The sequence below is a fragment of the Camelus dromedarius genome, unplaced genomic scaffold (genome assembly GCF_036321535.1).
Source record: "Camelus dromedarius isolate mCamDro1 unplaced genomic scaffold, mCamDro1.pat HAP1_SCAFFOLD_172, whole genome shotgun sequence".
NCBI classification, from domain to species: Eukaryota; Metazoa; Chordata; class Mammalia; order Artiodactyla; family Camelidae; genus Camelus; species Camelus dromedarius.
Window position 1 is genome coordinate 101192 of NW_026989779.1, and position 144179 is coordinate 245370.

The window sequence follows — 144179 nt, forward strand, 5'->3', positions numbered from 1 at the left end:
TTTAGCAGTTATCTTTAAAAGTAGTTTTATTTTTCAAGTAAAAGGCTATAGCCTGTTCTTTCTTCCAGCGGTACAAGACATGCTCATTAATCTATGTACATGATATGTGTGCTTAGTATCTTTGGTTTTTTTTTTTTTTTTTTTTTGAAATGCTTGTTTTATTGTGGTTTGAATGAATGTTTAAAATTTCTCGATTTTGATGTTTAGAACATGCTGATTTATGAGAACCGTTAAAAACCTGATTGTTCTTTGGTCCTTGTTTGTTGGGGCACCCTATTGAATTCTGTTGTCTGTTAAAGAGGGAAATGCTTCCTCTAGCCTGCAGATCATTAAGTGAATGGTTTGCAGTGTGCCTTTAATATTCTTTGAATGCATTGAGCATGTTTGTCCAGTGAATTTTGAATCGACTCATTGTAAGGACTTTGCTTTTGTTCTGTGGCTTTTGCTCCTCTCCACAAGAATTTGAATTCTCTGTTGCATTTTGTATACGTGTTCTTAACAGGGGAAGAAATTTTGCATTTTTTACAGAGCTGGGTTTTCCTATTCCCTCTGAATGCCATCTATAATTGATACAATAAAAATCTGTTATTGCAGTGCATAATTATTTCATAAACTATTTTTTGGCATAATCAGAAACAATGACAAAGAATGATAAAAAAAAATACAAAAACCTTCCTTCCTTTGAAGAATAGAAATGAGGTGGTCAGGCTCACGCATGCTTTGTGCCTGACACACTTACTCTCATTTCATTGTATATCATGATTCGGAGATGGAGTTGCTTCAGGTTTGTAGATTTTTGTTTTAACATTTGTGTTGAATTCTTTCTCCAGGCTGATGTTTCCTGTTGTGTTTGTGGAAAGAGTAGAAGGGAAACAAATACTTTGTTTTGTTTTCAGGAGTCCTGATTTGATGAGAAAAGAGTTGAGGGTGGGCTGAGGAAAAGAGTGACACTCCCTCTCCTCCCGGCTGAAATTGATAAGCAAATAAATCAATTAAGTGTATCGATATTTGACCAATAGAAGTTAGCGAGCCCAAAATGGATAGATATGCCCAATGGAAATTACTGAGTTCACCTGTAGAATTATGTGCTTTACCAAGTAGAAGCAGCTTAGAGCAATCAGAAAAATCAGTAATATGATGAGATATAAAAGGGATATCATATCTTTTATTTCTGAAACTTTTCTACGGTAAGTTGTGTAGAGCTAAAATTAAGTTTCAAGCACCAGGATTTAAGAGTGTGGGTGGTTCTGTAGGATCGTTATTCACGGATGTGCCTAGACCCTGCTAGAGTGGCTGAAGATGGCAGGAAAAGACCCAGAGGCAGGATTTGTCATCCTAGGGTGTCCTCCATAATGGTTCCATGTGAAAGCCCATGATTGGTTTAACAAACTGTAACACACCCCAGCCGCCTGTGAACTTTGATAACAAAAAAATATGCTTAGAAACTGCTTTGCAAGCAAGCGCCTGTGCATCCTCACACCAGTCTCCTTGCCTTAAAAAGCAGAGACAATGCTTTGCTTGCATAGTTGAGGTTTTAGATAGCACTCTGCTGGTTGCAAAGTAAGGACCGTGGCCCTCAGCTATAAACGCTGGGCTTGTGTGCTGTTAGAAAGTCTATTATCCCCAAAACAAGGACCTGGCTGGTCTGGTGGTCTGCTTTGTAATTCACATATCTAAAAATGTATCTTGTTCCCCTCACCCCATGACTTCCCTAAAGATACACTAATCCTTTGTACTCATTGTGGATTTCACAATCTCTGCCTCATCCCGTCTTTCCCGAAGTTCCTCCTTACTATCTCACAACTGTTGATGAATTTTTCCTTTGATTATACACAATAAATATGGGAGCATTTGAGAGGCTCGTGGAGTTGGCTCCCTACTCCCTCTCGATTTCTTGACTTTTTACACAGAGTCTTGAATAATCATTCCGTGCTGGTAAGACTTCTGCCAGCCAGATGCCACAGTTCCAGGTGAGAAGTATGCAGGCTTTATCTCTCCTACCCGAGGGAGAGAGAGGAGAGAATTGAGATACGCTTCCCCGTGGTCCCTTCCTGCCCCAGGGCCACTGCAGTTCACCTGAAGCCTTCTGGCCTCTGCTCAGAGGGCCTCTGTCCCAGGACTGACTGCAGCCTTTTCTTCCCATGTCAACATTTCCTTTCAGAAGTTGGTCTCTTCTCTGCAGTTCAACCCTGGCAGATGCGATGGTGGTCAGCGTGCTGGTGGGCAGTCATTTGGGGACTCCCAGGAGCCATGCTGATTCTCCTGAGTCTCTCAATCGGGGTTACAGAACAGTCGAGAACCGAAGGAAGCCCATTCACGTGAGGTCAACAGAGCATTACATCACTTTCATTTTATTTTTGAATTTTCAGTGGAGAAATTATTTGTAGCAAACTGTTCCAGATTTTCGGCCTCCTGCTTTCCACATCACCACTTCCTTGCTGGCTCTTGTGCTTGTTTTACAGCCCAGGTTTCTTCTCTGGTCATTTCTAGCAGCTGGGCTTGCCGAATCCTTGATCTGCATTTGAAGCAGAATGCTTCTTCGTGATGTGAATCTAATTTTCCTATTTCTGAATATTTCGTGTACACTCAGCAACTGTTTCAAGTGAAATGCTCTTGTCCAATTTCAGTTAACTCACATTTGCTTATCTCCTGCTTTCATGCTGAGGGCAGTTTCTTCTTCCTGTAATAAAATTTAGCAATTTGCATTTACTATGGGAAGGTACTGGCCCGAGGTGCTTTTGTTCTTAACAGTTTTAATACAATTCACCCATTAAAATGTACAGCGGTTTTTACTCTATGCCCAGAATTTTGCATCCCATTCAATCTTAGAACATTTTCTTCCCCCCAACAGGAAGCCCCGTATGCATAAGCAGATATTCCCATCTTCCCCATCCTCCCCCATCCCCAATGAGCCACTCTTCTCTCTCTGTGGATTTGCCTGTACTGAAAATTTCATTTAAATCGAGTCACTTCATGTAAGTGGAACCGTCTATTGTGACTGACTTCTTTCACACTGAGTAACGTTTTCAATGTTTGTCCACGTTGTGGCCTGGGTCAGTACTCTATGATTTGCTATTGCTGAATAATATTCCACTGTATGGCTGGGCCCCACTGTTTACCCTTTCATCAGGTGATAGGCATTTGGGTTGTTTCTGCTTTTTGGCTGTGATGAGTAGTGTCGCCACGAACATTCCTTAAGGAGTTTTTATGTGGACATTGGTTTTCAGTTCTCTTACGTGTGTGCCCAGACAGCAGAATTGCTGGGTCATTCAGAAACCAAATGTTCAACTCCCTGAGGACCTGCCAGGCTGTTTACCAAAGTGGCCACGCTGTGTTATGTCCTCACCAGCAACTGCAGCGAGCTCCGCTTCCTCTGTGTCCTCATTAGTGGTTGTTATTTTTTTTTATTATAACCTATTGTTGTGGGTGTGAAGCGGTTTCTTCTAGTGGTTTTGACTTGATTTCCCTTAGAGCTAATGATATTGAACATCGTTTCATGGTACTTATTTGCCATTTGTATATTTTCCTTGAAAAGTACCTTTTCAGATCCTTTATTCTCCTTTTAATTCAGTTGCCTTTTTATTGTTGAGTTGTAGGGTATTTTTTTTTTTCATTTGGACATACAAATTCCTAATCAGATAAATGATTTGAAAAAAATTTCTCCTGTGTATTGGTTTTTCACTTTCTGGATGGTGCCCTTTGAAGCAAAGTTTTAAATTTTGATGAACTCCAATTTATCTCTGTTTTCTGTGTTCCTTGTGCTTTTGGGGTATTATTTAAAATCTGAGGTATTTTATTTAAAATTTTATATATAAAATAACTTAATTCGTAAAACCGTTCTAGGAGATGGGTGCGGTTGTTGTCCCCAGTCTATGGATAGGAGACTGAGATGCAGAAAATTTCACTGACATATCAGTGTCACAGCTACGCAGTGCTGTGGGAGTTCAGACCCTAATGTTTGTCCCCAACATCTGTGCTTTTCACCAACATGCTCCACTCCTTCCTGGAATCGTTAATGAAAAAGTGTTTCCGTTTTTGATTTCTTGTTAGTTTGTTTTCTCTTTGGGGACCTCATTTCCTCATTCTCCTTTCGGATATCAGTGTAGATTTATTTTAGGTCTCATGTAGGCAGAAGTATTGCTATCAGTTAACTTCTTTATTACTCACTCTCCGGTGATGATTGTTGCTATTTGACCTAATCAAGTCATGCTTAACTCTTTCCTGCTCATGACACTGAAAAGAGTCATGACTTACAGAATGCTCAAAGAAGAAAGTACTTGATTGATTTCATCTTGCTACCCAATCAAACCAATCAAATGAATACCCGGTGTTGACACAGATTATATGCCCTCCAGAATAGGGTCACTGTCTTCATTGTGTTTCATTTGTTTGGTCACAGTGTCTGGATAGCGCCTTGCTGTCCAGCAGTTTTGTGAGGATACGGTGCTCGTGAATCATTGTAAGGACAGAATTTTGACAACAGACTATGTTGTTCATTTCACGAGGGAAAAGATAATATAGAAATACTGCTGAGATCTATTTTAAAATTAAGCTTGGAATTTTGAGAAGAATTCAAGAAACCATACAAAGATCTTTTTCACTAATTTTAGATCTATCTTAGACACATTATGGTTACATAGCAGAGTAACTTATCAAGTAGATTTGATAAGAGGTGTGTATTATTGATTTTTTGTTTTAGTTGAAATATTGTATCTGAGATAAAGTAATCAGTGCCTATAAATGCACAAATATGTTTGTATTTCTATGTAACATGGGAGCAGACTTCATATGTTTCTATATAATATATATGACTGTGTGTTTTAATCTGTCTGTCAGTGTTTTTATAGTTTTTCAGCAATGTTGTTACTTAAGAATTCTTCTATGAAAATCACCCCAGATTCTAGTGCAGTTTGTACTGTGTATCCTGTCTTATGCATGGGATTCCACTGTCCCCTCAGGGAGGAATTTCCTCTCCTATTGAGTTAGTAGCAGAGTTAAAGGAACTGTGATTTCTAGGCCTTTGCTCTCCATGTGTTTGCAGTTGGCTGTCAATCACGATTTTCCCTTTCTTGAGTTTTCATTGTTCAATTAGAATTTTTGAAAATAACTACTAATATGTTTCACAGGTCTCCCTAGAAACTTGATGTGTTTGTGCTTTTCAGTTTTCAATTTATGAAAAATGTAAATGCACCCTTGTTTTTAAGTAGTCCTTTTTCACTAGATATTTGTTTATTTCTTTATAGTTAAAATAATATTTTTCCCAATGAATGAATCGTTGTGCATGTTTTAAAAGATACCTTACTTTTTATTTTTCTTATTCTAACAGGTATATTCGTTGTAGAGAATTTAGAAAATAAGGATAAACACAGTAATAACTTAAAATGGCCTCTAATCTCACCTGGAGATACAGTTGTAAGGTTTGAAATTGAGAATTACATGTCCTCTCACATTGTTCTTCTTTTTCAAGTACGTTTTGGTTTTGAGACCCTCGAATTCCCATATGAATTGTAGCAGCAGCTAGTCAGTTACTGCAGAGGAGCCCACTGGGTTTGTGATCGAAACCACGTTGAATATATGGATCGCTCTGTGGAACACTGACATTCGAAGAGCGCTGTCATCTGATCCAGGAATGTGCGTGGTGTGTCTGTCCAGGTATTTAGGTCTTCTTTAATTTTTTTCAACAATGTGTAGAGTTTACATAGTATTGTTTTACTTTATTATTTCCCTTTATACTGAGTAAAAGTGTGCAAGGTACCGGAATCAGAACTGTATTATAGCCCCACCACTTGCTGCTACTATGGACGCTGCGGTCTTTCTTTGCCCTCTGTAATATCTTGCACAAAATACGACCTAAGTAACTCTTGAATGAATGATTTTATGATTGCTGAATGATGCTTGAGAATCCTTGTGATGATATCTTTTTCCCAGACTTTCCCCTATTCTTAACTATGCCCTTTCTCTTCCTTTCCTCCAGCCTGGGTTTCAGCCTGACTGTGGCATTGATTTTCCCTATCTGTGGACTCTTCCTTTCACTAGTTCACGATAATGTTACATGTGGGCTGTGGAAACTTGCTAGATGTCAAGAAAGAGCCAATCCATTGCATGCTAGTATTTTTAGTGTGTTGTATTCTTTTATCGATTGAAATTAAATCAGGCTGACCCCCTGAGCTCTTTTCACCTTCCTATACATGATACTGCTCTGGTTGCTGCATGTGCCCTTCCCCCAGACTTGGTTTTGGAGTTGAGTAAGTCTCCATCACTGGAGACCTCTCTTTAAAAGATGAAGAGGACATTTGATCCTTCTCCCTGGTTGGGGACTTGGATGAGATGTGGTAACAGATAAAGAATTGAGCCCCAGCTCATTCTGACCACTGCTCTTTCCGTTCCTTTCTCCAGGGGAAAAGATTACAATTCAAAAATATAAAGATTGTGAGCTAATGAGATAGACGAGACAACCGATCATTTATTAAATGTCCTTTCATGCCAGAAACAAATGTATTATACACAAAATAAGCACACAAAGCATGGTAGAACCGTGATTACAAACGTGGGTCCGAGTTCGAGTCCTGCTCTGGAATGACCAGTCCTGTGAGATGGAGAACTGGTTGGCCGGCTTAGCGTCTCTCGGACTAGTTTTCTGTCCTGCAGAGATGGGGCTCGCTAGTCGTCCCCACCGTAGAGGTGCTGGGGGGTGTAAGTGACACACGTGGGCAGCCCTAGCACCGCTGCTCGTTCCTCGTAAGTGCAGGAGAGCATAGCTTTTGCGGTGACGGCTTTATGACCACCCCGTGAAGACTCTCAGTGCTCCTAAGGGATGCCTTGTGGTTTGGAGATGGGATTCTCATTTCTGTAAATACCCAAGGATTGTGGTATTGGGCCCTGCTGATTTGAATCTATTCTTTAGAAAGTACATATTGTAGATATATTTTTCAAGCATGCATGCTTTTTTCTTTTATTATTTATAGTTCTACCCTCTCATCTCTTGGTGTGACTTTTCATGGAATCCAGGAAACAGCCCTAAGCCACCTGCCTCTTCACACGTCTCCGTGGCGGTTTTCTTCCCTGACTAGAAGAGGGTTCTGCATAGGGAATTTTCTTTGTTCCCCTTTTCTTGAAGTCTCTCTGTCTGTCTGCCCAACTCTCACCTGTCCAACTGTCCATTTCTCTACCCACTCATTCTTCTGACTTGTTCCAAAAAGCATTTCAGGCAGCTTACAGAAGAACAGATACCAAATAAACAGGTTAGAAAATGGGGCCAAGTTCAAACTTTGAGGCTAGGAGGCGGGCCTTTATTAGAGTTGCAGGCGTGAGAGACACGCGTCTGCCCTGTGACTTATATGATCGACAGCAAGATTGTGCCTGAGGCTCCCAGCAAACACAGGGAAACAGGGTTTGTAGGAGATGCTCACTGGCTGTGAAATAAATAAGTGGCTTAGGAGAAGCCCAGCCTTTCCAGCTACTAAGGCTTAGGAGAATATTTTGAGTGTCTTCCATATCAGGGTATTGAATCTTTTATTTTTTCAGAGTTCTATGTATAGTTGGTTACATTCTATACCTGGAAATTTCTCCAAAACTGCTTCCCACGTGAGTCCCATGGCTCGGAAATGTGGTGGTTCTGCTCATTGACGGGTGTTGGTCAGAAACATAAAATGACAGCCTCAAAGGAGCCTGGGATTTGTCAGTTATGTTTTGTCAGTGCTGTACATTTCAGAAAACACTTTCACCGTTTCTCTCCATCTGAGGTGGCAGCGTGCTCTCTTACCAGCATCAGGAGCTCAGGGCTACGGGATGGTGGGGGCTGACTGCACTGCCGTGAAGACAGCTAATGTAGTTACTGCAGGCGTGGTGCTTTCACGTAGTGCATTTCATGTTCTTTAATAGGTTTTAACAGGTAGTTAATTTACTGTGTTAATTAACATTTAATAAATATGATGCTTTGTTGAAAAGACAGTTATAGGCAGAATATAAGTTGTGAACACTTTGAAAACGGTTTCATTACTGAAATTTCAGTAGGGACGATTTAGTTTATCTTATTTATGCCTCTCTTTAAATGTAACAAAGAAAGAAGACAGAAAAAGCAGAGGATGATTTCTGTTCTTCCTCTCGGCTTGCAGGTGCCCTCACCTCCAGTGGCATCCATCCAGACACCAGCACTGACACTGGCCGTGCTCAGAACTGCCTCAGCCCTGAAGACACAACTGACAAATAGAAGGGGGCAGCACCCTGTTACAGCAGGTGCTCTCACTTTGTGGGTCCTTATGTAACTGCATGGTTTTAATCAGGACCGCCCTTTCTACATTGTGTGGCGCTGCTGCCGTGTCTCCTAGTTATTGTTTCTGTAAGTACTCGTGTATTTTTTTCAATGTGTGGTACTAGACATCTAAAAATGCTTTTTTTAGATGAAAAATAATGTGTATTTAATATAAAAGTCTGAAAAAAGGGGCAAAAGGGTCTATCCTGATCCCACTACTCAGAGATAATAATTAACACTTTAACATCTATTTTCTGTTCTTTTCATCATTGTGTATCTCCTCTGTCATAAAAACCAGCAAGCACTCTGTGCCTTTTTACTGTGTGGAGACCTCCATTATCCATTGTGCTTATTACACGTTTTTCTACAATTTTCTATCCCCCCTAGCATGATTTTTAATGACCAGTATAGCATTCTGTCTTGTGGAGGCATCTTCCATTTTAGTTCGGACTTAAATAAACTTTGAAATTCCAAGTATACTTAACTGAAGTACTGAAAAGAGAACTGTGGTGGTGCCAAAAAGCCCCTACATTCCTTCCCCTTTTTTCCTGAGAGTAAAAACTGCTGAAAATATGGTGTATATATGTCATGACCTTTATGCCTATGTCATATATATATACACATTCATACATACACGTATATCAGAAATCTATCTATATGTGTGTGTATATATGCTTTATTGAAAAATAAGGCCATACTATATGTTTTCTGCAGCTCGGTTTATTCACTCAGGGGTATATCATAGACTTCCTCCCACTCCAGACTCACCCGGTCCTTTCAGATAGAGTAGAGGGGTCTCCTGATATGTAGGTTTGGTCTCTTGTGCAAGGACTCCTTCGGTGGGAGAGTACTGTGGACAAGGCCTTGGACCACGCCGAAATGCTGGCCCTTTAGTGCCTACAGCTCGCCTTGATTTACGGCATCATTGTCTTGATGGTGGATACTTAAATTTTCTCCATTTTCCACTGTCAGAAAAGGTGTTTGACTGGCATCCTTTTTGTACAAACATTCCTGTGACCTTGAATGAGTATTCCTTTAGTTAAGGTTTCTGGAAATTCAGTCCCTGGATGTGACAATTACATACATCACAGGCTCCTTTCAAGTGACTCTAGAAATTCCTTCTCCTGTGGGGAATGAAAAGATGTAGAATAACTTATGTAACCAATTGTCTATCGCTGGATATGATTTCACTTCAGCTTTTCTTCCCACCATTGTAAAAAGTGCTGTGTAAATGCTCTGATGAGTACATCTTTTTGAACTGATTTTTTTTTCTAAATGAAACGATTCCTAAAAGTGGAGTTCAGTGTGTGTGTACACATGTTTTTCAGAGTTTACATATCCATTGATATGTCGTCCTCCAAAAAGATCGCTAACATTTTGTTCTCTCAAAGATGGACACTAGCTAGAATATCTTTTAAAAACATTTGCCAATATGATGAGCAAAAGTGCTTTTTCTTTGTTTTAGTTTGCACTTGATGACCAGAGAGGTATTGAGCATTTTTCACTCATTAGCCATCTGACTTTTAAAAAGTGAATGATCCCTTTTGTCCTTTGCACACATTTAAGTGAGGGAGCTTCTTGTTGCTTTGTGACAGCTCTTTGTATGTTATGAACATTAACCCCTTGTCTTCATCAACATGTATCACAGAGCTTTTACTTGTCATATCTTGCCTTTCATTTTGTTCAGTAGGTTTATTTTTGTTGTGGCCCAAAATAATCTTAAGATAGTAAATGTCTTCTCTTTGGGTTTTATCCTTGATTTTATTCTTAGAAATACTTTCTTATAATGGTATATATCTCTTCTGTAGGTTTTTCTAATCTCTAAGATGGAGATGATAATAGTACTTGTTATAGAGAGGAGAAGTTGAATTAATATGAATAAAGAGTTGTATTTGCTGTTATTAGTACTTTTTAATATTTACATCACTATCTGTAATTTTTCTTGTGGTCATTGTGACTGGAATAGAATTTGTTTTTTCCAGGTGATTCTCTGATTGTCCCAAGACAATTATTGAATTCATACTTGGCTCTTTGATTTGAAATCCCAACTGTAAAAAATACTTATGTATACTAGAGTCTCTTTTTGAGCTCATGGTTTATTTCTGTCAATCTTTCTTATTCTAGTGCTATATCTAACATAGTGTAAAAATTTATTTAATATCTGACAATGCGATTTTTTTTGATTCTTTTGTCCATCCCTAATTTTCTTGGCTAGTATTATGACTTTATTATTCCTGAAGAATTCTAAAATACTTTTTTCAAGTTAAAAAAAAAAAACAGATAAGAGTTGTCATGGGATTTTTTAGTAAGTTTTGAATTATATTTAGGAGAACGTACATCTTTACAAAACTACTTTCCTCCATACAATATGTTGATGTCTCTACATTCACACCTCTTACTTTACCACTCAGTACAGTCCTGTACTTTCTCCATGTACAACATGGGCATTGTTTTAGAGTTTATTCCAGATTATTGTTGATGTTTTTGTTAATTTTGTAAGTGAAAATTTTTTGCTATTATATATATTAACTGCTCAAACTGACACCTAGGAAGGCAGATTCGGTTTGTAAATACTCACTTTGTAACTTGTCATTTAAAATTGTAAGTATTAAGTACTTGTTCCAGAATCCTTTCTTTTGTGTTTTTAAAAATTTGTTTCCAAGATTCTCAAAATGGTCATAGCTAAGTAGTAGTATAGGTGGGGAGACAGATGGAGAGAGGTAGTGTGGCTCATGTACAAACTGTGAGCAGTTTCATGGCTGCATTTAGGCTGGAGAAGCCCCAGAAGAACCCAGGTTAGACAGGGGGTGGCTTCGTATGCACTTGAAAGCCAGCTTTCCTGCCTGTATGGTGAAGCCTGGTGGGCGTGGCAGGTAGGTGATCAAGATCCGATGAAGGTCATTGGCTGCACAGAGCGCTGTGTCTGTGAGAACTGGAGACCTCTGCCATGGGAAATGCTTGGTGCCAGGAACAATGCAGGGGAGCTGGGGAGCCTGTGTGTTAAGGATTTTCCAGTCCTGGGAGTGGGAAGATGAGACTCTGCATTCAGATCTGAGTTTGAATTCATCCTCTCTTGTTTACTGCTCCTCTGGCTTTTGTCAAGTTATCTACCCTCTTTGAACTCCTGTTTTCTTGTCTCTCAAAACAGGAGAATTACAACCTGCTGCTAGCATTTGTTCAGGGTAAATTATCTGTGTCTACAAGATGTCACGTATAGTCACAAGCTCAGTGAGAAATAGGCTGTCGTTTCTTCTGCAACTCAGTTCTCGACATCAGGAGAAAGACAGTTCCTAATTTGTATGTTATGCCAGTAGGAACAAAATTAATGTTTTGCCTTTCCCTAGCAGTATTCTTACTCCTTTGCTTCATTTACCTCTCCTCCTTTCCTTTCCCTTCCTCCAACAAAAGATCCTGAGACTCTCTCAGAACACTAGATTCAAATTACTTTAAAAGTTGTCTCATTCCCTAGAAATGACAGTGACATAAAAAAATCTGTTCACATCCCAGACTTGACTGTATTTGATTTACACACACACACACACACACACACACACACACACACACACACACACACACATACACACATCTGGCTACCTCTCAATTCCTGAGGGAGAAGGACCACTTTTTCTGAGTTTTCATTCACTGAGCGTGAGAGCAAAGTCTCTTAAGCAGACTTTCTCCTGGCTTCATGCATGGTTTTTTATTGGATTTCTCTGTGGCCATAGAATTATTCTCCTACTAGAAGAGAGGAAGTGGAGACATAGAGATTCTGCTTAGATATTGGTGTCATCATATTTGAGTTGGAAAGGACTTAATACAGCATAGAGTCATAAATTTTTATGGGTGAGAATCCATGATGGTGTAACTTGGACAAGAATCTGGGTCTCCTGACATTGTGTCCACATGGATGAAGATGCAAATGGGTGTGGGATGGCAGGTATCCTTCTTGCTTGAGTTCCAGGGTCTTGCTAGTTTTCATTGCTCAGCTGCCTTTAGTTTATGTCCATGTGGCCTCTCATGGGAATGTCACTCTATCCTGATAGATTGAGTTTCTTATCAGCAAAAAGCTCTGGACCCACTCACATTGCCCAGAGTTTTTCTGCTGACCTGCTGACACTTTATGTAAATGAGACCTAAGAAAACTGCTGGATATAAAACCCTTATTTTTATCATTTGCCCTCGAATTCCATAGGAAAGGGGTGCTGTCTCAGGCTGTCTAAGGCTTGATCTGAACAAAGATAGGGTGATAGTTTGTGCTGCTGGACCATCACAAGTGGAATGGGATTTCCAACTTAGTTTTTAGAATCAGGCATACGAGTTCAAATCTTGCCTTTACCAGTTATTAGCTTCTTGACGTTGAGGAAGAAAGTTTACTTTTTTGTGTCCAATTTTCTTTATCTGTAAATAAGTTCAGTATTTATTTTAGGGTTTTTGTTTTAGAATTGAATGAGCTAATTGCCTCACTTATACCTAAAATACTGATTGCGTGGTTCTATGCTAGTGCCTTGGTAGTTGATTACTAAGGGAGTTGGCAATGAGAATGGGGGTGGGGGACCCCTGGATCATAGAGCTTATATTCCAGGATATGCTTGTAAAAGACTGGATGTGCAGTGGGTTTTTAGTAAATGTCTATTCTTTTCCTAATCCCCATTGATTGTATATATATATTTATACTAATATGTGAACTTTTTGTTGCAATTTAAATCTCTTTGTAGTATTTAAAATATGTAGCTATAACAAAAATACGTGAAATAAAATGATTTGATTTTTATTTTCCTTTCAATAATGAAAACAAAAGAAAATAGAAAAGAAAAATTTTTGTAGGACTAGAAATAATTTTATTTCCATGGAATCAAGCCTTTATATTAAGTTTTTTGGTTTTGTTGTTAAATGGCATGTAAAATTAACAGGTTGTGACTTCAGTGTTGATAGCTAGGTGAGTTTCTTGTTATTGTTGTCTTTGATGAATTATTTTCACTAGATCATAAATGATGTGCATGCTACATATTGGAAATGAGGAAGAAGTGGAGACATACTAACTCCAATGTATTTTGTTACCGAGTCCAAACTCATTCTACTTGCTGCATGACAGGCCAATAAACTGGGAGATGAGGTGTTGGGGCAAGGAATAGTGACTTTATCTGAAAAGCTGGCAGACCCAGAAGATGTCAGACTGATTTCCTGGAGAACCTTCTTCCCCAAGTCAGAATTCATGCTCCTTTAATACTGCAAAGGGGAGGGGGTGTGGTTGGTTGTTGCAAACTTCTTGCTGTACGAATTGTTTGTCCTTGGTGTCCTTTGTCCTTGCAGCTGTCCATGTGGGTGAAATCATGGTGCCCCTGTAAAACCTTCAACAAAAATAAGGTTATTCTTTATTTTGCAACTTGAAACTCTCTACATAAGTGCAGAAGAGCTAACATCCTTAAAGATCAGAGCCCAGAGAATAGGCTCTCCTGTATATTTCAGGCTAAAGTCAACTTTCTTTCAAAACAGGTGTAGAGCTAACTAGTCTGAGCCTAGAAAACAGGGCAAAGGATTAAAGCCAAAGGAACAGATCCAACACGGAGTCAGATTTCTTCTTTCCTATTACAATTTCTTTTTCCATCTCATAAATAATTTTAGTAAGAAACATAAGCAATTTTGTATTTTTGCTTCTTAATAACTGATAAGTGGGCTGACTACATTTTTGTGAGCAGGGATGCTGTGCGGGCCTTGGGGTCGCAGCAAACTCTTGTTGAGGGTGGTTGACCCCACAACATGTCTAATGCCCCCAGGAGTGTTGGTGAGGTTCCCCCCAGCCTGGGGCTCTATTCACGAAACAGCGTATGGGTATTGACCTCTGGAGACCTCTTTTTCGGCTGCAGGAAATTTTTTCAGATACTGTGATTGAAAAATCACTCCAGCTGGGGATAATTTGGGAAAAAAGGAAGAGGAAAATTGTTTGGAGTAGAGTAGAAGAGAAATGCAGAAGATCAGGGAGGCTGGGGGCTTGGCAGCTGGGCCTAGGGAGAGAGGGGAGCAGAGGTGTGGAGGGGCCCGGCTCCAGAAACAGCTCCTGCACCTGTCCCCGCACCCAAGCCACACAGCTTTTAATTGGCCTGGGCCACTCTCCTGGCTGGATGTCACCCTGGGCAGAACCTTGAGAACTGAAGTTGACAGGTAGGCAGCACTCACCTAGGGGGTCACTGAGGACTTTGTTCAAGTCCACAGTGCCTTTTCTGGTCATGTGTCTTCACTTGCCCTTTATCTCAGGATCTGAGGAGCAGGAGCAAGGAACTCAGGGAGAGACATCCGACTGTGTTAAGAGAGGACAGACAGAGTGACATGGGAAGCGAGGACTATCGCAGCAAAGTAAAATGACTTCACAACTATTGCATCAGACCTGCAGGTGTGAGAGAGCCTAAGCCTGTCTCAGAGTGCAGGGGACAAGCAGAAAGGAATGGTAAAATTTCCACTGACAATTGAAATTTTGCAAAATAGCCTGCTACTTTTGGTTGTATCACTTGAATGATTGCAGGTGTGTTTCTGTGGGCATTTATAGGTTCACTCAACCCCACCAGCCCCTCTTGCCCAAATCAGGGGTGGGTTTTCTCAAGCACAGTGCCCTTCCTGCTTTGGGGGCCACGCTGCGTGTCCTCGCCTGGGGCCGGGCTGCTGCAGGGCACTGAGTGCCCGAGGCGCGGCCTGTGAAACACGACAGGAACACCTCTGCTCTTGACCGAGGGCCTCCTTTTCCCCCTGCAGTGTTAGAATGCCGGTGACTCAGTTAGAAGCGTGCATCCAAGCGGTTCTTCCTTGTCATCACCATCTGGAAGCGGAACCTGAATCTTCTGAATTTCTGCAGAATGTGGTTTACAAACACATTCGACAAGAGGTTGTGTGTCCTCTTACAAGTGGAGGTTTTACTGCCGTTTTCCTGGAACTTACTCACCACTAGTCCATCTGATTTTTCTGTGCTAGGATTCAGTATGGCCTGCTAAAAATTCTGCAGTCAGATCTTGAAACCCTGATGAAGAGGATTATTTTATTTTTTATATGATAGTCTTTTACTTTCAAAATTCAGAATTTTCTGTTCTTTCACATTTTAGGGTGGATTTGGAGAAACAACTTTGCTCTTACTGTCCTTGCGACCTGTTGCTTTATGCCTCTAACCCGTCTTCTGTCACTTTTTAGGCGGTTCTATTCGTGACCCTGTCCAGGTTGTTCATATTATAAAACATAAAGTCTGTGAAAGTACAGTTCCTTTTATTCTGAAAGCATTCCACAGATACCACTGAAATCTGGGTGTGGTTTTAAGAAGACAGAAGTATTAGAACATGTACTTGCAGGTTGCTAGTGCAAAATCCCCAAATCAAAAGTCTAGTAAAATATCTAACATCTTTCTAATCTACCTTGGATTTGTATGGATAAGTGAAGCAGTTTGCTAAGAACTCAAGACCAGGGTTAGAATACAGGCTTGTGTAGCTCAGCAGGTCCTCCCGAGGTGATGCTCTGCCAGAGGGTGGGGCTGAGGGGAGAGGGCGGGTCCTCCCCTCCCTGAGCTGATAGTTTCATGGCAAAGACCTTCACCAGGTGAAGAACTTGGAGTTTCTTCTAAGAACAGTGGGTTTGAAAAGAGTCTTAAAAGCGTGGGAGTGACAGAATCCCATTTGTGTCAAGTAGGGAAAAGTGGCTGGGGGGCCACTGGGAGACTCATAATTCCATGTGGGAAGTATTTGTGGCTTCCACCTGAGAAGTGGGATGGTCAGTGGGAAAAAGCGAACAGATTGAAGTCATGTTAGATGGTAAAATGAAAGGATGAATGATGTCTGTGTGGGTAGGATGGAGTAAGGCCAGGGTTTTTGGGTGGATTAATACGGTAAATGATGGTCCTGCTGTGCTCTGAGGAGGGGAAGCTGCAGAGGGAGTTCTGCGGGAAAACTGATGAGTTCAGCTGTGGGTAAAATGAAATGCTGTTTGATGTGTGGTCTGGGAGTTCAGGTGAGAGCCAGTAGTGGGTAGGGGGCAGGGGAGAGAGACCTTCAAATCATTTTATCTTGTGAATATAGAAAAAAGTGTAATACACTTATGCCTCTATATTCTGGATTTAAAACCCATTAACATTTTGCTATATTGACTGCAAAGGTTCTTAATTCTTTTAATACAAATAAAATAAATAGAAGCAAAATAGTGGAGTTAATGAAAATCTTAGAGTTGACGTGTGTCCTTGTATGTATTTTGATACCTCATCTGTTTATAACCATAATCTATTAAAAGTTAAGTAGTTTAGCATAAGAGTTAAACAGAGGGACGTGACACACTGTTGGGGGTTGAAGCTGATCTTCTCGGGCAAATTATGTCGCCTCTCTGTGCCTTAGATCCATCTTCTGTGACTTCCCCCGGGCCCCTCATCACAGCTGATTTCCTAGATTAGAAGTTGGGAGGGAGGCTGCTGTAGGGAGAGAGAAGTGGCAACTGCCACGGACCCTGACGAGAGAGACAAAAACAGGTTAAAGCCGATAAGCTGAGTACAAACAAATACTCTCCAAAGAGAAAGAATCCCAAAGTCTTTTGAGCCACTTAGCGTAAGGGAAACAAAACCACGTGGACCCAAACTTCTTGAGTATGTGAGTATTGTGGGTGGAAATGTGTCATCAGAATAGATTTGAGAAAAGGCGATTTGGTTTCCCTTGATGTTTCCGGTAAGGATGGACAGCAGAAGGGAAAACCCCCCGCTTCAAAGTGAAAGCTGCTATTTTGTGTGAAACTGACCAAAGTTTGGAAACCAGTCATCATCAGTGCTGGCAAGTGAACAGCCTTCTGGATTGGGTGGGGCACCTACTGTGACTTCCTGGTGACCTGCTGGGTAGGGGCTGGGAGATGGGCAGTAGTTCTGCCTGGTGACCCGGGCATAAACCTGGGCTCTGAAGCTGCTGGTCTGACTAGCAGAACTGGGCACAAGCATTCTTAATGGGGCAGCTCGGGATGTGGCCTGGGACACCTGCCATGCTGAGGGCGAGAGGAAGGCTCCCTTGAGGGGGTGTCCTGCAGAGAGTGGAAAAATCCACCTGCAGGGACGGAAGAGCCTCTGAGCAGGGTGCCGGATACACAGGCATGACTGGCCTGAGCACGGAGGGTTCGGTGAGCCGGAAGTCATACAGTGGCCGGAGCAGCCTTTTTCCTGAGAAACTGGAGGGAAAAGATGTTGAAAAGGCAGCCTGCGGACAGACCCTGTGGTGGGTTATCAGTGACCGGAAAGGACTGGTCAGGCAGGCACGAGAGAACCCTGTGAGCGTCCCAGATGGGGCGTCACGCTGAAGGGAGGAGCAGAGTTATAGACTTTGCCACTTATTAGCTGTGTGACTTTGAGCAAGATCACCCCAGTTCTCTCTATATATATCTTCATCTGTAAAGTGACACAGTGACAAGCTCGTGTCATCAGAAGGCTTAGTTTAGCTCTGATCCTCTGTGTCCAGTCCTGTCAGTGCTGCCCTGTGAGGTTCTGCAGCGGCTGTTCTTACCCTGAGATGGGAGGGCGTAGAGGGACATTTTAGCACACGAAGGCAGGAGGGGGGTGCTTTAAAAACAGACATGTAGCCGCCTGCAGCTGCAGGCCTGCAGGCAGTTTGATTGATGGTTCTGGAGAGGACTTTGGAGGCCTTAGCATCGTCTTAAGACTTGCTTTCCCTTGGGGACCCGGATTGCCTTTGCAGATTAATGTTGAAGATGTGAGCTTCTGGAAAAGCTGCTTTCAGAGATGGGTATATATGTAACATATCGTCTAAAATAAAATGCTTTTATTTACTGTGTGGGTCTTTGCAGCTGTTGGGAACAGCTCTTTTGGCCTGGTCACGGAGGACACTAAGGGTCAGCAGAGCATGCGGGAGGGCAAGAAGCTCGCAGTGCTGCTGCGGGGTGTTCTCCCCAGTAGGGCGCTCTGCTGAGTTGACTCTTCTCTGAGTTTGGTTGGCAGATGAGCAGACAGCAAATTATTGAGTTCTGGTGGGATTGTATAATGACAGGAAGAAAGAGGGACCCGTAGTTTTCTGGACTAGGACAAGCATTTTGTTCTTAATCCAGTGTGTTTCATTGCGGATTTGATGAGTTGTGTCTGTTCTGGATCTGATTTGGGCTAATCTGTATATTTGGAAAGGAACCGAGATGGAATTATTGCAGACACCTTGTTCTTTCATGAGTCCTGTGCAAACATAAACACGGATGAAGCATACGTTTGAATTTAGTGGTGTAGGGAAGGGTTTCTGCACATTACAGGTGAAGGCAAGGCAGAATTCCTCTTCTTTGTGGGCAGGGAATTGGGTCCACCTGTTTTTTCTGTAACGGCTTCTGAGAGCAGTTTATGGTAATTAGCCAGCATTGACAAATGGTGGCACACATTGCATTTAAGAGCTGGCCGGCTGCAAACTTGTGTATTGGACAGGTGGATTTCACAGAGAAGTGATGAGGTAGATGGGAGAGAGAAGGAACACAGGCATGGGCACCCCAGCTTCAGGTTTAAATCGGCATTTCCACACCATAGGAATTTGGAATAGAATGTAACCTCACTTAGCCTGTTGGTGAATCAGTAAAATGGGCATGATAAAATTCACTTCTTCCTGGGTTTGTTGTAAGTTGTGTCGACTGAAATAAATGTTCAGCATAAAAGTTAAGAGTTAAGTTTTATTCGGTGAGAGGACTCCAGCGGGGATGACAGCCTCTCAGATTGCTCTGAGGGACTGTTCCAAAGACGTAGGGGAGGAGCTAAGAAATATAGGAGCTTTACAACAAAGACCAGGTAGTTGGAACAATAAAAGATTGCTTGTTATCTAAAGAAAACCAGATATCTCAAGTTAAAGAATTTAGTGCTTTTATATTTATGGGAGGAAGCAAACATTTGGGCTCACTGAATTCATTCATTTGACAAGCACCTAGCTATCTAGGGCCAGTATCCTGTCCTTTCTTATTCTGAGTCCCCTCAGAGGGCACCATTGTGAGTGGCTGCAGAGGCTGGGCTGCAGGCCTGTCCTCGCTGGGGGGTGGCGGCAGCCGCAGTTGACTTGGTTTCAGCATTCTTTGTTTACTGACATGGTTGCAGTATTTTCATTCACATTGTAGTATTTTCGTTCACGGACTGATTATGGATAATCTGCAACCTTGGAAAGCAACCGAGATGGAATTACTGCAGTTACCTTCTAGTTTAATATGCCGTGTGCAAACATAAACACGGATGAAGCATATAAAAAAGATTTGGTGGTGTAGGGAAGGTGTTCTGCACACTACAGGAGAAGGCAAGACAGAACTCCTCTTCTTTGTGGGCAGGGATGTGGGTCCACCTGTCTTTTCTGTAGCGGTTTCGGAGAGCAGTTTATGGTAATTAACCAACATTGACAAACAGTGGCACACATTGCATTTAAGAGCTGGCCTGTGCAAACTTGTGTTTTGGACAGGTGGCTTTCATAGGCAAGTGGTCAGGTGGATTGGAGAGAGACGTATCCTAGGCCTGGGCTCAGATTCAGGCTTAAATAGCCATTTCCTCACCAAAGGGCCTTGGACTAGAGTGTAACTTCCCTTAACCTGTTGGTGAATCTGTGAAATGGGCATGATAATATTCATTTCTTCCTGAGTTTGTTGCATGTTGTAAACAATATTATAACACACATGAAGCACTTAACACACTGGCACTTAGCAGTGTTCACTGCGTCCGTCCGCCCCACTTAGCGTGTGTCAGAGCCGTAAAGGCAGCATGTGTCTGTTGAGGACGCACTGGTGGCCCCTTGAATATGTTGTGAATTTGGTGATTTCCTTTAATCCTTGTAACTGTATGTGCCATGGGCAGTTATTTTCTTGGACAGATGAGGAATCACAGGGTAAATAAGACTGTGTAATTTGCCCAAACTCAGACCATAATTTTGGGTGCAGGGTCCTCGGTTCAGCATGGGCCCCTGGGCCTTCTGGTCTCTCCGTTCAGCAGGTGTGGGCTCGCCTGTCTCCCAGCCCAGAATATCCAGCAGGCAGCAAGACATACCTGGCCCTGTGCTTTTTGAGCAAAACCCAGGAGGGGAGGCAGATACTAAAGGGATAAACATAAAAACAGACGACAGCAAACTGTGATCAGCTTTGAGAAGGAAAGGAACACACCTCGCTGTGCAGAGATGGGAGCTTTCCCGTCGGGGCTGCTCTGGGGGCGTTCATCTCAGCTAAACAAGCTCTGCTGCTGCACCAAGGCAGGAAGGCAGGGCACGTGTGGCCAGGTAGACTGAGCCTCGCTGATCGTACTCATTCACCATTAAGCGGCAGCTGTCACGGGCACTTACCTTGTAGACAGATGTTGGCCATAATCATCATGCGCATTGCTTGGTAGTTGTATTGGCCCCACCTTTGAGATGAGGTCATTGAAGCTGGGGAGTTTGCTGCATGCCCTTGTATACCTCGGAAATTACCCCCACTGGTCTTTTAACCTAGACTGGTGTGGCTGTTATATCACAGCCCTGTGAATGGCATCGCGTAGCTTCTCCCAAGTGACCCAAATGACTGACATTGATTTTCTTAATTCGTAGGAAATGGTATGTGACAATAAGAGAAAATGGTAGTCAGAAATTGTTTGGAAAACTAGAACAAAATCCAATTCTTCCCCAGCTGGGGAAGTGTACCCAGTGTCACTCACTCCACTCACTGCCTGGCATCTCCTCCCTGCCGACTCCGTGTTCAGAAGCCACTCTGAGCCTTTGAAGAACATTTTGCCTCATGACACTTTTGACTAGGACCTGCGACAACTCTGTCCCTGGTTAACTCTCTCTTCAAAGCCATTTAAATTTTATGCAGACTCCTCAGTTCAAATGTAAGAATAGCCTCTTTAAACTTCTTGATGCAGCTCCTTAGTGAAGATATTGCGAAGGAAAACTAGCTAAAACCTGGGAGGTATGAACATAGTGACTGTAACCTCAGCACTTTGTGAAGTTCAGAATCAGAGGGGTGGGAGACTCAGGAAAGGCTTAAGGTAGCAAGGGTAAAGTGAAAGGACGCAGGCTGTGAGACTGAAACATCTCGGTCCCAGCCAGCAAGGCACCTGCGTTCAGGATGGTCTGTGTGGAGAGCAGCGTTCTCACAAAGAAAGAAGAGGTGGGATGGGAGGGAGAACAGTTAGGTTTCTACTGGGGAAGGAAAAAGTGGGCTGAACATTTCCTGGTTGAACAAGAGGACTGTGACATGATGTTCTTGTATTTTGGAGAGAATGGTTTTGTGGGGACAGGCCTAGGGAGAACGCTCTGTGGCTGGGAGTCAGCACAACAGAAAACCATAGAGAACCGGACCGACGCCAGGGCTGCTTCTGTCCCTTAGCTGGGGCCTAAGAACTCCCTTCACAACCCAGTCCTGTTGATACAAGAAAACAGATGTGGGGCATGAGAAGGGCTGTGTCCCACACATTAGTTGAGCCCCTGGGATTTGTCCCTCCAGATGTTGGTCTTTGGCTTCGTGTAGGAAATGATTCAAGAGCAGACAACTGTTGAGTAAAGGTAGATTTACTCAGAGAGATACATTGAAAGGCAAGAGAATCGCCACGAGGTGTGGGGGTTGGGTGCTCAGATTAAAAGTAGGTACACACTCCACAGAGCGTGGGCGTTCTCCGAAGAGGGAGAGAGAGGGTTGACCGCGAGGCGGCGCTGTGTTGCTTGTTTTCTTGGGCTTGGTGGTTTCATATGCTAATAAGTAGAAGGACCAGCCTAAGGGCAAGGGGCTGGGATTCCCAGGGAGTTTGCCATTTCCCACCCTTTGACCTTTTGTGGCTAGCCTTGGGACTCCCATGGTGCCTGGGGGTGTATTATTCACCATGTTACTATTACAATGGTTGTATAATGAAGCTCAAGCTCTGCTAGAAGTTAAATCTCTTCATCCTGAGCCTCAAGGCCTATTGGAGTTTGAATCCTTCACCATTTTGATGTTAATTGCTGTGGCCTTCCTTGAATGGCTGTGCTCTGCCCCCTTCCATCCTGTCTCACTGTGATGACACAAAGAGAGCAAAGGCCAGGCCCTGCCTGTGCTCCTGCATTTAACAGGGGGAGGAGTGGGGTGGGCTGAGGATGACTCTGAGTGGTGAGAAGGTTGTTTCAGATTTTTGCACGTGGGATATGGGGACCTTCCAGCAGCCACCGCGGATTTATCTCTCGGGCATTATCGCTTGTGTCACTCATCTTTTTCTATTTTTCTTAAAATATTTAATCTAAATTTAATATCAGGTTTTTTTAGGAAAGAAATTTCTCGTTTTCTTTTCTTTGGGTCTCTTTTGGGGGGGGTAGGTAATTAGGTATATTTATCTGTTAGTCGATGCCCTGGGGCTTGAACCCGGGACCCCGTGCACGCTAAGAACACTCTCTACCACTGAGCTCTCCCGCCCGCCCCATCATCTTTTTCTTTTTGCTTTAATGTTACAGAAACCACAGGCCAGCCAAGAAACAAGCACCACTCGGAGGGTTGGAGTACTCAGATTTATTATGCCGGCGGGCTCAGAGGGGCTTCTGCTCCGAAGCTCTGAGCACCTCCAAGATGTGCACATGAGGTTTTATAGGTTTAATTACAAGTATGGGGCTATTAGCTAATAAGGCTCAAACAACAAAAAGCAAGGAATCAGTACACTGGATCTTATCAACTTGGAACAGATCATGTTACTGACACTTGTTGATATTGGATTTACGAGTTAGCTTGTTAGCCCAGTAAACTAACACTAAACTTCAGATTTACGAGTTAGCCCGGCAGAACTTAGATCACTAAAGCGACACTTATGACACTTAGATTTATGACTTAGCTCGTTAGCCCAGCTGAGCTTTTCCTTCACATCAGCTGCCAAGAATCTTACAGCTGAATTTCTAGTAGGCCTTTAACACTTACCCTGGCTTAATGGCATCCATTTTTATGACTTTACCTCCCCCTGGTTTCATTTAATTATTGAATCTCCATTTTCTCTTCACTCTCACTTTGTCTATTTGTTGTTATGGTTTTTAAGCTGTGTTTAAAAAAATTGTTTAATTTCTCTTTTAGCAGGAGGCTGAAAGTAAATAAATATGTAAACAAACATCACACTTTAATGCTTTTATACATTCTAAGCTGTTTAGTATTTACTTAAAAACCAAATTGCCTACTAAAGAGATAACATTTTTAAATTATTTTTTAATTTTTTTATAAAGGTATAGCTGATTTACAATATGGTATGTTTCTGGTGTACAATAGATGCACAATTTTTAATGTTATTCTCCATTTATAGTTATTGTAAAACATTGGCTATATTCCCTGTGTTGTAAGTTACATCCCTGTAGCGTGTTTATGTTACATGGAGCAGTTTGTATAAGAAAGTTGGTTATCGCAGAGTCTGGGGCATGGCTGTGTCTGACACAGGGTCACCGTCACCCTGCCTGTCAGAGCCCAGGCTCTCACAACTCTCTGCAGGGGAGTGAGTGGAGGCAGCCTTCATCAGCGCTGGCACCACCCTCTGAGTGGCAGTGAAAGCAGTGACTGTCTGTGGACATGAAAAGTGTTGTTCCAGGAGCTTTACTTGCACTTCTGCATTTAATAATTAAAGCCCTCCTTTAAAGAATCCTTTTATGTTTTTAATGAATAATACATTTTATTTTGATATTGATAGACTTCAAACCTCCGGAAAATTTACAGGAGTAGTACAGTAAACGCTTAGATACAGTTCATCTAAAAGGGCACTATTTGTCCTTTTCTGTCTGGCTTATTTTAGCATAAAGTTTCAAGGTTCATCCATATTGTAGCCTGAATCATTACTTTATTCTTTTGGTTTGATAATATCCTTTTTCTTTTTTTTCCTTATTGGTCTATTTAAAAATATTTTCATTGAAGTCTAGTCAGTTTATAATGTTGTGTCAGTTTCTTGGGTACAGCACAACAATTCAGTTATATAGGAATATACCTGTATTCATTTTCATATTCTTTTTAAACATAAGTTACTATAAGATATTAAATATAATTTCCTGTGCTATACAGTATAAACTTGCTGTTTATTCTATACATAGTCAGTATCTGCAAATCTTGAAATCCCAAATTATTCCTTCCCACACCCTCTCCCCTCTGGTAACCATAGTTTGGTTTCTATGTCTCTGTGTCTGTTTCTGTTCTGTATATAACTTTATCTTTTTGTTTCTTTCTTTTTTGTTTTTTGGTTTTTGTTTTTTTTTTAGATTCCACATGTGAGCGATCTCATATGGTATTTTTCTTTCTCTTTCTGGCTTACTTCACTTAGAATGACATTCTCTAGGTCCATTCATGTTGCTGCAAATGGCATTAATTTATTATATTTTTATGGCTGAATAGTAGTCTATTTTACAATTATACTAAAACCTCTTTATCCATTCATCTGTCAGTGGACATTTAGGTTGTTTCCATGTCTTGCTATTGTAAATAGTGCTGCTGTGAACATTGGGGTGTAGGTGTCTTTTTGAATTAGGGTTCCTTCTGGATATGTGCCTAGGAGTGGGATTGCTGGGTCATATGGGAAGTCAATTTTTTGTCTTTTGAGGAACCTCTATACTGTTTTCCACAATGGCTCCACCAAACTGCATTCCCACCACAGTGTAGGAGGGTTCCCTGTTCTCCACAGCTTCTCCAGCATTTATTGTTTGTGAACTTCTGAATGGTGGCTATTCTGACTGGTGAGAGGTGATACTTGATTGCAGTTTTGATTTGCATTTCTCTGATAATGATATTGAGCACTTTTTCATGTGCCTATTGGCCAATTGTATGTCTTCCTTGGAGAAATGTTTCTTTAGGTCTTCTGCCCATTTTTGGATTGAATTGTTTGTTTTTCTTTCTTATTACGTGTAAATCTGTTTACATATTCTGCGAATTAAGCCCTTGTCAGTCTCATTTATTGCAAATATATTCTCCCATTCCATAGGTTGTCTTTTTGTTTTGCTTACTGTTTCCTTTGCTGTGAAAAAGCTTGTAAGTTTAATTATTTCCCACTTGTATATTTTTGCTTGTACTTCTATTGCTTGAGTAGACTGCTCTAGGAGAACATTGCTGAGATGTATGTCAGATGTTTTGCCTATGTTTTCTTCTAAGGGTTTTATACTATCTTGTCGACATGTTTAAGTCTTTAAGCCATTTTGAATTTATTTTTGTGTATGCAGTGAGGGAGTAGTCTAACTTCATTGATTTACATGCAGCTGTCCAGTTTTCCCTACACCATTTGCTGAAGAGGCTGTCTTTACTCCATTGTATGTTCTCACCTCCTTTGTCAAAAATTCAATGACCAAAAGTTTGTGGGCCTATGCTTGGTAATTTTGTTTATCCGTTCATTGATGGATGGATATTGTTTGTAACTTTGGCTACTCTGAATGATACTGCCATGAATATTGGTGTGCAAGATTTTGTGAGAATACGTTTTCATTCTGTTGGCTGTACAGTTGGCCCGCCATATCTGTAGTTTCCACTTCATGGATCCAGATGGCTGTAAAGGGACTCAAACATCCTTGGATTATGTTATCCAGGGTGGGGGTTTCTTGAACCAAACCCCCGAGGATACTGAAGGATAAATCTATATGTAGGAGTGGAATTGCTGAACCAGATAACGCCAACCTTTTGAGGAAACACCATAATTCTCCAAAGAAGCTACACCATTGTCCCTTTCCACTAGCTGCATATGAGGTTTCTCTGCCTCCTGAACGACACTTATTATTGTCCATGTTTTGATTATAACCATCCTAGTGGGTGTAAAAAGCGATCTCATTTTCATTTTGATTTGGCTAGTGATGATGAGCATCTTTTCATATGCTTATTGGCCATTTGTATATCTACTTAAATCCTTGGCAAATTTAAAAATTTGGTTTATTTTCTTGTATTGTTCAGTTGTAAGCATTTGTTATATATCCTGGATACAACTCTCTTATTAGATACATGCTATGCAAATTTTTTCTCCTATTCTGCAGATTGTCCTTTCACTTTAGATTTTTAAACATTAAAAACAAAATTCTTTATAGGGGAGGTAATTAGATGTATTGATTTATTTTATTTTTTTTGCTAAGCACGCACTCTATCACTTGAGATACCCCCAACCACTGTCATTTCACTTTCTTGATGATGTCCTTTTTAAGAAAAAGGTTTAATTTAGATGAAGTCCAGTTTATCTGCTTTTTTCTTCTATCACTTGTGCTCTTGGTATTGTATCTAGGAAACCAAAGCCTATCCTAGGACCACAAAGATTTATACTGTGTCTTCTTTTAAAAAGTTTATACATTTAGTTTTTACGTTTCTGTCTGTGATCCATTTTGAATTAAATTTATTTGTTATATAAAATATGGGGGTCCATATTCCAGATTCATTCTTTTCCCTGCAGATACCTTCTTTTCCCTGCAGATACCCAGGTGTCACTGCACCATTTGTTGAATAGACTATACTTTCAATGAAGTGTTGTTGGCACCCTTGTGGAAAACTGAATGTAAATGTAAGTTTTTTCCCCCTGGGTTTTTATAGTGTCTCATAGATTTATTAATCCAAACTTATGCCAGTACCATACTGACTTGAGTACTATAGCGTTTTTGTACACTTTAAAGTGAGTCCTCCATCTTTGCTCTACTTTTTCAAGATTGTTTTGGCTGTCCTGGGCCCCTTGCAATTCCATATGAATTTTGGGATCAGTTTTTCAATTTTTACAAAGAAGTCAGCTGGAATTTTGATAGGGATTCCACAGAATTTGTAGATCACTTTGGGGAGTCTTAACATTTTTAACAATATTGTCTACCATTCCATGAACATGAGATGTCTTCCATATATGTAGATCTTGTAAATTTTACTTCGGTGATACTTGAAAATATTCAATGTACAAATCTTGTAAATTTTTGTTAAATGTATCTCTCATTTAATTTTTAACGCTGTTGTAAATGGAAAGGCTGAGCTTCTTAAGGGTGGGACTATATATCAATTTGTTTATTTCTAGGATTCCCACACAGCAAATACTCTAGGTTTATATTTGCTACATAAATCTATCCACAACTCTTCTGACCCCCATGTGATAAGAAACCAAGACTCACGTTAAGCTACCTGAACACCTATCTGGAAGTGAGAAATGAGACCCTTGGTTGAGGTTTTGTGCAGTTGATACTGAGAGCTTATTCAGGATGGCTTCATCTTAATTTCTTTTAAACAATCCTTTTGGTGTATTTAGTCAGATACATTAAGAACATGGCCTTTTGATGTGCAGAGGAGCTAAGATTATAATTTTCAAATAATTTCGAGTGAGAGTGTTGTTCTTTAAACCTAATTTGCATCTGTCTTTGAAGATTTATGTTTCAGGAGCTTTGACTAAAGAACACCTGTCTTTATTCAATAACGACAACTAAATGCTCAAGCAACATGTAAGAGTTTGAGCAAACTGCCCCCGCCCCGTAGTGCTGGTTGGCTGCAGCTGTAACCTGAGTCAGCACTTACCTCTCCCAGTACACTTGTGCTGATCTGCTCAAAGGGGTTCATCCAACAGTTTGTCAGTCTGTTGGAGAAAGCCATAAAACATTGATTTAAGGTTGCTGGAATGCAATATATTCTTATTAATATTAAGTAAGCACATATAGAGTGCTTACTGTATGTTGGGAATTGTCCCTCAGCCTCACATGAATATTATTTCTCTTAAAACCTCACATATTTCCTTGTTATTCACACTTTACAGATAAGGAGACTGAGAATTAAGTCTTCTCTCTTTTGGGGGGAGCTCATTATCAATGACGGGAAGTTGTAAGGAAAAAGATATTGATTCATCCAGAGAAAATATTTTTCTGAGAGTCAGCAATGAAGAGGGTGACCACTGAAGAGGGTGATCATTGTTCGATTGAGATGAGTCCCGGGTTTACGGAGTCAGCATCCCTGTCCTGGACACGGCACGTGTAGGGCTGCGTGGTGGGTGAGGCGGCGAGGCCGCGCAGGGAACTTGGATGCGGGGCCGTTGGGCTGTGCTCAGGCCCGGTGGGGCTTTCTCCTAAGGGCAGTGGACCGTCATTGACAGATTTTAAGTAGGGGAGTGGGGTGCTCTCGTAGATCACTTTTGTCTTGTAGAATGCTTAGAAACATTTAGAAGTCTCGGCAGGAGGTGATGTGATGAGTCAGAGAAGGGTGGCTGCGAGGTGTAGCAGTGTTCAGTTTTCAAGTGGTTTTCAGTCCCAGGTTTGTGGCTCAGTAGCCGTGTCACTTTGGATGACGCACTCAAGGAAGTGAAACAATTTATCTAATCAATTAAAGCAGTGATGTACCGACTTCCCAAGACTGCTGTGGAGATCCAGTGAGATTACGTCTGTGCCGTGTGCAGCGTGGTCCCCAGCACAGAGTCAGTGCTGTGTGAGTGCCATTGAGTACCTGGTAGGACAGGTTTGGGTGGTGGGACTCCATGACTTAGGAAATCTGGGCCCTGAACGAGGGGTCCAGTCACATCTGTGAGTGATGGGCCTGAGCTGGGATAGGGAGGGAGACCTTGTCCCCCAACCAGGGGCCCTGGGCAGGACTGCTATTGGAGGGGAACCGTGAAGTCAGCTCTTTGCAGGTGGAGTTTGAGGTGCCCTTGAGACGTCTAAGTGCAATGTCATGAGCTCAAAGAGGAGGTCTGGGCCCGGGCTGTGCATTTTCCTATAATCTCAATCCCTGAGGATGCTGAGGTTTGATCACTGAACGTGAAGACATACTTTACAGGACAAGTGAATAGTAGTATCATCTCTGTCATCAAAGCTCACGTCTCTTTATTCATCACCCACTTTGTTAATTGGTTACTTACAGAGCTCACTTTACCGCCCTCACTTGGGTTCAGGCTCCACAGTAAAGAGCTGGTGAGCCTCCCTCTTTTCCAGAAGAAGACACATTTAGCTGGTAGCCTTCTGTACCTCGCCAGACTTAGAATTTTAGTTTGTTGTATTAATTCTATTTTCTGTTGGCCATCTCCTGACAGGAGAGACGTTTTACCTCATGATCATATTTCAATTAGCTGTTACTGAGAATTGCTGATCTGATCCATAGTGTATGTATTATATTAATTTTGTACAGTATTTATCATTTTTCTGTCTTTGTCCTTTAATTTTGTATGCCCCTTCAATGTTCTATCCTATTTGGGGTGTTATTTTTTTTAATTAAATATGTCTGTTAGCAGTTAAGAAAACAAAAACAAAGAAAAATGCACATGATATCTAAATTTAGAAAATATCTAGTTTGTTTTCTGTCTCGGCAATGGAGTGTTCTAGAATCTCGTGAAAACCTTCATTACACAAGTTCCTTGAAATGCTGATTAAGAAATAAAGCCTTCCTTCCTCATCTTTCAAGCTACACAGCTAGTTGTCAAGAAACTGAGGGGAAATCCTCAGAAGCCAAGACAAACCAGAAAGCAGGGATTCTGGGAGATAAGCGAGCCTTAGAAGCCCTGGGGTGCCTGTTGGCTCCTGAACTGAGATTTAGTTGCCCTAACAGGAGGGCAGGAGGTGAGCCCGATTCCTCTCACACTGGGAGTTGGATGGCTGATCATATGTAAGGCCAAGCCCATCCCGAGAAGCCTGGTTTACTAAAGGTTGAACTAGGAAAAAAAATCCTCAAGGCAAGAAAGTAAGGAATGTCAATATTTTTGGAAGAGGGGAAAAATAACAAATCCAAAGTAAGGATATAGTTTAAATCTGTTCTGGCATGTGAGTGACCACAAACTCCTGGCAGAAAAGCACAACTATTCCTGAAATGAGAAGTTGTGTTTTGAATGGATCAGTGAACAGCCATTCCGTAAAAGGCCTCCAGAGTATTGTGGATCAAGATACTGGACCGCAAACACCTCTCTTCCAAGGGTCATTTAAATAACCAGAAATGTTTTAAAGGAAAGAAGCCACTATCATATTTCTATTTTTTGACATTACTATATGCTAGGAATTCAGAGGTAACTATGTGAAGGAAACTTAGCATAGAAGCTGTGGATGTGCCTGCACGCGGGACATTTCACAGAAGTGGCCGGACTTATCTGCAAACAGAAATTCCTGCCAAGGGACTCTGCCCATTCCCAGGGGAAACATTGCTTGCAGACAAGAATGTTTATTAGTTCCTCAAAAGGAACAGGCCTGGGAACAGGAGAGTCTGAGTGTAATAAAGATAAGGAAGCCTTAGATGTAGTGCACATGCGTCAACCTAAAAAATGTTTACTCTCTGTGCTTGGCAAGAGTTACTCCTTTGTGTAGATGGTATAAAAAATAAAGGAACCCGAATCTCGGGAGACATTTTGCACCACAGCAGCTCTGTGATTCATTTCGTCGGCAACAACTATGGAGTTGTCTCCTATTTTATGGACCTTACTTTCTCTTTGGGGAGACAAACTGACATAGTCGGGGAGCTTGGTAGAGGGAGGTGTTAGTCTGTTGCAATTAGCCAGGAGAGGAGATTAAGAAATCAGTGAAGGGTGGGTGAACTTTTTACCTGAGGACAGACAGCCTTGTTCAGTTGACTTTTAATTGCAGGCTCAATGAGCTGTCACTGGAGTGAATAGATCTTACGGAGGATGGACTTAGCTCAGGCCTCTTTAGAAAGGACAAGTGAACCTGGAGAAAGACAGTCAAATCTGTGCAGACATTGAAGTTCACTTGAACATGTTGTATCCCTGAGCCAAAGATCGGACAAGTAGAAAGCACTTCTTGAGGACAGAGGAGTGGTTTTTAAGTTTCTCCAAGAATCAATCCCAGGGAACCGAGATGGCCAGCTGTCAAACTGTGACTTTGCAATTTGGACGGTGTATCCACCAAGGTTATTGGCATTTTATGGGTTTCCATTTCTCGTTAATACATGTCAGGTGATGAGGATGTGGACACACGTGTTTGACACCTTGTCGAGGTGACTTTGGGTTCCTGCCTAGAAGCGCGGTCCCAGCTGCGGCTGCGTCAAACATCTTTCTGCCCATCCCGCTCCCCGGCTCCGTGATCACTGCAGAGTCGTCCCTTGTTAACCTGTCCATCTCCTCTGTGACACCATAACCCATGAAAAGACCGGAGTGTATTAACTTGGCTTTCTTAAAGTCAAAGGAACAGATCTAATATGGAGTCAGATTTGTTCTTTCCTATTTCAGTAGTGCCATGGAGAAGGAAGTTTGGGCAGCTTTTTGTAGGGTCCTGGAGGATTTCTCTCTCAGCGTCTGGGTGCCTCTATTGAAAACCCTTCATAGCTGTCTGGCGTGCTGTAAAACCACTCCACCTGTTTTGCCCTGAAGATGTGTTCAGTTTATAACTCATCTCTACTCCTTGGAAAACAACTCAATAAAAACTCAGTTGGTTTTCCACCAGCCATGGGCAGGGGTGAGGGATAGCATGTTATTATTTTATAAAATGATAATAATAATAATAATAATAATAATAATAATAATAATAATAATAATAATAATAATAATATCAATAATAATATTATTAATAAAATCAATAATAATATTATTAATAATAATAAAATTAATAATAATAAAAGAAGTTTTAAAACAGCACTGGGCACATAGGAGAGAGTCAATAAATGCTTCCTGGCTGAAATCAAATTGATGGCTCAGTGATTCCATGGCTGCTGTATTTGCTGAGTTTGTTACTACTTTGCTCCATTACACTTTTTTTAAACTGAAAAAGAAATACATGCATATGGTTAAAAACAATTCAAACAGCACAAAAATACACAAGTGAAAGTAGTTTTCCCTCATCCCCTGTTCTTCCAGCCGTCCCTGGCGATGCCACTGTTTACTATCCTTTGTGTGCTTTTCCAGATATGCTATGCACATTCCCACCTATGTATGTAAATTCCTTTAAAGTTTTAATTATTTTTAACTTAAAGGGATTTAAATCCTCAAGTGGCTTCTGCCTCGGTAATAGAAAAAAACAAACCTGACTCCATATTAGATCTGTTCCTTTGACTTTAACCCTTTGCTCTGTCTCCTAGGCTTCATCTTGCTTGTAAAACAATGTTGCCTAGAGCCTGAAATATACAGAAGAGCCTATTCTGAAGGCTCTGACTTTTCAGGATATTTAACACTTTTCCATTCATAAAATGATAACAAGTTACAGAATAGAAAATAACTTTTGTTTTGTTGGAGGTTTACAGAGATTTGACCCAGGCAGATAGCTGCAAGAACAAAGGATTCTAACAACAAGGAATTCCTACACCAAGAAGTTTGCAACAACCAAGCACATAGGAAACGAGCCTGAATTCTGACTTGAGGAGATGGTTTTCCAGGACATTAGTTTGCCATCTAGCTCTACAGAAACTTGCTTTTCCATGCCCCAGCAGCGGGTCTCCCAACTTATTGGCCTGTCCTTCACTGAGGAGAATGAATTTGGACTCGGTAACACTCCTATCTACCTAGCAAGCTTGGCACTGGAACTGAGGACAGCTCTCCCACACCCAGGAACCTACTGTGAGCCCTTGATGGTTCCACTTGGGTTAGGTGTGTTTTACCCAGGAGGGATGGGACTATGCACCAACACTCATGCAGTCTGCTCTGTCTGGGGCTCTGATCTTGTGCCTCCCGCTCCCCGCAAGGCCAACACCTGGGACAGTGGAGCTAAGGCAGAGATCGTGCCTGCCTGTTTCCCAGCCTGTAAAAGGGGAATAGGTACTCTTCCCAAGGTAGTTCTGAGAGACAACACCTGCTGGTGCTTGGTTCCCAGAGCAACAGGAAACCCAGCTCCACGTGGGGACAACGGGTGTGATCCCCGTAGGGGTTCTGCAGAGGCATCGCCTGGAGGGCTGGACCAGGGAGGTAAAACTTGAGCTGCGGGCCTTGAAGGGTTACAGAATGGTACAGAGGCAGGTCTGCCGCCTCCTTCGGGGTGCCCCAGAAGTAAAGCTTTTTCTCTACATCTCCGCTACTCCCCTCCCCTCTCCAGATCCCTACCTACTCTCTGCTCCTCCTGTCCATCTGTCTCCCTCCACTTTTCCCCTCCTCTCCTCCTCCCCCATCTTCTCCCTCCCTCGATGCCCCAGCCTCTATCACAGAACCAAGAGAGGATCTCTGGCCCTCCTGCGCATGCGCAGTCTGTGCCAGCTGGGCCGGGGGTTGGAAGCTCCAGCTCCGAGCTGGGAATCGGCCCCAAAGGCTTCTCAGCTCTGTCGACAGGTAGGCCTTTAGCTCCTGCCCGGTGTCGGGGCCTCTGGCTGTGGAAATGCAAGGTGGGGGGCTCCCGGGAAAGGGGTCAGGCGTCTGCGGGAGGGCGGTCTGCGCGTCAAAGCCAGCGAGGGCGCGAGTCAGACTGTGTTCAGCTGAATTTCTTGGGCCAGACCCCTCTGCCCGCGCCACCTACCCCGGCGCCCTGGCCACAGCTGTCCAGGGCCAGGTGTGCACCTGCCGCCTCTTGCCCCATCCGGGCTCCACTCAGTCCGCGGCTGGCGACCCCTTCCCCTCTCCCGCCCACGAGTCCTCTCCTCCCGGGCTTCCTCTCCTTGGCCGCCGGCTCGTCCCTGCCCCTGGGAGGGCTGTGTCCCGGGTGGGCGGGTTCTGCGGACCCGATCGGGGGCGGGCGGCTGGGGCTGGGGCTGGCCTCAGAGCGGGGCTGCAGCCCGCGTCCCCACCCCCGCTTTCCCTGCCCTGGGACCCCGGGGCTGCCCTCCTTTCCCTTTCCAGCTCCCTGAGGACCAGCTCAGCGGCATGCGCCCTGCTTCCCGGGCTTAGAGCCTCAGGCTGTAAAGCCCAGTTTCTCCTGATGGAGTCTGGAAAAGTGAGCGCCAGTGCTGAGGGAGTTTCCGTCTCCCCCCTCAGTGTTTCTGCCCCAGGTAAGTACCTTGAACACTTTCAGGTGTTATGATGGCGGTGCTTGTTGATGTCACGTGTTTTTATAGTGCCAGGGATTACAGTGTTGAAAGCAGGGCTTGGTTCAGTTAAAAATGAGCTGAAGGCATGAGGCTGTGACATGCTCCTTCCTTCCCTCTCCCAGGGTGAAACGTGTGACCGTCGATTTTAAAAACATAGTTACAGTCCCTAACTAGCCCAGCTCATCTAGTGTGTGTTAACAGGAACAGCACCACCAGAGGAGTTGGAGACCCAAGGACGTTGCAGTCCTAAAAAGCTCCTGGCACAGAATAGTTTGTTTTGGTTTTTTGTTTTTCTTAAATTGTGGGGTAGACTAGTTGTATAGAGGGAAAAATAATTGTCAAGGAATATTTTTTCATATAACAGCTTTATTGTGATATTGTTCACACACCATGAATTCCACCCATTTAAATGGTACAATTCAGCAGCTTTTAGGATATTCACAGTGGTGCAACCATTATTATTCCAGAACGTTTTCATCACTTCAGAAAGAACAGTGGAAATGAATGACCTATCCACCCCTCCCCAGTGGTGGTTCTAAAGAAGTTTCTTGGCTGTTCCTGACCATAAATTAACTTGTTACATTCCATGAAAATTCTGGTAGGAATTCTAATCAGAATTGCATTGAATCTGTCTATCAAAACAGGAAGAATAAATGTCTTTATGGCATAAACTTCTTCTACCCTTGAATATATCTGGGACCGTACCTTTTCATCTCTCCAGATCCTGGCCCATGGGAAGTCCTCACTAATTGTTGGGCTTGTGAATGATGAGATTCTATACATCATTAGTTGCCACTGTAGCCTTTCACAGAAGAGAAAAGTAACCTCAGTGAAGCCAAGTGACTGTCTGATGGTCAGAAATAGTGACAGCCAGTGCTGGAGTGATCCAGTGGACTTGGTGCTTCTAACCAGAATTCTTCACCACCTACAGCTAAGGGGATAAGTGTGTTCTTTTATTTTATCTTAATGGCGTTGATTTTATTTATACTTATTTTTTAAAATTATTTTTAATGAAGTGTAGTCAATTTACAATATTAGTTTCAGGTGTACAGCAGAGATTCAGTTATAAACACATGCATATGTATATACATATGTTTTAGATTGTTTTTAGCACAACTCATTACAAGAAATTGAATATAGTTCCCTGTGCTATATAGTAGGTCCTTGTCATTTATTTTATATTTATTAATGTGTATCTGTTAATCCCCCCTTTCCTGCCTGCTAACCACAGTTTGCTTTCTATCTCCATGAGTCAATTTCTAGCAGCATCATTTTTCCTAGTAACATACGCTGGTTGACTTCTTTCAGCTTCAGTAATTCCATCTTCTCTGTGGGCACTTTTCTTCTGGTGGGCCTTTATGTGGTTTGCACACGTGATAATAGAGATTTGTACTTGGGAGAACTCCAGGCCTCGTGTAGTCCCTGGAACAGAGTGCCCACTGAGTTGATGCTTGAACTGGGGAAAAAAGCAGAGTAAATGTTGTAATTTGCACTATGGTTGAGACTTCGAGGTTTCTATAACCTGTTTAGCCCACCTCAATATTGGCTGCACCCATACTGGGTAATTTGGTGGAATTTCATGGTATGGTGGTGTAGAGACAGGGCCTTGTATGCTTCTTCTCTTTCCTTTTTCTAACACTCATTCTCTTGGGCCTCCCAGATCCTCCCCCAGCAGTGCCCAGGGCTGGCTTGATGCTGCGCTGAAGCAATATTTTTTAATAAGGCCCTTTCCTCATCTCTTCTGAACTTCCGTTTCTTTCTCTGCACAATGAGGGCTTAGACTAGATAAGTGCTTTTCAGTTTCTTTTAAAGCCGTGTTTCCTTTGAGAAACAGAAAATGGAAATCTCTCCTCCCATCCCAACCCTTTAGATTTTGATATGTCCTCCAGGGAGTGACATAGCTCTTTGTGGAAAATTGAAGTTATTGTGATTCCAGATGGCACAGAAAAGACTCTTGAGAAATTTATTGAAGGGAGAGGGCAGGAAAGGGGCAGCACGTCACAATTTCTAGTGTGAGCCCTGGAACAGGGGCTTGGGTTTAAATACGGTGTCTGACGTGGCCTCTCTCTAATCTTGTACAATATGATAAACTTCTCTACCTCAGTTTCTTAATGTGTCAAGTTGGGGTGATAATATTTTAAGGCTTTTGTGAAACATTATACACATAAGCCATCTGTGTCTCGGTAGAAACAAGACCTGCTAGGGAGTCAGGGATTTCTTTAAAAAAATCTTATCCATAGCAGTCTGTCGGTGTGTATTTTTAATTACCTGGAGGGCGAGGGTTGAGTCTAAAGTCCATCGTGGGACAGGTGGCCCATATTTCTCTGTGCCCCCAGATTGCCCCCTCCTCCCCAGTCCTCTTCCTCAGTCCAAGATGAAGTTCCCTAGTAGATTTACACAGAGGTCTTGTGGAAATGGCTTTTCATTTTATTGTTTCACCAAGGAGGGCTGCCATCATGATCTCTGTGGTCAGGTTTTGGTGACCTGAAGGCTATGCAATTGGGGGTTTCTATTAAATAAAAAAAATATTACAAATAGAAAATTAGAGCAAGGGTGGTGACAGGGGCTATTGGAAGTGGGGACCATTAGCTTTGTTAGCTTCAGGTGCAGTGGCCTTTGGCCACGAGGACCCATCCTCATGCTCTGAAGTTGGAGGGATTAGTGGGTTCAGTGGGAATGTTAACTGAGTGTATCTCATGGGCTAGGCATTGTCGTACTTGTACTGTTTGTTCCTTATTTGAGACAATGAGCTCATTTAACCTCAATAGCCTCTTTAAAATATTAGACTTTTTATTTTGAGATGTAATGTAGGTTCCCCTGTACTTGTAGGAGATAATATGCGGAGGGCCTATGGACCCTTTGCCCAATTTTCCTTAATGGTTCCATCTTGCAAAGTTGGGTTACAATTCATTACTGACTCACTAACCCTTTGAGGTTTGTGTTATTGCCCTCATTTCTATCTATGATTAAACTGGGGCTTAGAGAAGCACACAGGCCTGCCCAGGTCACCCACATGTTTAGTGTGTAGTCGTGTGTAACGTGGGCTTGGGATTTCCAGGAAGTACCATTATGATGGTCTGTGGTAGGGAGCAGCATTCACTTTGCTTGTTTATTCATTCATTCAACAAACATTTATTGAGTAACCTCTGTGGGTAAGATGCTTTCAAAGGCTTATCTGATTCTTCAGCAGTACTGAGAATCAAGTATTGTTTTGTTTTTTTTAATCTGAGAAAATTAGCTCTGAGAGTTTATAACACCCCCCAAAGGAAATATAACTCATAAAGGAGGGATAGTAAATTTGTACAGTCCCCCCTCTTTATGCAGGTGGTACCCTAGGCATTTTACATTTGCAAACTTCCATAATCCAGATATATTCTTGTAAGGCAAGGATTTTTTTTTTAATTGAAGTATAGTCAAGTTTACAATGTTGTGTCAATTGCAAGGTGTTTTTTGAATTTTGAATTAAAAAATATTTTTTGAGAAGGGTAATCAGGTTTATTCATTTGTTTCATTTTTTAAAATGAGGTACTGGGGATTGAACCCAGGACCTCGTACATGCTATGTATGTGCTCTACCACTGAGCTGTACCCTCTTCCCCAAGGCAAGTTTTCTTATCCATTATTCTGCAGTTTAGGAGTTCAAATAAATTGGTGTTGAAATCCAGATCTTTTGATCCTACTGCGGTTCTTTTCTTTATAATCTGCTGAAGGGGGGTGGGGAAAGCAGTTCCTTTGTTCATTTCTTTATTCCGCAGTGTTGAGCACTGACTTTGCATCAGGGTCTTGCTAGGTGCTTGGAAACAGAAAACAAGAAATGACCCTTCTCTGCAGGGGCAGGAAGCCTAGACCAAAAGCTGGGTAATGTGATCCGAGCTACGGTAACCATGTACAGACTCTGAGGACAAACTGTACCCCCGGCTTTGCTTGTGCTTCCCTTGCCTTCTGGCTGGTACACACCAGGTCACTGCAACCCAGAGGCGCCCGCAGCCCACAGCACAATATTTACCTCGATCTCCTCTCCCCTCTCGGCAGGGCCTGCAACATGAGCATCCCTGACTACGTGCAGTGTGCTGAGGAATACGAGACTCTCCCCGTGGTCGTCCAACCCGTGGGGATCATTTCAGAGGACAATTTCTTTTGCATCTATAAACCAATCTCCTTGGTGAGCCAGATCAGCCCGTGCGGCTCCCAGTGGGCACTCTGTATCCACTAAAGGCACCACTATGCGTTCGAGAATGCATGGAGTGACTTCCAGACCCACCGCACGGTCGTGGGCCTTGTCACCATTACCGACTGCCTCTAGGCCAAGGCCTTCGAGAAGCTCCATGTACAGAGGAGCTGTATGGCACCACGCTTAATGACTCTCAGCTCTTTGTCTTTGTGCTGCATGGGGAGGTAGCCGAGCAGCTGCGCACCAACGTGGCCTTCAAACTACGAGGACTGCAGGGTGGTGGAGAAGAGGATCGAGGACTTCACTGAGTCACTGTTAATCTTGCTCAAGTCCAAGTGGCTGGATGAGACCCTGACAAGTCTGGGGAAAGGATCCCCCTCTTCTGCACCTTGTTTGAGAAGGAGGACTTCATGGGACTGGACACAGACAGCAGGTAAGTCTACCTGGAGGCCCGGCCACCCTGGCTGTGTGCCGGGTTCCTTCCCTACATCCAGGAAGGGATCAGCAAGGAAGAGGGCTGTCTTGTAGCCAAGGGCGGAGGGAGGTGCAGCCCGACGGTTTACAGACATTTAAAAGTGAATCTGCCTTTGTTTCAGAGAGATCCTTTTAGGTTCAGTGTGGAGACTTCCTCCCGCTTTTCACCCAGGACCTCTGGTGGGACCCCTGGAGTTGCTGTCCAATAGAGTAGCCACAGCCACTGATGCTATGAGCGCTGGGGAAGAGGCTGGTCTGAGCTGAGATGTGCTGTAGGTCAATTGCGCATCAGACGCTGAGACTTGTCTAGTAAAAAGTATGTAAACTATCTTGTTACTTTCATATATTGATTACATTTCAAAATGATAGTATTTTACATACAGCAGATTAAGTAAGATCTGTTCTTAAAATTAGATTCTAGTATCTGGTTTTTTGTTTGTTTGTTTCTTTGTTTACCGTTTTAATTGTGGCAACTGGGAAGCTTTCTTTACATGGCTCTCATTTCAATTTTGTTAGGCAGCCTGGGACAGTCTCATCCCTTTGCTTATAAATGAGATGCTGAATCCAGAGAGGCAGAACGAGACGCTGGTTTAGCTGGGTCTGGAGCCGGTGTCTCCTGCCTCCCAGGCCCAGCACCTGCTGGGTTCAGGCCCTCTCTTCCTCCCCGACAGCCAGCATGCCAAGTTAGGACATCAGAAACACCTCCAGGGAATTCCGGATGAACTCCTTATGCAGGGAAAGGCGTATCACGGAGAATGAGACAAAGCAGGGAAAGATTCATCCTCACTTTGTCCCTGTGATTAAGTCAACGGCCCCACTTTTGCCTTGGAAGTGCAGACGAGCTCTCCTGGGCTTACTACCCCCCCACTTCTGCTCTGTTTCCCAGTGTATCTATCATGCTTTCCCTCGGGCAGAAGAGGTGAGATGCCTTTGCCCAGAGGTGGTCCCCCTTTGCTGGGGAGATTGAGGGAAGCTGTGCCCCCACTCCCTACGGCCTCGGGCCTTGAGTCTGGAGGGCGCTCATGGCGGTACCACAGGTGACGGTCGGAGGACCTGGCATGGGCCCGCTGTGGAGGCAGTGCTCTGTGATTCTTGAACTTACCTAAGATCAAATCCTACTTTCTGGTTGTTGGTAAGTTGGAGGAGAAGATGCCAGAGAATTGATAAAAAGAAAGTCCAGACCAGCCCTGTGAGTGAGAGGCACAGGGGGCCCGAGTCCCACCTGCGTGTGGTGCCTGGCAGGCTCTGGATGAATTTTCTGTTCCTCCCGGACATACCTCTATGACTTTAGTAAGGGGTGAGACATGTAGTGGCCATGATCTTTATTTGTCCTCGCAGGGCCCTGTGATCTACACGTCCGCACCCCCTTCTGCTCCTTGGGGATGAGGTGGCAGGTTTAGGTGCTTGGGCACTGCTGTGGGCACAGCTGCCAGCACCGGGCTACACCGAGGCTGGCTCCGTTCACCTCACATGTCACCTCCTGCTGAGCCCCCAGGCGTTAGTCAAGGTAGGTTCATCTGTGCCACGTAAGCAGGGACCATGTTCTCCCCCTGGACAGACTGGTGGGTGAGCATTGGAAGCCTGGAGCCCTGCCCGAGCCCCATTGCCAGGGCCTCCTCTTTTGTCTTAGGAGGCACTGGTGACATTTTTGCTCAGCAACTGCTTAGTTCTGAGTCTGCAGACCCACCAGAGAATTCCAGCTTGTATTTGCCTTTTGAAGTCTGCCCTTGGGATTTGGCGGAGTAGCTGGGTGTGTGCTTAGCCCATAGTGTTGACACTGTCACCATTGTTTACCCAGAACCTCGTGTACAAGGCATGGCTCTAGGCATCAAAATACAGCAGCGTATTAAACTCCCTCCTGGTGGATCTGTCTGTTTTGGTACCATAAGGGCTCAGCCAGCATCTGAACGTCAGTGAGATAACGCTGCCAGTGAGCTCGGGTCAAGCACGTTCTCCTGCAGTCACTTTTACTCCATTGTTGCTTTTACTATTCCACAGTCATTAATTTTTAAAACAATGCTTTGGTGCAGGAGCAGAGACTAATTCTCTCCTTCTACTCTCGTTGGGAGTGAGTAAAACTGTCCAGCCTGTAATGCAACCACATTTTGTGGCTTAAAAGCTGCCTAGACGCATGTATGTGGAGTTTAGGTTAGGGGCGCTGACCACGTTGGGGTCCCCAAGCAGCGTCGCTCCCCTCAGGCCCCTGCCTTCCCTGGAGCAGGAGGTGAGGGTGGGTCTCACCGTCCCCACGTCCCTGGCCTCACACACTCACGTAAATTCTTGTACATGCTGTCAAAGTCATTTTTGTTCTTGTGGGTTTCTAATTTTCGCTTGTTCCTCTTTTCCTTTTTCTTTATTCTTTTTTCTCTTTTACCATGCAGTTGCGTCTGAAAAGGTGGCTGTGCATATCCTGCATTGGAAATAGCTAGATCGCCCTCCGTGCTGTCTCCATCGCTTTAAAAAGCAGAAACTTTTCAGGTGCCTTGATCCATGCATTATCCTAGTCATCTTGTTATTTTCTAATTTTTTGGAATATTTGCTTTGTTAGCACATCACCCACTGGTGTTTGATATCTGTTAAAATCTTTGCTTTGAGGAACCTGTTTGGTCCTCCTTATATTTGGTGACAAATGCACCCTTATTCAATTAGTTTGATTGTTTTGAAGAAGTGAGATGCGAATTGATTTAGGCGGCTGTTGAGGGATTCTTTTCATGGAGTAATCTTTTCAAGTCAAAGTCTGCAGCATCTTGCTCGATTCCTGCTTTTACACAAACGTGCTCAGCACGCGGTTCCTGGCTGTCTCTGTGTGACGTGCGTGACGGCGCTTCCTGACCGGCGGTAACTGGTGAGGAAATGGCAGGCTTGGGGGTGAGCAGCTGCAGTGGACACTGTTGGAGGAATCAGTCACCGTTTGGTTATTTAATATTTTTTTTTTTTTGTATTCAACTTCCCCGTGCCATTTACTTTATTTTGCCTTCATAAAGGGGCAGAAGTGGGTCTAAAATCCATGCCACTCTTTTGTTCCCTTTACGAGGCTGGTTTTTCTGAGTATCAGGACAACATGTACTTCTCCTAAGGAGCTGGCTTACATGGATCTGGTGGACACAGAGACTGTTAAAGGGACCGTAGCTTCCTCTTTGCTCCAGCCAGTGGGCATTCAGAGCCGGGTCTGTGGTTTGCCTCAGCAGCCGTGCAGGCCTCCCTGCACCGGCCTTTACTTTTAACTCATGTTGGCATTAAAGAGCTGACTCCGTGTTTGTTGCAGCTGTCATCCCCCACTGACAGCCGTGTCGTTAGTTTGCGGTAGTGAGCCTCCAACCCCCAGTCAACCATGAAGGAAGATGCTTTAGCCAATCTAAGACCTTGGATTCTCACCCCCACCCTTGTTCATCTCACCCAGGGGAAGAGTTTGGCCACCACCATCATGCTGATCATGAGGTCTTGTTTCTCCTTTCATGCTCTAGTCCAAATGTGAACACTTCATCCTTCACTGACTTGGTCTCGCTTGAGACAGGCCAGACATTCTGAAAAAGTCCATCACATTCTCGGGGGGGAGAACAGAACAGAAGTAAGTCTCGCAAGTAGAAGGAGTCTAGGCTGTCCGGGTTCGCAAATGCAGGCTGGGATCTGTGATTGTTGGGCTGTGCCCTGGACACAGGCCTTTCCCTTGGCTCCCGAGGGCCCAGGGGTCGGAGTGAGGACAGCCTTGCTTGGGCTCCTCCATCCTCACCTGCTCAGTGGCAAGTGAGTCTGCTAATAGGAGCTCCGCCAGACTTGGGGACCTTCAAAGTTCAGATCACGGGAGAACCTTGAGTCCCTTCTCCAGAGCCTCCTTTGTGAGAATCCAGTGCCTTCTGTGGTGACCGGCGGCAGGAGATGCTTCCCCCTCCAGGGAGCACCCTTCGGAGGACTGTGACTCAGTGCACCTTGCTGTGAGCTTGTGGGGATCCGGCCGTGGTCCCTGCAGAACCAGACTTGAGATGGACTTAGCGACGGAAATGAAGGACTAATATTCCAGGCCAGGGCTGGAGGGAGGGAACAGGGGAAATTGAATGTGACCTTAAACACATAGGTGAGTGCTGGGTCTGTTACTAAAATGGGGAGCATGGGAGGTACCTGCCAGAAATTGAATTCCAGAGTAAATGGTGGACATGAGGCATTTTTAAGATGCCATTTTTCATCCAAGTTAGGACTTCATAGAGGCACTCGGGTCTATGAGCCTGGGGCTGATTTGAAGGAGCCGGACTAGAGATACACGTTGGGAGTCGTCATTCTTAGCTGGTGTTCACAGCCGCGCATGTGAATTAGATCATCTTGAGAGCTGCAGACTGAGGCTGAGGGGGGGCAGGTCTGTGCCTGGGTTGGAGGAAAGCCCAGACCATGCAGCTTTGGTGTGTCAGTCAGCGGCGTTTAGGATTTTCAGGGCAATGTCATTTATCCTTAAGGGGACGTTGGGTGGGCAGGGCCAGCCAGGAAGAAATCTGAAGGGAGGGTCGTGGCCACGTGTGTGTCTTGGGAAGTTGCAGAGTCTGCAGGGTCCGGGAGGGTAGACTCCTCAGAAGCTGGAGTTGGAGTGGGGCGTGGGTTGAAGGTAGTCACACTAACATATCAGGGAGGGAAGGAGGCCTAGGGAGTCCCCGCTCTTCCTGACTCACTTTCCAATGAACAGAAGGCAGACAGAGGATCTGAGGTGAGAAGAGAAGGGCGCTGGGAGGGGAGCCAACCTGGAGATTGGTGCTTGAAAAATTCTGGAATATTCTCCCTGCAAAATAAAGGTTAAAAAAATCCAGACTCTTAAGAATATTGATAGTGACTGGGGAGAAGGCAGTTGTTTTTCTGGCCTCCTAAGGGTAAGGCATGTATCCAGGGATACACAGAATTTTCGGGCAGTCTATTCCGGGCGTTTGGTACCGGGGAAACAGCACAAGTTTAAAGGGGGACAAGGGTAGCGGAGGGAAACTAGCCAGGCCCCGTGTCAGGTACCAGTCGGCCGCCCTACTTGCGTGTTGCATTCACATCCATGCCTCCCAGGTGGGTGGTGGCAGACCCCTTTTGCGGATTGGCAAGCCTTCTCAGAGGGGTTAAGTTATTGGTCCGTTTAGAGGGTAGTAAATGCTGTAACAGGATTCAAGCAGGGTCTTGTCAGACTTCAAGGGCGTGTTTTCTCTACTAATTCCGGTACCTCCCTGTTGTACGTGAAATGGTGAAGTGGGTCAGTTTTGGGGCCTTTCAGAAAAAGTACGATTTAAGTGCCTCAGGACTGATTCACAAAGCTCAGTGTTCTTTGATTGTTCTGAAGCACCTCAGTGCTTTACGCCCCACAGAGGTAAGGTCTTACTCCTTTGACGATGAAGTGGTTGCAAATGATGTATAGGTGCAAAACCAGACTTAGCAGCTTCTGAAGGGAAACTCTCCAGTTCTCCCTTGATAGACTTTCTTCTACGGGATGTAGCTGTGCTGCAGCATAGGCCTGAGCTGTCCGTATGGATTGTGGGTTTGATATCCAAATTTAGCATAAAACAGTCAGATGAAGAAAATCAACGTTCACAATTTATTTTTGGGTTTCATTAGACAAGATTTACTATCAGGTAATGGCCCATAAAGCTAATGAAATTGAGTACAGAACATTGAATTTCTTACTTTTTATTTAGAGTTTTCTTACTGCATATGTTTGCCTGCTTTGGAACATCAGCTCCTCCAGAAGGGAACTTGTCAGTTTGTTGGTGCGATTGCATTTACACAGTGAATGTAATCTGGGCTTCCTCAGCCCAAACTCTCCAGTGCAGAATCACGGGCTGTAGCCATCTCTTAGTCACGCAAATACTTCTAAAATTATATGATGCCAGAAAAGAAAGAAGAGAGAGAGAGAGACATTGCCTTTATCAAAATTCCTTTCAATTCTGACTGCAAACTGTTGTTGAGCAGCTCTGGTTTCCTTTGGATATGAATATATACATTTCTTTGCATGTAACCCGGGTTTTGGACTAGAACACCAAGCCCTTGCTTTCCGCAAGCCACAAAAATAGTAGCCAAATTGCACTCGTGTGAAATATTTTATTCTTTTTCTGAGAAAGAATCCTTGAATTTGGGACTTCAGCTGTGATTTTTGCTTTTTGCTTCTCCCACCCCTCTTGTAATCTCTCACTCCTTTCCACGTGGCCCCCAATAGGTCGTGGTCCCAAAGGAGCAAGCAAACACCCAGTTGGTCACCATGCAGTGCTGCTACAGAGGGAGACCTGCCAAGACCTAAAGGATATTATCAGAGAGGACTTCCTGGAAGAAATGGGCTCTACATTCAGTTGTGAAGACAGAGTAAGGATCAGCCAGTAGAAAGCATGAAGACTGTGTCTCATGTGGCAGAGCAGCCTGGGTAGAGGCCTGGAGGCTTGTGCGGTGGGGACTCGGGGAGAGTGCCATGTGTGGTCCAGGCTTGTGGGTGCCCCTGCTGGGGAGGACACTCTAGAGGGCCTGGGGTGGAGGGCTTTCGAAGAGCTTGGGTTTTACTAGAACTGACACAGGAGGCAGTGAAGGGTGTCAGCAGGAAGTGACCCTCAGGAAAGGTACTTCTGGTTTTGCTTCTGATATTCTACAGTAAGAAAGGTCGGGACGGGCGAGAGCAGGTCTGGCTGTCCCATTGAGACCCACCCCATCATTCATTTATTCATAACACACACACTTCTGAGTGTCTAGGGAAGAGAGGTTGGACCCACATTAGTAAGCAAAATGCTCCTTGGGAGCTTAGCAGTGTCAGAAGTTGACTTAGCCTAGAATGTTCTAGGAACAGAGGAACAAATTGTGGAGGTTGGAGGGAGGGAAGGCTTCCTTGAGAAACAGTCAAAATGAGCCTGGAGGCAAGTGGGAAGTAGGAGCAGGTCAGGGGGCCACTGAGGTCACTGGGGACCTGGGTACTGAGGTGAGGATGGGCGAGCAGGGTCGGGGGTGGGGCTAAAACTCTACCAGGGAGCCTCTGAAGGCTTTGAAGTGGGGTGATGTAATCAAATTTATGCTTTGGAAAGGCTGCCTTGGCTCCACGTGTGTGTGTGTGTGTGTGTGTGTGTGTGTTTGTGTGTGTAGTGGGGAAGAGGGGGAGGGTGCCACCAACTGGGGAGTGACATTAGAAGACCATTCACAGGCTGGGAGGCCACAAGTGGGAGAGGGGCATCGGGGCTGCTTGGGGACGGCAGGGGCAGTGTGGATGCCGGATTTCCTTATGGGGAGGGCTTGTTAGCGGGGCCGCCCTTGCGGCGCCTTTTGGCTTGAAGAAAACAGATGGAGGCCGCCAGGTGGACTTTCCTCTTCTCTTCTTCCCTGCCTTGTGTGATGATCTTAGCTCAGCCAACATTTGGAAGAAAAGAGCTAAGTTCCAGGGTAGCCCAGGACTTTGTTGAGCTGGTTCGAGTGAGATCTGATAGGATTTATGTTTGTGTTCAGATCTGCATGTTCACTTAGCTAGAAACGTCCTGTCTTTTGAATTTCCATAGGGGTTTTTACTCTTGATAAAAATTGCTTTCTTGGTGAGAGGAAATTTAATACAGCTGTTGTCTTTCTCAAAAAAATCATATCTTTTAAGAACTTTAATATTCAAAAAATAGGAATATTTAAAAATGATAAAGTAAGGCTTTGGTGTCGTTTCTTTGGTTTCCTAGTTAATGTGGACTTAGAGCCTTTGCATTACTTAATAGCACATCCTTGTCAGTATGTAAAGGGCTGTTAGTGAGCGCCCCAGGCCCCACCTCTCAAAACATCATTAAAGTTTGCTCTGAAATAGTGAGGTCATAAAGGTTTTGTTTGCAGAAGCCAAACACTTGGTTTATAATATGAAGCATTGCTCCATTTATAAAATAATAATAGGTTCAAAATTAAGAAAGTGGAAGATAATTGAGTTTTTTAAAAGCTGAAACATAATCTTTCTTGTGCTAATGTTGAACTGGAAATTTCGAAAATAAAAATCCTACTGTAATATCATCTATGTGGAATACATATATGCTTTTCTGTTTGAAAAATAAGTGAGCAGTGGTTTTTGAAGTCAGGAGCATTCCAGCTCAGATACTGGCATTGATGGTTGCTGGTTTTCAATGGCAGAGCTTAAATTTGCCTTCTTAGCTTTTTTTTTTCTTTTTTTTTTTTGTAGTGAGAGGGTTGAGTAGTGCTTTACCAGCATGATTTTGGGGCAATTTGGGGGCAGATATTGTGCACCAGCAGTGAGATATTTCCATGCATTTTATTTTCTGGACATCACCAAGGCACATGTGGGGTTTGTGCCTGCTGGCTGGGATGCTGCAGGACTCCCTGGTCCATCACAGTTTTGTCCTGGAGCTGCTCCGGTCAGTGAATGATTTTCTGTAGCTTCGAGGTAAGTTGGTCTGATGCACATGATCAGATGTGTAGTTAAAGTGCTATTACATGAAATAAGAGAAACCTAAAAACATGAGGGAGGAGAATTGGCTGAGCTGATTTCGGTGGGGAGTCTTCTTAGGTGACTCCCTCCCCGTGATTCCTGCCAATATCCTCCCCAGCCCTGCATGGTAGTCCTGCCGAAGCAAGCATGCACTTTGCTCAGAAACGCACTGAATTTCCTTGTGCCTCTGTTTGTTGGCTTTTTTTTTAAAAGCACATCTTGCCCTTTGCTTAAATGCCATCCCTGCTAGTCACCTCTTACACTCATTATTCTGGATGTCGTCCATAAATAGCTGCTCAATGGGTGAACTGAATGTAGTATCTCCATGTAGTGGAACATTATTCATACGTAAGGGTGAATAAAAAGGAAAAAAAAAATAAAGGGGAAGATGAAAAATGCCACCTGTTCTGGGAAGTCCACCCTGACTGCTCAACCAACCCTTTTCCCTTTGAATCCCCACCCCTTATGCTCCACTCTACTCTTTTTGATAGTACTTACCAACTTTTAATAAACTAACGTTTTCAAAAAAAAAAAAAAAGAGAGAGATGCTGATACCACTTAACATGGAAAAGCCTTGATAATAGTACGTTAAGTGAAAGGAACCAGACATAAACGGCCACATATTGTTGCCTTCAGTGATCTGAAATGCTCAGAATAGGCACATGCAGAGGCAGAGAGCAGGTGATGGTTGCAAGGGGCTGGGTGGAGGGGGATTAGGGAATGACTGATAGTGACAGGGGGTTTCTTCTTGGATGATGGAGTGTTCTGGAAATAGATGGTGGTGAGGGCTGCACAACAGTGAGTGTGCAGAAGACTGCTGAGCGCTGTCTCTGGGAGTGCCTGTGGTTGGGGCGGCTTTATTTTGTTCTCACCCTGCAATGTGAACAGTCATCTTGTGCTGAGGCAGTTCTACTCCTGTGAGTGGTGAGGCTCAGAGTCTTTGCAGAGTCATGTTTCTTTTCTCCCCCTTGCTGAGTGTAGGCAAAAAAGGTTTAAGCCTGAGAAAGTGCTCCATCTGCAGAAATGTCTTTCAGTTTTGCATGGTGTAAAAAATTTGAGAGCTTTTTAATTGTTGACGACAGTCTGTGAGGGGAAACAGCCCGTGAAGCCTGGGTGCGACCTGGAAGAGCCGCTCTTCCCTCCCTGACACGGGTGGGGATTTCACCGCCGTTCAGGCAGTGAAGGGCCCAGACCCGTGAGCAGAGTTGACAATCGTGAATATTTACGTGTATTCACTGCTTCATCTTGGATATTAATTTCAAGCTGAGTCAGTTTGTGGCGGCAGCCTCATCCTACATCAGGAATCTATATTATGTGCTCTTTGAGGTGGAGACCAGACAGACTTTATTATTTAACAGTCTCCCTTGAATTGATATCTCAGATTCCTTTGTAAAAAGTAAAACAGCAGAAATACAGACGTCCTTTAATGCCAGTGTGACCTGGATCGGGTTTAGTCTCTGTGCCTTAGTGGCCTTAATTGCGGGTGGCAAAGATGATAACAGTGCTTCCCTCAGAGGGCCTGGTGAGGGGGGAGTGAGAAGCACAAATTGAGGACTTACACGAGATGCTCATGAATGTCCGAATTTAGTGCTCTCAGCCTGGTGAGGCCTCAGGGTCAGAGATGTCAGAACATAGCATTCCTAGCCGGAGCTCGATCCGTGTTGGCAGCTGTTATGATCACTATCACAACTGTGGGTTATCAGGTAGTTTTAAGACTTGGTAATATGAATTCTTGAATAATGTTAAAAGACTAGACTTCTCAGATCCAGTTTACATAGTTTTCAAGATTTCCTCTGAGAAATGGATGTTTTATTCCCCATCAGAAGTCTGAGTTGAGTCTCTAAAAAAATTCTGTATTCCTCCATCTTTTTGTTTAATTCTCCATTTCTTAAAAAAAAAGTTTTTAAATGGAGTTACTGGGGACTGAACTGAGGGCCACATACTTGCTAAGCACATACTTTTCCAATTGAGGTATAATCTCCCCCAGAATTCTTTTTAAACTTTACTTTCTTAGTATTCAGAGGTTAGAGGCCTCTAATTCTTTTTCTGGAGACTTGTCCATGAACCTGTAAATCTATTATTAATGGACAAATCTTGGTTTATTAAAAAAATGAATAGAATATTCTGCAATCCATCCAAAAGGAAATGTTCATTGATTTAAATGTTTCTCCTTTATGGTGATTTCTACTTTCTGGTCTAGCTTAATTTATTAACACCCATCCTCATCATCATAATGACAAAACTCGCTCTGAATGGACACCTGCCTAAGGCTAAAATTCTTTCCTCATGTTTTACTTCATAGCAGGTGTTTGAGAGTAGGTATCAGTGTCTCCTTTTTTGCAGCTGAGGGATTGAGAGATGGAGCAGCTTGTCCCAAATTACACACAGCTGGCAGTGGCTAGCTCAGTGCTGGAACCCTGGCTGCACAGAATGCATTTTTAATTGCTCCTCTATTCAGCCTCCCGTTGCGTGGTTTCCCGAACTCCTGTGACTCAATAAATGGCCAATTTTAGTGATCTCAGCCTGATGAGGACTTCAAAGGAGAGACACCAGTGAGAATGTGAGACAGAGTGGCATAAATTAAAATTGTACATTTACACAAAAGTTTTATTCTCAGGTAATGACTTAAAAAGTTAATTTTTTTTTTAATTTTAGTGCTCTGTGAGCACTAAAAACAAAATATTAAAAATGATTATAGTGCAAAAGAGAAGTGGGCTTTGAAATTCCAACCATTGCAAGTGATGTTACTTGCTTTTCTCTAGTGTCCCTTATTGACAGAAATACTTAGAAAGACTGAATTGGTTTTATGTAGTCTTAGTATGGAAGAAAATATTGTCAGTGAATATTGTAAGTAAAATCATTACTCTTTTCTTTCCTGATGATGAATAGGTAAGTTGTTTTTATGGCTTAAGTACATTTCCTCATTTGTGAAATTTGAGTAATATCGTTTTCCTTGTCTGTGAGAGTTAGACGCCTTGTATACAAAGCACCCAAGAGGTCCTTAATAAAAATGTGCTGTCACAATGACAGGTATTTTAGAAGGATCAACTCTGAATACTAAAGGGGGTGGCTTATTTCTGATGCATATTCAATATGTATACATATGATATATATGAATATGGCTTAAAGTAACAAGGATTCATTTATTTTTTTTTTAGTGCACTATGAAGTTTTAATGAAATCTGTATCATTCTATTGAGACAGGGATTAGTTAAATTGCCTTAAGCAGACGAGCTTGAAGATTATTTACACAGAATGTGTATTGTTACAACTCAGAATTCATGTTGCCGTGTAACATCCACTCAGACATTTAAATTCGTGGATTCTGACCAGATCCATTAAGTTTAAAAAAATCCACATTTATCATTTTCAGGGAATAATCTTCTCTCTTTTGTGATTAAAGAAAATTTTGATTTTTTTTCTTGCACTTTTAACAGGTTTAAAATATCAAAACATTGATTTGACATGTAACTTTTTTAATAGAATAAATCTCATGCTGTTTTAATATGTAAATAAATGTTTTTGTATTTCAACAAACTTTTATGATTTCCTGGCTCTTTGAGAAGTATTTTGCAAGATACTTAGATTACCTACTTTTGGAAAAATACAGACTTTACTTTTATGAATATAGGCCTAGTAAAGTTCTGTTGGTTTTTGCTACAGTGCAAGACATGAGGCCTAGGAGAGCTTTGCTGCCGATTGCAAGGAGGACAGTTCCCATGTCTCAGTCTCCCCTCCGGTAAAATGAAGTGACTGGACTGGTTTCTTTCCTCCTCTAAGATGAGTTTCCATAAGCCTATGTCTTTTGTTTATATTCAGGAGTATTAGCAATATCAGATTAAATACAGAATACTCCTCCCTTACCCCGAAACAAAATGCAGTATGTGCTACAGAAGATTTTAGTTATCTGACTCTCGTTTCTGATCCTACAGACAATTTTGTGTTGCATGTTTCCCGGCAACCTGGAAGGTCTTTTTAGCCATAGGTGGCGCTGTTGCACCTTCTTACCTTCTTAATTTTCCTATTTGTTAAAGAAAGCTTAAACAACGTTATTTTATTTTGATTTCTTTGCTTAATGCCTCAGAATAGCACAGTCTCCATTATGTCTGTCTACCTGGAAAAATTATTCTGCTTATATCTTAGTTTTATTCTGTCATCTCGCTGTGAACATCTCAGACTTGCTGTGCAAACAATGGCAAAATCGGACTTTTCTTCCAGTGCTAGAAACCAGTGAGCCGGGAATTTATTAAACAGCTAGAAGCGGCCTCTGGAGCACCTTAAAGCTGAAAAGTGTACTGGGTTCCCTGAGTATTGACCCCGCCGCTGTGTGTTAATTATTGGTAGGAGATTTGGTACATATAGGAAGGGGTGTAGTTTTTTGATGGGTTTGCGTGCACGCGCTGCCACTGAGCCACGTGAGCCTAAGTCAGTTCGTTCTGAGATTTCCCTCTTCTGTGAGATGGGGATGCTCATATCTGCTTTGTAGAATTGTGAGAATTAGAAATTATGTAAAGTGTTTACCACAGTGGGTATGTCAAGAGGGCTCATAAACTTTAGCTACTGTTTTGTGAGAAGCCATCATTTGATAGTCTTTGGCAATTACTAAGAAACAGGAAAATAAGGAAAGCTGGTTTTATGATGAAAGATATTTGAGGAGTTTCCATAGTTCCTATACCCATAATTTAGCATCAGCAAAGTCAGAACTGTTACACAGTCGCCCTGAACCAACGTTAAGCCACAGAATTTTTTGTTACTTCAAATATGTTGGGGCTTAATGGGATCCAATACTTATACACATGTTGTCTCCAGCAGCCAACTGAGAGATGACAGAAAAGAGTAAGCAGGTGATATATGTCTTCATTTTTACTGATGAAGCCAAGTTCTCCATGAACTTCAGGGCTGTGGGAAAATGCGTGTCATTATACTGTGTCCCAGAAGTAGAGACTCACCCTGTCCCAGGTAACTCTGTGCCACAATGAGCCTTCCCTTGAGAGGACCTGCCCCATCATGCACAGGGCTGTCCTGCCATGGAGCTGAGCATCCCGGGTGCTTCCCAAGTGTGGCCAGCACTGGAAGGAAAGGAACGGTTTCACATACCCTGCTTGTCTCTCCGGACTCACACCTCACTCTGTTAGTGTGATAAAGGCTAGATGTGGGCCATGGGTCTGTGGTGTGGAGAAGCACTCTCCGTGGCCAAGAGGAGTGGGGAGGAGGCATCCCCTCCCTCAGTTTAAACAGGTGGTTGTATGGAACAGAAGGGTGCTCCCCAAGAGTTTATAAAAGGAGAAATAAGGATTTCCTTTGGGACTTAGTCTAGCCAGGAAACACAGAAGATGATTAGAAAGGAGACTTGTAAATCACTTTAATATTAATTTGACATTTGTTGAGCACTAATAATGTGCTACATTCTTTTCTGAGAGTTTTACTAAAATGAATCCTTCAATCTTCTCAACAATCGAGTAAGGAATGTTTGATTTTTATCCCAGTTTTACAGTGTGGAAACTGAGGCACACAGAGGGTAATTTGGCCAAGGTCACAGAGCTAGTAAGTGGCAGAGCTGGTATTTAAACCCTGGCTGTCTGGTTTTGAGGCTCCCAGGGATGGGCTTTGGGAGTTTAGACGTATCTGCATCCCTGGATATCTGTACCTCTGTGCATCAGTTTGCCCAATAAGGACAGGGAAAGGAGAGTTACACAGGTGCTCACAGTCGTGTCTCAGCCACTGTCCACGAAGAGTGCACCGTGATTAGCGTTAATTGTTTTCCAGGCAGTAGATCTGTTGGTATAACAGAAATTTAGTCCATTGAGTTAATCTAGAAACCCTTCCTGCTCTGCTTCTGTCCATGTTTGCCATGTTACTGCCTGCCCGTTATTAGACAGTGGAGGAGAATCTGTACTCATGTTTGAACTCTGATATTTCAGTCTGGTTCATAATTTCACATATTCTGTTACATTAATAAGTTAAGTTTCTGGTTTTCTTGCATCAGTGTCTCGTGAGTTTGGTTAATGTGAAACCAGTCCATGGGAGCCCTGGTGTGCTGACGGTATAATTTCTGAGCACGTTATGGCACTTCTACACGTGCAGTCCTGACTGGAGGATGTCAGCCTTCTTCACTGATTTCTCCCAAGAGCAGGGCCCTCTCCCACCCCTGGATGTGAGGCTGGGAGCTCTCTGAGTAGGCCAGTCAGCGGCCAAGTCCACCAATCAGAAAATGATGAAGTACCCGGAAGTGGGTTTAATAGAAGAAAAGGGCTTCCAGGTAGTCCAATGGGCTGTTCGAGTCCATTTGGTGAACAGCTGTTCACTGTCTGTGGTTGAGCTGATTCTTTGCTGTTGAAAAGTCTGGATTAGATGAAGGGATTTTAAAAAGCAGAAAGGAGTGATTTCAGGTGGTACGTCCACACCGGTGAGAAGTGATGGATGACCGCCTGTGTGAGGCATAGACAGAGTTTTACAAACTTCATAAAAAAGCTTTAAAAGCTCTGCCATCTGAGTGCACTTCATATGGGGTCCAGATCATCACTGGTCACGCTGAGAGAGCAAATAACTGATGATGGCATAAAGGACACGGAGGCATCAAAAAGGTCTCAGTCATGTTCCCTGTTTAAAGAATGTGACACAGTGTAATATATTTGAGCTGGTTTTTCACTGAACAATTTTTCGTGTTTTCTGGGACTCCCAGCTCTCGAAGTTTCCACGCAGCTGCATGTCCCCTCACTGCAGCTCTGTCAGCACTTTTCCTGGGCTGACGTGGTGTCACAGGGAGCAGGACAGTCAGCACCCCCGGCTCCTCCGAGCTCCGTCTCCTCATCCGCAGTGCTGGGCTTCTCATCCGTGTCTACTTAGAAGGGTTGCTGAGAACCACACGTGATGGTTGTCAGGGGTGATTTGTGGTTGTCCCTGTGTTTGACATATAGTCAGTATTTGATAGAAACTCATGTTTTTTATTATAGTTCTGACTTCTACATTGCAGTGGTTTTTAGTCTGTATTTTTTTATAACTTTTTTCTTATTTTTAAATAAGCACTTTTTTCTGGGGGGGGATTACTGGGGATTGAAGCCAGCACATTGTGCATAGTAAGCAATTGCTCTACAACTGAGTAATACCCACCCTCCTTGTCTTCACTTAAAAATAAATATTGCAATACACAAAATAGCTCTTAAACACCATCATGGGACCTATTTTCTGTATAGACAATTGAATACATATGCTATTTCAATAAGAATAAATGTTGGGACATACCTTTCTGAATCTGTTTACTTGTTTAAAAACGATAATAGCTAGTGATAAACACGAGTCTTGGATCCAGTACCTCTTAGGGTCTGCTTTGACATCATGGGAAATTACATTCTACAGAGAAGGCAAATTGGGTCTCGTTGATATTTGGATGATTTAGCAGATGATCAAGTCTTTCAAAACTTGACAGTTTTGTATTTTAAACTAACTGCAAAGTTATCTTCTAGAAGTTGGAATTCCTAAGCTTGTGAAGTGCTCAGTAATTCAGTGTGTATGTGTTTGTGTCTGTGTGAACGTGTTTGTGTGTGATTTCAGGAAGGTAGAAATAAGTTCCATGTAGCCCTCTGATACCTTCCTCCTCCAATTCAAGATGTAGGCATATATTTACACAAGTAAATTGATATTCTTTAGTCATTTGACATATTGGTGGGAATACGAGGTTCTCACACTTGTTTCAGAAGGGTTGGGGAGCATCAGGTTTAAAAACAGGAGGGGAAAGAGGCCGGGAGGCACTTCACACTCTGCAGGATTTGAGGAACAGTAGCTTTTCTTTTTTCTTCTAAAGCAAACTGGCGCTGAATTGTAACATACTATTACTCAGAATTGCTTTTCTGATCAGATACAAGTGCCTCAGAGTTTTCAAGGCAACATGAATGATGAAATCCGTTTTAGGAGTTATCTTTAAAGTAGTGTTAATTTTCAAGTAAAAGGCTATAGCCTGTTCTTTCTTCGAAGGGTAAAAGACGTTCTCATTGATCCAAGTGCATGATCAATGTGCTTAGTTTCTTTGGGTTTTTTTTCTTTTTTTTTAAGTGCTTGTTTCATTGTGGTTTGAATGAATGTTTAAAATTTCTGAATTTTGTTCTTTAGAACATGCTGATTTATCAGAACTGTTAAAAACCTGATTGATCTTTCGTCTTTGTTTGGAGGGGCACCCTTTTGATTACCGTTGTCTGTTAAAGAGGGAAATGCTCCCTCTAGCCTGCAGATCATTAAGTGAATGGTTTGCAGTGTGCCTTTAAAATTCTTTGAATGCATTGAGCATGTTTGTCCAGTGAATTTTGAATTGACTCATTGTAATGACTTTGCTTTTGTTCTGTGGCTTTTGCTCCTCTCCACAAGAATTTGAATTCTCTGTTGCATTTTGTATACGTGTTCTTAACAGGGGAAGAAATTTTGCATTTTTTACAGAGCTGGGTTTTCCTATCCCCTCTGAATGCCATCTATAATTGATATAACAAAAATATGTTATTGCAGTGCTTAATTATTTCATAAACTAATTTTTGGCTTAATCAGAAGCAATGAGAAAGAGTGATAATAAAAAATATGAAAACCTTCCTTCCTTTGAAGAATAGAAATGAGGTGGTCAGGCTCACGCATGTTTTGTGCTTGACACACTTACTTTCATGTCATTGTGTATCATGATTCGGAGATGGAGTTGCTTCAGGTTTTATAGATTTTTGTTTGAACATTTGTGTTGAATACTTTCTCCAGGCTGATGTTTCCTGTTGGGTTTGTGGAAAGCGTAGAAGGGAAACAAATTCTTTGTTTTATTTTCAGGAGGCCTGAGTTGCTGATGCGAAAAGAGTTGAGGGTGGGCTGAGGAACAGAGTGACACTCCCTCTCCTCCCGGCTGAAACTGATGAACAATGAAATAAATTAAGTGTATCAGTATTTGACCAATAGAATTCAGCGAGCCCAAACTGGCAAGTTATGCCCAATGGAAAGTACTGAATTCACCTGCAGAATTAGGTGCTTTGCCAATTAGAAGCAGCTTAGAGCAATCAGAAAAATTAGTTCATATGATGAGATATAAAAGAATGTAATATCTTCTATCTCTGAAACTTTTCTTTGTTAAGTTGTGTAGAGCTAAAATTAAGTTTCAAGCACCAGGAGTTAAGAGTCTGGGTGGTTCTGTGGGATCGTTAGTCAGGGATGTGTCTAGATCCTGCTAGAGTGTCTGAAGCTGGCAGTAAAAGACCCAGAGCTAGGATTTGTTATCCTAGGATGTCCTCCATAATGGTTCCATAATGGTTACATGTGGGAGCCCAAGATTAGGTTAACAAATTGTAACAGAACCCAGCCGCCTGTCAATGTTCAGAAGAAAAATGTGTGCTTAGTAACTGCTTTGCAAGCAGGAGCCTGTGCATCCTCACTCCTGTCTCCTTGCCTTAAAAAGCAGAGACAATGCTTTGCTTGCATAGTTGATGCTTTAGATAGCACTCTGCTCATTTCAAAGCAAGGACCCAGGCCCTCAGCTATAAAAGCTGGGCTTGTGTGCTTTTAGATAGTCTATTATCCCCAAAACAAGGACCTGGCTGGTCTCGTGGTCTGCTTTGTAATTCACATATCTAAAGAATGTATCTTATTCCCCTCATCCCATGACTTCCCTAAAGATACACTAAGCCTTTGTACTCATTGTGGATTCTAAAATCTCTGTCTCCTCCCGTCTTTCCTCAAGTTCCTACTTACTATCACACAACAGTTAATGACTTTTTCCTTTCGTTATACACAGTAAATATAGGAGCATTTGAGAGGCTTGTGGAGTTGGCTCCCTACTCCTTCTCTTTTTCTGGACTTTTCCCTCAGAGTCTTGAATAATCATTCCGTGTCGGTACGACTTCTGCCAGCCATAACCTACAGTTCCAGGTGAGAATGATGCAGGCTTTATCTCTCCTACCCAAGGGAGAGAGAGAAGAGAATTGAGATCTGCTCCCTTGTGGTCCCTTCCTTCCCCAGGGCCACTCCAGTTCACCTGCAGCCTTCTGGCCTCTGCTGTCAGGGCTTCTGTCCCAGGACTGACTGCAGCCATTTTTTCCCTTGCCAACATTTCCTGTGCCTTTCAGAAGTTGGTCTCTTGTCTGCAATTCAACCCTGGCAGATGTGATGGTGGTCAGCGTGCTGGTGGGCAGTCACCTGGGGACTCCCAGGAGCCATGCTGATTCTCCTGAGTCTCTCATTCGGTGTTACAGAACTGTCGAGCACCGGAGGAAGCCCATTCACGTGAGGACAGCGCAGCATTGCATCACTTTCATTTTATTTTTGAAATTTCAGTGGAGAAATTATTTGTAGCAAACTGTTCCAGTTTTTTGGCTGACTGCTTTCCTCACCACCATTTCCTTGTTGGATGTGGTGCTTGTTTTAAGAACCAGGTTTCTTCTCTGGTTATTTCTAGCAGGTGGGCTTGCCGAATCCTTGATCTGCATTTGAAGCAGAATGCTTCATCTTGATGTCAAACTGATTTTCTTCATTCTGAATATTTCGTATACACTCAGCAACTGTTTCAAGTGAACTGCTCTTGTCCAATTTCGGTTAACTCACATTTGCTGATCTCCTGCTTACATGCTGAGGGCAGTTTCTTCTTCCTGTAATAAAAGTTAGCAATTTGCATCTACTATGGGAAGGTACTGGCCCGAGGTGCTTTTATTCTTAACAGTTTTAATACAATTCACCCATTAATATTTACACCGGTTTTTACTGTATGCCAAGAATTGTGCATCCCAGTCAATCTTAGAATATTTTCATCCTCCTAACAGGAAACCCCATATGCATAAGCACTCATTCCCATCTTCCCCATCCTCCCCCAGCCCCAGGGAGCCACTCTTCTCTCTCTGTGGATTTGCCTGTGCTGGACATTTCATGTAAATCGAGTCAATTCATGTAAATGGAACCGTCTATTGTGACTGACTTCTTTCACACTGAGTAACGTTTTCAATGTTTGTCCATGTTGTTGCCAGGGTCAGTACTCCATGCTTTGCTATTGCTGAATAATATTCCACTGTATGGCTGGGCCCCTCTGTTTACCCATTCATCAGGTGATAGGCATTTTGGTTGTTTCTTCTTTTTGGCTGTGATGAATAATGGCACCATGAACATTCCTGTAGGAGTTTTTATGTGGACATTTGTTTTCAGTTCTCTTACGTGTGTGCCCACAGAGCAGAATTGCTGGGTCATTCAGAAACCAACTGTTCAACTCTCTGAGGTCCTGCCAGGCTGTTTTCCAAAATAGCCACGCAGCGTTACATCTCACCAGCAAGGGCTGCTATCTCTGATTCCTGTGTGTCCTCATTAGTTCTTGTTATTCTTTTTTTAAATATAACCTAATGTAGTGAGTGTGAAGCGGTTTCTCCTAGTAGTTTTGACATGATTTCCCTTACAGCTAATGATTTTGAACATCGTTTCATTGTGCTTATTGGCCATTTGTATATTTTACTTGAAAAATACCATTTCGGATCCTTTATTCATTTTTTAATTTAGTTGTCTTTTTTGTTGAATTGTATGAGCTCTTTTTTATTTGGAGATACAAATTCCTAATCAGATAAATTATTTGAAAATATTTTCTCCTCAGTGTTGTTTATTTCACTTTCTGGATGGTGTCCTTTGAAGCAAAGTTTTAAATTTGATGAACTCAAATTTATCTCTGTTTTCTTTTTTCCTTGTGCTTTTGGGGCAATATTTAAAATCTGAGGTATTTTATTTAAAATTTACATATAAAATATCTTAATTTTTAGGACCGTCCTAGGAGACGGGTGCTGTTGTTGTACCCAGTCTATGGATAGGAGGCTGAGATGCAGAAAATTTCACTGACTTATGAGTGTCAAAGCTACCCAGTGCTGTGGGAGTTCAGAGCCTCATGATTGTCCCCAAGCATCTGTGCTCTTCACCACCATGCTCCACTACTGCCTGGAATCGTTAATGAAAAAGTCTTTCCTTTTTTGGTTTCTTGTTTGTTTGTTTTCTCATTGGGAACCTCATCTCATTTTCCTTTCGGATATCAGTGTAGGTTTATTTTAGGTCTCATGTAGGCAGAAACATTGCTATCATTTAACTTCTTTATTACTCTCTCTCCGGTGATGATTGTTGCTATTTGACCTAATCAAGTCATGCTTAAGTCTTTCCTGCTCATGACACTGAAAAGAGTCATGACTTACAGAATGCTCAGAGAAGAAAATAATTGATTGATTTTATTTTGCTACACAATCAAACCAATCAAATAAAAACCCCGGTGTTGACACAGACGGTAAGCCCTCCAGAATAGTGTCACTGTCTTCCTTGTGTTTCGTTTGTTTGGTCACAGTGTCTGGATAGTGACTTGCTGTCCAGCAGTTTTGTGAGGATACGGTGTTCGTGAATCATTGTAAGGACAGAATTTTGACAACAGACTGTATTGGTCATTTCACGAGGGAAAAGATAATATAGAAATACTGCTGAGATCTATTTTAAAATTAAGTTTGGAATGTTGAGAAGAGTTCAAGAAACCATACAAAGATCTTTTTCACTTATTTTAGATCTATCTTAGGCATATTTTGATTACATAGCAGAGTAACTTATCAACAAGGTTTGACAAGAGGGGTGTATTATTGATTTTTTGTTTTAGTTGAAATATTCTACCTGGGAAAAAGTAATCGGTGCCCATAAATGAACAAATATGTTTGTATTTCTATGTAACATGGGAGCAGACTTCGTATGTTTCTATATAATATATATGACTGTGTGTTTTAATCTGTCTGTCAGTGTATTTATAGTTTTCCAGCAATGTTGTAACTTTAGAATTCTTCTAAGAAAATCACCCCCGATTCTAGCGCAGTTTGTACTGTGTATCCTGTCTTATGCATGGGATTCCACTGTCTCCTCAGTGAGGAATTTCCTTCCCTACTGAGGTAGTAGCAGAGTTAAAGGAACTGTGATTTCTAGGCCTTTGCTCTCCATGTGTTTGCATTTAGCTGTCAATCGCGATTTTCCCTTTGAGTTTTCATTGTTCAATTAGGATTTTTGAAAATAAGTGTTAATTTGTTGTATTTGTCTCCCTAGAAACTTGATGTGTTTGTGCTTTTCAGTTTTCAATTTCTTAAAAATGTAAATGCACTGTTGTTTTTAAGTACTCCTTTTTCACTAGATATTTGTTTACCTCTTTATAGTTAAAATACTTTTTTTCCAATGAATGAATCGGTGTGCATGTTTTAAAAGATAACTTACTTTTTATTTTCCTTATTATAACAATTATATTCATTCTAGAGAATTTAGAAAATAAGGATAAACACAGTAATAACTTAAAAATGGCCTCTAATCTCACCTAGAGATACAGTTGTAAAGTTTCAAATTGAGAATTACAGGTCCTCTCATGTTATTCTTCTTTTTCAAGATTGTTTTGGTTACTGAGACCCTCGAATTCCCATATGAATTATAACAGCAGATAATCAGTTTTTGCAGAGGAGCCCACTGGGATTGTGATCAAGACCACATAGAATATACGGATCACTCTGGGGAGCACTGCCATTCCAAGAGCACTGTCTTCTGATCCAGGAATGTACGTGGCGTGTCTGTCCAGGTATTTAGGTCTTCTTTAATTTTTTTTTCAGCAATGCTTTGAGTTTACAGAATATTATTTTACTTTTTTTCTTTGCCTTTATACTGAGGACAAGTGTGCAAGGTACCGGGATCAGAAGTGTATTTTAGCCCCGCCCCTTGCTGCCAACATGGTCTCTGCGCTCTTGCTTTGCCTTGTGTACAATCTTGCACAAAATTGGACCTCAGTAACTCTCTCTTGAATGAATGATTATATGATTGTAGGATGATGCTTGAGAGTCCTTGTGATTATTTTTTCCTCCAGCCTTTCCCCAATTCTTAACTATGTCCTTTCTCTTCCTAAACTCCAGCCTGGGTTTCAGCCTGCCTGTGGCATTGATTTTCCCTATCCGTAGACTCTTCCTTTCACTGGTTCACGATAATGTTACATGTGGGCTGTGGAAACTTGCTAGATGTCAAGAAAGAACAAACCCATTGCATGCTAGTATTTTTAGTGTGTGGTATTCTTTTATTGATTGAAATTAAATCAGGCTGACCCCCTGAGCTCTTTTCACCTTCCTATGCATGATACTGCTCTGGTTGCTGCATGTTCCCTTCCCCCAGACTTGGTTTTGGAGTTGAGTAAGTCTCCATCACTGGAGACCTCTCTTTAAAAGATGAAGAGGACATTTGATCCTTCTCCCTGGTTGGGGACTTGGATGAGATGTGGTAACAGATAAAGAATTGAGCCCCAGCTCATTCTGACCACTGCTCTTTCCGTTCCTTTCTCCAGGGGAAAAGATTACAATTCAAAAATATAAAGATTGTGAGCTAATGAGATAGACGAGACAACCGATCATTTATTAAATGTCCTTTCATTCCAGAAACAAATGTATTATACACAAAATAAGCACACAAAGCATGGTAGAACCGTGATTACAAACGTGGGTCCGAGTTCGAGTCCTGCTCTGGAATGAACAGTCCTGTGAGATGGAGAACTGGTAGGTCGGATTAGGCTCTCCAGGACTGGTTTTCTGTCCTGCAGAGATGGAGCTCGCTAGGCTTCCCTCCCCCATAGAGGTGCTATGGGTTGTAATTGTCACACATGCACAACTGCTCGTTCCTCGTAAGTGCAGGATAGTATAGATTTTGCGGTAATGGCTTTATGACTGCCCCGTGTAGATTCTCAGTGCTCCAAAGGGATGCCTTGTGGTTTGGAGATGGGATTCTCATTTCTGTAAATACCCAAGGATTGTGGTATTGGGCCCTGCTGATTTGAATCTATTCTTTAGAAAGTACATATTGTAGATATATTTTTCAAGCATGTGTGCTTTTTTTCTTTTATTATTTATAGTTCTACCCTCTCATCTCTTGGTGTGACTTTTCATGGAATCCAGGAAACAGTCCTAAGCTACCTGCCTCTTCACTCTTCTCCGTGGTGGTTTTCTTCCCTGACTAGAAGAGGGTTTTGCACAGGAAATTTTCTTTGTTCCCCTTTTCTTGGAGTCTCTCTTTCGGTCTGCCCATCTCTCACCTGTCCATCTGTCCATTTATCTACACACTCATTCTTCTGACTTGTTCCAAAAAGCATTTCAGGCAGCTTACAGAAGAACAGATACCAAATAAACAGGTTAGAAAATGGGGCCAAGTTCAAACTGTGAGGCTTGGAGGCGGGCCTGTGTGAGGGTTGCAGCCGTGAGACACACGCCTCTGCCCTGTGACTTATAAGATCGACAGCAAGAGTGTACCTGATGCTCCCAGCAGACACAGGGTAACAGGGTTTGTGGGAGATGCTCACTGGCTGTGAAATAAATAAGTGGCTCAGGAGAAGCCCAACCTTTCCAGCTACAAAGACTTAGGAGAATATTTTGAGTGTCTTCCAAAATCAGGGTATAGCATTGTTTCTTTTGTCAGAATTCTACATATAGTTGATTACATTCTATACCTGGAAATTTCTCCAGAACTCCTTACCAAGTGAGTGTCATTGCTCGGGAATGAGGTGGTTCTGCTCATTAACGGGGGTTGGCCAGAAACCGAAAATGACAGCTTCAAAGGAGCCTGGGATTTGTCAGTTATGTTTTGTCAGTGCTGTAGAATTCAGAAAATGCTTTCACAGTTCCTCTCCATCTGAGGCGGCAGCGTGCTCTCTTAGCAGCATCAGGAGCTCAGAGCCACGGGATGTTGGGGGCTGACTGCACTGCTGTCAAGACAGCCAAGCTAGTCCCTGCAGGAGTGGTCCTTTCACATAGTGCATTTCATGTTCTATAGTAGAAGGTTTCAACAGGGAGTTAATTAACTGAGTTAATTAACATTTAATAAATATGAAGCTTTGATGAAAAGACGGTTATAGGCAGAATATAAGTTGTGAACACTTTGAAAACGGTTTCATTACTGAAATTTCAGTAGGGAAGATACACAGTTTATCTTATTTATGCCTCTCTTTTAAAGTAACAAAGAAACAAGACAGAAAAGGCAGAGGATGATTTCTGTTATTCCTCTCGGCTTGCAGGTGCCCTCTCATCCAGTGGCATCCATCCAGACACCAACACTGACACTGGCCATCCTCAGAACTGCCTCAGCCCTGAAGACACAAGTGACAAATAGAAGGGGGCCGCGCCCTGTTACAGCAGGTGCTCTCACTTTGTGGGTCCTTATGTAACTGCGCGGTGTTAATCAGGATCGCCCGTTCTACATTGTGTGGCGCTGCTGCAGTGTCTCCTAATTATTTGTTTCTGTAAGTACTCGTGTATTATTCTCCAATGTGTGGTACTACACATATAAAAATACTTTTTTCAGATGAAAAATAATGTATATTTAATACAATAAGTCTGAACAAAGGGACATAAAAGGCTATCCAGGTCCCACTACTCAGAAATAATAATTAACACTTTAACATCTACTTTCTGTTCTTTTCATCAGTGTGTATCAGCTCTGTCATAAAAACCAGTGAGCACTCTGTGCCTGTTTACTGTGTGGAGACCTCCATTTTCCATTCGGCTTATTACATGTTTTTCTACAATATTCTATCTCCCCTGGCATGATTTTTAATGACCAGTATAGCATTATGTCTTGTGGAGGCATCGTCCATTTTACTTCGGGCTTAAATAAACTTTTAAATTCCAAGTGTACTTAACTGAAATACTGAAAAGAGAACTGTGGTGGTACCGAAAGAGCCCTACCTCCCTTCCCCTTATTTCCTGAGTGTAAAAGCTGTTGCCAATGTGGTGTATATATTTCATGACCTTTATGCCTATGACATATATATATACCCATACATACATACATACATATGAGAAATCTATGTATATGTGTGTATATATTCTTTTTTGAAAAATAAGGCCATACTATATGTTTTCTGCAGCTCGCTTTATTCACTCAGGGGTATATCATAGACGTCCTCTCACTCCAGACTCACCCGGTCCTTTCAGATAGAGTGGAGGGGTCTCCTGATGTGCAGATGTGGTCTCTTGTGCAAGGACACCTTTGGTGGGAGAGTGCTGTGGACAAGGCCCTGGGCCACGGGGAAACGCCGGCCCCTCAGTGCCCACAGCTCACCGTGATTTACCGCATCATTGTCTTGATGGTGGACACTTAACTTTTCTCCATTTTCCACTGTCAGAAAGGATGTTTGACTGGCATCTTTCTTTAACAGACATTCCTGTGATCTTGTATGAGCATGCCTTTAGTTAAGTCTTCTGGAAATTTAGTCCCTGGATGTGACATTGACATTTACTTTCATCACAGGCTACTTTCAAGTGACTAGAAATTCCTTCTCCAGTGTGGAATGAGAAATGTAGAATTACTTATGTAACCAATTCTCTATCGCTGGATATGATTTCACTTCAGCTTTTCTTCCCACCAGTGTAAACAGTACATCTATTTGAACTGATTTTTTTTCTGAACGAAATGATTCCTAGAAGTGGGGTTGAATCAGTGTGTACACACGTTTTTCAGAGTTTACATATCCATTGACATGTCATCCTTCAAAAAGTTCGCTCACAGCTTTTTCTCCCACAGATTGACACTAGCTACAATATCTTTTAAAAGTATTTACCAATAAGATGAGCAAAAGTGCTTTTTCATTGTTTTAGTTTGCATTTGATGACCAGTGAGGTATTGAGCATTTTTCACTGATTAGCCATCTGACTTTTGAAAAGTGAATGATCCATTTTGTCCTTTGCACAAATTTAAGTGAGGAAGCTTCTTTTTGCTTTGTGACAGCTCTTTGTATGTTATGAACATTAATCCCTTGTCTTCAACATCTATCACAGAGTTTTTCCTTGTCATTTCTTTCGTTTCATTTTGTTCAGTAGGTTTATTTTTGTTGTGGCTCAAAATATTCTTAAGATAGTAAATGTCTTCCTTTTGTGTTTTATCTTTGTTATTATTCTTAGAAATACTTTCTTATAATGGTATAAATCTCTTATGTAGGTTTATTTAATGTCTAAGATGGAGATGATAATAGTACTTGTTATAGTGAGGAGAAGTTGAATTAATGTGAGCAAAGAGTTGTATTTGGTGTTATTAGTATTTTAATATTTACATCACTATCTGTAATTTTTTTTGTGGTCATTATGACAGGAATAGAATTTGTTCTTTCCAGGTGATTCTCTGATTGTCCCAGGACAATTATTGAATTCATACTTTGCTCTTTGATTTGAAATCCCACATGTATAAAATACTTATGTACACTAGAGTCTCTTTTTGAGCTCATGATTTATTTCTGTCAATCTTACTTCCTTACTCCAGCGCTATATCTTACATATTGTAAAAATTAATTATTATCTGACAGTGCGATTTTTTTTTGTTCTTTTCTTCCATCCCAAACTTTCTTGGCTATTATTATGATTTTATTATTCCTGAAGAATTCTAAAATATATTGTTCAAGTTAAAAAAAAATCAGATAAGTGTATTCATGGGATTTTTATTAAGTTTTGAATTATTTTTAGGAGAACTTTCATATTTACAAAACTGTTTTCCTCCATGCAATATGTTGATGTCTCTACATTCACACATCTTATTTACCCCTCAGTACAGTCCTGTAGTTTTCTCCATGTACAACATGGGCATTAATTGTGAGTTTATTCCAGATTATTGTTGATGTTTTTGTTAATTTTGTAAGTGAGAATTTTTTGCTATTATATTTTTAACTGTTTAAACTGACACCTAGGAAGGCAGATTCGGTTTGTAAATACTCACTTTGTAACAAATCATTTAAAATTGTAAGTATTAAGTAATTGTTAGAGGATTCTTTCTTTTGTGTTTTTAAAAATTTGTTTCCAATATTATCAAAATGGTCATAGCTAAGAAATATAGGTGTGGAGACAGATGGAGAGAGGTAGTGTGGCTCATGTACAAACTCTGAGCACTTTCATGGCTGCATTTAGGCTGGAGAAGCCCCAGAAGAGCCCACGTTAGACCAGGGGTGGCTTTGTATGCACTTGAAAGCCAGCTTTCCTACCTTTATGGTGAAGCCTGGTGGGCGTGGCAGGTAGATGATCAAGGTCTGATCAAGGTCATTGGCTGCACAGAGCGCTGTGTCTGTGAGAACTGGAGTCCATCACCATGGGAAATGCTTGGTGCCAGGAACACTGCAGGGGAGCTGGGGAGTCTGTGTGTTAAGGATTTTCCAGTCCTGGGAGTGGGAAGATGAGACTCTGCATTCAGATCTGAGTTTGAATTCATCCTCTCTTGTTTACTGGTCCTCTGACTTTTGTCAAGTTATCTACCCTCTTTGAACTCCTATTTTCTTGTCTCTCAAAATAGGAGAATTACGGCCTGCTGCTAGAGTGTTTGATCAGGATAAATGATTTGTTTCTATAAGATGCCACGTACAGTCACAAGCTCAGTGAGAAATGGGCTGTCACCTCTTCATCTGCAACTCAGTGCTCGACAGGACATCGGGGCAAAGCCAGTCCGTAATTTGTTTGTGATGCAAGTAGGAACAAAATTAATGTCTTGCCTTTCCCTTGCAGTATTATTACTCCTTTGCTTCATTTACTTCTTTCCTCCTTTCCTTTCCCCTCCTCCACCAAAAGATCCTGAGGCTCTCTCAGAACACTAGATTCAAATTACTTTAAAGGGTGTCTCATCCTCATGAAATGACAGTAACTTAAAAAAAATCTGTACAGATCCCAGACGTCATTGTATTTGATTTACACACACACATGCACACCCACCCACACACACAATCAGCCTACCTCCCACTTGCTGAGGGAGAAGGACCAATTTTCCTGAGTTTTCATTCACTGAGTGTGAGAGCAAAGTCTCTTATGCAGATATTCACCTTGCTTAGTGCATGGTGTTTTTAATTGGATTTCTGCTTTGTGGCCATAGAACTATTCTCCTTATAGAAGAGACGATGTGGAGACATAGACATTCTTCTGAGATATTGGTGTCAACATATTTGAGTTGGAAAGGACTTAGGACAGCATAGAGTCGTAACTTTTTATGGGTGAGAATTCATGATAGTGTAACTTAGACAAGAACCTATGTCTTCTGTCTTCGTGTCCACGTGGATGAAGAGGCAACAGGGCGGGAGATGGCAGGGATCCTTCTTGCTTGAGTTCCAGGGTCTTGCTAGTTTTCATTGCTCAGCTGCCTTAAGTTTAGGTCCGTGTGGCCTCTCATGGGAAGGTCACTCTGTCCTGATAGACTGAGTTTCTAATCAGCAAAAAGCCCTGGACCCACTCATATTTCCCAGAGTTTTTCTGCTGTCCTGCTGACAGTTTATATAAATGATACCTAAGAAACTACTGGATATAAAATCCTTATTGTTATCATTTGCCCTCAAGTTCCATAGGAATGGGGTGCTGTCTCAGGCTGTCTAAGGCTAGATCTGAACAAAGATAGGGTGATAGGCTGTGCTGCTGGACCCTCCCCAGTCATAAGGGATTTCCACCTTAGTTTTTAGAATCAGACAGATGAGTTCAAATCTTGCCTTTACCAGTTATTAGCTTTGTGAACTTGGGGAAGAAACTGTACTTGTTTGTGTCCAATTTTCTTTATCTGTAAATAAGTTCAGTATTTACTTTAGGGTTTTTGTTTTAGAATTGAATGAGCTAATTCCCTCATTTATACCTAAAATACTGATCGCGTTTTTCTATGCTGGTGCCTTGGTAGAAGATTACTAAGGGACTCAGCAGTGAGAATGCAGGTGGGGGACCCCTGGATCATAGAGCTTATATTCCAGGATATGCTTGTAAAAGACTGGATGTGCAGTGGATTTTTAGTAAATGTCCATTCCTTTCCTTATCCACATTGATTGTGTATATATCTTTGTACAATATATGAACAATTTTTTATTGCAATTTAAATCTCTTTGTAGTATTTAAATTATGTAGCTATAACAAAATACATGAAATAAAATGATTTTTCTTTTATTTTCTTTTCAATATGCAAAACAAAATAAAATAGAAAAGAAAAAAAGGTTTCGAAGGAGTAGAAATAATTTTATTTCTGTGGAATCAATTCCCTATGTTAGGTTTTTTAGTTGTGTTGTTAAACAGCATATAAAATTGATAGGTTTTGACTTCAGTGATGATAGCTAGGTGAGTGTAGTTTCTTTTTGTGGTAGTCTTTGATGAATTATTTGCACTAGATCATAAATGATGTGCATGTTACATATTGGAAAAGAGGAAAGAGTGGAGACATACTACCTCCAATGCAGTCATCTTGTTACCAAGTCGAAACTCGTACTGCTTGCTGCATGGCAGGCCAATAAATCGGGAGATTGAGGTGTTGGAGCAAGGAATAGTGACTTTATTTGAAAAGCTGGCAGACCAAGAAGATGGCAGAATGACATGCTGGAGAACCGTCTCCCCCAAGTCAGAAATCAGTCCGCTTTTATACTAAAAAGGGGCGGGGATGTGGTTGGTTGTTGCAAACTTCTTGCCGTACGAATTGTTTCTCCTTGGAATTCTTTGTTCTTGCAGCTGTCCACGTGGGTCAAATCATGGTGCCCCTCTAAAACCTCCAAAAAAAAAAAAAACAAAGTTTATTCTCTATTTTGCAACTTGCCATCTCTACATAAGTGCAGAAGAGTTAACATCGTGAAAGATCAGAGCCCGGAGAATAGGCTCTCCTGGATATTTCAGGCTAAAGGCAACTTTCTTTTACAAAAGGTACAGAGCTACCAAGTCTGAGCCTAGAAAACAGCAAAGGTTTAAAGCCAAAGAGCAGATCTAACATGCAGTCAAATTTATTCTTTTCTATTACAATTTCTTTTTCCACCTCATAAATAATTTTAGTAAGAAACATGAGCAATTTTTTTACTTTTGCTTCTTAGTAACGGATAAGTGGGCCAAATACATTTATGAGAGCAGGGATGCTGTGCGGGCATTGGGGTCACAGCAAACTCTTGTTGGGTGTGGTCGACTCTGCAACATGTCTGATGCCCCGTGGGTGTTGGTGACGGACCCCATAACCAGGGGCTCTCTTCAGGAACCAGCAAATGGGCATTGACCTCTGGAGACCTCTTTTTCAGCTGCTGGAAAATTTTTTCAGATACTATGACTGAAAAACCACTTCAGCTGGTGATTAGGGAATAAAGGAAGAGGAAAAGGGCTTGGATTAGATTAGAAGAGAAGGACAGAATATCAGGGAACCTGGGGGCTTGGCAGTGGGTCCTTGGGAGAGAGGGGAGCAGAGGTGGGGAGGGGCATGGCTCTGGAACCAGCTCCTGCACCTGTCCCAGGGCGCAAGTCACACAGCTTTTAATTGGCCCAGGACGCTCTCCTGTCTGGATGTCACCCTGGGCAGAACCTTGAGAATCGAAGGTAAGGGGTGGGCAGCACTCACCTAGGGGATCACTGAGGACTTCATTCAAGTCCACGGTGCCTTTTCTGGTCATGTGTCTTCACTTGCCCTTTATCTTAGGATCTGAGGAGCAGGAACAAAGAACGCAGGGAGAGATCCAGGAAGACATCTGACTGTGTTAAGAGACAACAGTCACAGCCACACGGGGAGCGAGGACACTTGCAGCAAAGTAAAACGACTTCACAACTATTGCATCAGAGCTGCCGGTGTGAGAGAGCCTAAGCCTGTCTCAGAGTGCAGGGGACAAGAGGAAAGGAATGGTAAATTTCCACTGACAGTTGAAATTTTGTTAAATAGCCTGCTACTGTTGCTTGTATCACTTGAATGAATGCAGGCATATTTCTATGGGCATTTATATGTTCACTCAAACCCACCAGCCCCTCTTGCCCCCATCGGGGATGCGGTTTCTCAAGCCCAGTGCCCCTCCTGCTTGGGTGGGCCACGCTGCGGGTCCTCGACTGGGGCCGGGCTGCTGCAGGGCACTGAGTCCCTGAGGCACAGCCTGCGAGACACGACAGGAACACCTCTGCTCTTGACTGAGGTCCTCCGTTTCCCCCTGCAGTGTAAGAATGCTGGTGACTGAGTTAGAAGCATGTTTCAAAGCTGTCCATGTCCTTGCCATCCAGAAGCGGAGCCTGGGAGCTTCCGAATTTCTCCAGAATGCGGTTTACATTCATCTTCGACAGGTGAGCTTATGTCTTTTTACAAGTGGAGGAATTACTGCAGTTTTCCTGGAACTTACTCACCACTAGTCCATCTGATTTTTCTGTGCTAGGATTCAATATGGCATGCTAAAATTTCTGGAGTCAGATCTTGAAACACTGATGAAGAGGATTATTTTATTTCTTTATATGATAGTATTTTACTTTCAAAATTCAGAGTTTTCAGTTCTTTCAAAAATTTTTTGGGGGTTGGTGAAACAACTTTGCTCTTACCATCTTTGTGACCTGTTGCTATATGCCTGTCACCTGTCTTCTGTCACTTGTGAGGCGGTTCCACTTGTGACCCTGTCCGGGTTGTTCATGGTATAAAACATAAAGTCTGTAAAAGTACAGTCCCTTTTACTCCGAAGACATTCCACAAATACTACTTAAATCTGGGTGTGGTTTTAAGAAGACAGAATCATTAGAACATGTACTTGCAGGTTGCTAGTGCAAAATCCCCAAATCAATAGTCTAGCTCAACATCTAAAATCTTTCTAATCTACCTTGACTTTGTAATGATAGTTGAAGCAGTTTGCTAAGAACTCAAGACCAGGGTTAGAATACAGGCTGGTGCAGCTCAGCAGGTCCTCCCATGCTGATGCTCTGCCAGAGGGCAGGTCCTAGGGGAGAGGGCGTGTCCTCCCCTCCCTGAGCTGACAATTTGATGGCAAAGACATTCATCAGGTGAAGAAATTGGGGTTTCTTCTAAGAAGAGTGGGTTTGAAAACAGTCCTAAAAGAGTGGGAGTGACACAATCCCATTTGTCTCAAGTAGGGGAGAGTGGCTTTGGGGCCACTTGGGAGACTCGTGTGTCCAGGTGGGCAGTGTTGGTGGCTTCCACTTGAGCGGTGGGATGGTCAGCGGGTAAAAGCGAACAGATTGAAGGCATGTTTAGATGGTAAAAAGGAAAGGATGAATGATGTCTGTGAAGGTAGGATGGAGTAAGGAACAGGTTTCTGGGTGGATTAATGAGGTAAATGATGGTCCTGCTGTGCTCTGAGGAGGGAAAACTTTAGAGGGAGTTCTGGGGGATAACTGATGGGTTCAGCTGTGGGTAAAGTGAAAGGCTGTTCGATGTGTGGTTTGGGAGCTCAGGTGAGAGCCAGTAGTGAGTAAGGGGAGGGGAGAGAGACTTTCAAATCAGTTTGTCTTGTGAACATACAAATAAGGATGAGTAATGACACACTTAAAACCTCTATATTCTGTATTTAAAGCCCAGTAACATTTTGCTATATTGACTGCAGAGGTTCTTAATTTTTTTTAATAGAAATAAAATAAATAGAAACAAAATAGTGGAGTTAATGAACATCTTAGAGTTGATGTGTGTCCTTGTATGTATTTTCATACCTCATCTGTTTATAACCATAATCTACAAAAAGTTCGCTTGCTTAGCATAAGAGTTAAACAGAGGGATGTGACACACAGTGTTGGGGCTTGAAGCTGATCTTCTCGGGCAAATTATGTCACCTCTCTGTGCCTTAGTTGCATCTTCTGTGACTGCCCCCGGGCCCCTCATCACAGCTGATTTCCTAGACTAGATGTTGGGATGGAGGCTGCTGAAGGGAGTAAGAAGTGGCAACTTCTAGGGATATTGAAGAGAGAGACAAAAACAGATTAAAGCCGATAAACTGAGTAAAAATACCCTCAAAAGAGAAAGAATCCCGCAGTGTTTTGAGCCCCTTAGCGTAAGGGAAACAAAATCAGGTTTACCCAAATCTCTTGAGCATGTGAGTATTGTGGGTGGGTGGGTGTCATCAGAAAAGGGTTGAGAAAAGGCCTTTTCATTTCCCTAGACGTTTTCAGTAAGGATGGGGAGCAGAAGAGAAAACCCCCTGCTTCACAGTGGAAGCTGCTGTTTTGTGCAAAACTGACCAAAGGTTGGAGACCAGTCATCAGCAGTGCTGGCAAATGAAGAGACTTTGGGATTGGGTGGGGCACTTGCTGCGACTTTCAGGTGACCTGCTGGCTGGGGGCTGTGAGGCGGGCAGTAGGTTTGCAGGGTGACCCGGGCATAAACCCTGGTTCTGAGGCTGCTGGTCTGACTAGCAAACCTGGGCACCCGCAGTCCTAATGGGGCAGCTCGGGATGTGGCCTGGGACACCTGCTGTGCTGAGGGCGAGAAGAGGGCTTCCCTGAGGGGGTGTCATGCGGAGAGTGGGAACGTGTTCCTGCAGGGGAGGAAGAGCCTCTGAGCAGGGTGCTGGATGCACAGGCAAGACCAGCCTGAGCATGGAGGCTTCTGGGAGCCAGAAGTCATACAATGGCCCAAACCGCCTTGTTCCTGCGAGACTGCAGGGAAAAGATGCTGAAAAGGTAGGCTAGGGTCAGACCCTGTGGTGTTATATGAGTTACAGTAAAGGACTGGTCTGGCAGGCAGGAGAGAACCCTGTGGGCGTCCCAGCTGGGGCGTCACGCCGGAGGGAGGAGCAGAGTTATAGACTTTGCCACTTATTAGCTGTGTGACTTTGAGCAAGATCACCCCACCTCTCTCTATATATATCTTCATCTGTAAATTGACAGAGTGACAAGCTCGTGTCATCAGAAGGCTTAGTTTAGCTCTGATCCTCTTTGTCCAGTCCTGTCAGTGCTGCCCTGTGAGGTTCTGCAGCGGCTGCTCTTACCCTGAGATGGGAGGGTGTAGAGGGACATTGTAGTGTCCGAGGGCAGGAAAGGGTTGCTTTAAAAGCAGACATGTTGCCGCCTGCAGCTGCAGGCCTGCAGGCAGTTTGGTTGAAGGCCCTGCAGGGGACTTTGGAGGCCTTAGGTTGTGGAGAGTACTTTGGACGCCTTATCTTCCTCTTAAGTCTTGTTTTCCCTTGCGGACCGGATTTGCATTTGCAGATTGATGATGAATATTTGGGCTTCTAGCAAAGCTGTTTTCAGAGATGGGTATATACGTAAAATATCGTATAAAATAAAATGGTTTATTTAACGTGTGGGACTTCACAGCTGTTGGGAACAGCTCTGTTGTCCTGGTCGTCACGGAGGACACCAAGGGTCAGCAGAGCGTGCAGGAGGACAGGTAGCCTGCAGTGCTGCTGCGGGTTGTTCTCCCGAGAAGAGCACTCTGCTGAGTTGACTCTTCTCTGAGTTTAGTTGCCAGATGAGCAGACAGCAAATTAATGAGTTCTGGTGGGATTGTATAATGACAGGAAGAAAGAGGAAACCGTAGTTTTTCCAGACTAAAACACGCTTTTGTTTCCTGATCCAGTGTGTTCCATTACAGAATTGATGAGTTCTGTCTATTCTGGGACTTCATTGAAATAAACATTCAGCCTAAATTTTAAGAGTTATGTTTTATTTGGCTGGAGGACTCGAGCCGGGATGGCAACCTCTCAGATCACTCTGAGGGACTGCTCCCAAGAGGTAGGGGAGGAGCTAGGATATATAGAAGTTTTACAAGAAAGACCAGGTAGTTGGAACAATAAAATATTGCTTGTTATCTAAAGAAAACCAGATATCTCAAGATCAAGTATTTAGTGCTTTTCTATGTATGGGAGGAAGCAAACATTTGTGTCATTGAATTCATCCCTTTGGCAGGTACCTAGGTATCTAGGGCCAGTATCCTGTCCTTTCTTACTCTGAGTCCGCTCAGAGGGCACCACTGTGAGTGGCTGAGAGGCTGGGCTGCAGGCATGCACTCGCTGGGGGGTGGCAGCAGCCGCTGATGACTTGGTTTCAGCATTCTTTGTTTACTGACATGGTTGCAGTATTTTCATTCACATTGTAGTATTTTCATTCACGGACTGATTATGGAGAATCTGCAACCTTGGAAAGCAACCGAGATGGAATTACTGCAGGTACCTTCTACTTTAATAAGCCGTGTGCAAACATAAACATGGAGGAAGCATACATTTGGATTTGGTGGTGTAGTGAAGGGTTTCTGCACATTACAGGAGAACGCAATGCAGAATTCCTTAAGTCCACCTTTCTTTTCTGTAGTGGTTTCTGAGAACAGTTTATGGTAATTAACCAACATTGACAAATGGTGGCACACATTGCATTTAAGAGCTGGCCGGCTGCAAACTTGTGTATTGGACAGGTGGAATTCATAGGCAAGTGGTCAGGTGGATGGGAGAGAGATGGAGCCTAAGCCTGGGCCCAGATTCCAGTTTAAATCGCCATTTCCTCACCATACGGCCTTGGACTAGAATGTAACATCTCTTAACCTGTTGGTGAATCTGTGAAATGGGCATGATAATATTCGTTTCTTCCTGGGATTGTTGTAAGTTCAAAAGAGTATTGTAGCACACATGAAGCACTTAGCAGTGTTAACTGTTTGTGGCCGCCCCGCTTGGCGTGTGTCAGAGCCGTAAAGGCAACATTTGTCTGTTGAGGATGCACTGGTAGCCCCTTGAATATGTTGTGAATTTGGTGATTTCCTTTAATCTTGGTAACTCTGTGTGCCATGGGCAGTTATTTTCATGGACAGATGAGGAATCTCAGGGTAAAGAAGACTGTGTAATTTGCCCAAAGTCAGACCATAATTTTGGGTGCATGGGCCTCGGTTCAGCATGGGCCCCAGGGCCTTCTGCCCTCTCCGTTCAGCACCAGAGCCAGATGTGTGGTCGGCTGTTTCCCAGCCCAGAATATCGGGCAGGCCGCAAGACACACCTGGCCCTGCGCTGCTTGAGCAAAAACTCCGGAGGAGAGGAAGTTACAAAAGGGATAAACATAAAAACAGATGACAGCAAACTGTGATCAGCACTGAGAAGGAAAGGAACAGGCCTCACAATGCAGAGCTGCGAGCTTTCCCGTCGGGGCTGCTCTGGGGGCGTTCATCTCAGCTAAACAAACTCTGCTGCTGCACCAAGGCAGGAAGGCAGGGAGCGTGTGGCCAGATAGACAGGGCCTTGTTAATCATACTCATTCCCCATTAAGCTGCAGCTGTCACGGGCACTTACCTAGTAAACAGATGTCTTCCATAATCATCACGCACTTTTCTTGGTAGTTTTATTGCCCCACCTTTGAGATGAGGTCATTGAAGCTGGGGAGTTTGCTGCATGCCCGTGATCACCATGGAAATACCCCCACTGGTCTTTCAACCTAGACTGTTGTGGCTGTCATGTCCCAGCCCTGTGAATGGCATCATGTTGCCTCTCCCAAGCGGCCCAAATGACTGACATTGATATTCTTAATTCATAGGAAATGGTATGTGACAATAGGAGAAAAAGGTATTAAGAAATTGTTTGGAAAAGTAGAACAAAATCCAATTCTTCCCCAGCTGGGGGAGCGTACCCTGTGTCACTCACCCCACTCACTGCGTGTCACCTCCTCCCTGCCAACTCCACGTTCAGAAGCCACTCTGAGTCTTTGAAGAACATTTTGCCTCATGACACTCTTGACTAGGACCTGCGACCTCTCTGTCCCTGGTTAACTCTCTCTTGAAAGCCATTTAAATTTCTTGCAGGCTCCTCCACTCAGATGTAAAATATCCTCTTTCAGCTTCTTGATGCAGCTCCTTAATGATGATCTCGTGAAGGAAACTTAGTCAAAACCTGGGAGGTATGCACACAGTGACTGCAACCTCAGCACTTTATGAAGTTCAGAATCAGATTTGTGGGTGACTCAGGAAAGGCTTTTTTATGGTAACAAGGGGAAAGTGAAAGAATGCAGGCTGTGTGAGACTGAAACATCTCGGTCCCAGCCAGCAAGGCACCTGCGTTCAGGATGGTGTGTGGGGAGTGCATAGTTCTCACAAAGAAAGAAGTGTTGGGATGGGAGGGAGGACAGTTAGGTACTTTACTGTGGAGGGAAAAAGTGGGTTAAGCATTTCCTGGTTGAACAAGAGGATTGTGACATGATGTGCTTGTATTTTGGAGAGAAGGGTTTTGTGGGGACAGGCCTAGGGAGAACGCTCTGTGGCTGGGGAGTCAGCACAACAGAGAAACACAGAGAACCGGGCAGACCCCAAGACCCCAGCTGGGGAAGAGGTTGCCCGCCAATTCGAGCCATGGGGGCGGCTTCTGTCCCTTAGCTGGGGCCTCAGAGCTCCCTTCACAACCCAGTCCTGTTGATACAAGGAAAAAAACGTGAGGCATGAGAAGGGCTGTGTCCCAGGATTTGGTTGAGCCCCTGGGATGTGTCCCACCAGATTTTGTTCCTTGGCTTCGTGCAGTAAAGTATTCAAGAGCAAGCCAGTGTTGAGAAAAGGTAGATTTATTCACAGAGACACATTGAAAGGCAAGAGAAAGGCCACGAGGTGTGGGGTTTGGGTGCTCAGATTAAAAGTAGGTACACACTCCACAGAGTGTGGGCTTTCTCCGAAGAGGGAGAGAGAGGGGTGACCGCGAGGTGGCGCTGTGTTGCTCGTTTTCTTGGGCTTGGTGGTTTCATTTGCTAATATGTAGAAGGACCAGCCTAAGGGCAAAGGGCTGGGATTCCCAGGGAGTTGGCCATTTCCCACCCTTTGACCTTTTGTGGCTAGCCTTGGGACTGCCATTGTACCTTGGGGCATGTTATTCACCATGTTACTATTACAATGGGTGTATAATGAAGCTCAAGCTCTGTTAGAAGTTAAATCTCTTCATCCTGAGCCTCAAGGCCTACTGGGGGTTGAATCCTTCACCATTTTGATGTTAATTGCTTTGGCCTTCCTTGAATGGCTGTGCTCTGCCCCTTCCATCCTGTCTCTCTGTGATGACACAGAGAGAGCAAAGGCCGGGCCCTGCCTGTGCTCCTGCATTTAACAGCGGGAAGTGTGGAGTGGGCTTATGATGACTCTGAGTGGTGAGAAGGATGTTTCAGATTTTGCCACGTGAGACATGGGGACCTGCCAGCAGCCATGACAGATTTATCTCAAGGTCATTATCGCTTGTGTTGTTACTGAAAGAACAGGCCAGCCAAGAAACAAGCACTGAGATTTATTATGCTGGTGGGCTCAGAGGGGCTCCTGTTCCGAAGCTCTGAGCACCTCCAAGACCTGCACATGAGGTTCTATAGGGTTAATTACAAGTAAGGGGCTATTAGCCAATAAGGCTCAAACAACAAAAAGCAAGGAATCAGTACACTGAAGCTTATGAATTTGGAACAGATCACGTTACTGACAATTGTTGACCTTGGATTTACGAGTTAGCTTATTAGCCCAGTAAACTGACACTAAACTTCAGATTTACGAGTTAGCCCAGCAATACTTAGATCAGTAAACCAACACTTATCACACTTAGATTTGTGACTTAGCTCGTTAGCCCAGCTGGGCTTTTCCTTCACAGTGTCACTCATCTTTTCTATATTTCTTTTTTTTTTTTTTAAGTATTTAATATCAGGTTTTTTTGGAAAGAAATTTCTCTTTTTCTTTTCTTTGGGACTCTTTTGGGGGGGTAGGTAATTAGGTGTATTTATCTGTTAGTGGAGGCCCTGGGGCTTGAACCCGGGACCCCGTGCACGCTAAGAACACGCTCTACCACACCCCCCATGATCTTTTCTTTTTGCTTTAGCTGCCAAGAATCTTACAGCTGAATTTCTAGTCGGCCTTTCACACTTGCCCTGACTCCAGGGAATCCATTTTTATGACTTTACCTCCTCCTGGTTTCATTTAAGTATTGAATCTCCATTTTCTCTTCACTCTCACTTTTGCCTTTTTGTTGTTATGGTTGTTAAAGTGTGTTTAAAAAAATTGTTTAATTTCTCTTTTAGCAGGAGGCTGAAAGTAAATAAATATGTAAACAAACAGCACATTTAAATGCTTTTATACATTCTAAGCTGTTTAGTAGTTACTTAAAAACCGAATTGAATATTAAAGTGATAACATTTTTAAGTTATTTTTTAATTTTTTACAAAGATATAGCTGATTTAAAATGATATGTTTCAGGTGTACAATAGATGCTCCATTTATAGTTACTGTAAATATTGGCTGTATTCCCTGTGTTGTAAGATACATCCCTGTAGCGTGTTTACATTACATGTTGCAGTTTGTATAAGAAAGTTGGGTAACGCAGAGTCTGGGGCATGGCTGTGCCTGACCCAGGGTCACGCTCACCCTGCCTGTCAGAGCCCAGGCCCTCACTCCTGTCTGCAGGGCAGCGAGTGGAGGCAGCCCTCATCAGCGCTGGCACCACCCTCTGAGCGGCAGTGACAGCAGTGTCTCTGTGTGGACGTGCAATGTGTTTTTCCAGGAGCTTTACATGCATTTCTGCATTTAATAATTAAAGCCCTCCTGTGAGGAAGCGTTTTATGATTTTAATGAATAATACATTTTATTTTGATATTGATAGACTTCAAACCTCCGGAAAATTTACAGAAGTAGTACAGTAAACGCTTAGATACAGTTCACCTTAAAGGGCACTATTTGTCCTTTTGTGTCTGGCTTATTTTAGCATAAAGTTTCAAGGTTTATCCATATTGTAGCCTGAGTCAGTACTTTATTCTTTTGGTTTCATAATATCCTTTTTCTTTTTTTTCGTTTTTGGTCTATTTAAAAATATTTTCATTGAAGTCTAGTCAGTTTATAATGTTGTGTCAGTTTCTTGTGTACAGCACAACAATTCAGTTAAATAGGAACATATCTGTATTCATTTTCATATTCTTTTTAAACATAAGTTACTATAAGATATTAAATATATTCTCCTGTGCTATACAGTATAAACTTGCGGTTTATTCTATACATACTCAGTATCTGCAAATCTTGAACTCCCAATATATTCCTTCCCACACCCTCTCCCCTCTGGTAACCATAGTTTGGTTTCTATGTCTCTGTGTCTGTTTCTGTTCTGTAGATAAATTTATCTTTTTGTGTCTTTGTTTTTTGATTATTTTTTTTAAGATTCCACATGTGAGCGATCTCATATGGTATTTTTCTTTCTCTTTCTGGCTTACTTTTCTTAGAATGACATTCTCCAGGTCCATTCATGTTGCTGCAAATGGCATTATTTTGTTATTATTTTATGGCTGAATAGTAGTCTATTGGAGAAATATACTACAGTCTCTTTATCCAGTCATCTTTCAGTGGACATTTCGGTTGTTTCCATGTCTTGCTATTGTAAATAGTGCTGCTGTGAACATTGGGGTGAAAGTGTCTTTTTGAGTTAGGGTTCCTTCTGGATATATGTCCAGGAGTGGGATTGCTGGGTCATATGGGAGGTCAATTTTTTGTCTTTTGAGGAACCTCTGTACAGTTTTCCACAATGGCTCCACCAAACTGCATTCCAACCACAATGTAGGAGGGTTCCCAATTCTCCGGAGCCTCTCCAGCATTTATTTGTGAACTTCTGAATGATGGCTATTCGGACTGGTGAGATGTGAGACTTGATAGCAGTTTTGATTTGCATTTCTCTGATAATGATATTGAGCATTTTTTTCATGTGCCTATTGGCCATTTGTATGTCTTCATTGGAGAAATGTTTCTTTAGGACTTCTGCCCATTTTTGAATTGAATTGTTTGTTTTTCTTTCTTATTAAGTGTAAAAGCTGTTTACATATTCTGGGAATTAAGCCCTTGTCAGTTTCATTTATTGCAACTGTTTTCTCCCATTCCATAGAGTGTCTTTTTGTTTTGCTTTTTGTTTCCTTTTCTGTGCAAAAGCTTGTAAGTTTAATTATATCCCACTTGTATTACTTTGCTTGTATTTCTATTGCTTGAGTAGACTGCTCTAGGAAAACATTGTTGAGATGTATGTCAGATGTTTTGCCTATGTTTTCTTCTAAGAGGTTTATAGTGTCTTGTCTACATGTTTAAGTCTTTAAGCCATTTTTAATTTATTATTGTGTATGCTGTGAGGGAGTAGCCTAACTTCATTGATTTACATGCAGCTGTCCACTTTTCCCTACACCATTTTCTGAAGAGGCTGTCTATACTCCATTGTATGTTCTCACCTCCTTTGTCAAAGATTCAATGACCAAAAGTTTGTGGGACTATTCTTGGTAATTTTGTTTATCCGTTCATTGATGGATGGATATTGTTTGTAACCTTTGGCTACTCTGAATGATACTGCCATGAATATTGATGTGCAAGTTTTGTGAGAATATATTTTCTTTCTGTTGGCTGTACAGTTGGCCCGCCATATCTGTAGTTTCCACTTCATGGATCCAGATGGCTGATTGTAAAGGGACTCGAACATCCTTGGATTATGGTATCCAGGGTGGGGGTTTCCTGAAAGGAAATCCCGAGGATACTGAGGGATGACTCTATATGTAGGAGTGGAATTGCTGTGCCATATAATTCTAACCTTTTGAGGAAACACCAGGCTTTTCCAAAGAAGCTGTACCATTGCCCCTTTCCAACGGCTGCGTATTGAGGGTTCCCATTTCTCTGCCTCCTGACTGACACTTGTTATTGTCCTTGTTTTGATTATAACCATCCTAGTGAGTGTAAAATCAGATCTCATTTTGATGTTGATTTCGCTAGTGATGCTGAGCATCTTTTCATATGCTTATTGGCCAATTGTGTATCTATTTAAATACTTGGCATATTTAAAAATTGGGTCTATTTTCTTTGTATTGGTCAGTTGTAAGCATTTGTTTTATATCCTGGATACTAGTCTCTTATTAGATATATGCTTTGCAAAATTTTTCTCCTATTCTGCAGATTGTCGTTTCACTTTACTTTTTTTACACATTAAAACAATTTCTTTCTAGGGGAGGTAATTAGATTTATTCATTTTATTTTTCTTGCTAAGGACGCACTCTATCACTTGAGCTACCCCCTTCCCCTTTCATTTCACTTTCTTGATGATGTCCTTTGTAACAAATGGTTTTAATTTTGATGAAGTCCATTTTATCTTTCTTTTTTTTCACTTGTGCTCTTGGTATTGTATCTAGGAAGCCATAGCCTATCCTAGGACCACAAAGATTTAAACTATGTCTTCTTTTAGAAAGTTTATACATTTAGTTTTTACATTTCCGTCTGTGATCCATTTTGAATTAATATTTTATTTGTTAAATAAAATACGGGGGTCCAGATTCCAGATTCATTCTTTTGCCTTCAGATACCCAGGTGTCTCTGCACCATTTGTTGAATAGACTATTCTTTCAATGGAGTGTTGTTGGCACATTTCTGGAAAAATGACTGTAAATGTAACTTTCCCCCCTGGATTTTTTATTGGGTCTCATAGACTTATGCATCCAAACGTATGCCAGTAACATAATGACTTGAGTACTATAGATTTGTAGTAACCTTTGAGTGAGTCCTCCAACTTTGTTCTTCTTTTTCAAGATTGTTTTGGCTGACCTGGGTCCCTTGCACTTCCATATGAATTTTGGCATCAGTTTTTCAATTTTTGCAAAGAAGTCAGCTGGAATTTTGATAGGGATTCCATTAAATTTGTAGATCACTTTGGGGAGTCTTAACATTTTTAACAATATTGTCTACCATTCCATGAACATGGGATGCCTTCCATATATGTAGATCTTTTAATTTTTTTTTGGTGATACTTCAAAATGTTCAATGTGCAAATCTTGTAAAATTTTGTTAAATGTATCTCTCATTTTATTTTTAATGCTGTTGTAATTGGAAAGGCTGAGCTTCCTAAGGGTGGGACTATATATCAATTTATTTATTTCTAGGATTCCTACACAGCAAATACCCTAGATTTATATTTGCTACATAAATCTATCCACAATTCTTCCCACCCCCGTGTCATAAGAAACCAAGAACCAGGTTAAGCTACCTGAACACCTATGTGTAAGTGAGAAGTGAGACCCTTGGGTGGGGCTTTGTGCAGATGATACTGAGAGCTTATTCAGGATGGCTTCATCTTAATTTCTTTTAAACAATCCTCTCAGTGTATATAGTCAGATACATTAAGAAAATGCCCTTTCGATGTGTGGAGGAGCTAAGACTATAATTTTCAAATAATTTCTAGTGAGAGTGTTGTACTTGAAACTAATTTGCATCAATCTTTGAAGATTTATGTTTCAGGAGCTTTGACTATATAATACCTGTCTTTATTCAATAACTACAACTAAATGCTCAAACAACATGTACGAGTTTGAGCAAACTGCCCCCGCCCCGTAGTGCTGGTTGGCTGCAGCTGTAACTGGAGTCAAGGCTTACCTATTCCAGTACGCTTGGGAGGATCTGCTCAAAGGGTTTCGTCCAATAGTTTGTCGGTAATCTTTTGGAAAAAGCCATAAAGCATTGATTTAAGGTTGCTGGAATGCTTTATATTCTTATTAATATTAAGTAAGCACATATTGAGTGCTTACTGTATGTTGGGAATTGTCCTTTAGCTTCACATGAATATTATTTCGCTTAAAACCTCTCATATTTCCTTGTTATTCACACTTTACAGATAAGGAGTCTGAGGATTAGGTCTTCTCTCTTTTGGGGGGAGCTCATTATCAATGATGGGAAATTGTAAGGAAAAAGATATTGATTCATCCAGAGAAAACAATTTTCTGAGAGTCAGCACTGAAGAGGGTGATCATTGTTTGAGTGAGACGAGCCCCGGGTTGTACGGAGTCAGCATCCCTGTCCTGGACACTGCACATGTAGCGCTGCGTGGTGGGTGAGGTGGCGTGGCCGCGCAGGGAACGCAGATGCCGGGCCATTGGGCTGTGCTCAGGCCCGGTGGGGCTTTCTCCTAAGGGAAGTGGAACGTCATTGTCAGATTTTAAGTAGGGGAGAGGGGTGCTCTCGTAGATCACTTTTGTCTTGTAGAATGCTTAGAAACATTTAGAAGGCTCGGCAGGAGGTGATGTGATAAGTCAGAGTAGGGTGGCTGTGAGGTATAGCAGTGTTCAATTTTCAAGTGATTTTCAGTCCCCGGTTTGTGGCTCAGTAGCCGTGTCACTTTGGATGACACACTCAAGGAAGTGAAACAATTTATCTTATTAATTGAAGCAGTGATATACCGACTTCCCAGGACTTCTGTGGAGATCCAGTGAGATAACGTGTGCACAGTGTGCAGCGTGGTCCCCAGCACAGAGTCAGTGCTGAGGGAGTGCCAGTGAGAATCTGGTAGGTGAGGTGTGGGTGGTGGGACTCATTGACTGAGGAAATTGGGTCCTGAAGGAGGGGTCCAGTCACATCTATGAGTGATGGGACTGAGCTGGGAGAGGCAGAGAGACCTTGCCCCCCGACCAGGATCCCTGGGCAGGACGGCTATGGGAGGAGCACCGTGAAATCAGCTATTTGCAGGTGGAGTTGGAGGTGCCCTTGAAACATCTAAGTGCAGTGCCACAATCATAGAGGAGGTCTAGGCCCGGGTTGTGCATTTTCCTATAATCTCAATCCCTGAGGACGCCGAGGTATTGATCATTGAACATGAAGACATACTTACAGGACAAGTGAATAGTAGTATCATCTCTGTCACCAAAGCTCACGTCTCTTTATTCATCACTCACTTTGCTAATTGGGTACTTACAGAGCTCACTTCACTGTCTTCACCTGGGCTCAGGCTCCACAGAAAAGATCTTGTGTGTCTCCCTCTTTTCCAGAAGAAAACACATTTAGCTGGTAGACTTCTCTACCTCGCCAGACTTAGAATTTTAGTTTGTTGATTTAAATCTGTTTTCTCTTGGCCATCTCCTGACAGGAGAGACATTTTACCTCATGGTCAGGTTTCAATTAGCTGTTACTGAGAATTGCTGATCTGATCCATAGTGTATGTTTTCTATTAACTTTGTAGAGTACTTATCATTTTTCTGTCTTTGCCCTTTAATTTTGTTTCCTCTTCAATGTTCTATCCTATTTGGGGCCTTATTTTATTTTTTAATTAAAAATGTCTGTTAGCAGTTAAGAAAACCAAAGCAAAGAAAAAATGCACATGATAGCTAGATTTAGAAATTATCTAGTGTGTTTTCTGTCTCGGCAATGGAGGGTTCTAGAAACTCTTGAAAACCTTCATTACATAAGTTCCTTAAAATGCTGATTAAGAAATAAGACCTTCCTTCCTCATCTTTCAAGCTGCAGAGCTAATTGTCAAGAAAGTGAGGGGAAATCCTCAGAAGCCAAGTCAAACCAGAAAGCAAGGATTCTGGGAGATACGCGAGCCTTAGAAGCCCTGGGTGGCCAGTTGGCTCCTGAACTGAGTTTCAGTTGCCTTGACAGGAGGGCAGGAGGTTAGCCCCAGGCCTCTCATACTGGGAGTTGGATGGCTGTTCTTATGTAAGGCCAAGCACATCCTGAATCCTGCTTTATAAAAGGGTGAATTAGAAAGAAAAGTAAAAAAGCATTCCTCAAGACAAGGAAGTAAGGAAAGTCAATGTTTTTGGAAGCGGGGAAAAATAACATATCTAATGTAAGTATTTAGTTTAAATCTGTTCTGGCATGAGAGTGACAACAAACTCCTGGCAGAAAATCACAGCTCCTCCCGGAAAGAGAAGTTGTGTTTTGAATGAATCAGTGGGCAGCCATTCCGAAAAAGGTCTCCAGAGTCTTCTGGATCAAGATCCTGGACCCAAACACCTCCCTTCCATGGTCTCATTTAAATAACCAGAAAAGTTTTAAAGGAAAGAAGCCATAATCATAGTTCTATTTATTGACATTAATATATGCTAGGAATTCAGAGGTGACTATGGAGTTGTCTCCTCTTTTATGGACCTTACTTTCTATTTGACATAGTTGGGGAACTTGGTGGAGGGTGGTGTTAGTCTCTTGCAATTAGCCAGGAGAGGAGATTAAGAAAACAGTGAAGGGTGGGTGACATTTTTAGCTGAGGACAGTCCTGTTCAGTTGGTTTGTAATTGCAGAATCGTTGAGTTGTCTCTGGAGGGAATTGATCTTATGGAATTTGGACTTAACTCAGGGCTCTTCAGAATGGACAAGTGAGCCTGGAGAAAGACAGTCAAATCTGTGCAGACATTAAAGTCCACGTGAACGTGCTGTATCCCTGAGCCAAAGATCGGACAAGTAGGCAGCACTTCTTGAGGACAGAGGAGTGGTTTTTAAGGTTCTCCAAGAATGAATCCCAGGGAACCGAGATGGCCAGTTGTCAAACTGTGACTTTGCTCTTTGGACCGTGTACCCACCGAGGTTATTGGCCGTTTATAGGTTTCCATTTCTCTTTAGTGCATGACAGGTGATGAGGACGTGGGCATACACTTTTGACACCTTGTCGAAGTGACTGGGTACCTGCCTAGAAGCGCGGGCACAGCTATGGCTGGCCCATACATCTTGCCGCCCATCCCGCTCCGCGGCTTCGTGATCACGGCAGGGTGGTTCCTTGATGACCTGTCCGTCTTCTCTGTGACATCGTAACCCAACAAAATACCGGAGCGTATTAGCTTGGCTTTGTTCTTTTCCATCCTTCCCTTCGAATGATGATGACTGATAATGGACCCAGTTACGTTTGCAGATGATTTACACGTAGGGCTTTCAGTACAAACCTTGTAATACCCACTGTGTGATCTAGAGAAGAAAGTTACATTCTTTCCAAATTGTTTTGATGCACTTATGTGGGAAAATGATGTACGTTTGAATATGTATTTCCTCTCTGAATCATCATGGCTCGAGATGAATATTTGTAGACATGGAATGAGTTTTCTGTATTTGAACTGTATGGTCCCCTAAATTCTCCCCAGCTTTATAAAGTCATCACTGGAGTGCTACCTCCAGAGTGTCCCAAAGCATCCACCACTGCCTGTTCTTCGGACACTGTGAGTTTCCAAGTTGGTGAAGGCTGCTCGCTGTTGAGGCATTCTCTGGCACATCTCTGGCTGGCTGATGTGAACTTAGCACACAAGACTTGGCAGACAGTATCTAACCATGGTCACGTCCATTTCTGGAACACTCATTGAGGATTTTACACCTATGCTAGTGGCATACGTTATTTCATTTAGTTTTCCCAACAATCATAATTAGATTTTATCACCTGTATTAATAAGGAAACTGTCAAAGCGAGTGATGTGCAGACTTTGGACTGGAACACGGGTCTTTCTGATCCCTGTCTCTGTTCCCTCCCCAGCCTATCCTTCCAAATTGCCAGGAGACTCTTCCTGAGTCTTGAGTTTCCCGCTGATGTTACCACTCTCTTTGTTTCTGGAGAGGAAAACAAGTCTAAACTTACTTTCCAGTTGGAAATGGAATGAAGAGTTAACGTTGGTAGCCGGGAGAGTCTATCCTGTGATGAAGCGGTCTCCAAGCCACTTCCATTGGGACGTCACATCAATGTCTGGGCCCCTTGCACAGCCTGTGCACAGGTGATAAGCCAGATGTACCGAGCAGTCCTCCCGGACAGGGCAGTGGGTTGGAAATGAGTTTGGGGATTTGGTTTCATTACATAGGTTCCTGAGGGCCTTGGCCTGGCAATTCAAGTGGGACCACTCCCTGTCCCACAGACTCGTGCTCTGGGCCCGTGCAGACCTGACGTGGCCTCAGCCTGAGGCTCAGGGCCCGTGGTGATGAGGAGCATTTTAGTCCAGGGTCTGCCGGAGGCTCTGACACTTCTGGGCCGTGGGAATTTGTCCAGGATGATAATAATTCCTCCCCGAGTTTCAGATTTCCTTGCCTGTGAGCCGGGGTAGTAATAGTTTCTGAAATGATTGTAATGATTCAGTAATGGGCACAGCGTGTGCTGGCAGGTAGCTGGTGTTTAAGGAGCAGAAGTCGCAGACACTCTGTCAGCCTCTCACTGTGTGCTCTGTGCTTTGAGAGGTTGTGTGTTTGGTGAAAGTCCCGCCCAAACCCTAGGGTCTAGATGAACTGTTGTTCTTTTACTTTCCCTTCCTTTTCCTCTTTCCCATCTCTGTGTCCCATGTTTAGGTAGCAGATTCCTCTGTTTCAGGGAATACGGAACTTTCTAGTAAAAGGAGAGGCGGAACGCGGAAAGGTGGGGCCCAGAGGGGGTCTGGAGCGTCTGCACAGCGCTGCTTCCCTGCATTTCTGCATCCGGTCCCATCAGTGCAGGAAGTCAGCCTTCCTCTTCCTTCCTGTGTCGTTGGGTCTCTGTTTTAAGGGAAAATTTTTACGGGTCTTTTTTCAATTACATGTTTCGTTCAGATGCTTGTTGCTTTTCTCCCTGTGCTTCAGCATTCCTAGGAGAGAATTCAGCAGTGCAGCATCCTCTCCGAGCTCTATGATTTGATCAGCTTCCACCGCAAGTCCTCCTTCTTCAAGCGGGTGGCCCCCGTGCAGCGTGCGGCCCCCGGCATCCCGGAGCCTGGCGGGAAGGCCTGCTACCGACTCCTTCTGCAGACGTTTCCTGGCTACAGTCTGTCGCTGGATCTGCAGGACTTCAGCAAAGGTGTTGGAACTAAAACATTGCTTCAGTCCCATTAACCATGCCTGGTTTGGGCCCTGCTGTCCTGTCTCATGAGGGTGAATTCTGATTCGTTTAGAACAGGGCTCAGCAGACTTTTTCTGTCAAGGGCTTGGGAGTAAGTATTTCAGGGTCTGCAAACCTCCTGATCTCTGGTGCAGCTGCTCAGCTCTGCTGTTCAGATGCCAGAGCAGCCGGACATTCCACACACCCACAGAGCGTTATTAACAGCGGTCGCTGGGGCTGGATTCGGTGTATGAACTGCAGTTTGTCCCCACAGCCTCCTCACTATTGACGCCTGCACCAGAGCGTGCATTTGCGACAATGGGTGAACCTGCACTGACACGTCATCATCACCCAGAGCCCAGACTTGACACTAGGATTTACACTTGGTGGTGTGCACTCTGTGGGTTTGGACAGATGTCCAATGACATGTATCCACCGTCACAGCATCATACAGAGTAGTCTGTCTTAGTGACCCTAAAAATGCTCAGTGCTGCACCTCATTCATTGCTCCTTCCCCTCTAGCCTCTGACAGCCACTGATCTTTTAGTCTCTGTGGTTTTCCCTTTACCAGAACACCATACAGTTGGAATCAGACAGTTGCGGAACCTTCCCAGATTGGCTTCTTTCACTTGGTAATACGCATTTAAGGTTCCTCCGTGTCTTTCCATGCCTTGATATCTCATTTCATTTTAGCACCAAATAATAGTCCATTTTCTGGCTTGACCACAGTTTATCCATTCACCTACTGAAGAACAGCTTAGTTGCTTCTGAGTTCTGGTGATTATGAATAAAGCTGCTATTAACATCTGTATGCAGTTTTGTGTGTGGACATAAGTTTCCATTTCGTCGAGTAAACACCAAGGAGCACAGTAGCTGGATCATATGTTAGGAGTACGTTTAGTTTTGTAAAAAATTGCCAGACCATCTTCCAAAGTATCTGGGCCATTTTACATTCCCACCAGCAATGCATGAGAATTCCTGACGCTCCACGTCCTCACCAGCATTCGGTGCTGTCAGTGTTCTGTGTTTTGGCAGTTCTGACAGGTGTGCAGTGGTACCTTGCTATTTCAGTCTGCATCCCCTTGATGACAGATGCTGTGGAGCATCTATCCATAGACTTCTTTGGCATCTAGATTTCTTCTTTGATGAGGTGTGTGTTCAGGCATTTTGCTCATTTTTTAATCAGGTTGTTCATCCTTCTTGTTGAGTTTAAAGAGATTTTGGTATATTCTGGATATCAGCCCTTTATCAATGTGTCCCTGCCCTTCACCTGCAGCACCGGAGTTGTCCTTTGGGTCTCAGTGGAGTGTCAGCTCTTCAAAGAGGTTTCCTGTCTTCCCACAGCCTAAATACTGTCCTTGTATTTTTCACATTCATTGACTCATTTTGTTCTTTTTAAATAGCATTTCCCATAATTTGTAAGTACATTAAAAAAAGGGCAATGATTGAACACCACCTCCCCCACCAGGCTGTGTGCCCTGTGAGAGCAGAGGCCCTGTCCCCACTCACCATTTCCCATGACAGCACATGGCACATGTCCATGTAAAAGTGTGTAATGTGGGGCCAAACCTGATGAGCAGCTATGATGACATATTTTGGCTACCATTTATTGAGTAGACTTTGTTTCTGATGTTAATTATTAAATCACATGAATGAAACTTGTTTGTTTTGAAAAATAAAACAACAAAGCACACCTCCATTTGATTGGTACTTTCTATTTTGCCTTCTGACCCAGGAGGGGATGTTCACCACCATTTTGTGGAGGAGGTTGGGGAGGTAAAGTAAGAGAATTAGATCAAATAAAGTAAAAATGATAACTATCAGTTGGCTTTATTTTCACTAAGACATAAAAGTTACTTTAAACCCTATCTCAGCTGTTGTTCTGTTGTTTTAAACATTTCTCATAGAATTAAATGGAAGCCCACTAAACCCTGAAAGGGAAATTGTGTGCTCAGGTCCTGAAAAGTGTTTATGTCTATTTCTTGAAATGCACATTTTCCCTGCTGGTTACAGAAAGTTGAGGCGGGAACACAGCCGTGCACTGTGTGTCTGCCAGCTTCACTGGCTGCTCACTGTCATTTTCATTTTCTTGTGTTGCAGTTTATGAAGGTTTTCCATGAGATATATTGCTCAGTCTTTTCCTGAATGAAGGATTGAATTTTCCACAGGAAATCTTATGAAAGAGAGTGACAAGGCACATGGGTTTCCCAAAAATGAATACTTGATGTAATAAACTCTCACTATGGTGAACTTTTTGAATACAAGCGAGTTGAAAATTTTATCACTAGGTCATAGGCCACAAATCCGTCTTAAGAATAAAAAGATTCGAATTTTATAGAAGAAGCAGTTTGAATCAAGTAGAAATTATGATTTGTACACTAGTTGGTGTTAGAAATTATACTCAGTCTTCTCATAATTGCCTGTGGTAGGAACTGGATTATTATTTATTTATTAAAAAAGAAATCCACTAGGTGCTATTTGCCCCATTCTTGATGCAGCAGTGCTGAGGTTAGTTAAGTTGGGCCATTTAGGATTGTTAGCTAGGTTTTCCGGACATTGATTTCAGCCTCTTTATCTTTTTTACAATCTCTTCTTTTGTATCGGCCTTTGGTCTTTTGACAACGTGGAAATATTGCACGGATCTGCCTTTCCCTTTTTTCTTGTCTTTGTGGGAAAAGATTTCTGAAAGACAAACTACTAGGATATTAAGGATTTTGTGTGGGGTAAGTTTGTTCAGTTCTAAGGTTTTTAATTAATACGTATTAATACTTGCTATTCAGCTAATGACAGTAAAATTATAAACTAACTTAAGTATACATCAGTAAGTATAGTACAATCAGCCCATCACCCAGATTAAGGAATTCACAAACTTTTCCATATTTCCTTTATTCAGACCTTTGTTCTTTTATTTGTCCTTTGTTGAAGTATTTGACAGCAAATCCAAGAAGACATGTCATTTTACCCTATGTGCTCAAGTAGGCATGTCTGAATAATGAGGGCCTTTTTTTGATCAGGTTTTTCCATTTGACCTATGTGCTCGTTAAGTACCAGCTTTATCAGGCATCTCACTAGGCATTAGGGATCCTTGGGGCAATGAGACAGTCCTGGCTCCCAAGGAAGTTAAGGGCTGATGGAAGAAACCAACACAGGAGCTTGGGTGCCTCTCTTAAGGTCCCTACTGGATGACACCAATTGGACAAAATTTGTGCACAATACAGTAGGATTCACAAAAGGGACTGGTCAGACTTGTAGGGCAGGCCGTGAGAGAGGCGGTCAGCAGGGCTACAAGAGGAGGACTCATTTGATCAGAATCTGAAATCCTTTCTGCCAACCTTTCTACCAAGTCCCCAGGGCCCATCACAAACAACCCTGTGCTGTAACTGTTTTTGATTCCAGTTACCACATCTCCTTCAGGAAGGATTTTAAGGTGGAAAATATTTAAAATCCGTAATTGTTGCCAGAAGGTTCATAGAACATTGAACATGTAAACAACACAAATGTCCATCAGCACATGACTGGATAAAGACGAGGTGATACATATATACAATGGAATACTACTCAGCCATAAAAGATGCCATTTGCAGCAACATGGATGGACATGAAGACTGTCATTCTAAGTGAAGTGGGGTGGAAAGAGAAAGAAAAATGCCATATGACTTCATTTATGGGGAATCTAAAATTAATAGCAATAATAATAAGACCACAAATGAACTAAATATTGTTTTGATTTCTTGAATATATGCAAGCACATCTGACTGTCCTTTGTGATTGGATTACCATATTCTGTTTATTCTTTTGTAGATGTCCTTATTCCTCTGGTAACTAATTTTAAAAATCTAAAGCTCTAATCTGTTCTTAGAAACAATAATTAGTACATATATGTAAACTAAAAAATGCAGTATGCTCTATACATGTATTTACATGCAATATGTGTATGTGACGTTGAACTGTAAAAATTCTACCTGATAAAACTGAAAAAGGAATAAAATAAAAAATTTATTTTAAAAAATCACCCCTCTTTAGATATTAAAATGTTCATTTCTGAGATTCTGTGAAAGACAGCATGGAAGTAGGTTTTTAAGGTTTTCTCCTTGCTCCTCGGTGAGCAGCCTGGGCTGCACAGCTTGGCGGCCACAGGCACCCAGGACTTGCCGGCTTGCTCCTCACTTGTTGGGAGGAAGATTAGCTGCTTCAGGAATATTTATGCTCTTAGAAGTTGCTGAAAACCCCACAGAGCTTCTGTTTACATGGAGTGTATCTGTCAATATACCCCATTATAGAAATTAGAACAGAAAATTTAAACCCAAGAACTGAAGCACACGCTGCCCCAGCACGTGGTCAAAGCAGTGCTGCCACGGTGGCGTGTGTTGGTTCTAGAAAAAATGCACCATACACTCAACAATGAGGGTGAACCCACAGATCTCATCTCAGCAATGCTATGAAGAGGTGGGACCCAAAGCCCCTAAAACAGTGCTGAAGTCCCCAGATGTCTCAGAACACACAGAGCCATGGGATCAAGAATCCAGTGTCTCATGGATCACCAGCTGTGGAGACCGCGTCCTGGGTCAGGAGGAGCAGAATTAGGGATAGTAGGCACAAATTCCTATTGAGAGCAAAGCTTTAAAGGTTTTGAATTGACTGAAAGTTTGGCAAAGATTTGCATTTAGACTACTACAATTCCTCTCCTGGAGACGTTAGAAGGAAAACACTGATTAATAGAGGATGATTGTAATGGATTAATTATGATACTGATGACATGGGCTGTGAACACTAACCCTGCACTCAGTGTAGACTAAGCCTTTTATGTACACAATTCATTAGGTCTCCACACCCCTGCAACTTGGCATTAAGCACTCATACAACCATGAAACCAGTGACTATAAAACAGTCACAAGCCTTCCTCTCCAGCATGAGGTAGCAAAACCAGTAAGGGTATTCAATGACAAAAGCCAAAATCATATATTTTTGGGAAAGAAAGCAAATGAAACACTGAAGAACAATAAACCAAAAGAGCAGATAGAATGGAAAACTTTATTGAAGAAAGCAATGATTGATTCAATTAAAACAGCTAATGTCCCTGGTATAATTGAACCATCAATCCAAATTTTTGGAAATGTGGGTTGTGAAATTACTGTTTCATTTAACATTGGAATTCCTATTTGGACCAATTTGATATGCACCACTGGTGTGAGGTTAGATATTTAGGTAAATAACAATATTCCTATTTTTTAAGTTAACAGGAAACATAACACAGGACTCCAGATTTAGGGAGAGAATGCAAAAAACTACTATCATACTCCATCCAGTAAGGACAAGTGTCCCTGCCTCACCAAAGCAATGAGAATTTGCACAAAGAAAACACAGTTCTCCAATTGTGACAAATACGAGACCGTGAGCCATGAGTTACGAGAACAAGCAACTGTTTAAATGCCATGGGCAATTTTTTTTTATCATCTTGAAAACATCACTGATGTTCTAGGTAAGAAAATAATTGTTTTACTAGCAAATCCAACTGACACAGGGGTTTTTCCAAGTGAGAATGTGATTCCAAAAAGTGCAGTAAAATGAGTAAAGATGATCTGCGCAGTGACGGAGATGGTCTTAGACTAACCAGCACCACGATTCCCGGTTTTACACTTGCTCTCTGCTCGTCACCTCTGACACAAGAACTCATCAAATGATTGTTTTTTCTTTACAGAAAAAAAAGATAAATAAAATCTAACTACAAGATGTGGTATGTAAAGCGGTAATGAAGTTTTCTAACCTTATAATGCAGCCAGTGTAATGTAGCACAAATTCGGGCACTAGAATTTTTTAATTTATTTCTTTCATACCCTATTTCTATCCTAAAGGAGACACTTAAAGTTTTCTACTTTATTCAACGTATCTTGTGAGGGTTGTGATATACACTGGTATGGCAGTTTTAAGAGATTCAAAATCGCCTCTGTGGTTGTGGTCAGGAAAGACAATGCTCCCTCACAGCTGCGACAGAGAAGGAATCCCCGGAGTCAGCCTCCGGGCAGCTTCCGAACCGCATTTGTTTGCACTTAGCACAGGACACCATCAGCAAGTGTAACTCTGACAAGGAGATTTCCCCGGGGACATGGGAGGTGCTCTAACATTCTGAAGCCACTTGTTTCCCAGTTAGGTAAGGCTTGGAAAAACAGTTTATTAGAAGTGACTCCCTTTGTTTGTGCCTTTTGTCCTGAGAGGTCACTAATTAGCATAGAATATAAAATACCCCATAATATAAGAATTTAGACACCACATCTTTCCATCTACCTGTCTATTTGTTTATCATATTTATAGTTAGGTTACATTTTCTATGACGTTCACTTCCGGGCACCAGAAAAGAAAGGTTACAAAATATTTATTATAAATAGGGGGGACTGGGTCTAAGGGTTAAAAACCACTCCTGCTAACAATAAAAACCATATAATAATTTTAATCTCAGTTGCATCAGACCTTCCAGAATTACTCCTTCAATTTCACTGTTAAAACAGTAATGGAATCTCTGTTCTTCCGAGACTCGGGCCTGATCGCCACCCATCCAGACATCTGTCTGTGGGTCCCTACTTGTCCTCGAGGCCCCCGAACACACCTTATGGGGTGAACTTTCTTCAGTGTCCCTACTGTAGGGGAAACCTGGAAGTCCCAGTCACTGTCCAGGAGTCACACCTACCTGCAAAAATCAAAGTCATGTGACTGAAACAGGACAACCCAGGTGGTGTGATAGGGCTGAAATCTCACCAAAAAACAGCTTTGGGGGCCTAACCCAAGCCCTCCAGCTCCTAACATGAAGAAGGACAGGGAGTCCCAATTAGCCACGAGACTGGGGGGCTTCATTACTCCATGAATAAATGATTTGTGCCAGTGCCACCTTTAGACAGGGAACTCCAGAACCCAAACTTGGAAGCACCCCGTCCCCTCCCCTCTGAACAAATATTCTCTCAAGACACGTAGTGAGAGATGGGAGCCCCGATGAGCTCTGGAATAAGATGCAATCTGAAAGACTGCTGGTAACAGATGGTGTGGAGCTCGGGCAGCCCCCAGGGCCACCAGGCCTTCTGGTACCACTGATGCCCACACTTCCATCCACAACAGTTTCTTCAGGACCCTTACGCACACATAACCATCACACAAAAATGATTGCTTAGACATATTTTAAGAGAAATAACATGAGAATGCCAAATTCAAGACAAGTCAGAGTCAAGACCCCAGAGTATTTACTGAATGAGATCTCACGTCTGCTCCACATTGAGCTTTAAACCCTTAGGACACAGTCATGGGACAGTAGGCATTTTCTTTCTTTCCTCCAAGTTGGCTTTACTGCAGAACTCCTTAGACACAGGAAGACTCTGGATCCCACCTCTACTACTTACACAAAGTGCTCATCTCACCATTTGGAGTGGGATCAGCGATGGTGCAGCCGGCTTCAATGTGCGCACTGCCGTGCCCAGCTCCCCGAGGAGCAGAGCTCCACCCACAGGAGCAGAGACCCCCAGGAGCAGAGCTCCCCCCACGGGCACTGCAGTGCCTGAAAGAATCAGGTGTCTGATGAGTGAGCCTGGGGCGGGCAAGTCAGGAAGCAAGCACCGCTCCCTCACGCTCTGCAGGTGATCTCTGTGTCATCTTGAATAAATACAGTCAGCATTAAAGATGTTTGGCAAGAGGGTAAAAGGTAAGGCCTCCCCAAATCTCCTCGCATTCCTTTAGTGGGAGTCCTGTTAGAACACATGGTGACAAGAGACGCTGGCTTTACATGCGCACGTTGCCCTCAGGGCTGCAGGGGAGGCCACGGTGCTGCCTCTGCCCCACCTCCTGCCCTAGTCCCCTAGACCTCACAGGGGCCGCTGACTCGTTTCTCTGACTTTCTCTCCTTGGTATTGCTGCTCTTCCAGTTTTAAGAACTCATAAAAACCTCACCAGAAAATCTTTAACAATGAAAGCAAATCAAATGAAATCAACCACAGAAACACACTGCCTTCATCATTACTTTACATTTTAGGAAGAAATTCTTGAAGACGACTCCCTGACCTGAAGGGATGGATGGAGGAGAAAAGAAAAGAAGACAAGCATTTTTGGCCCACAAAAAATGAAAGGTAACCAGATGGTGGCTAGTTTTCATTGCACCTCTCTGCCCGCCCCAATTTTACATGCCCCTCCCAACTGAACTCATCAGAACTCGACTGAAGGAGACGGCTTTGCAAATTTATTGGAAGCCAAAGAAATCGCTCCAGAAACAGTCTCCCAAACCCAGCGAGAACATTGAAAGCTGACCAGTGCCAGGATCTGAATACTAAAACACACAGATTCAAACTCCGACACCCTCCCTGGTGGGTGTACTTACCGTGCAGGTGTTGCCGTGAAATTTGTCAGCATCCAACATATAAAAATGAATGGGATACAAGTTTTCAACATCACAGTCCCTCTGAAACAACTGGTAGTCAATTAGCGTTTGTCGGCAGCAAAAGTCGATTTTCTCCCCTGCACGTGGAGATCAACACACAGAAAAGACTGATGATCCCCGCTGCGAGTGTAGCTAAGTGTGTCTAAGCAAACTGGCTCCATCAGCCTCCTGATGAGCAGGGGAGTGTGTGAGCCGCGGGGCTCTGCAGACTAATGGCCGGGCAAGGAGGGCGCTTCCTTATTTTGGGGAGAAAAACGCGGAAGCAGCACTCGCTGTAAATAAATTCTAATTAAAATTTCAGGTGCAGTTACTGCAGCGTAACCCACGCCAATAGATGAGGCTCCCTCCATGCTGTCCAGTCATGTGAGCCAGGCTCATTATTGTACCTGTGTGTTTGGTTTAGCAAGTGAATCATGTCTGTTTTCTGGAAATTACATGAGGGTGGAAAACCTTCCAAACATGTTCATTTATTTGCTGTGGAATTTGTTTAATCCTCTTAAGAACATTTACAATGACAACCTTCTTAAATAAGCATCTTTGCCCGAGAGACATTTCCAGGCACATGCGCCGAAACCTAGGACAACCCAGAAGCAAAATCAAATCCGTTTCAGCTGCACAGCACCACAGAATGCGTCCAGTTTGCGAGTCAAGGATTTTTTTCTCCACACCCTTTTACTCTTCTGCCCAAATTAATCAGCTTCTGCTTCTTTTGTATAGTGAGTATTGTATGACTCATCTTCTCTGCCTGTAAAATGGAAATGGGAGATAATTCTACCCAATAAAATGTCATAGAACTAAGCAACAAAATTATATATATATTTAAAAAAAAAAGCCAGGGCTTTATGCTGTCCAGGGTTTGAATCATTTATTTAATGTGTCAATTGTTACAAGAATAAACTTTTCTAAATGTAAAACCTCCTCAGAAATCTTCAAGTACTTTTCAAGAAAAATATCACAGAAAATTTCTGAAAAGTATTTAAAGGAAAATCATTTTTAACTGAATCATATTCTAGGCACACTGAATAAATTCTCTTTAGAGAACTCCTACTTTTTTTTAATAAATGACCTATAAAAATACACCCAGCATTAATCAGTAAATCTTCATTCCTTATTTTTAAAATTCTTAAGGTATGCTATTTTTCTTAAATCAAATGAGGGGGTATTCTCAAGCCAATGGACAACGGAATTACCTAAGAAGACATTATAAAGCAGCAAGAGCAACTAGCAATTTGCCAAGCATTCTGCCTGAGAGTCACTCGTACCATCTAATTTTGACCTGACCAATTGGAGGTGAGCCCCATCAGCCCATTTAACACATGAAGAAACTGAGGCTCTAGGTGGTCATGTTTCCAGTACTTGATGGAGACAGGATCCAAACCCGGATCTTTGTCTATAGAGCCTGCGCCTTTACCAGATCACACTTAACATTTTTCACTCTTCAAATGCACTCAGTCCCCGAGGTAACACACCTTCCTTGCGTTTCTGAGAGTTTTAGGAAGTACTGAATTACAAGGACTAAGCAGTCATTTGTATGGGCTAATTTTTTATTTTCTGATTTTCCTGAATCAGCTTAGGCTGAATTCATACTACTTACGAGGAGAAGTCCTGAGGCAGAGGAGAGAGGGGAATATAAGCCAGACATAAACAATTTCAAGAGATCCAATTCATCAAGGAAGCAAAGTATTAAATAAGCCACTTCAGCTACACACTTGTCAATAAACCTTGGTGTCTCTGTCTCAGCCTGAAGGAGGGTAAGCCCTCCAACCCATCTGCCTTCCAGCCACTTACCCTGGATGATCTTGGTTCCCTCACCTGTGACACGTGTGTTCTCCAGGGAATCTTTGTAGAGATTAAACGATAAAACTATATGCAAAGGGGATACTTATTTGTTAGACAGTAGGCACTAAACAAATAATAAAAGTATTTTATTTCATGAAAATGGGACGTAGGTCTCCCAATTAAACATTCCTGATAGAATCCCAACAAGGACTTTAATTTATCTGCCAGAAATTGTAAAATAACTTTTTTTTAAAGGCTGTATCCATTCTCCCTACTTTTTACCAATCCTGGCTGTTATCCTGAAAATCTATTCCCAGAACTTGGCATCCATCTCCCATATTTAAATCCTTAAAGTTTGAAATTATGATGAAGCTTGGGCACATAAAGATTCACACCATAATTCACAGAATAAACAAAGACCACAGGAACAGGGCCACCTCCAGACCCCATGTGCTCAGGACAGGCTCCAAACTTCATAAAATCAGATGCATGCTGTTTGAACAGAAAGAAAATTCAATGTGATCAAGGAGGCTGACATAGAGCACTGGCCAGCTCACGAGACGACTCCTTCACCCCTCATCTGACTTAAGTCATCTAACAGTTATCAGTTGAGCTCTAACTAAAAGTAAAACAGGGGTAGGGTTGGAAAGTAACATTTTTCCTACAATATATACATATTGTCAACTAAAAATTGGCCCTTGTCATCTTCCTCTGATTTGATTAATTCATGAGCCGCTGCAGCTGCTGACCTTGAACACCCTCTGAAAGTAGTTCAGGGTGGAGATCAGGAATGGGGCGCTCTGTGCTCTGGGAAAATGGGCAGAAAATCTTTCAGATAGTTAGACATTTTCAGGAAATTTTATGAGCACAAATTCTTGCATTTCCTCCTATCTAGAAAAGCACTAAAATCATTAACAGAGACACCTGTCCCTTGACTAGCAGCAGCCTCTGACTTAACGTGTACTTGACTGCAAGTCCCCCTTCAATGAAATCTCATATAATGCTGAACTCCCCCTCAACTTCAGAGCAGTTCCTCCAAGCTCTCTGAGGTGCTGACACCTGGGCTCTGGTCCTCATTTTGCCCCAGATAAAACTTAACCCACAACTCTCACGTTGTGTGGTTTATCGACAGTACCACAAAAATTAAGCTTACATACTTGAACTCATAGTAAACATTCAGTATCAAACATTTCTTGACTTAAATTACTTTTTAAAAGTAAATAATTATTCCATTTCTTAAATATAGCATCTTTAAATATAAAGTAACAGATATTTGTGAATCTTAGGAAAATATAATCTGGAAAAATTTTTAGCTAATTCATAAAAAAGCTATTGTGTGGAGTTATAGAAATTCAGAAGTGGAAAAGAATAGTATTGTAACTCAAGTTCTTGTTTTAATTGCAGAGATCCCGAGGCCTCAATAGACACATAAATTTGCCTGATTTTATACACTGACCTTTAACAGAAAGCCTAGAACTAAGATCCTGGTCTTTGAGAAACCAAGACTTGCTCTGCTGGTGCAGGGCTGAACCTGATGAAAATGGGTGGTGAGAAAGAACCAGAATGCGGGGGCCTGGGCGAGGCAGTGGAGGAAAGGAGGGTCTCACCTGGTCTTGGGTGAGAAATAGGCTCCCGCAGTGCTGGTGTGATGGGCATCCCCCAAGTGCCTGAAAACTACTATTTGGCACACCTGCCACTGAAACGCACACAAGCTGTTTAACTAGAAGGCTGACCAGGAGGCTTTCTCAGTGACACAACAAGCTATTTTCACGTTAACTCTACAACTACAGGAAGAGAAAGAATAGAAAGCTGATATTAATTATTAATAATTTACACCAAGAGCCAAGGAATTTCCAGGAGAAATATAAAGACTTGTTGGAAGTTTCATTATGTGAACTTGCTGCCAATTCAGTTGTCTTAAAAGTTGTTCTATAAAATATATTGTCCTTTGCTGTTCCAAATCACATTTGAAAGAAATAATGTTTCTTAACGGTGTTTCTGGAATTTTCTTCTATTTCCTAACACCAAATCTCAGAGCTTTAAAGAAATGGAGGGTTGGAATTTTGTCCACTCTTCTCTAGGCAATTTGTTTTTCCTTCAAAGAACAAGGGGGGAATCACACAGAAAAGCATTTGAGCATCAGGCTGCTTACATTTCCTCTGGAAGTCTTGGAAAATAACGTGGAAATGAACAGCAGGACAGAAACCTGGTGGGAGGGTCACTGGCTAGAAGGTGAGAACAAATGTGTTCTCCAACGTGCTCTAGTAGCCACTAGTTTAAATGAACCGAGCAACTGTTCAAGCATACACGCACTTCTACATGAAAATCTCAACCGTTACCAACCGCTCAGTGCAGCCCAAAGCAATGGGCGGACTGCAGAGGCCCCCGGCGGCTCATCGTGGTGTCTTACACCATGTGCAGGATGATCGGTTCCTCCCCGCCCACTCCCTCCCGTCCCCTCGAAGGAGAAGGCTGGTCCTGAGTTGAGCCTACCTCATAGCAAGCTGTCTCTCAGCCCTCTGTCTAAAGCAAGATAAAAGCAGGAAAGCTACCTGGGACTTTACAGAACCATCCCAAAAGGGAACTGAAGCACCTTTCTTCCCTCCTCTCTGCTACCTGGAATGTGGACCTGATGGTTGACCCTCAGGCAGCCACTTTGGGCCATCAGGTTGATGGGCTGAAGATAACAGGCATCTTGTTCTCTGACCCAGGGGCCATTATGCAAACCAGCCCAGGGCTACCGATTGCTTCAATTCTTTATGTAAGAGGAAAATACAATTTTATTATGTTTAAGCCACTGCTGTTATCTGGGGAACTAGGTGTTGTGAATTGCCATGGTAAGACCTAATAATAAAGTTAAATATTCACCAAAAACTATTTACCAAATAGTTAATAAATGATAAAGAGATCTTGATTTTTGTTTTAATGCTATGAAATGTAAATCAAGTTTCAGCATATGCCAGTAAAACAAGACACTGTGGAGAAAAAGCAAAACAGAGTTTGTAGAACAGAGACCCAAAGCATCCTCCTTTCCAAGGCACAGAAGGATAGCCGTGACTCTACGTGCCAAGGCTGGAGTCACATGGGCTCCCTGTTTTCCTTGTCTTGGGTTATGTTTTGTTTCCAGCCTTGGGAAAAATGGATAAGACTGCTGGTCAAATCATTTCAGGAGCAGCTTCCATCGTGTAGAACCCCTGTCTCTTCCTTTCCTCTGCCTCCTGGAATGTTCTGACACAATTAATCAGTCCAGCCTTCTAAATTGAGCAAATTTGGCTCAATCAATCTGCTTTTAGACAGAGTTAAAAATAGACATTAAAAAGCATAACTAGGAAATCTTATCTTCCAGAGGTCATTGCACAGATGAAATAGGAGAATATCTGTGAATCACTCTGTAAACACTAAGTACAATACAAACAATATTAGTACTGATTCTATGTTAGATTCATCAATAAAGGAATACAGAACCCTTTCTTACCAGAAGGAAAAGGTGCTTTGTAAATTTCTGTCGCTTTAATTCTTCAGAAGTTTCTATAAAATTGATGTCTTTAAAAAAATCAATGCACATTAGGGACTAATTTTAAATCCTTCACCTCCCCCGGTTTAACACATATCAAGAATGTTACCATTTCTAGATATTTTATTTAGGAAAGCCTTTGGTATACATGAGGCACAGATCACAGCAAATTGTCAGTATCACTCAGGATAGGAAAACCATGTTGGATACCCGAAATTGAGGACATGAAGAAGATGCCTGGCATGTCCCACTGACCTTTCAAGCTATTCTTTTTCAAACACTTGTTTCTTCTTGGTCCAGAACAGACACACATTTGTTGATGTGAGACTCTTTAAGTGAAAAGGTCAACCCATCATTGCCACTTTAGAGACTGAAATCTTACCCTCCTCATCCATGTGGACATAGCATCCTTACTGATTCCTAACATGAAAAATGACCATCGATGACATCTCAGGATGCTCCAATGCAGAGGTTCTCTGCTGCAGTGAGGAGGAAAGAGCCGTGTGCTTCAAGATGTACTTACTGTCTGTAGCTCACTTGGCAAGACACGGCAACTTGTCTAAGCTAAACCTTAAAAGTGGAGAAAAGAGACAACATCCATGGCAAAGGGCATTCAGAGGCTAATTCCTTGGCCCCACTTCATCGCTTCTCAAGAGCCGTGGGCAATACCTTGAGAAAGGCAGCAACGTGGTACCCAAGTCATCAAAAAGCTGCACCTCCACTAGTTGACAGTAAAGCAAGTGTCATCTGGCTCAACAGATCTCCCTGTGTCTCTACAGTGTATGGCTACATTTTCTTTATTTTCTCGGTTGGGGGACACTCCATTTTTGAAAATCCCCCTCCCAGCAGTAGAAGTTCTTAGTTTCCCAATCAGAATGCAGGCTTGAAGGGGGGATAACAGAGCTGATAAACATAGATCACTATTTATTCCTTGATATATTTTTGGCACATGGACTAAAAATCTTTGGGTCAGTTGGACATCAAGATCATATCTAATTTACACAATTGTCAACCGTCATTTTACTACCAGCTCCTGAAACAGTCACGTGGTCACTAGGTTTTTTTTTTTTCCTTCCCTTGACCCTGGATTTTATGATTTCTAACAAGACACAATAGATTTTTGAAAAGAAATCTGGTTCACCTTTTGTTTTTAAACTAAATTTGTGTACCTGACCCTGACTTCATTCTAACATTCACAAAAAGCTCTCCAAGGATACCCACTTTTGACATCATCTCTAGATGTCTCGAATACACTGCTGAGCTGATTCTTCCAGATCATTAAAATATATATGCACATTATGCTGTGGTCCTCTTCAATTTGTTGTGTTTTCAGTAATCATTACCTCTTTGGATACTTTATTACACATTTAGCATTTCTTTATCCAATTCAGTTACATTATCATATAAGATTTCAAAAGAACTGGTTTCTCAAAATGATGATATTTAACATCTATGGCCTTTTATTAATCAAGTAATTCTATAAGGCTGTCAAGGACAGCAGTGGAAGTTGTGTGTGGTGATTGCTGCTTTAGAGTCTCCGGTCCTGCCCCATGATCTTGCAGGTGTTTACGCATCCTTGTGAATGTCAACACATCAGTCTATTAGGAGCTGAAATTAAACTACCTGGATGCTAATTTTTCTTTTAAAAACAATAAACTCAATTTCCCCTACTAATTCTTTATTGTTTCTCATACTGAGGCTCACCACTTTTCCTAATATATATGTTTGGTGGGGAGGGGGCACAGCCCTGAAAGCCTGCAGACAGCACCCAATCTATAAGATTAACCAGAGGTGGCCGTGGATGTTGTGTGACTTCAGCTACTGAGTACGAGCACCTGCTGTCCCTCCAACTGTTCTGCCTCCATTGCTGACAGTCCTGAAGGTCACTGCCTCTTGTAAAATTCTACAACATTACAGTTCATATATTTTTAAAAGGTATCAAATTGTGAAAGTCGTCTGTTGATTTTGTAAAATGGGGGGTACTTGCCTTTGCTCATTTCAGGCTAAACTAAGTCCAGAAGGACACACACACACACACACACACACTCAGTTCTGAGTGCCCCCAAAGAAAAGTTTGAAAGTCTTTGGGACAGTGGTGGCACTCAAACCTTTGGAATTTTGAGCTCTGTGAAAGTATCACTTATTCAGAAATTAAGCATTATAGTTCTAGACCAACAGAATCAGAGTCCCCCACAAGTTACTTACAAGAATTTTTTTAAAGAAACTATCTTCCCTAAAATCCAATGATAAATCAAATATCCATGGAAAGAATGTAGATCAGTAATATCAAGCAACAATTTCTACACTAATGCTGATTAGCCATCAGCCCAAACCAAAGGACATAGAAATAAGACACCTGGAGATAAAGAGATGGAAAAGAGGTATTAAAAAGCAAGAATATAAAAGAAGTAATGGCCCTATGGAAACCTGCTTATTTTTTTGAAATAATTACTTGGTTATAGGAACTCACTCTTGAGGATTGGTAATGCACCAAGAGGAAATCTAGCAGGGAAAAGAAGCAGAAGCAGGTCTCAGTTTTCTCCGAGGCTGATCCTAAATGAAAAAAAATTTCCTTGGCTTCCACAATACACAACCTGCATTGATGTCTAAGCAGAAGAGTGAGGAGGAGAGAAAACCGAATGTGTGTGGAAGCCATCCTTCACCAACACTGCTGGAAACACAGAATTGTGGTGTTGGGGCACTGCCCGACCAATATATATAACAGCAGGAATAAGCTCTAACTAGGTTTCTGAGCGAAAAATGCTTTTAGCTTTAAATCTACTCAAGTAAACATGCAGAGAAATCATGGTAAGTGCTTGAGATTTAGCCTTGCTGTCTAGGTGAGATAAAGGAATTCTTCTACACTTGTTCCATTTTGGAAACAGATGTGAGTTGAAGCCAACTTTCACCTAGGTTTTTGAGAACCCAGTTTCTGGTCTCGGGGAATTACGGTACTTACTTATATAAGGGGAGGCACAAGCTCCAGTTGGCTTTTCCATTCCAAAGAGCTTTTACTTGAAACCGGATTTCAGAATCATGCTGAGAAATCAGAGTTAGTGTTTCTATATGTCACTCCACCTTTTATGCTGTATGAAAGAACTCCACAACACATGCTCAATTTTTAGATAATGTATGAGTTTGGAAGCTGTCCTTCAACTAGCTAATTGGGAACCCACAGTTTCTGGGGTAGGGAAACTACGCTACATACATATCTATGGGGATGCACTAGTACCAAAATGGTTTTTCACTGCAAACCGTGTTTACTTGCAACCGGCTCTGAAAAACATACTGAGAAATCAGAGTAAGTGTTTCTGTATGTCACTTAACCGTCAATGCTGGACGAAAGAAAGCCTCTCCACATGATAACTTCTGACATTTGAATGTGTGTTGGAGGTGTCCTTCACCTTACTTGTTGGAAACCCAGAGTTTCTGGTCTAGGGGAACTACGCTACTTACATATCTAACCGGAGGCAGTCGCTCCAACGCGGTTTTCCTAAGCAAACCACTTTTACTTTGAAACCAGCGTTAGTAAACACGCTGAGAAATCAGAGAATGTGTTTCTACATGTCACTCTGCCTTTTATGATGGATGAAAGAATGCCACTCCAAATACTCTATTTTCAAATCTGTATATGCATGGAAGCCATCTTTCACATATTTGTTGGGAACCATAGTTTCAGGACTAGGGGAACTATGCTGCTTTCTTATATTTGGGGACGTCCTAGCACCAACTCGCATTTCCACTGCAAACTGCTTTACTGGAAACCGGCTTTGAGAAACATGCTGAGAAATCAGAGATAGTGTTTCAGTATGTCACTTAACCTTCAATGAAGGATGAAAGAACGCCTCTCCACATGCTCACTTATGACAGCTGGATGAGTGTTGGAGACGTCCTTCACTTAAAATGTTGGAAAACAAGAGTTTCTGGTCTAGGGGTACTACGCTGCTTACATATCTAAGGGGAGGCACTCGCTCCAATGCAGTTTTCCACACAAACAGCTTTTACTTTTAAATCGGCGTTAGTAAACATGCTGAGAAATCAGAGAATGTGTTTCTACATGTCACTCTGCCTTTTATGCTGGGTGAAATAAGGCCTCTACACATGCTCTATTTTCAAATCTGTATATGTATGGAAGCCGTCCTTCACCTAGCTCATTGGGAACCAACAGTTTCTGGACTAGGGAAACAACGCTGCTTTCATATATATGCGAACGAACTAGCACCAACTCTCATTTCCACTGCAAGACGTTTTTACTTGAAACGGATTTCAGAAACATGCTAAGAAATCAGAGTGAGTGTTTCACTATGTCAATTAACCTTCAATGGTGGAAGAAGGAACGCCTCCCAACATGCTCACTTCTGACATCTAAATGTGAGTTGGAGCCATTCTTCACATAACTTCTTCGAAAACAAGGGTTTCTGGTCTAGGGGAACTACGCTGCTTACATATCTAAGCAGAGGCTCTCGCTCCAAAGCGGTTTTCCACAGCAAACCACTCTTCCTTAGAAACTGGCATTAGGAAACATGCTGAGAATTCAGAGTAAGTATTTCTGTATGTCACTTAACCTTCAATGCTGGATGAAAGAACGCCTTTCCACAAGATCACTTCTGACATTTCAATTTGTGTTGGAGACGTCCTTCTCCTAACATGTTGGAAAACCAGAGCTTCTGGAAAACGGGAACTACCCAATTTACATATCAAAGCGGAGGAACTCGATTCAAAGCAGTTTACCAAAGCAAAGTGATTTTTCTTTCAAACCAGCGTTTCACAGTAAACATAAAAGGCAGAGTGAAATGTACAAACACGTTCTCTGATTTCTCAGTATGTTTCTTAAACCCAGTTTCAAGTAAAAGCGGTTTGCAGTGAAAAACTGAGTTTGTGCTAGTACGTCCCCATATATATGAAAGTAACGAAGTTTACCTTGGACTGAAAATCTGGGTTTCCAGCAAGCTAGGTGAAAGGTGGCTTCCACACTCCTATATTCCTGAAAATTGAGCATGTGGAGAGGCTTTCCTTCATCCAGCATAAAAGGCAGAGGGACTTCTAGACACACATTCTCTGATTTCTGAGCATGTTTCTTACGCCGGTTTCAATGTAAAAGCGGTTTGATCTGGAAAATGAAGTTGGAGTGAGAGCCCCCCTTACATATGTAAGTAGGGTAGTTCCCCTATACAAGAAACTCTGGAGTTCCAACAAGTTAGGTGAAGGACAGCTCCAAGAGAAATTCAGATGTCAAAAGTGAGCTTGTGGAGAGGCTTCTTTCATCCAGCCTTGAAGGTTAAGTTACATACAGAAACAAGTACTCTGAATTCTCAGCATGTTTCTCAAAGCCGGTTTCAAGTAAAAGCCGATTGCAGTGAAAAATCGAGTTCATGCTAGTACATCCCCATATATTGGAAAGCAGCATAGTTTACCTTGGACTGAAACACTGGGTTTCCAAAAAGCTTGGTGAAGAATGGCTTTCACACTCGTACAGATCTGATAATTGAGCATGTTGAGAGGCGTTCCTGCATGCAGCATAAAAGGCAGAGGTATTCTAGACACAAATTCTCTGATTTCTAAGCATGTTTCCTAACGCCTTTTTCAATGTAAAACCAGTTTGCTGTGGAAAACCGCGTTGGAGCGAGTGTCTCCCCTTAGATATGTAAGTAAAGTAGTTCCCCTATACCAGAAACTGGATTTCCAACAAGTTAGCTGAAGGACGGCTCCAACGCAAACTCAGATGTCGGAATTGAGCTTGTGGAGAGGCGTTCTTTCATTCAGCATTGAAGGTTAAGTGACATACAGAAATAATTACTCTGATTTCTCAGCATGTTTCTCAAAGCCGATTTCAAGTAAAGGCGATTTGCAGTTTAAAATTGAGTTAGTACTATTACATCCAGATATATATGGAAGCAGCTTAGTTTGCCTTGGACTGAAACTGTGGGTTTCCAACAAGCTAGGTGAATTACAGCTTCCAAACTCATAGAGTTATGAAAATTGAGCATGTTGAGAGGAGTTTCTTCATGCAGAATAAAATGCAGAGGTATTACAGACACACATTCTCTAAAATTTCAGCATGTTTCCTAACGCCGTTTTCAATGTAAAAGCGATTTAGTGTGGAAAACCACGTTGGAGTGAGCGCCTGCCCTTAGATACGTAAGTAGCTTAGTTCCCCTATAACAAAACCTCTGGTTTTCAAACAAGTTAGGTGAAGGTCGTCTCCAAAACAAATTCAGATGTCAGAAGTAAGCCTGTGGAGAGGAGTTTTTTCATCCAGCATTGAAGGTTAAGTGATATACAGAAACAGATTCTCTGAGTTGTCAGCATGTTTCTCAAAGCCGGTTTCAAATAAAAGCAGTTTGCAGTATAAAACCGAGTCCGTGCTAGAAAGTTCCTATATATATGAAAGAAAAGTAATTTCCATTGGACTGAAACTCTGGGTTTTCAACAAGGTAGGTGAAGGATGGCTTCAACACTCATTCAGTTCTGAATATTGAGAATGTGGAGAGACATTCATTTGTCAAGCATAAAGGGAATGGCTTGCAGGAGAAACACCTACACTGGATTCTCACTATGCTTCCTAGTGCTGGTTGGAAGTTCATGCAGATTTTATTGTAAATACGAGTTGTAACTAGTATCTGCACATTTATACAAATGTAGTGAATTTATCCACTCATAAGAAACTATGTGTTCCCAACAAGAAATTTGATTGAAGACTTTCACACACACTTAACACTCAGAATTGTGCAAGTGGAAAGAAGTTCGTTCATCTATAAAAAGTAAAAGAGTTGAAATAGAAACACTTACCCTGGACTCACAGTATGATTCACAGTGCCGCTTTGAAGTTCACGCAGTTTTCACTGTAAAACCGAGTTGGAGCTAGTACCTCCCCATATATATGCATGTAGTGTATTTACCTACTGAAAAGAAACTGTTTTCCCAACAAGTAAGGTTTATGATGCCATACACCAATATTTATCTGTCAGAATTGAGAATGAGAAGAGAAGTTCTATCATCCAGTATAAATGGAATGGACTGTAGTAGAAAAAATTACTCTGGTTTCTCAGTATCTTATCCTAGATCCGGGTAAATTTCATGAATTTTTTCTGTAAAGCTGAGTTGGAGCTAGTAATCCCCATATATATGTATGAAGGGCAGTTTCCAACAGAAAAAAATGTGTTCCCAACAACCTAGAAGATTGAAGAATTCCCACACACTTAACACTCAATATTCAACATATAGAGAGACGTTCGTTCATTTAGCAAAAGGGAGTGGGTTCAGTAGAAAGACTTATAATGATTTCTTAGACTGTTTCCTACTGCCGGTTTGAAGTACATGCGGCTTTCAGAGCAAAACCGAGTACGAGCTAGTACATCACAAAAATATATATATGTAGTGTTGTTTACAACACAAAAGAAACATTGTGTTCCCAGGAAGATAGGTGAAAGACGGCTTTCATGGACAATTATCTCTCAGAAATGAGCTTGAGGAGAGACGTTCGAACATAAAGCACAAAGGTAACGTTTGCAGTTGAAACGCTTATACTGTTTACTCAGTATTTTTCCTAATCTCGGTCTGAAATTCATGCAGATATCACTGTAAATCAAATTGGCAGATACTACCTCCCCATATACATGAATGTAGGGATTTTAGGAAATAAAAAGAAACATAATGTTCGAAAGGAGCTAGGTGAATAAGGTCTTTCACACAAAAATATCTCTCAGAAATGACTATGAGGAGAGACATTTGTTCATCTAGCACAAAGAGAAGGGGATGAAGGAAAAGGAATTACTCTGGTTTCTCAGACTGTTTCCTAGTGCCAGATTGAAGTTCCTGCAGTTTTCACTGTAAAACCGAGTTGGAGATAGTACCCCCCCATATATATGTATGAAGTGTAGTTTGCAACTGAAAAGAAACTTTGTGTTCATAACAAGCTAGGTAAAGGACGGTTTTCACACACACTTATCTCTTTGAACTGAGCATGTGGAGAGACGTTCGTTCATCTAGCACAAAGGGAATATGTTGCAGGAGAAACTTTTACTCTGGTTTCTCAGTCTGTTTCCTAGTGCCGTTTTGATGTTCCGGCAACTTTCACTGTAAAACCGTATTGGAGCTAGTACCTCCCCATATATTTATGGTTTGTAATTTGCAACTTAAAGAAACTATGTGTTCCCAAATAGCTAGGTGAAGGACGGATTTCACTCACACTTATCTCTCAGAACTGAGCATGTGGAGAGAATTTAGTTCATCTAGCACAAAGGGAACGGGTTCCAGGAGCAATTTTTTTTCTGGTTTCTCAGTCTGCTTCCTAGTGCCGGTTTGAAGTTAATGCAGTTTTTACTGTAAAACCGAGTTGGAGCTACTACCTCCCCATATACATGTATGGAGTGTAGTCTGCTACATAAAAGAAACTTTGTGTTCCCAACAAGCTAAGTGAAAGAAGGCTTTCACACAAACTTATCTCTCAGAACTGAGCATGTGGAGAGACGTTCGTTCATCTAGCACAAAGGGAATGTGTTGCAGGAGAAACTTTTACTCTGGTTTCTCAGTCTGTTTCCCAGTGCCGGTTTGAAGTTCCTGCAGTGTTCACTGTAAAACGAGTTGGAACTAGTACATCCCCATATATATTTATGGAGTGTAGTTTCCAAGTGAAAATAAACTTTGTGTTCTCAACATGCTATGTGAAGGAAGGCTGTCACACGCAATTATATCTCAGAACTGAGCATGTGCTGAGACGTTCATTCATCCAGCACAAATGGAACGGGTTGCTGGGGAAACTTTTAGTGTGGTTTCTCAGTCTGTTTCCTAGTGCCGGTTTGAAGTTCCTGCAGTGTTCACTGTAAAACGAGTTGGAACTAGTACATCCCCATATATATTTATGGAGTGTAGTTTCCAAGTGAAAATAAACTTTGTGTTCTCAACATGCTATGTGAAGGACGGCTGTCACACGCAATTATATCTCAGAACTGAGCATGTGCTGAGACGTTCATTCATCCAGCACAAATGGAACGGGTTGCTGGGGAAACTTTTAGTGTGGTTTCTCAGTCTGTTTCCTAGTGGCGGTTTGAAATTCCTGCAGTTTTCACTGTAAAACCGAGTTGGAGCTAGTACCTAACCATATATATATATGGAGTGTAGTTTGCAACTTTAAAGGAAGTTTGTGTTCCCAACAAGCTAGGTGAATTACGGCTTTCACACACAGTAAATTCTCAGATCTTTGCATCTTGAGAGACGTTCGTTCAACTAGCACAAATGGAAATGTTTGCAAGATAAATTTTGACTCTGGTTTCTCAGTCTGTTTCCTAGTGCCGGTTTGAAGTTCCTGCTGTTTTCACTCAAAAACCGATTTGGAGCTACTACCTCCCCATATACATGTATGGAGTGTAGTATGCTACAGAAAAGAAACTTTGTGTTCCCAACAAGCTAGGTGAAGGAAAGCTTTCACACAAACTTATCTCTCAGAACTGAGCATGTGGAGAGTCGTTCGTTTATCTAGCACAAAGGGAATATTTTGCAGGAGAAACTTTTACTCTGGTTTATCAGTCTGTTTCCTAGTGCCGGTTTGAAGTTCCTGCAGTGTTCACTGTAAAACGAGTTGGAACTAGTACATCCCCATATATATTTATGGAGTGTAGTTTCCAAGTGAAAATAAACTTTGTGTTCTCAACATGCTATGTGAAGGACGGCTGTCACACGCACTTATCTCTCAGAACTGAGCATGTGGGGTGACGATTTTTCATCTAGCACAAAGGGAATGGGTTGCAGGGGAAAGATTTACTCCAGTTTCTCAGTCTGTTTCCTAGTGCTGGTTTGAAATTCCTGCAGATTTCACTGTAAAACCGAGTTGGAGCTGGTATCTTCCCATATATTTATATGGAGTGTAGATTGCAACTGAAATGAAACTTTGTGTTCCCAACAAGAAAATTGAAAGACTGCTTTCACAGACACTTATTTCTCAGAAAAGATCATGTGGAGAGACCTTCGTTCATCTAGCACAACAGGAAAGTTATGCAGGAGAAAATATTACTCTGGTTTCTCAGTGTGTTTTCTAGTGCTGGTTTGATATTCCTGCAGTAGTCAGTGTAAAACATTGTTGGAGATAATACCTCCCATATATATGTATGGAGTGTAGATTGCAACTGAATATAACTTTGTGTTCCCAACAAGCTAGGTGAAGGACGGCTTTCACATAAATTTATCTCTCAGAACTGAGCATGTGGAGAGACTTTCGTTCATCTAGCACAATGGGAACGGGTTGCAGGAGAAAGTATTTTTCCGGTTTCTAAGTCTATTTCTTAGTGCCGGTTTGATTTTCCTGCAGTTTTCACTGTAAAACATTGTTGGAGGTTTTACCTCCCCATATATATATATGGAGTGGAATTTGCAACTGAAAAGAAACTTTGTGTTCCCAACAAGGTGGGTGAAGGACGGCTTTCACACACTCTTATCTCTCAGAATTGAGCATGTGGAGATACGTTCGTTCATCTGGCACAAAGGGAACTGATTGCAGGAGTAAATTTTACTCTGGTTTCTCAGTCTGTTTCCTAGTGCCGGTTTGAAGTTCCTGCAGTTTTCACTGTAAAACCGAGTTGGAGCTAGTACCCCCCCATATATATGTATGGAGTGTAGTTAGCAACTGAAAAGAAACTTTGTGTTAACAACAAGCTATGTAAAGGACGGCATTCACACACAATTTTCTCTCAGAACTTACCAGGTGGAGAGAAGTTCGTTCATCTAGCACAAAAGGAAAGTTATGCAGGAGAAAGTATTTTTTCGGTTTCTCAGTCTGTTTCCTAGGGCCGGTTTGAAATTCCTGCAGTTTTCAATGGGATACCGTGTTGGAGCTCTTACCTCAACATATATATGATTTTAGTGTAGTTTGCTACTGAAAAGAAACTTGGCGTTCCTAACAAGCGAAGTGAAGGTCTGCTTTCACGCACTCTTATATATCAGAACTGTGCATGTGGAGAGACCTTCATACATCTAGAACAAAGCTAATGGTTTGCATGGGAAAAATTTACTCTGGTTTCTCAGTCTGTTTCCAAGTATCGGTTTGAAGTTCCTGCATTTTTCACTGTAAATGCGAGTTGGAGCTAGTACTTCCCCATATATATGTATGGATTTTTGTCTGCAACTGAAAGGAAACTTTGTGTTCCCAAAAAGCTAGGTGAAGTGCGGCTTTCACACACACTTATTTCTCAGAACTGATCATGTGGAGAGACTTTCGTTCATCTAGCACAAAAGGAAAGTTATGCAGGAGAAAGTTTTTTCCGGTTTCTCAGTCTGTTTCCTAGGGCCGGTTTGAAGTTCCTGCAGTTTTCACTGTAAAACCGAGTTGGAGCTAGTACCTCCCCATATATATGTATGGAGTGGATTTTGCAACTGAATAGAAACTTTGTGTTCCCAACAAGGTGGGTGAAGACGGCTTTCACACACTCTTATCTCTCAGAGTTGAGCATGTGGAGAGACGTTCCTTCATCCAGCACAAATGGAATGGGTTGCAGGAGAAAATATTATTGTGGTATCTCAGTCTGTTTCCAAGTGCCGGTTTGAAGTTCCTGAAGTTTTCACTGTAAAACCGAGTTGGAGCTAGAACCTCAACATATATATGAATTTAGTGTAATTTGCTAATGAAAACAAACTTGGCGTTCCTAACAAGCTAGGTGAAAGACGGATTTCACACTCACTTATATATCAGAATTTAGCATGTGGAGAGACGTTCATTCACGTAGCACAAATTGAAAGGTTTGCAGGGGAAACTTTTACTGTGGTTTCTCAGCTTGTTTCCTAGTGCCGGTTTGATGTTTTGCAGTTTTCACTGTAAAAATGATTTGGAGCTAGTACCTCCCCATATATATGTATGGAGTGTAGTTTGCAACTTAAAATGAAGTTTGTGTTCCAAACAAGCTATGTGAAGTTTGCTTGCACAAACACTTATCTCTCAGAACTGAGCATGTGGAGAGACGTTCGTTCATCCAGCACAAATGGAAAGGGTTGCAGGAGCAACATTTATTCTGGTTTCTCAGTCTGTTTCCTAGTGCCGGTTTGAAGTTCCTGCAGTTTTCACTGTAAAACCGATTTGGAGCTAGTACATCCCCATATATATGTATGGATTGTAGTTTGCAACTGAAAAGAAACTTTGTGTTCCAAACAAGCTAGGTGAAGTACGGCTTTCACACACACATATCTCTCAGAACTGAGCATATGGAGAGACACCTTTCATCCAGCACAAATGTAACGGTTTGAGGGAGCAACTTCTAAACTGGTTTCTCAGTGTGTTTCCTAGTGCCGGTTTGAAGTTCCTGCAGTTTTCACTGTAAAACCGAGTTGGAGCTAGTACCTAAACATATATATAAATATAGAGTAGTTTGCTACTGAAAAGAACTTGGTGTTACTAACAAGCTAGGTGAAGGACGGCTTTCACACACACATATGTATCAGAACTGAGCATGTGGAGAGACATTCGTTCATCTAGCACAAAGGGAATGTGTTGCAGGAGAAACTTTTACTCTGGTTTCTCAGTCTGTTTCCCAGTACCGTTTTGAAGTTCCTACAGTGTTCACTGTAAAACGAGTTGGAACTAGAACATCCCCATATATATACATGGAGTGTAGTTTCCAAGTGAAAATAAACTTTGTGTTCTCAACATGCTATGTGAATGACGGCTGTCACACGCAATTATCTCTCAGAACTGAGCATGTGGGGTGACGATTTTTCATCTAGCACAAAGGGAAAGGGTTGCAGGGGAAAGATTTACTCCGGTTTCTCAGTCTGTTTCCAAGTGCCGGTTTGAAGTTCCTGCAGCTTTCACTGTAAAACCGAGATGGAGCTAATACCTCCCCATATATATGTATGGAGTGTAGTTTCCAACTGAAAAGAAACTTTTTTTAACAACAAGCTAAGTGAAATACGGCATTCACACACACATATCTCTCAGAACTGAGCATGTGCTGAGACGTTCATTCATCCAGCACAAATGGAACTGTTTGCTGGGGAAACTTTTATTGTGGTTTCTCAGTCTGTTTCCTAGTGGCGGTTTGAAATTCCTGCAGTTTTCACTGTAAAACCGAGTTGGAGCTAGTACCTAACCATATATATATATGGAGTGTAGTTTGCAAATTAAAAGGAAGTTTGTGTTCCCAACAAACAAGGTGAATTACGGCTTTCACACACAGTAAATTCTCAGATATTTGCATCTTGTGAGACGTTCGTTCATCTAGCACAAATGGAACGGTTTGCAAGATAAATTTTGACTCTGGTTTCTCAGTCTGTTTCCTAGTGCCGGTTTGAAGTTCCTGCTGTTTTCACTCAAAAACCGATTTGGAACTACCACCTCCCCATATACATGTATGGAGTGTAGTATGCTACAGAAAAGAAACTTTGTGTTTCCAACAAGCTAGGTGAAGGAAGGCTTTCACACAAACTTATCTCTCAGAACTGAGCATGTGGAGAGTCGTTCGTTCATCTAGCACAAAGTGAACGGGTTGCAGGAGCAATTTTTTTTCTGGTTTCTCAGTCTGTTTCCCAGTGCCGGTTTGAAGTTCCTGCAGTTTTCACTGTTAAACCGAGTTGGAGCAAGTATCCCAACATATATATGAATTTAGTGTAGTTTGCTACTGAAAAGAAACTTGGTGTTCCCAACAAGCTAGTGAAGGTTGGCTTTCACACACACTTATATATCAGAACTGAGCATGTGGTGAGACGTTCATTCATCTAGCGCAAATGGAACGGTTTGCAGGGGAAACATTTACTCTGGTTTCTCAGTCTGTTTCCAAGTATCGGTTTGAAATTCCTGCATTTTTACACTGTTAATGCGAGTTAGAGCTAGTACTTCCCCATATATATGTATGGATTTTAGTATGCAACTGAAAGGAAACTTTGTGTTCCCAAAAAGCTTGGTGAAGTGCTGCTTTCACACACAATAATTTCTCAGAAATGATCATGTGGATAGACGTTCGTTCATCTAGCACAAAAGGAAAGTTAAGCAGGGGGAAGTTTTTATCCGGTTTCTCAGTCTGTTTCTTAGGGCCGCTTTGAAGTTCCTGCAGTTTTCACTGTAAAACAAATTTGGAGCTAGAACCTCACTATATATATGTATGGAGTGTAGTTTGCAACTGAAAAGAAACTTTGTGTTAACAGCAAGCTAGTTGAAGTACGGCATTCACACAAACTTATCTCTCAGATCTGAGCATGTGGAGAGACGTTCATTCATCCAGCTCAAATGGAACGGTTTGCAGGAGAAACTTTTAGTGTGTTTTCTCATTCTGTTTCTTAGTGGCGGTTTGAAATTCCTGCAGGTTTCACTGTAAAACCGAGTTGGAGCTAGTACCTCCCCATATATATGTATGGAGTGTAGTTTGCAACTTAGAAGGAAGTTTGTGTTCCCAACAAGCAAGGTGAATTACGGCTTTCAAACACAATAAATTCTCAGATCTTTGCATCTTGAGAGACGTTCGTTAATCTAGCACAAACTGAACGGTTTGCAAGAAAATCTATCACTGTGGTTTCTCAGTCTGTTTCCTAGTGCCGGTTTGAAGTTCCTGCAGCTTTCACTGTTAAACCGAGTTCGAGCTAGTACCTCCCCATATATATGTATGGAGTATAGTTTGCAACTTAAAAGGAAGTTTGTGTTCCTAACAAGCTAGGTGAAGTTTGCATTCACATACAAATATCTCTCAGAACTGAGCATGTGGAGAGACGTTGGTTCATCCAACACAAATGGAAAGGGTTGCAGTAGCAATTTTTATTCTGGTTTCTTAGTCTGTTTCCTAGTGCCGGTTTGAGGTTCCTGCAGTTTTCACTGTAAAACCGAGATGGAGCTAGTACCTCCCCATATGTATGTATGGAGTGTAATTTGCAACTGAAAAGAAACTATTTTTAACAACAAGCTAAGTGAAGAACGGCATTCACACACAATTATCTCTCAGAACTGAGCATGTGCTGAGACGTTCATTCATCCAGCACAAATGGAACCAGTTGCTGGGGAAAGTTTTAGTGTGGTTTCTCAGTCTGTTTCCTAGTGGCGGTTTGAAATTCCTGCAGTTTTCCCTGTAAAATCGAGTTGGAGCTAGTACCTAACCATATAAATATATGGAGTGTAGTTTGCAACTTAAAAGGAAGTTTGTGTTCCCAACAAGCTACGTGAATTACGGATTTCACACACAGTAAATTCTCAGATCTTTGCATCTTGAGAGACGTTCGTTCATCTAGCACAAATGGAACGGTTTGCAAGATAAATTTAGACTCTGGTTTCTCAGTCTGTTTCCTAGTGCCGGTTTGAATTTCATGCTGTTTTCACTCAAAAACCGATTTGGAGCTACTACCTCCCCATATACATGTATGGAGTGTAGTATGCTACAGAAAAGAAACTATGTGTTCCCAACAAGCTAGGTGAAGGAAGGCTTTCACACAAAATTATATCTCAGAACTGAGCATGTGGAGAGTCGTTCGTTCATCTAGTACAAAGGGAATGTTTTGCAGGAGAAACTTTTACTCTGGTTTATCAGTCTGTTTCCTAGTGGCGGTTTGAAATTCCTGCAGTTTTCACTGTAAAACCGAGTTGGAGCTGGTATCTTCCCATATATATGTATGGAGTGTAGTTTGCAACTTAGAAGGAAGTTTGTGTTCCCAACAAGCTAGGTGAATTACAGCTTTCAAACACACTAAATTCTCAGATCTTTGCATCTTGAGAGACGTTCGTTCATCTAGCACAATTTGAACGGTTTGCAAGATAATCTATGACTGTGGTTTCTCAGTCTGTTTCCTAGTGCCGGTTTGAAGTTCCTGCAGTTTTCACTGTAAAACCGAGTTGGAGCTAGTACCTCCCCATATATATGTATGGAGTGTAGTTTGCAACTTAAAAGGAAGTTTGTGTTCCTAACAAGCTAGGTGAAGTTTGCTTTCACATACAAATATCTCTCCGAACTGAGCATGTGGAGAGACGTTCGTTCATCCAGCACAAATGGAAAGGGTTGCAGTAGCAACTTTTATTCTGGTTTCTCAGTCTGTTTCCTAGTGCCGGTTTGATGTTCCTGCAGTTTTCACTGTAAAACCGAGATGGAGCTAGTACGTCCCCATATATATGTATGGAGTGTAGTTTGCAACTGAACAGAAACTTTGTGTTAACAGCAAGCTAGGTGAAGTACGGCATTCACACACAATTATCTCTCAGATCTGAACATGTAGAGAGACTTTCATTCATCCAGCACAAATGGAACGATTACAGGAGAAACTTTTAGTGTGTTTTCTCAGGCTGTTTCCTAGTGGCGGTTTGAAATTCCTGCAGTTTTCATTGTAAAACCGAGTTGGAGCTAGTACCTACCCATATATATGTATGGAGTGTAGTTTGCAACTTAAAATGGTGTTTGTGTTCCTAACAATCTATGTGAAGTTTGCTTGCACACACACTTATCTCTCAGAACTGAGCATGTGGAGAGACGTTCGTTCATCCAGCACAAATGGAAAGGGTTGCAGGAGGAACTTTTATTCTGGTTTCTCAGTCTGTTTCCTAGTGCCGGTTTGAAGTTCCTGCAGTTTTCACTGTAAAACCGAGATGGAGTTAGTACCTCCCCATATATATGTATGGAGTGTAGTTTGCAACTGAAAAGAAACTTTTTTTAACAACAAACAAAGTGAAGAACGGCATTCACACACACTTATCTCTCAGAACTGAGCATGTGCTGAGACGTTCACTCATCCAGCACAAATGGAACTGGTTGTTGGAGAAACTTTTAGTGTGGTTTCTCAGTCAGTTTCCTAGTGGCGGTTTGAAATTCCTGCAGGTTTCACTGTAAAACCGAGTTGGAGCTAATACCTAACCATATATATATATGGAGTGTAGTTTGCAACTTTAAAGGAAGTTTGTGTTCCCAACAAGCTAGTTGAATTACGGCTTTCACACACAATAAATTCTCAGATCTTTGCATCTTGAGAGACGTTCGTTCATCTAGCACAAACGGAAATGTTTGCAAGATAAATTTTGACTCTGGTTTCTCAGTCTGTTTCCTAGTGCCGGTTTGAAGTTCCTGCTGTTTTCACTCAAAAACCGATTTGGAGCTACTACCTCCCCATATACATGTATGGAGTGTAGTATGCTACAGAAAAGAAACTTTGTGTTACCAACAAGCTAGGTGAAGGAAGGCTTTCACACAAACATATCTCTCAGAACTTAGCATGTGGAGAGTCATTCGTTCATCTAGCACAAAGGGAATGTTTTGCAGGAGAAACTTTTACTCTGGTTTATCAGTCTGTTTCCTAGTGCCGGTTTGAAGTTCCTGCAGTGTTCACTGTAAAACGAGTTGGAACTAGTACATCCCCATATATATTTATGGAGTGTAGTTTCCAAGTGAAAATAAACTTTGTGTTCTCAAAAAGCTATGTGAAGAACGGCTGTCACACGCACTTAACTCTCAGAACTGAGCATTTGGGGTGACGATTTTTCATCTAGCACAAAGGGAACGGGTAGCAGGAGCAGCTTTTTTTCTGGTTTCTCAGTCTGTTTCCTAGTGCCGGATTGAAGTTCCTGCAGTTTTCAGTGTAAAACCGTGTTGGATCTAGTACCTCAACTTATATATGAATTTAGTGTAGTTTGCTGCTGAAAAGAAACATTTTGTTCCTAACAAGCTAGTTGAAAGTCGTTTTTCACACACACTTATATAACAGAACTGAGCATGTGGAGAGACATTCATTCATCTAGCACAAAAAGAATGGGTGCAGGGGAAACTTTTACTCTGGTTTCTCAGTATGTTTCCTAGTGCTGGTTTGAAGTTCCTGCAGTTTTCACTGTAAAATCGATTTGGAGCTAGTACCTCCCCATATATATTTATGGAGTCTAGTTTGCAACTGAAAAGAAAATTTGTGTTCCCAACAAGCTAGGTGAAGGACGGCTTTCACACACACTTATCTCTCAGAACTGAGCATGTGGAGAGACAACGTTCATCCAGCACAAATGGAAGGGGTTGAGGGAGCAACTTCTATTCTTTTTTCTCAGTTTGTTTCCTAGTGCCGAATTGAAGATCCTGCAGTTTTCACTGTAAAACCGAGTTGGAGCTAGTACCAAAACATATATATGAATATAGTGTGGTTTGTTACTGAACAGAATCTTGGTGTTCCTAACAATCTAGGTGAAGGACGGCTTTCACACACACATATGTATCAGAACTGAGTATGTGGAGAGACGTTCATTCATCTAGCACAAAGGAACCCTTGCAGGGGAAACATTTACTGTGGTTTCTAAGTCTGTTTCCTAGTGCCGGTTAGAATTTCCTGCAGTTTTCACTGTAAAATCTATTTGGAGCTAGTACCTCCACATATATATGTATGGAATGTAGTTTGCAACTGAAAAGAAATTTGGTTTTCCCAACAAGCTAGGTGAAGGACGGCTTTCACACAAAATTATCCCTCAGAACTGAGCATGTGGAGAGACGTTCTTTCATCCAGCACAAATGGAACGGGTTGCAGGAGAAACTTTTAGTGTAGTTTCTCAGTCTGTTTCCTAGTGGCGGTTTGAAGTTCCTGCAGTTTTCACTGTAAAACCGAGTTGGAGCTAGTACCTCCCCTTATATTTGTATGGAGTGTAGTTTGCAAATTAAAGGAAGTTTGTGTTCCCAACAAGCTAGGTGAATTTCGGCTTTCACACACACTAAATTCTCAGATCTTTGCATCTTGAGAGACGTTCGTTCATCTAGCACAAATGGGATTGTTTGCAAGATAACTTTGACTCTGCTTTCTCAGTCTGTTTCCTAGTGCCTGTTAGAATTTCTTGCAGTTTTCACTGTAAAATCGGGTTGGACCAAGAACCTCCCCATATATATGTATGGTGTGTAGTTTGCAACTAAAAAAATCTTTGGGTTCCCCAAATGCTAGGTGAAGGACGGATTTAACACACACTTATATATCAGAACTGAGCATGTGGAGAGACGTTCCTTCATCTAGCACAAAGGGAACTGGTTGCAGGAGCAGCTTTTTTTCTGGTTTCTCAGTTGTTTCCTAGTGCCGGATTGAAGTTCCTGCAGTTTTCAGTGTAAAACCGAGTTGGAGCTAATACTTCCCCATATATATTTATGGAGTGTAGTTTGCAACTGAAAAGAAACTTTGTGTTCCCAACAAGCTAGTGAAGGACGGCTTTCACACACACTCATCTCTCAGAACTGAGCATGGGGAGAGACGTTCATTCAACTAGCACAAAGAAAACGGGTGCAGGGTAAACTTTTACTCTGGTTTCTCAGTCTGTTTCCTAGTGCCGGTTTGAAGTTCCTGCAGTTTTCACTGTAAAACCGATTTGGAGCTAGTACATCCCCATATATATGTATGGATTGTAGTTTGCAACTGAAAAGAAACTTTGTGTTCCCAACAAGCTAGGTGAAGTACGGCTTTCACACACACATATCTCTCAGAACTGAGCATGTGGAGAGACACCATTCATCCAGCACAAATGTAACGGTTTGAGGGAGCAACTTCTAAACTGGTTTCTCAGTGTGTTTCCTAGTGCCGGTTTGAAGTTCCTGCAGTTTTCACTGTAAAACCGAGTTGGAGCTAGAACCTCCCCTTATATATGAAATTAGTGTAGTTTGTTACTGAAAAGAAATTGGTGTTCCTAACAAGCTAGGTGAAGACGCTTTCACACACACTTATTTATCAGAACTGAAAATTTGGAGAGACGTTCATTCATCTAGCACAAAGAGAACGTTTTGCAGGGGAAAATTTACTGTAGTTTCTCAATCTGTTTCCTAGTGTCGGTTTGAAGTTCCTGCAGTTTTCACTCTAAAACCGATTTGGAACTAGTACCTCCCCATATATATGTATGGAGTGTAGTTTGCAACTGAAAAGAAACTTTGTGTTCCCAAAAAGCTAGGTGAAGTAAGGCTTTCACGCACACATGTCTCTCAGAACTCAGCATGTGTAGAGACTTTCGTTCATCCAGCACAAATGGAAAGGTTTGCAGGAGAAACTTTTAGTGTGGTTTCTCAGTCTGTTTCCAGTGCCGGTTTGAAGATCCTGCAGTTTTCACTGTAAAACCGAGTTGGAGCTAGTACCTAAACATATATATATAAATTTAGTGTAGTTTGCTACTGAAAAGAACTTGGTGTTCCTAACAAGCTTGGTGAAGGACGGCTTTCACTCACATTTATGTATCTGAACTGAGCATGTGGAGAGATGTTCGTTCATCCAGCAAAAATGGAACGGGTTGCAGGTGAAACTTTTACTCTGGTTTCTCAGTCTGTTTCCTAGTGCCGTTTTGATGTTCCTGCATTTTTCACTGTAAAACCGAGTTGGAGCGAGTACCTCCACATATTATATGTATGGATTGTTGTTTGAATCTGAAAAGAAACTTTGTGTTCCAAAATAGCTACTTGAAGGACGGCTTTAACACACACTTAACTCTCAGAACTGAGCATGTGGAGACACTTTCGTTCATCTAGAACAAAGGGAACGGGTGGGAGGAGAAACTTTTAGTGTGGTTTCTCAGTCTGTTTCCTAGTGGCGGTTTTAAGTTCCTGCAGTTTTCACTGTAAAACCGAGTTGGAGCTAGTACATCCCCAATATATATATGGAGTGTTGTTTGCAAATTAAAAGGAACTTTGTGTTCCCAAGAAGCTAGGTGAAGGACGGCATTCACACACACTTATCTCTCAGAACTGAGCATGTGGAGAGAATTTAGTTCATCTAGCACAAAGGGAACGGGTTCCAGGAGCAATTTTTTTTCTGGTTTCTCAGTCTGCTTCCTAGTGCCGGTTTGAAGTTAATGCAGTTTTCACTGTTAAACCGAGTTGGAGCTACTAACTCCCCATATACATTTATGGAGTGTAGTATGCTACATAAAAGAATCTTTGTGTTCCCAACAAGCTAAGTGAAAGTAGGCTTTCAAACAAACTTATCTCTCAGAACTGAGCATGTGGAGAGATGTTCGTTCATCTAGCACAAAGGCAATGTGTTGCAGGAGAAACTTTTACTCTGTTTTCTCAGTCTGTTTCCCAGTGCCGGTTTGAAGTTCCTGCAGTTTTCACTGTTAAAGCGAGTTGGAGCAAGTATCTCAACATATATATCAATTTAGTGTAGTTTGCTACTGAAAAGAAACTTGGTGTTCCCAACAAGCTAGTGAAGGTCGGCTTTCACACACACTTATGTATCAGAACTGAGCATGTGGTGAGACATTCATTCATCTAGCGCAAATGGAACGGTTTGCAGGGGAAACATTTACTCTGGTTTCTCAGTCTGTTTCCAAGTATCGGTTTGAAGTTCCTGCATTTTTTTCACTGTTAATGCGAGTTGGAGCTAGTACTTCCCCATATATATGTATGGATTTTAGTCTGCAACTGAAAGGAAACTTTGTGTTCCCAAAAAGATTGGTGAAGTGCTGCTTTCACACACAATTATTTCTCAGAAATGATCATGTGGATAGTCGTTCGTTCATCTAGCACAAAAGGAAATTTAAGCAGGAGGAAGTTTTTTTACGGTTTCTCAGTCTGTTTCCTAGGGCCGTTTTGAAGTTCCTGCAGTTTTCATTGTAAAACCGATTTGGAGCTAGTACCTCACCATATATATGTATGGAGTGTAGTTTGCAACTGAAAAGAAACTTTGTGTTAACAGCAAGCTAGTTTAAGTACGGCATTCACACACAATTATCTCTCAGATCTGAGCATGTGGAGAGACGTTCATTCATCCAGCACAAATGGAATGGTTTGCAGGAGAAACTTTTAGTGTGTTTTCTCAGTCTGTTTCCTACTGGCGGTTTGAAATTCCTGAAGTTTTCACTGTAAAACCGAGTTGGAGCTAGTACCTCCCCATATATATGTATGGAGTGTAGTTTGCAACTTAGAAGGAAGTATGTGTTCCCAACAAGCTAGGTGAATTATGGCTTTCACACACACTAAATTCTCACATCTTTGCATCTTGAGAGACGTTCGTTCATCTAGCACAAATGGAACGGTTTGAAATGTAATCTATGACTCTGTTCTCTCAGTCTGTTTCCTAGTGCCGGTTTAAAGTTCCTGCAGTTTTCACTGTAAACCCGAGTTGGAGCTAGTACCTCCCCATATATATGTATGGAGTGTAGTTTGCAACTTAAAAGGAAGTTTGTGTTCCTAACAAGCTAGGTGAATTTTGCTTTCACATACAAATATCTCTCAGAACTGAGCATGTGGAGAGACGTTCGTTTATCCAGCACAAATGGAAAGGGTTGCAGTAGCAACTTTTATTCTGGTTTCTCAGTCTGTTTCCCAGTGCCGGTTTGAAGTTCCTGCAGTTTTCACTGTAAAACCGAGTTGGAGCTAGTACCTCCCCATATATATGTATGGATTGTAGTTTGCAACTGAAAAGAAACTTTTTTTAACAACAAGCTAAATGAAGTACGGCATTCACACACACTTATCTCTCAGAACTGAGCATGTGCTGAGACGTTCATTCATCCAGCACAAATGGAACGGGTTGCTGGGGAATCTTTTAGTGTGGTTTCTCTGTCTGTTTCCTAGTGGCGGTTTGATATTCCTGCAGTTTTCACTGTAAACCGAGTTGGAGGTAGTACCTAACCATATATATATATGGAGTGTAATTTGCAACTTTAAAGGAAGTTTGTGTTCCCAACAAGCTAGGTGAATTACGGCTTTCACACACAATAAATTCTCAGAACTTTTTATCTTGAGAGACGTTCGTTCATCTAGCATAAATGGAACGGTTTGCAAGATAGATTTTGACTCTGGTTTCTCAGTCTGTTTCCTAGTGCCGGTTTGAAGTTCCTGCTGTTTTCACTCAAAAACCGATTTGGAGCTACTACCTCCCCATATACATTTATGGAGCGTAGAATGCTACAGAAAAAAAACTTTGTGTTCCCAACAAACTAGGTGAAGGAAGGCTTTCACACAAACTTATCTCTCAGAACTGAGCATGTGGAGAGTCGTTCGTTCATCTAGCACAAAGGGAATGTTTTGCAGGAGAAACTTTTACTCTGGTTTATCAGTCTGTTTCCTAGTGGCGGTTTGAAGTTCCTGCAGTGTTCACTGTAAAACGAGTTGGAACTAGTACATCCCCATATATATTTATGGAGTGTAGTTTCCAAGTGAAAATAAACTTTGTGTTCTCAACATGCTATGTGAAGGACGGCTGTCACACGCACTTATCTCTCAGAACTGAGCATGTGGGGTGACGATTTTTCATCTAGCACAAAGGGAACGGGTTGCAGGGGAAAGATTTACTCCGGTTTCTCAGTCTGTTTCCTAGTGCTGGTTTGAAATTCCTGCAGATTTCACTGTAAAACCGAGTTGGAGGTAGTATCTTCCCATATATTTATATGGAGTGTAGATTGCAACTGAAATGAAACTTTGTGTTTCCAACAAGAAAATTGAAAGACTGCTTTCACACACACTTATTTCTCAGAAATGATCATGTGGAGAGACTTTCGTTCATCTAGCACAACAGGAAATTTATGCAGGAGAAAATATTACTCTGGTTTCTCAGTGTGTTTTCTAGTGCCGGTTTGATATTCCGGCAGTTTTCAGTGTAAAACATTGTTGGAGATAATACCTCCCATATATATGTATGGAGTGTAGATTGCAACTGAAAAAAACTTTGTGTTCCCAACAAGCTAGGTGAAGGACGGCTTTCACATAAATTTATCTCTCAGAACTGAGCATGTGGAGAGACTTTCGTTCATCTAGCACAATGGGAACGGGTTGCAGGAGAAAGTATTTTTCCGGTTTCTAAGTCTATTTCTTAGTGCCGGTTTGATTTTCCTGCAGTTTTCACTGTAAAACATTGTTGGAGGTTTTACCTCCCCTTATATATATATGGAGTGGAATTTGCAACTTGAAAGAAACTTTGTGTTCCCAACAATGTGGGTGAAGGACGGCTTTCACACACTCTTATCTCTCAGAATTGAGCATGTGGAGAGACTTTAATTCATCTAGCACAAAGTGAACGGGTTGCAGGAGCAATTTTTTTTCTGGTTTCTCAGTCTGCTTCCTAGTGCCAGTTTGAAGTTCCTGCAGTTTTCACTGTAAAACCGAGTTGGAGCTACAACACTCCATTCATTTATGGAGTGTAGTCTGCTACATAAAAGAAACTTTGTGTTCCCAACAAGCTAGGTGAAAGAAGGCTTTCACAGAAACTTATCTCTCAGAACTGAGCATGTGGAGAGACGTTCGTTCATCTAGCACAAAGGGAATGTGTTGCAGAAGAAACTTTTACTCTGTTTTCTCAGTCTGTTTCCCAGTGCCGGTTTGAAGTTCCTGCAGTTTTCACTGTTAAAGCGAGTTGGAACAAGTATCTATACATATATATCAATTTAGTGTAGTTTGCTACTGAAAAAAAACTTGGTGTTCCCAACAAGCTATTGAAGGTCGGCTTTCACACACACTTATATATCAGAACTGAGCATGTGGTGAGACGTTCATTCATCTAGCGCAAATGGAACGGTTTGCAGGGGAAGTATTTACTCTTGTTTCTCAGTCTGTTTCCAAGTATCGGTTTGAAGTTCCTGCATTTTTTCACTGTTAATGCGAGTTGGAGCTAGTACTTCCCCATATATATGTATGGATTTTAGTCTGCAACTGAAAGGAAACTTTGTGTTCCCAAAAAGCTTGGTGAAGTGCTGCTTTCACACACAATTATTTCTCAGAAATGATCATGTGGATAGACTTTCGTTCATCTAGCACAAAAGGAAAGTTAAGCAGGAGGAAGTTTTTATCCGGTTTCTCAGTCTGTTTCTTAGGGCCGTTTTGAAGTTCCTGCAGTTTTCACTGTAAAACCGATTTGGAGTTAGAACCTCACTATATATATGTATGGAGTGTAGTTTGCAACTGAAAAGAAACTTTGTGTTATCAGCAAGCTAGTTGAAGTACGGCATTCACACACAATTATCTCTAGATCTGAGCATGTGGAGAGACGTTCATTCATCCAGCACAAATGGAACGGTTTGCAGGAGAAACTTTTAGTGTGTTTTCTCAGTCTTTTTCTTAGTGGCGGTTTGAAATTCCTGTAGTTTTCACTGTAAAACAGAGTTGGAGCTAGTACCTACCCATATATATGTATGGAGTGTAGTTTGCAACTTAGAAGGAAGTTTGTGTTCCCAACAAGCTAGGTGAATTACGGCTTTCAAACACCCTAAATTCTCAGATCTTTGCATCTTGAGACACGTTCGTTCATGTAGCACAAATGGAAAGGGTTGCAGTAGCAACTTTTATTCTGGTTTCTCAGTCTGTTTCCTAGTGCCGGTTTGAATTTCATGCTGTTTTCACTCAAAAACCGATTTGGAGCTACTAACTCCCCATATACATGTATGGAGTGTAGTATGCTACAGAAAAGAAACTATGTGTTCCCAACAAGCTAGGTGAAGGAAGGCTTTCACACAAACTTATCTCTCAGAACTGAGCATGTGGAGAGTCGTTCGTTCATCTAGCACAAAGGGAATGTTTTGCAGGAGAAACTTTTATTCTGGTATATCAGTCTGTTTCCTAGTGGCGGTTTGAAATTCCTGCAGTTTTCACTGTAAAACCGAGTTGGAGTTGGTATCTTCCCATATATATGTATGGAGTGTAGTTTGCAACTTAGAAGGAAGTTTGTGTTCCCAACAAGCTAGGTGAATTACAGCTTTCAAACACACTAAATTCTCAGATCTTTGCATCTTGAGAGACGTTCGTTCATCTAGCACAATTTGAACGGTTTGCAAGATAATCTATGACTGTGGTTTCTCAGTCTGTTTCCTAGTGCCGGTTTGAAGTTCCTGCAGTTTTCACTGTAAAACCGAGTTGGAGCTAGTACCTCCCCATATATATGTATGGAGTGTAGTTTGCAACTTAAAAGGAAGTTTGTGTTCCTAACAAGCTAGGTGAAGTTTGCTTTCACATACAAATATCTCTCAGAACTGAGCATGTGGAGAGACGTTCGTTCATCCAGCACAAATGGAAAGGGTTGCAGTAGCAACTTTTATTCTGGTTTCTCAGTCTGTTTCCTAGTGCCGGTTTGAAGTTCCTGCAGTTTTCACTGTAAAACCGAGATGGGGCTAGTACCTCCCCATATATATGTATGGAGTGTATTTTGCAACTGAACAGAAACTTTGGTTAACAGCAAGCTAGTTGAAGTACGGCATTCACACACAATTATCTCTCAGATCTGAGCATGTGGAGAGACGTTCATTCATCCAGCACAAATGGAACGATTACAGGAGAAACTTTTAGTGTGTTTTCTCAGGCTGTTTCCTAGTGGCGGTTTGAAATTCCTGCAGTTTTCATTGTAAAACCGAGTTGGAGCTAGCACCTACCCATATATATGTATGGAGTGTAGTTTGCAACTTAAAATGGTGTTTGTGTTCCTAACAATCTATGTGAAGTTTGCTTGCACACACACTTATCTCTCAGAACTGAGCATGTGGAGAGACGTTCGTTCATCCAGCACAAATGGAAAGGGTGGCAGGAGCAACTTTTATTCTGGTTTCTCAGTCTGTTTCCTAGTGCCGGTTTGAAGTTCCTGCAGTTTTCACTGTAAAACAGAGATGGAGCTAGTACCTCCCCATATATATGTATGGAGTGTAGTTTGCAACTGAAAAGAAACTTTTTTTAACAACAAACAAAGTGAAGAACGGCATTCACACACACTTATCTCTCAGAACTGAGCATGTGCTGAGACGTTCATTCATCCAGCACAAATGGAACTGGTTGTTGGAGAAACTTTTAGTGTGGTTTCTCAGTCTGTTTCCTAGTGGCGGTTTGAATTTTCTGCAGTTTTCACTGTAAAACCGAGTTGGAACTAGTACCTAACCATATATATATATGGAGTGTAGTTTGCAACTTTAAAGGAAGTTTGTTTTCCCAACAAGCTAGGTGAATTACGGCTTTCACACACAATAAATTCTCAGATCTTTGCATCTTGAGAGACGTTCGTTCATCTAGCACAAATGGAAATGTTTGCAAGATAAATTTTGTCTCTGGTTTCTCAGTCTGTTTCCTAGTGCCGGTTTGAAGTTCCTGCTGTTTTCACTCAAAAACCGATTTGGAGCTACTACCTCCCCATATACATGTATGGAGTGTAGTATGCTACAGAAAAGAAACTTTGTGTTACCAACAAGCTAGGTGAAGGAAGGCTTTCACACAAACATATCTCTCAGAACTTAGCATGTGGACAGTCGTTCGTTCATCTAGCACAAAGGGAATGTTTTGCAGGAGAAACTTTTACTCTGGTTTATCAGTCTGTTTCCTAGTGCCGGTTTGAAGTTCCTGCATTGTTCACTGTAAAACGAGTTGGAACTAGTACATCCCCATATATATTTATGGAGTGTAGATTCCAAGTGAAAATAAACTTTGTGTTCTCAAAAAGCTATGTGAAGAACGGCTGTCACACGCACTTAACTCTCAGAACTGAGCATTTGGGGTGACGATTTTTCATCTAGCACAAAGGGAACGGGTAGCAGGAGCAGCTTTTTTTCTGGTTTCTCAGTCTGTTTCCTAGTGCCGGATTGAAGTTCCTGCAGTTTTCAGTGTAAAATCGTGTTGGATCTAGTACCTCAATTTATATATGAATTTAGTGTAGTTTGCTGCTGAAAAGAAACATTTTTTCCTAACAAGCTAGTTGAAAGTCGTTTTTCACACACACTTATATAACAGAACTGAGCATGTGGAGAGACATTCATTCATCTAGCACAAAAAGAACGGGTGCAGGGGAAACTTTTACTCTGGTTTCTCAGTATGTTTCCTAGTGCCGGTTTGAAGTTCCTGCAGTTTTCACTGTAAAATCGATTTGGAGCTAGTACCTTCCCATATATATGTATGGAGTGTAGTTTGCAACTGAAAAGAAAATTTGTGTTCCCAACAAGCTAGGTGAAGGACGGCCTTCACACACACTTATCTCTCAGAACTGAGCATGTGGAGAGACAACGTTCATCCAGCACATATGGAAGGGGTTGAGGGAGCAACTTCTATTCTTTTTTCTCAGTATGTTTCCTAGTGCCGAATTGAAGATCCTGCAGTTTTCACTGTAAAACCGAGTTGGAGCTAGTACCAAAACATATATATGAATATAGTGTGGTTTGTTACTGAACAGAATCTTGGTGTTCCTAACAATCTAGGTGAAGGACGGCTTTCACACACACATATGTATCAGAACTGAGTATGTGGAGAGACGTTCATTCATCTAGCACAAAGGAACCCTTGCAGGGGAAACATTTACTGTGGTTTCTAAGTCTGTTTCCTAGTGCCGGTTAGAATTTCCTGCAGTTTTCACTGTAAAATCTATTTGGAGCTAGTACCTCCACATATATATGTATGGAATGTAGTTTGCAACTGAAAAGAAATTTGGTTTTCCCAACAAGCTAGGTGAAGGACGGCTTTCACACAAAATTATCCCTCAGAACTGAGCATGTGGAGAGACGTTCTTTCATCCAGCACAAATGGAACGGGTTGCAGGAGAAACTTTTAGTGTAGTTTCTCAGTCTGTTTCCTAGTGGCGGTTTGAAGTTCCTGCAGTTTTCACTGTAAAACCGAGTTGGAGCTAGTACCTCCCCTTATATTTGTATGGAGTGTAGTTTGCAAATTAAAGGAAGTTTGTGTTCCCAACAAGCTAGGTGAATTTCGGCTTTCACACACACTAAATTCTCAGATCTTTGCATCTTGAGAGACGTTCGTTCATCTAGCACAAATGGGATTGTTTGCAAGATAACTTTGACTCTGCTTTCTCAGTCTGTTTCCTAGTGCCTGTTAGAATTTCCTGCAGTTTTCACTGTAAAATCGGGTTGGACCAAGAACCTCCCCATATATATGTATGGTGTGTAGTTTGCAACTAAAAAAATCTTTGGGTTCCCCAAATGCTAGGTGAAGGACGGATTTAACACACACTTATATATCAGAACTGAGCATGTGGAGAGACGTTCCTTCATCTAGCACAAAGGGAACTGGTTGCAGGAGCAGCTTTTTTCTTGTTTCTCAGTCTGTTTCCTAGTGCCGGATTGAAGTTCCTGCAGTTTTCAGTGTAAAACCGAGTTGGAGCTAATACCTCCAAATATATATTTATGGAGTGTAGTTTGCAACTGAAAAGAAACTTTGTGTTCCCAACAAGCTAGTGAAGGACGGCTTTCACACACACTCATCTCTCAGAACTGAGCATGGGGAGAGACGTTCATTCAACTAGCACAAAGAAAACGGGTGCAGGGTAAACTTTTACTCTGGTTTCTCAGTCTGTTTCCTAGTGCCGGTTTGAAGTTCCTGCAGTTTTCACTGTAAAACCGATTTGGAGCTAGTACATCCCCATATATATGTATGGATTGTAGTTTGCAACTGAAAAGAAACTTTGTGTTCCCAACAAGCTAGGTGAAGTACGGCTTTCACACACACATATCTCTCAGAACTGAGCATGTGGAGAGACACCGTTCATCCAGCACAAATGTAACGGTTTGAGGGAGCAACTTCTAAACTGGTTTCTCAGTGTGTTTCCTAGTGCCGGTTTGAAGTTCCTGCAGTTTTCACTGTAAAACCGAGTTGGAGCTAGAACCTCCCCTTATATATGAAATTAGTGTAGTTTGTTACTGAAAAGAAATTGGTGTTCCTAACAAGCTAGGTGAAGACGCTTTCACACACACTTATTTATCAGAACTGAAAATTTGGAGAGACGTTCATTCATCTAGCACAAAGAGAACGTTTTGCAGGGGAAAATTTACTGTAGTTTCTCAATCTGTTTCCTAGTGTCGGTTTGAAGTTCCTGCAGTTTTCACTCTAAAACCGATTTGGAACTAGTACCTCCCCATATATATGTATGGAGTGTAGTTTGCAACTGAAAAGAAACTTTGTGTTCCCAAAAAGCTAGGTGAAGTAAGGCTTTCACGCACACATGTCTCTCAGAACTCAGCATGTGTAGAGACTTTCGTTCATCCAGCACAAATGCAAAGGTTTGCAGGAGAAACTTTTAGTGTGGTTTCTCAGTCTGTTTCCAGTGCCGGTTTGAAGATCCTGCAGTTTTCACTGTAAAACCGAGTTGGAGCTAGTACCTAAACATATATATATAAATTTAGTGTAGTTTGCTACTGAAAAGAACTTGGTGTTCCTAACAAGCTTGGTGAAGGACGGCTTTCACACACATTTATGTATCTGAACTGAGCATGTGGAGAGATGTTCGTTCATCCAGCAAAAATGGAACGGGTTGCAGGTGAAACTTTTACTCTGGTTTCTCAGTCTGTTTCCTAGTGCCGTTTTGATGTTCCTGCATTTCTCACTGTAAAACCGAGTTGGAGCGAGTACCTCCACATATTATATGTATGGATTGTTGTTTGAATCTGAAAAGAAACTTTGTGTTCCAAAATAGCTACTTGAAGGACGGCTTTAACACACACTTATCTCTCAGAACTGAGCATGTGGAGACACTTTCGTTCATCTAGAACAAAGGGAACGGGTGGGAGGAGAAACTTTTAGTGTGGTTTCTCAGTCTGTTTCCTAGTGGCGGTTTTAAGTTCCTGCAGTTTTCACTGTAAAACCGAGTTGGAGCTAGTACATCCCCAATATATATATGGAGTGTTGTTTGCAAATTAAAAGGAACTTTGTGTTCCCAAGAAGCTAGGTGAAGGACGGCTTTCACACACACTTATCTCTCAGAACTGAGCATGTGGAGAGAATTTAGTTCATCTAGCACAAAGGGAACGGGTTCCAGGAGCAATTTTTTTTCTGGTTTCTCAGTCTGCTTCCTAGTGCCGGTTTGAAGTTAATGCAGTTTTCACTGTTAAACCGAGTTGGAGCTACTCCATCCCCATATACATTTATGGAGTGTAGTATGCTACATAAAAGAAACTTTGTGTTCCCAACAAGCTAAGTGAAAGTAGGCTTTCAAACAAACTTATCTCTCAGAACTGAGCATGTGGAGAGATGATTGTTCATCTAGCAAAAAGGGAATGTGTTGCAGGAGAAACTTTTACTCTGTTTTCTCAGTCTGTTTCCCAGTGCCGGTTTGAAGTTCCTGCAGTTTTCACTGTTAAAGCGAGTTGGAGCAAGTATCTCAACATATATATCAATTTAGTGTAGTTTGCTACTGTAAAGAAACTTGGTGTTCCCAACAAGCTAGTGAAGGTCGGCTTTCACACACACTTATGTATCAGAACTGAGCATGTGGTGAGACATTCATTCATCTAGGGCAAATGGAACGGTTTGCAGGGGAAACATTTACTCTGGTTTCTCAGTCTGTTTCCAAGTATCGGTTTGAAGTTCCTGCATTTTTTTCACTGTTAATGCGAGTTGGAGCTAGTACTTCCCCATATATATGTATGGATTTTAGTCTGCAACTGAAAGGAAACTTTGTGTTCCCAAAAAGATTGGTGAAGTGCTGCTTTCACACACAATTATTTCTCAGAAATGATCATGTGGATAGTCGTTCGTTCATCTAGCACAAAAGGAAATTTAAGCAGGAGGAAGTTTTTTTACGGTTTCTCAGTCTGTTTCCTAGGGCCGCTTTGAAGTTCCTGCAGTTTTCACTGTAAAACCGATTTGGAGCTAGTACCTCACCATATATATGTATGGAGTGTAGTTTGCATCTGAAAAGAAACTTTGTGTTAACAGTAAGCTAGTTGAAGTACGGCATTCACCCACAATTATCTCTCAGATCTGAGCATGTGGAGAGACGTTCATTCATCCAGCACAAATGGAATGGTTTGCAGGAGAAACTTTTAGTGTGTTTTCTCAGTCTGTTTCCTAGTGGCGGTTTGAAATTCCTGCAGTTTTCATTGTAAAACCGAGTTGGAGCTAGTACCTCCCCATATATATGTATGGAGTGTAGTTTGCAACTTAGAAGGAAGTTTGTGTTCCCAACAAGCTAGGTGAATTATGGCTTTCACACACACTAAATTCTCAGATCTTTGCATCTTGAGAGACGTTCGTTCATCTAGCACAAATGGAACGGTTTGAAATATAATCTATGACTCTGGTCTCTCAGTCTGTTTCCTAGTGCCGGTTTGAAGTTCCTGCAGTTTTTACTGTAAACCCGAGTTGGAGCTAGTACCTCCCCATATATATGTATGGAGTGTAGTTTGCAACTTAAAAGGAAGTTTGTGTTCCTAACAAGCTAGGTGAAGTTTGCTTTCACATACAAATATTTCTCAGAACTGAGCATGTGGAGAGACGTTCGTTTATCCAGCACAAATGGAAAGGGTTGCAGTAGCAACTTTTATTCTGGTTTCTCAGTCTGTTTCTCAGTGCCGGTTTGAAGTTCCTGCAGTTTTCACTGTAAAACCGAGTTGGAGCTAGTACCTTCCCATATATATGTATGGAGTGTAGATTGCAACTGAAAAGAAACTTTTTTAACAACAAGCTAAATGAAGTACGGCATTCACACACACTTATCTCTCAGAACTGAGCATGTGCTGAGACGTTCATTCATCCAGCACAAATGGAACGGGTTGCTGGGGAATCTTTTAGTGTGGTTTCTCTGTCTGTTTCCTAGTGGCGGTTTGATATTCCTGCAGTTTTCAATGTAAACCGAGTTGGAGCTAGTACCTAACCATATATATATATGGAGTGTAATTTGCAACTTTAAAGGAAGTTTGTGTTCCCAACAAGCTAGGTGAATTACGGCTTTCACACACAATAAATTCTCAGAACTTTTTATCTTGAGAGACGTTCGTTCATCTAGCACAAATGGAACGGTTTGCAAGATAGATTTTGACTCTGGTTTCTCAGTCTGTTTCCTAGTGCCGGTTTGAAGTTCCTGCTGTTTTCACTCAAAAACCGATTTGGAGCTACTACCTCCCCATATACATTTATGGAGCGTAGTATGCTACAGAAAAGAAACTTTGTGTTCCCAACAAACTAGGTGAAGGAAGGCTTTCACACAAACTTATCTCTCAGAACTGAGCATGTGGAGAGTCGTTCGTTCATCTAGCACAAATGGAATATTTTGCAGGAGAAACTTTTACTCTGGTTTATCAGTCTGTTTATTAGTGCCGGTTTGAAGTTCCTGCAGTGTTCACTGTAAAACGAGTTGGAACTAGTACATCCCCATATATATTTATGGAGTGTAGTTTCCAAGTGAAAATAAACTTTGTGTTCTCAACATGCTATGTGAAAAACGGCTATCACACGCACTTATCTCTCAGAACTGAGCATGTGGGGTGACGATTTTTCATCTAGCACAAAGGGAACGGGTTGCAGGGGAAAGATTTACTCCGGTTTCTCAGTCTGTTTCCTAGTGCTGGTTTGAAATTCCTGCAGATTTCACTGTAAAACCGAGTTGGAGGTAGTATCTTCCCATATATTTATATGGAGTGTAGATTGCAACTGAAATGAAACTTTGTGTTTCCAACAAGAAAATTGAAAGACTGCTTTCACACACACTTATTTCTCAGAAATGATCATGTGGAGAGACTTTCGTTCATCTAGCACAACAGGAAATTTATGCAGGAGAAAATATTACTCTGGTTTCTCAGTGTGTTTTCTAGTGCCGGTTTGATATTCCGGCAGTTTTCAGTGTAAAACATTGTTGGAGATAATACCTCCCATATATATGTATGGAGTGTAGATTGCAACTGAAAAAAACTTTGTGTTCCCAACAAGCTAGGTGAAGGACGGCTTTCACATAAATTTATCTCTCAGAACTGAGCATGTGGAGAGACTTTCGTTCATCTAGCACAATGGGAACGGGTTGCAGGAGAAAGTATTTTTCCGGTTTCTAAGTCTATTTCTTAGTGCCGGTTTGATTTTCCTGCAGTTTTCACTGTAAAACATTGTTGGAGGTTTTACCTCCCCTTATATATATATGGAGTGGAATTTGCAACTTGAAAGAAACTTTGTGTTCCCAACAAGGTGGGTGAAGGACGGCTTTCACACACTCTTATCTCTCAGAATTGAGCATGTGGAGAGACTTTAGTTCATCTAGCACAAAGTGAACGGGTTGCAGGAGCAATTTTTTTTCTGGTTTCTCAGTCTGCTTCCTAGTGCCAGTTTGAAGTTCCTGCAGTTTTCACTGTAAAACCGAGTTGGAGCTACAACACTCCATTCATTTATGGAGTGTAGTCTGCTACATAAAAGAAACTTTGTGTTCCCAACAAGCTAGGTGAAAGAAGGCTTTCACAGAAACTTATCTCTCAGAACTGAGCATGTGGAGAGACGTTCGTTCATCTAGCACAAAGGGAATGTGTTGCAGAAGAAACTTTTACTCTGTTTTCTCAGTCTGTTTCCCAGTGCCGGTTTGAAGTTCCTGCAGTTTTCACTGTTAAAGCGAGTTGGAACAAGTATCTATACATATATATCAATTTAGTGTAGTTTGCTACTGAAAAAAACTTGGTGTTCCCAACAAGCTATTGAAGGTCGGCTTTCACACACACTTATATATCAGAACTGAGCATGTGGTGAGACTTTCATTCATCTAGCGCAAATGGAACGGTTTGCAGGGGAAGTATTTACTCTTGTTTCTCAGTCTGTTTCCAAGTATCGGTTTGAAGTTCCTGCATTTTTTCACTGTTAATGCGAGTTGGAGCTAGTACTTCCCCATATATATGTATGGATTTTAGTCTGCAACTGAAAGGAAACTTTGTGTTCCCAAAAAGCTTGGTGAAGTGCTGCTTTCACACACAATTATTTCTCAGAAATGATCATGTGGATAGACTTTCGTTCATCTAGCACAAAAGGAAAGTTAAGCAGGAGGAAGTTTTTATCCGGTTTCTCAGTCTGTTTCTTAGGGCCGTTTTGAAGTTCCTGCAGTTTTCACTGTAAAACCGATTTGGAGTTAGAACCTCACAATATATATGTATGGAGTGTAGTTTGCAACTGAAAAGAAACTTTGTGTTATCAGCAAGCTAGTTGAAGTACGGCATTCACACACAATTATCTCTAGATCTGAGCATGTGGAGAGACGTTCATTCATCCAGCACAAATGGAACGGTTTGCAGGAGAAACTTTTAGTGTGTTTTCTCAGTCTTTTTCTTAGTGGCGGTTTGAAATTCCTGTAGTTTTCACTGTAAAACAGAGTTGGAGCTAGTACCTACCCATATATATGTATGGAGTGTAGTTTGCAACTTAGAAGGAAGTTTGTGTTCCCAACAAGCTAGGTGAATTACGGCTTTCAAACACCCTAAATTCTCAGATCTTTGCATCTTGAGACACGTTCGTTCATGTAGCACAAATGGAAAGGGTTGCAGTAGCAACTTTTATTCTGGTTTCTCAGTCTGTTTCCTAGTGCCGGTTTGAATTTCATGCTGTTTTCACTCAAAAACCGATTTGGAGCTACTAACTCCCCATATACATGTATGGAGTGTAGTATGCTACAGAAAAGAAACTATGTGTTCCCAACAAGCTAGGTGAAGGAAGGCTTTCACACAAACTTATCTCTCAGAACTGAGCATGTGGAGAGTCGTTCGTTCATCTAGCACAAAGGGAATGTTTTGCAGGAGAAACTTTTATTCTGGTATATCAGTCTGTTTCCTAGTGGCGGTTTGAAATTCCTGCAGTTTTCACTGTAAAACCGAGTTGGAGTTGGTATCTTCCCATATATATGTATGGAGTGTAGTTTGCAACTTAGAAGGAAGTTTGTGTTCCCAACAAGCTAGGTGAATTACAGCTTTCAAACACACTAAATTCTCAGATCTTTGCATCTTGAGAGACGTTCGTTCATCTAGCACAATTTGAACGGTTTGCAAGATAATCTATGACTGTGGTTTCTCAGTCTGTTTCCTAGTGCCGGTTTGAAGTTCCTGCAGTTTTCACTGTAAAACCGAGTTGGAGCTAGTACCTCCCCATATATATGTATGGAGTGTAGTTTGCAACTTAAAAGGAAGTTTGTGTTCCTAACAAGCTAGGTGAAGTTTGCTTTCACATACAAATATCTCTCAGAACTGAGCATGTGGAGAGACGTTCGTTCATCCAGCACAAATGGAAAGGGTTGCAGTAGCAACTTTTATTCTGGTTTCTCAGTCTGTTTCCTAGTGCCGGTTTGAAGTTCCTGCAGTTTTCACTGTAAAACCGATATGGGGCTAGTACCTCCCCATATATATGTATGGAGTGTATTTTGCAACTGAACAGAAACTTTGGTTAACAGCAAGCTAGTTGAAGTACGGCATTCACACACAATTATCTCTCAGATCTGAGCATGTGGAGAGACGTTCATTCATCCAGCACAAATGGAACGATTACAGGAGAAACTTTTAGTGTGTTTTCTCAGGCTGTTTCCTAGTGGCGGTTTGAAATTCCTGCAGTTTTCATTGTAAAACCGAGTTGGAGCTAGCACCTACCCATATATATGTATGGAGTGTAGTTTGCAACTTAAAATGGTGTTTGTGTTCCTAACAATCTATGTGAAGTTTGCTTGCACACACACTTATCTCTCAGAACTGAGCATGTGGAGAGACGTTCGTTCATCCAGCACAAATGGAAAGGGTGGCAGGAGCAACTTTTATTCTGGTTTCTCAGTCTGTTTCCTAGTGCCGGTTTTAAGTTCCTGCAGTTTTCACTGTAAAACAGAGATGGAGCTAGTACCTCCCCATATATATGTATGGAGTGTAGTTTGCAACTGAAAAGAAACTTTTTTTAACAACAAACAAAGTGAAGAACGGCATTCACACACATTTATCTCTCAGAACTGAGCATGTGCTCAGACGTTCATTCATCCAGCACAAATGGAACTGGTTGTTGGAGAAACTTTTAGTGTGGTTTCTCAGTCTGTTTCCTAGTGGCGGTTTGAATTTTCTGCAGTTTTCACTGTAAAACCGAGTTGGAACTAGTACCTAACCATATATATATATGGAGTGTAGTTTGCAACTTTAAAGGAAGTTTGTGTTCCCAACAAGCTAGGTGAATTACGGCTTTCACACACAATAAATTCTCAGATCTTTGCATCTTGAGAGACGTTCGTTCATCTAGCACAAATGGAAATGTTTGCAAGATAAATTTTGTCTCTGGTTTCTCAGTCTGTTTCCTAGTGCCTGTTTGAAGTTCCTGCTGTTTTCACTCAAAAACCGATTTGGAGCTACTACCTCCCCATATACATGTATGGAGTGTAGTATGCTACAGAAAAGAAACTTTGTGTTACCAACAAGCTAGGTGAAGGAAGGCTTTCACACAAACATATCTCTCAGAACTTAGCATGTGGACAGTCGTTCGTTCATCTAGCACAAAGGGAATGTTTTGCAGTAGAAACTTTTACTCTGGTTTATCAGTCTGTTTCCTAGTGCCGGTTTGAAGTTCCTGCATTGTTCACTGTAAAACGAGTTGGAACTAGTACATCCCCATATATATTTATGGAGTGTAGATTCCAAGTGAAAATAAACTTTGTGTTCTCAAAAAGCTATGTGAAGAACGGCTGTCACACGCACTTAACTCTCAGAACTGAGCATTTGGGGTGACGATTTTTCATCTAGCACAAAGGGAACGGGTAGCAGGAGCAGCTTTTTTTCTGGTTTCTCAGTCTGTTTCCTAGTGCCGGATTGAAGTTCCTGCAGTTTTCAGTGTAAAATCGTGTTGGATCTAGTACCTCAATTTATATATGAATTTAGTGTAGTTTGCTGCTGAAAAGAAACATTTTTTTCCTAACAAGCTAGTTGAAAGTCGTTTTTCACACACACTTATATAACAGAACTGAGCATGTGGAGAGACATTCATTCATCTAGCACAAAAAGAACGGGTGCAGGGGAAACTTTTACTCTGGTTTCTCAGTATGTTTCCTAGTGCCGGTTTGAAGTTCCTGCAGTTTTCACTGTAAAATCGATTTGGAGCTAGTACCTTCCCATATATATGTATGGAGTGTAGTTTGCAACTGAAAAGAAAATTTGTGTTCCCAACAAGCTAGGTGAAGGACGGCCTTCACACACACTTATCTCTCAGAACTGAGCATGTGGAGAGACAACGTTCATCCAGCACATATGGAAGGGGTTGAGGGAGCAACTTCTATTCTTTTTTCTCAGTATGTTTCCTAGTGCCGAATTGAAGATCCTGCAGTTTTCACTGTAAAACCGAGTTGGAGCTAGTACCAAAACATATATATGAATATAGTGTGGTTTGTTACTGAACAGAATCTTGGTGTTCCTAACAATCTAGGTGAAGGACGGCTTTCACACACACATATGTATCAGAACTGAGTATGTGGAGAGACGTTCATTCATCTAGCACAAAGGAACCCTTGCAGGGGAAACATTTACTGTGGTTTCTAAGTCTGTTTCCTAGTGCCGGTTAGAATTTCCTGCAGTTTTCACTGTAAAATCTATTTGGAGCTAGTACCTCCACATATATATGTATGGAATGTAGTTTGCAACTGAAAAGAAATTTGGTTTTCCCAACAAGCTAGGTGAAGGACGGCTTTCACACAAAATTATCCCTCAGAACTGAGCATGTGGAGAGACGTTCTTTCATCCAGCACAAATGGAACGGGTTGCAGGAGAAACTTTTAGTGTAGTTTCTCAGTCTGTTTCCTAGTGGCGGTTTGAAGTTCCTGCAGTTTTCACTGTAAAACCGAGTTGGAGCTAGTACCTCCCCTTATATTTGTATGGAGTGTAGTTTGCAAATTAAAGGAAGTTTGTGTTCCCAACAAGCTAGGTGAATTTCGGCTTTCACACACACTAAATTCTCAGATCTTTGCATCTTGAGAGACGTTCGTTCATCTAGCACAAATGGGATTGTTTGCAAGATAACTTTGACTCTGCTTTCTCAGTCTGTTTCCTAGTGCCTGTTAGAATTTCCTGCAGTTTTCACTGTAAAATCGGGTTGGACCAAGAACCTCCCCATATATATGTATGGTGTGTAGTTTGCAACTAAAAAAATCTTTGGGTTCCCCAAATGCTAGGTGAAGGACGGATTTAACACACACTTATATATCAGAACTGAGCATGTGGAGAGACGTTCCTTCATCTAGCACAAAGGGAACTGGTTGCAGGAGCAGCTTTTTTCTTGTTTCTCAGTCTGTTTCCTAGTGCCGGATTGAAGTTCCTGCAGTTTTCAGTGTAAAACCGAGTTGGAGCTAATACCTCCAAATATATATTTATGGAGTGTAGTTTGCAACTGAAAAGAAACTTTGTGTTCCCAACAAGCTAGTGAAGGACGGCTTTCACACACACTCATCTCTCAGAACTGAGCATGGGGAGAGACGTTCATTCAACTAGCACAAAGAAAACGGGTGCAGGGTAAACTTTTACTCTGGTTTCTCAGTCTGTTTCCTAGTGCCGGTTTGAAGTTCCTGCAGTTTTCACTGTAAAACCGATTTGGAGCTAGTACATCCCCATATATATGTATGGATTGTAGTTTGCAACTGAAAAGAAACTTTGTGTTCCCAACAAGCTAGGTGAAGTACGGCTTTCACACACACATATCTCTCAGAACTGAGCATGTGGAGAGACACCGTTCATCCAGCACAAATGTAACGGTTTGAGGGAGCAACTTCTAAACTGGTTTCTCAGTGTGTTTCCTAGTGCCGGTTTGAAGTTCCTGCAGTTTTCACTGTAAAACCGAGTTGGAGCTAGAACCTCCCCTTATATATGAAATTAGTGTAGTTTGTTACTGAAAAGAAATTGGTGTTCCTAACAAGCTAGGTGAAGACGCTTTCACACACACTTATTTATCAGAACTGAAAATTTGGAGAGACGTTCATTCATCTAGCACAAAGAGAACGTTTTGCAGGGGAAAATTTACTGTAGTTTCTCAATCTGTTTCCTAGTGTCGGTTTGAAGTTCCTGCAGTTTTCACTCTAAAACCGATTTGGAACTAGTACCTCCCCATATATATGTATGGAGTGTAGTTTGCAACTGAAAAGAAACTTTGTGTTCCCAAAAAGCTAGGTGAAGTAAGGCTTTCACGCACACATGTCTCTCAGAACTCAGCATGTGTAGAGACTTTCGTTCATCCAGCACAAATGCAAAGGTTTGCAGGAGAAACTTTTAGTGTGGTTTCTCAGTCTGTTTCCAGTGCCGGTTTGAAGATCCTGCAGTTTTCACTGTAAAACCGAGTTGGAGCTAGTACCTAAACATATATATATAAATTTAGTGTAGTTTGCTACTGAAAAGAACTTGGTGTTCCTAACAAGCTTGGTGAAGGACGGCTTTCACTCACATTTATGTATCTGAACTGAGCATGTGGAGAGATGTTCGTTCATCCAGCAAAAATGGAACGGGTTGCAGGTGAAACTTTTACTCTGGTTTCTCAGTCTGTTTCCTAGTGCCGTTTTGATGTTCCTGCATTTCTCACTGTAAAACCGAGTTGGAGCGTGTACCTCCACATATTATATGTATGGATTGTTGTTTGAATCTGAAAAGAAACTTTGTGTTCCAAAATAGCTACTTGAAGGACGGCTTTAACACACACTTATCTCTCAGAACTGAGCATGTGGAGACACTTTCGTTCATCTAGAACAAAGGGAACGGGTGGGAGGAGAAACTTTTAGTGTGGTTTCTCAGTCTGTTTCCTAGTGGCGGTTTTAAGTTCCTGCAGTTTTCACTGTAAAACCGAGTTGGAGCTAGTACATCCCCAATATATATATGGAGTGTTGTTTGCAAATTAAAAGGAACTTTGTGTTCCCAAGAAGCTAGGTGAAGGACGGCTTTCACACACACTTATCTCTCAGAACTGAGCATGTGGAGAGAATTTAGTTCATCTAGCACAAAGGGAACGGGTTCCAGGAGCAATTTTTTTTCTGGTTTCTCAGTCTGCTTCCTAGTGCCGGTTTGAAGTTAATGCAGTTTTCACTGTTAAACCGAGTTGGAGCTACTCCATCCCCATATACATTTATGGAGTGTAGTATGCTACATAAAAGAAACTTTGTGTTCCCAACAAGCTAAGTGAAAGTAGGCTTTCAAACAAACTTATCTCTCAGAACTGAGCATGTGGAGAGATGATTGTTCATCTAGCAAAAAGGGAATGTGTTGCAGGAGAAACTTTTACTCTGTTTTCTCAGTCTGTTTCCCAGTGCCGGTTTGAAGTTCCTGCAGTTTTCACTGTTAAAGCGAGTTGGAGCAAGTATCTCAACATATATATCAATTTAGTGTAGTTTGCTACTGTAAAGAAACTTGGTGTTCCCAACAAGCTAGTGAAGGTCGGCTTTCACACACACTTATGTATCAGAACTGAGCATGTGGTGAGACATTCATTCATCTAGGGCAAATGGAACGGTTTGCAGGGGAAACATTTACTCTGGTTTCTCAGTCTGTTTCCAAGTATCGGTTTGAAGTTCCTGCATTTTTTTCACAGTTAATGCGAGTTGGAGATAGTACTTCCCCATATATATGTATGGATTTTAGTCTGCAACTGAAAGGAAACTTTGTGTTCCCAAAAAGATTGGTGAAGTGCTGCTTTCACACACAATTATTTCTCAGAAATGATCATGTGGATAGTCGTTCGTTCATCTAGCACAAAAGGAAATTTAAGCAGGAGGAAGTTTTTTTACGGTTTCTCAGTCTGTTTCCTAGGGCCGCTTTGAAGTTCCTGCAGTTTTCACTGTAAAACCGATTTGGAGCTAGTACCTCACCATATATATGTATGGAGTGTAGTTTGCATCTGAAAAGAAACTTTGTGTTAACAGTAAGCTAGTTGAAGTACGGCATTCACCCACAATTATCTCTCAGATCTGAGCATGTGGAGAGACGTTCATTCATCCAGCACAAATGGAATGGTTTGCAGGAGAAACTTTTAGTGTGTTTTCTCAGTCTGTTTCCTAGTGGCGGTTTGAAATTCCTGCAGTTTTCATTGTAAAACCGAGTTGGAGCTAGTACCTCCCCATATATATGTATGGAGTGTAGTTTGCAACTTAGAAGGAAGTTTGTGTTCCCAACAAGCTAGGTGAATTATGGCTTTCACACACACTAAATTCTCAGATCTTTGCATCTTGAGAGACGTTCGTTCATCTAGCACAAATGGAACGGTTTGAAATATAATCTATGACTCTGGTCTCTCAGTCTGTTTCCTAGTGCCGGTTTGAAGTTCCTGCAGTTTTTACTGTAAACCCGAGTTGGAGCTAGTACCTCCCCATATATATGTATGGAGTGTAGTTTGCAACTTAAAAGGAAGTTTGTGTTCCTAACAAGCTAGGTGAAGTTTGCTTTCACATACAAATATTTCTCAGAACTGAGCATGTGGAGAGACGTTCGTTTATCCAGCACAAATGGAAAGGGTTGCAGTAGCAACTTTTATTCTGGTTTCTCAGTCTGTTTCTCAGTGCCGGGTTGAAGTTCCTGCAGTTTTCACTGTAAAACCGAGTTGGAGCTAGTACCTTCCCATATATATGTATGGAGTGTAGATTGCAACTGAAAAGAAACTTTTTTAACAACAAGCTAAATGAAGTACGGCATTCACACACACTTATCTCTCAGAACTGAGCATGTGCTGAGACGTTCATTCATCCAGCACAAATGGAACGGGTTGCTGGGGAATCTTTTAGTGTGGTTTCTCTGTCTGTTTCCTAGTGGCGGTTTGATATTCCTGCAGTTTTCAATGTAAACCGAGTTGGAGCTAGTACCTAACCATATATATATATGGAGTGTAATTTGCAACTTTAAAGGAAGTTTGTGTTCCCAACAAGCTAGGTGAATTACGGCTTTCACACACAATAAATTCTCAGAACTTTTTATCTTGAGAGACGTTCGTTCATCTAGCACAAATGGAACGGTTTGCAAGATAGATTTTGACTCTGGTTTCTCAGTCTGTTTCCTAGTGCCGGTTTGAAGTTCCTGCTGTTTTCACTCAAAAACCGATTTGGAGCTACTACCTCCCCATATACATTTATGGAGCGTAGTATGCTACAGAAAAGAAACTTTGTGTTCCCAACAAACTAGGTGAAGGAAGGCTTTCACACAAACTTATCTCTCAGAACTGAGCATGTGGAGAGTCGTTCGTTCATCTAGCACAAATGGAATATTTTGCAGGAGAAACTTTTACTCTGGTTTATCAGTCTGTTTATTAGTGCCGGTTTGAAGTTCCTGCAGTGTTCACTGTAAAACGAGTTGGAACTAGTACATCCCCATATATATTTATGGAGTGTAGTTTCCAAGTGAAAATAAACTTTGTGTTCTCAACATGCTATGTGAAGGACGGCTGTCACACGCACTTATCTCTCAGAACTGAGCATGTGGGGTGACAATTTTTCATCTAGCACAAAGGGAACGGGTTGCAGGGGAAAGATTTACTCCGGTTTCTCAGTCTGTTTCCTAGTGCTGGTTTGAAATTCCTGCAGATTTCACTGTAAAACCGAGTTGGAGCTGGTATCGTCCCATATATTTATATGGAGTGTAGATTGCAACTGAAATGAAACTTTGTGTTCCCAACAAGAAAATTGAAAGACTGCTTTCACACACACTTATTTCTCAGAAATGATCATGTGGAGAGACGTTCGTTC

At 41.9% G+C, this 144179-nt stretch overlaps 1 long non-coding RNA gene across 2 annotated transcripts; it reads left to right on the plus strand.

The window, feature by feature from the left end:
* Positions 1 to 5332: 5332 nt before the first annotated feature.
* LOC135320634 (uncharacterized) lies at positions 5333 to 89271 on the plus strand. 2 transcript variants are annotated; one of them, XR_010379880.1, is made up of 11 exons: positions 5333 to 5652; positions 8115 to 8338; positions 38047 to 38618; positions 39998 to 40166; positions 44829 to 44971; positions 60436 to 60621; positions 63088 to 63312; positions 68513 to 68701; positions 69456 to 69655; positions 69958 to 70081; positions 87006 to 89271. It is a non-coding gene; the product is annotated as an uncharacterized LOC135320634 (long non-coding RNA). The 2 variants fall into 2 exon arrangements; XR_010379879.1 differs by lacking the exons at positions 5333 to 5652; positions 8115 to 8338; positions 38047 to 38618; ... (2 more) ...; positions 60436 to 60621; positions 63088 to 63312 and adding an exon at positions 66124 to 66516.
* Positions 89272 to 144179: the final 54908 nt, after the last annotated feature.